The following is a 144179-nucleotide window of genomic DNA, read 5'->3' as shown; positions in this document are numbered from 1 at the left end:
CCAAGGCTCGAAGTCAGCTAGATTGTGGTGGGGAATTTCATGTGTCTCCCCCATGGTTTGAGAGATATGTGCCTGATCAGATTGAGGTCATTGGTTCTCAATGAGTATCGGAGTGGAGTTATTGAGATTTTCATTGAGAATGTATGCCACATTGGGTGATGTATAGTTGGGAGGCCAGCCATATGGTGGGAAGGCATGCTTGTTTTGAATTTGCGCATAATGGGGGGCCGCCCGTACTTCCCTAATCTTTACCATTTGCTCTTTCATGGCCTCCATGTCGACCTTCATCTGCTCTTGCACCTTCTCTACTTCACCCATTATTCTAGCTCTAGCACAGGTTCGATAAGGGCGCCGTAAAGCGTGTTTTTTTCTTTTTGATAATAACAATTAAGTTCATTTTTATTTTATTTTATTAATTTTTATTTTTTTTTCTTTTTCAAGGAAAGAATGCAATGAGCAATGCAACCAATGAAAAGCATGGATGTATGTGAATGATACACAGATGAAGTATTGCGAATTTTTACGCAGGACGTGGGGTTGAATCAATTTTAGATTTTTCAACATGGTTCATGACATCTTGGTCAAGGTGAAACTGGAAGTAATAGGGACATCAACAGTCCTAAATGTGTTTGGCAGTAAATGAAGCAGTGATGTAACTCGATTCTTTTTTTTTTTGCCCCAATTTTGCAAGACGGTTACTTCCATATTTCAACTTGACTTGATGAACCTTTTTGTAAAAGCATGAGCTTGGTTCAACCCTATAATCCAATGAATGGCAATTCTGATCGCCAATACTTCAACAACATCTCATAGGGATGAATGACTCGGGCATACTTTAAGCCGTGCACAGAAAATGTAATTATGAAATTGAGATGCCCGAAGAAACACCATTTCCTAGTTAACCATGCATTAGGTACCATGTTCAATTATTTTGTTTTGTTGTTGTGTTTTTTTTTTTTAGAAGTGGGTTTATGATCCCAACATGGTTGGCTCATGGTGCCTAACACATGCAACTAAGAATGTAGTGTGAAGTTTCACACTTCCCCTTTTTTGTTTTTGTTTTGTAGAGGAAAACGCAAGGATGAGCAAACATGAAAACAAATGGTATGCAATTTTGTAGATCAAAAAGTTTGTTGAACGCATATGCATGATGATGCCATGACTTATGCAAAATGTGAGGCTGGAATATGATAACGGACAAATGCAGGAACGATATGTTCATTATGATGTTATGAAGAGATGCTTATGCGATGCATGATATGAATGCATTTTACGGACATGAGAACCCGGAAAATTATCTCTTCTTACTTGCGCATTTGGGGGCGCAGTGCCCCATGTGTACAATTAAGAAGGTGATATGGACCTTCCGGCTTCCCGTGACAAAGGACGAGACCAACATACAATGCATGCTAAAGATAAAATGTGGGAGTGACTTGATTTGCACAAGCTTTTTGGAGTAGAAACATGGGACCAACTCATTTTATTTCAAAAAGAAAGTCGTATCTAGTCAAGGTCTGAGAGACCATACAAGTTTCCTAACGATTTCTAATTATGTGGGCCATTAAGTCTATCATATGCTGACAATAGCCGAGAAGCCCATGAATCTCTTCGGGGGTGAAGTAGGTGTCCGCCATCGCCTTGGGCTTGGCTAACAAGCGGGGAAGTTCTTGACTCCCGTTCAAGGTAAGAGCAAACCGATCCATCCACATGGTTGCCTCTTGGTGTAAAGAGTCGATCACCCTTCCTCTAGCCTCTTTTTCTGCGTATACTTGAGCATACTCGCCCGCGATCCTATGCTCGTGGGCCGTGGCTAGACCTAACTCTTCTTGGTACTTGGCGATGATAGCTAGCATGTTGGTCTCCGTCTCGCATAAACGCTGAGACAAGCTTCTTTTGGACCTTGAACAAGCAACTAATTCCTCTTTCAGAACCATGTTATGTGCTCGCAACTGGTCCTTCTCTTCCCTTCGCAGCTTGAGTTCACTATTGCTACCCCATAGAGCTCCACGAAATTTATTCCGGCCATACTCTTCCTTGCGAGCCCTCTTGGTATCTTGTTCAAGGGCTCTTGCGGTAATTGCATTCTCTTCCCGTAACCCGGCACACTCCTTCCGAATGTGTGTAGCGGCCAACTTGAACTTCTCCTTGGCAAGTTTCGCCTTTCCTAACTCGCTTTTCAGAGTTTGGACTTCTTCGTCCTCTTTCGGTGCTTCAAAACTCTCTTCGCTGACCACTTTTAACTTGGCGAGCCAATCTAAACCTCGTATATGAACTTTCAGCCATTCGTGGTACCCACCAATGATGCCATTACGAATGCCCCTAAGCTCTTGATCTTTCCTTAACGGGGTTTCCCATGCCTTATGGATTCTTTGTATAGCCTTGAAATTTTGTGCGCCGAAATCCCTTGCAAGGAAAGGAGACATGCTTTCTTCCGTCGGTGCTCCCCTCATGGGGTACCCTAGTTGTCTTATAGCGAGCGCGGGATTGTAGTTAATACAACCCCTCGTTCCTACCAGCGGAATGTTTGGGTATCCTCCACATGAGAAAAGGACTCCTTCTTTTCCTTCCTTTCATCGGGGGAACCAATTGATTGTTCTACCTCCTATCCCAGCCAAGAGCTGGTCCCAATCTATTCTCCTCTTTTCAGTACACGAGCGATGGCTCAGGAGCGGACATGGATGTCTTGTGTCTTGTTGGAACAAGTGCGAAACCAACCAAACACAGAGGGCGGGCAAGCAACAGATGATCCGTGCGCTACTCTTTTCGCACCTTCGGTCAAATGTGTCAAATAGATCTACCAAGACAGCTACCACCGGACTTTCCTTGCTATGGTGGTATGCAAGGAAAGCGTCGATTGCTGCTAGGTCCACCAAACCATCCACGTTTGGAAAGAGGACGACCCCAAAAATTAGCAAAGCTAACACATCCATAAATGGGACCCAATCTCCTTGATTGGCCATACCCCTCGCCTTGTCTTCTAGGTACCCCCGTGGTAGGCCCGCTATGCCGTTCTGAGTCTGTTTTATGCAGTCCAAACCTCTTGCTGAATCCTTGACCATAGTTGCAATTCTGCTCAAAGAGGGGAGACACCCGAAGGAAAGATATGGTTTTCTTCCCCCGAGAGGACATCCTAGAATTTCCTCAAATTCTTCAATGGTTGGTACTAATTGGAAGTCTCCGAATGTGAAGCACCTCAAAGGCTGGTCGTAGTATTGGGTGAGTGATGCAATGGCTTCCATGGACACCTCTGCTATGGTCAACTCTAAGATCTTTCCATAAGTCTTGCGGAAGGCTTGCATTTGGAGAGGTTCCATCAACCGCCCTAATTCCTTGATGCTGGTGGTATCTAGGCTTTTAACCTTGACTTGGTAGAACCTCTTGCCGGTTTGATTTGTTCCCATGCTTACTAAAGTGAGACAAAAGCTGGTGCAAATCAAAACTCCGATATCTCATGGGTGGGATGGATGAATGCATGAAGGAATGCATATGACACAGATGCAATCTAGGAATGCGGAGGCCCGAGGAATTGTCTCCTTCTTAGATATAACGTCTAGGGGTAGCAAAGTGCCCCAACATATGTTTTTAAGAAGGCGACACGGACCCTCCGTTGGTTTGTTTACAGAGGGGATCAAGACAGAACCCATATGCGATGCATATGCAAAAGACGCAATACGGGAATGTACGTAGTATGACAATATTCACTGAACATAAGCAAAAGGGTATATGATACTTATGCATGGAAGTGTGAAAAATGGCACGCAGCGTGTTTGATCTGTGCCCCTATTTAAGGGACCTATAAGGGAGAGAACTAACTAGGCATTTAGTGATAACCCCCAAGGTAGTCATATCTCTTTTGATAGTTTCTAGAGGTATCATTCTCTTCGAAGAACATATTGCAGCAGTAGGGACTACTAGCAACAATAAGTTTTCAAAGAGAAAAGCTCTAGATGAGGGTTCACTGTAATCATGCAAGTCGGAGACCTAGCATGATCACAGATTCACCTCCGCTCCTTATGTTCCCATGAACCCGGGTATAGGGCCCTTTTTCACTCATAATGTGTGCAAATAGTGTTGGTGTTTGTGTGCATCAAATGAATAAATATTTACCTCATGCATACATTTTAAAACGCACTAAAAGCAACAAAGAGTTTATATACACAAGAACATAATGAAGGGAAACCAACAAAGGGATAAGTCATGGTAAAACATTGCACAAGATTAAATGGCCTAACTCTCTAAAAACAGTCCCCAGTGGAGTCGCCAACTGTCGCAACCTACCCTTCGGCGGGAGGGCGACGCGAGACTCGCGGGATGCGTGTTCCACGAAAGGAATACGCGCGGAGTCGCCACCAACGTTTATTTTGAGGAAAACGTCGGAAAAACCGGAAAAGACGCGATCTACGAACTTTTAAGTAAAAGGTTCGGGAGTTGTATTTACGCACGGGGAAGGTATTAGCACCCCACACGCCCGTCCCAAGGGACGGCAGCCTTTAATCGAATGTGCAAACGTGACTTTGATTTTTATGTTCCCTTTTTATGTCTTTATATCCTTTATACCCTTTTTATATTTTTTCCTTTTTTGTGGTCGACAAGGGTGTTTCCCTTTGCTCCTACTTATTCCTCAATTTGGGATGAGAAAATCAGACCTACGTAGTTCTTTCGGAACAAAGTGTTTGGTTAAGTTGCTTTTGTCTTTTTTTGCAAAAATATGTTTTTATTGAACAAAAGGTCATTTAAGGTGTTGGACCATTAAACGGTCTTTTGATTTTGAAAGGAGAGAAACGTTAAGGCATTGGACCATTAACGATCTCTTGGGGTGGTCGACAAAAGCGGGGCTTTTGCTCCTACGTATCCTCAATTGCGATGAGGAAATCAGACCTACGTAGTTCTTTCTTATCAAGTGATTCTTTTTTACTTTAAGAGGTGATCATTTTAAGGCGTTGGACCTTAAAAATGACCCTTTTTACTTAGTAAGAAATTGAAATGACAAACTTCAAAAACCTATTTTTGTGGACGAGCTTGACTAGGCGAGTTGATTTTAGCCTTAGTTTCACCTTAGTTATTAGTCAATTCAATTAAGAATGAGAAATCCCAAAGAGAAAAAACGTCCGATTGATTTTCCGCTTTATTTTACTAAAAAGATGTTTTTTTTATTATTATATTATTTTTTACCTCTTTTTGATTTCCAACGTGGTTACGGCACGACCGAACGGTCGGAATTTATTTTAACCGAAGTTAACGGATAATACAATTCAAACGATCGGTGGAAATTTATTTTATTTTTAAGTTAAGCGAGAAATGACTTAAGTAAAATGGCTTAAGCACGTCAAAAGGGGGTATAATAAGTAAATGAAACGAGAATAAAAATACACGAAACACAATGTGGACCACCATGGGTACATAGAATGAATCGAAAAGCTTGGTTCGAGGTACTTACCCGTTGAAGATCGAAGAACGATGAAGAACGAATGAAGAACGTCGAAGAACGGTCGAAACCTTTGCGAAATTCTTCACGGAAAACGTTACGGAAACGTTTCGGAAGCGCCTCGGCTTAGATTTTCTTCACGGAAACAATTTTTTCAAGCAAATTCGAAAGAGAGAGAAGTGCCTAAGGGGCTGAACCCTTTTCTTCTTCACTTCCTCCCCTATTTATAGCAAAATAGGGGAGGTGCTTGCCGCCCAGCTCACCCAGGCGAGCTCAGCTCGCCCAGGCGAGCCAGGTTGCTTCCTCCAGAAGCAACAGCCTTCTGGAGGAATCTTCTGGAGGGCCCAAGTGGGCCTGGGTGCTATTTGCACCCCCATTTTTACTAAGTACACCCCCCTCTGCTTTTTTGGTGATTCTTTTTTCGTAAAGTTACGGAAACTTACGAATTTCGTAACGATACTTGTTTTCTTTCCGTAATGTTACGGAACCTTGCGGATTACATAATCATCCCCTTTTGACTTACGAAAGGTTACGGAACCTCACTTAATTATGCAACGATGCTTCCATTTGATTTCCGGTGTGTCACGGAAACTTACGGATTGTGCATCAATATTTTTTTTGGTTTTCCGGCATGTCCTGGAATTTCACAAATTGCCTAATGATGGGTGCCAAGCACCTCACAAGGACCAAAGAAAAGTCGCATGTCATCAAGCAAAGGTCCCCGGACGAAATTAGGGTATGACAGTTGCCCCTCTTTACTTGTCTTTTATTGGAGATAAAAGGAAAGTAAAGATAAGACACTAATTTCGTTCCTCTCGATTTGACGAGAGTCGCGGGTGACCATAAAATCTCCACATGCAAATGACTTGTTGTTCCCGGAATTTCACAAATTGCCTAATGATGGGTGCCAAGCACCTCACAAGGACCAAAGAAAGGTCGCATGTCATCAAGCAAAGGTCCCCGGACGAAATTAAGGTATGACACTAATTTCGTTCCTCTCAGTTGACGAGAGTCGCGGGTGACCATAAAATTTCCGCATGCAAATGACTTGTTGTTCCCGGAGGAACAAAAGGTGCAGAAGACTATGTCAGTCTCTGCATGCTATCAAGCGTTCTGTCTTACAGATAGCAAAAGAATGTTTATACGGATAACCACTCGGGTATTTCCGCCCATCAGCATGACTCAAAAGTCAGTATGACAGATCTTGTGAGTGCGGAAGATGATTTAAATCTCCGTGTGGCAATGGGGTGTAGAAAGAAAATGCTCACCTTTCCCTCTAAGATTTAATTGGATTGGGCTTCTCCCAATTCAATTAAATTTATTTCCAACCACACACATCAAATATTCACTTAATGCATATGAAATTACAAAACTACCACTAATACAAAAACTAATCTAGGTGCCCTAAAATACAAGGGCTGAAAAATCCTACATTTCTAGGGTACCTTACATATATTGTGGAGCCCTAAATACAAGGCCAAAAAATAATGAAACTTTAATCTAATATGTACAAAGATAAGCGGGCTCATACTTAGCCTATGGGCCCGAAATCTACCCTAAGGCTCATGAGAACCCTAGGGCCTTCTCTTGCATCTCTGGCCCAATCTTCTTGGAGTCTTCTATCCAATGTCCTTGCGGGATAGGATTGCATCATGACTCAGAGTCTATGGTTTGCAAACTAAATAAATCCATCTATAGTTTGAAACAGGCTTTTTGTCAATGGTATTACAAGTTCCAAAGTCATTGCCTCGTATAATTTTGAGGCAAATGCAGTTGATGATTGTGTATATCACAAGTTCAGTGGGAGTAAATACTTATTCTTGGTATTATATGTCGATAATACACTGCTTGCTAGCAGTGATATATGCTTCTTAAAGGAGACTAAAACATTTCTGACAAAAAAATTTGAAATGAAAAAATCTTAGGGAAGCCTTTTTTGTGTTAGATATTAAGATACTAAGAGATCGCTCTCAATGTATCCTAAGAATGTCACAAGAGAGTTATATCAATAAGGTCCTAGATAGATTCTGTAGAAGCAAAGCTTCAAGAATTATTTTGATGATGCCAAGGAATTTCAAAGATCATTAAAGATGAATTTCAAGGATGAAGAAAGCAAGATGTCAAGCAAAGCAAAGATCTCAAGATAAGAATTAAGATAGACTCTTAGAAAAGTTTTTGAAAAGCATAAATGATTGGCCAAGTGAGTTTCTATCTTAACAAAAACTTTTCCAAGCATTTTACTCTCTAGTAATCGATTACAAGAGGTTGTAATCGATTACTAGTGGCCACAAAGCTTTCTGAAAATGTTTTCAAAGTTTTCAATGCTGTAATCGATTACCAGAGAGGATTTTCGAGAAAATCTGCCAATAGTCACAACTTTTCATTGGATTTTTGAATGGCCATCAAAGGCATTTAAATAGGTGACTTGGGCACGAATTTTCTTCAGAGTTTTCATTGTTCACAAAAGGCATAATCCTCTCAAACAAAAATCAGCTATCTTCAAAAATTCCTTGGCCAAACACTTGTGTTATTCAATACGGAATTGAGGGCTTCATTGTAACATCTATCTCTTTCAAGAGAGATCATTTCTTCTTCTTCTTCTTACTTCTGAAAAAGGGCTAAGAGACTGTGAGTCTCTTGTTGTAAAGAATCTGAGCACAAAGGAAGGGTTGTCCTTGTGTGTTTCAGAAGGTGTAAAGGATTTGTGAGATAGTGGAACTCCCAAGCGGGTTTCTTGGGGACTGGACATAGGCAACGGACTTTGCCGAACCAGTATAAAAACTGTGTTTGCACTTTCTCTTCCCTTAAACTCTTTTATTTATTATTGCTTATTGTTTCTATTCAGTAAGTTTAATTTGAATTATTATTTAGGAATTCATTTTAAAAGGAATCTTGGGACTTGGGTTAAAATCAAAGTAGAATTTTTAATTAGGGAATAGTTTGTGATATCTTAATTCAACCCCCCCCCCTTCTTAAGATATCTAAGGCCACTTGTCCAACATGTGGTATCAGAGCTTCATTCTTGTACAAAGTTTAGAAGCTTCAAGAATTAATGGCCTCATCAAACTACTTGTTCCCCGAAGGCAATTCAATTAATAGGCCTCCCATTTTTAATGGAGTGGGTTACCACTATTGGAAAACCCACAGGAAAATCTTCATAGAAGCTATAGATTTAAACATTTGGGAAGCCATAGAAATAGGGCCTTATATTCCCACCATGGTTGCTGGAAATACAACAATAGAAAAGCCTAGGGAAGATTGGAGTGAGGAAGAAAGAAGACTAGTACAATATAACTTAAAAGCCAAAAACATAATTACATCTGCCCTAGGAATGGATGAATACTTTAGGGTATCAAACTGTAAAAGTGCAAAGGATATGTGGGATACCCTACAAGTAACACATGAAGGCACAACAGATGTTAAAAGATCTAAGATAAACACATTAACTCATGAATATGAACTATTTAGGATGAATGCAAATGAAAGTATACAAGACATGCAAAAGAGGTTCACACACATAGTTAATCATCTTGCATCTTTAGGAAAAATATTTCCAAATGAGGATCTAATAAATAAAGTTTTGAGATGTCTAAGTAGAGAATGGCAACCCAAGGTAACAGCCATCACAGAATCTCGAGATTTATCTAGTATGTCTCTTGCTACATTATTTGGAAAATTACAAGAACATGAAATGGAGTTGCAAAGACTAAATCAACATGAAGAAAATGATAAGAAGAAGAATGGAATTGCTCTTTAAGCCTTATCTTCAATCCAAGAAGAAAGGGATATGGAAGATTCAATTGACTTGGATGATGATGAAGAACTTAGTCTCTTTGTCAAAATATTCAACAAATTTCTTAGGATGAGAGAAACTCAAAGAAGACAAAACTTCAAACCTAAAAGAAGGATTAAAGAATCATCTCAAACTCGAAGATGCTATGAGTGCAATCAACTCGGACATCTGAGGGTTAATTGTCCAATCTTTAAGAAAAGAATGGAGAAATTGGAAAACAAAAACATTGGAGAAAAGAAGGCAAAGAAGGCCTACATCACATGGGATGATAATAACTTAGAATCGACTGATGATTATGAAAAAGAAGTGATTAATCTATGTCTAATGGGCAAAAACTATGAAAGTGACGAAGAGGTAACATCTTCTAACAAATCTATTTCTTTTGATGAGTTACAAGATGCATTTGCTGAATTACATAGCAAATCTATTAAACTTGCAAAACTTGTTTCATCATCTAAGAAAACTATTTCAGATTTAGAGAAAGAGATTTCAAAGATAAATAAAGAGTTAGATCATCTTAAGTCTGAAGTGTCAATCTCTAAATCAAGTGATAAAGTTCATGCTTCTACTATGACTATTGAAAAAGAAAATTCGTGTGAATGTTGTAGTAAATATGTAGAAGAAATTAAAAATCTGAAAAACTCACTTGCCAAATTCTCAAGTGGCAAAAATAACCTAGATATTATATTAGGAAAACAAAGATGTATTTTTGATAAAGCAGGGATTGGATATAAATCAGAAAAATGTCAAAAGTTTTATAAAAATTTCTTTTCTTCCACACAAAAATATAGTTCTCCTTTCATTACATGTTTTTACTATGGAAGAAAAGGGCATGGCATATCTACATGCTATTTTAGGAAAAATTGCAACAATATTAAAATGATTTGGGTCCCAAAAGGATCCATTGTTCACACTAACACTCAAGGACCCAATAAAGATTGGATACCTAAGTCACAATATTGATCTTGTAGGAACCCTTGAGGAAAAAGTGGTACATAGATAGCGGGTGCTCAAAACATATGATGGGAGATGCATCAAAGTTTACACATATCTCTCCCAAGAAAAGCGGGCATGTAACCTATGGTGACAACAACAAAGGTAGAATTCTTGGAGTTGGAAAAATAGGTACAAATTCTTCAACCTCCATTGAAAATGTTCTACTAGTTGAAGGTCTTAAGCACAACCTGCTTAGTGTTAGTCAATTGTGTGATAAAGGCTATCTGGTATCATTTGATTCTCAAAAATGTGTCATTGAACATGGACATGATACAAATATAAAGCATATAGGGTTTAGAGTCAATAATGTTTACATGATAGACTTAAGTCAAAAACTAGGTGATAATCAATGTTTTCTTAGCAAAGATAATGATTCATGGCTGTGGCATAAAAGAATTGCTCACATTAACATGGAACACTTAAACAAATTAATTTCAAAAGATTTAGTTGTTGGTTTGCCAAAACTAAAATTTGAAAAAGATAGACTATGTGATGCATGCCAAAAGGGAAAACAAACTAGAGTTTCATTCAAATCCAAAAACATTGTTTCAACTACTCAACCTTTACAATTACTACACATTGATTTGTTTGGCCCTTCTAGAATCATGAGTCTTGGAGAAAGTTACTATGCCCTTGTTATAGTTGATGACTATTCTAGATACACTTGGACATTATTTATCACTCATAAGAATGATGCATTTCAAGCATTTAGGAAACTTGCAAAAATGATTCAAAACAAGAAAAATCTCAAAATTATATCTATTAGGAGTGATCATGGGGTGAATTTGAAAATAAAGAATTTGAATTATTTTGTGATAATCATGGCATTGAACATAACTTTTCTGCACCTAGAACCCCTCAACAAAATGGAGTTGTTGAAAGGAAAAATAGATCTTTGGAAGAAATTGCTAGAACCTTATTAAATGGCACTCCTCTTCCAAAACATTTTTGGGCTGAAGCCGTTAATACTGCATGATATATCATGAATAAGGCTTTAATAAGACCCATTTTAAAGAAAACTCCATATGAACTGTTTAATGGTAGAAAACCTAACATTTCACACCTTCATGTTTTTGGTTGCAAATGCTATGTATTAAACAATGGAAAAGAAAACTTAGGAAAGTTTGATGCTAAGTCAAATGAAGGAATTTTCCTTGGTTATTCCTTGCATAGTAAAGCTTATAGAATATATAATAAGAGAACTATGACTATTGAAGAATCTATTCATGTTTCCTTTGATGAGTCTAATGTTATTCCTCCAAGAAAGGATATTTTAGATGATATTGCAGAATCTTTAGAACAAATGCATATTTATGGACAAGATTCTAAAGGAAAAGGGAAAGAAAGCAATGAAGATCCTCCAGAAGAAGCCAAATCAAATGATGAACTTCCAAGAGAATGGAAAGCTTCAAGAGATCATCCACTTGACAACATTATTGGTGATATCTCAAAAGGGGTAACAACTAGACATTCTCTTAAAGATTTATGCAATAATATGGCTTTTGTGTCTATGATTGAACCTAAAAATTTAAATGAAGCCATAATATATGATCATTGGATAGTTGCTATGCAAGAAAAACTAAATCAGTTTGAGAGAAACAATGTGTGGGAACTAATAGAGAAACCTGAAAACTACCCCCATCATAGGAACAAAATGGGTATTTAGGAATAAGTTAGATGAACATGGCATAATCATTAGGAATAAGGCTATATTAGTTGCAAAAGGATATAATCAAGAAGATGGAATAGATTACGAATAAACATATGCTCCAGTTGCAAGATTAGAAGCCATTAGAATGCTTTTAGCTTATGCATCCATAATGAATTTTAAGCTTTATCAAATGGATGTTAAAAGTGCTTTTCTAAATAGCTTAATTCAAGAAGAAGTATATGTTGAACAACCCCCAGGTTTTGAATTGTCAGATAAGCCAAATCATGTTTATAGATTGAAAAAGGCTTTATATGGTTTTAAACAAGCCCCTAGGGCATGGTATGAATGACTAAGCAAATTTCTTTTAGAGAAAGATTTTTCTAGAGGAAAAGTGGATACCACACTGTTCATAAAGAGAAAGCATGACAATATTTTGTTGGTTCAAATATATGTTGATGATATAATCTTTGGATCCACTAATGATTCATTGTGCAAGGAGTTCTCTCTTGATATGCAAAGCGAATTTGAGATATCGATGATGGGAGAACTAAATTACTTCCTGGGGTTACAAATCAAGCAAACTGAATAAGGTATATTCGCCAACCAAGCAAAATACTGCAAAGAATTGATCAAAAGATTTGGGATGGAAAGTGCAAAGCACATGGCTACACCTATGAGTACTGGTTGTTACTTAGATAAAGATGAATCCGGTCAGTCTATAGACATGAAACAATATCGAGATATGATTAGATCTCTTCTCTATTTATCTGCTAGTAGACCGGATATCATGTTTAGTGTATGCATGTGTGCTAGGTTCCAATCCAACCCCATACAATCACATTTGAGTGCAGTAAAAAGGATCATAAGATACCTATTATGAACAATCAATTTAGGATTATGGTATCCTAAGAACTCAACATGTAACCTAATAGGATACTCTGATTCTGAATTCGCTGGATCCAAAACTGATAGAAAGAGCACAAGTGGGACATGTCAATTTATTGGATCTGCTCTTGTATCATGGCATAGTAAGAAACAAAATAGTGTTGCCTTATCTACTGCTGAAGCGGAATATATTTCTGTTGGCAATTGCTATGCCCAAATTTTATGGATGAAGCAACAACTATCTGACTATGAAATCCTTCTTGATCATATACCCATTAGGTGTGACAATAAAAGTGCAATCAATCTATCCAAAAATCCAGTTCAACACTCTAGAACCAAGCATATAGAAATTAGGCACCATTTCTTAAGAGATCATATTCTGAAGGGAGATTGTGTTCTAGAATTTGTTGATACAAAGAATCAGCTTGCTGATATCTTTACAAAACCTCTCCCTAAGGAAACATTCTTTGCCATTAGGAGAGAATTAGGCCTCTTAGATGTTAGTGATTTGGATAAATAAGGATTGATTGGTTGATTGAAACATTTGTGTTTACTGATTGCTTAAGTTTGATGTTTTAAATTTCCTCGCACTTTGGCTTTTTGATGTTGCCAAAGGGGGAGAAAAAATAAAGAACTTAGAAATCAAGAGAGCTTAAAGAAAGGGGCAGTATAATCTCCAAAAGAAAAGGGGAGTATTTGTATATAGTTGTATATACTCTCTTGATTTCAGGACTTGTCATCATCAAAAAGGGGGAGACTATAGAAGCAAAGCTTCAAGAATTATTTTGATGATGCCAAGGAATTTCAAAGATCATTAAAGATGAATTTTAAGGATGAAGAAAGCAAGATTTCAAGCAAAGCAAAGATCTCGAGATAAGAATTAAGATAAACTCTTAGAAAAGTTTTTGAAAAGCACAAATGATTGGCCAAGTGAGTTTCTATCTTAACAAAAACTTTTCCAAGCATTTTACTCTCTAGTAATCGATTACCAGAGGTTGTAATCGATTACCAGTGGCCACAAAGCTTTCTAGAAATGTTTTCAAAGTTTTCAATGCTATAATCGATTACCAGAGAGGATTTTCAAGAAAATCTATCAACAGTCACAACTTTTCATTGGATTTTTGAATGGCCATCAAAGGCATTTAAATAGGTGACTTGGGCACGAATTTTCTTTAGAGTTTTCATTGTTCACAAAAGGCATAATCCTCTCAAACAAAAATCTCTTATCTTCAAAAATTCCTTGGCCAAACACTTGTGTTATTCAATAAGGAATTGAGGGCTTCATTGTAACATCTGTCTCTTTCAAGAGAGATCATTTCTTCTTCTTCTTCTTCTTCTTACTTCTGAAAAAGGGCTAAGAGACTGTGAGTCTCTTGTTGTAAAGCATCTGAGCACAAAGGAAGGGTTGTCCTTGTGTGTTTCAGAAGGTGTAAAGGATTTGTGAGATAGTGGAACTCCCAAGCGGGTTTCTTGGGGACTGAACATAGGCAACGGACTTTGCCGAACCAGTATAAAAATTGTGTTTGCACTTTTTCTTCCCTTAAACTCTTTTATTTATTGTTGCTTATTGTTTCTATTCAGTAAGTTTAATTTGAATTATTATTTAGGAATTCATTTTAAAAGGAATCTTGGGACTTAGGTTAAAATCAAAGTAGAATTTTTAATAGGGGAATAATTTGTGATATCTTAATTCAACCCCCCCCCCCCTTCTTAAGATATCTGAGGCCACTTGTCCAACAGATTCGTCATGAAAGACAGTAAATCAAGGGATACCCCGATAGTCAAAGGAGACAAATTTAGTCTCAAACAATGCCCTAATAATGACCTTGAAAGAATAGAGATGCTAAAGATTCCTTATGCGTCAGCAGTAGAAAGTCTAATGTACGCTTAAGTTTGCACTCGTCCCGATATAGTATTTGTAGTAGGAGTTCCAGGCAGATATTTGAGTAATCCTGGATTGCAGCATTGGAAAGCAGGCAAACGTGTGATGTGTTACCTGAAGAGAACAAAAGGATATATGCTCACTTATTAGAAGTTTGATAATTTGGAGATCATTGGGTACTCAGACTCTGATTTTGTTGGATGTCAAGACAACAAATGTTCCACATATGGATACATATTCATGTTGGCTAGAGGAGTTATCTCTTGGAAGTATGCTAAATAGACTCCCATAGCTTCTTCAACCATGGTCGCAGAGTTCATAACTTATTTTGAGGAATCCTACCATAGGATATGGCTGGGAAATTTTGTCATTGGCTTGGGTGTGGTCTATGGCATTGAAAGACCATTGAAAATTTATTGTGACAATAAATCGACAGTTCTTTATTCCAACAACAATAGGAGTACAACCAAATCAAAGTTTAATGACATCAAATTTTTTGTGGTTAAGGAAAGAGTTCAGAATAAACAGATTTTCATAAAACATTTAAGGACTAATGATATGCTAAATAACCCGCTTACGAAAGGTTTGGTACCTAAAGTTTTTCATGAGCACATTGCTCATATGGGTGTAGTTCCTTATAGTATCTTAGTTTAGTGGGAGTATCATTTATGTTCTATGTTTTATGTCTTTTAGATATTTGTATAGATTGAATTTTTTATAAAATAAAGTTGAGATTTATCATTTCATTCTGAGTTTGTTTGGTTTGCAATATTTATGTTGTGTTTGGATTGATCTTTATAAAGAATAAAGTTTGAACTAGTTTGAAATGAACATGAATAAGATCACATTACATGTTATTTTTATGTTGTTTATCCATATTTGATCTACGTCATCAAGTATATGTGACATTGGTGATCATTGTGAATACTATATAAGATGGACTAGATTGTTTAAGGGAAGTCTAAAAGTAAATAGCATATGGTTGCACGCCTAAAGAATTTTGTAGTATAAATGGTTAGAGTTAATATGAAGTCCAAGTGGAAGGTTGTTAGGAATTTTATAATTCATAATTAATTAATAAATGTGAGTTGCATATTATATTATAACATTTATATTAGTTATTTACATTTTTTATGGGTTCAATATAAGTGATCTAATTTGGTAAGTCTATTAGATTATTATTAGAAAATTAATATGGGCTTAATAAGTGGAAACCAGTTTGGCCCGTTAAGGAATAATGAAAACTCTAATAGGTTAAAAACCTAAAGTATGGTTGTGGTCCCTAATACACCAAATCAAGAAACAGTTTATCTTCTTCTCATCTAACGAGAAAACAAAAGTCCCGAAAAGGAAAACGGTGATTTGGTTGAGGAAAAAACCAAACCAATTGCTCCATATAATTGTTAATTTCATTGCATACTATGGATCCAGATATTCTTCATAATCCCTCTTGATAATATAACATAATGTGGTTATTGGTATTTTATAAAGATCTCCTAAAATTCCAACAAGTAATATTTCAAGGATCAAATTGATAGTTTACTCAATAAAAAAATGTAAAATAATAGAAAAAATTACCTTCCAGGTTTGACAACACCACTGATATTATTCAAGATGGTCAAGGAATGTCTTTGTGGTCGACCTATTCCCATGCCAGTTATCATACCCTGGATGCCACCATCATCAATAAGAATCAATTTGCATTATATGTTTATAACTAATAATCATGGATAAAAGACATGTATAGCAATGGGGGGAGATCTTAAGGGCTAAGCGCTCGTGCTTTTCTATTAATTATCATATAAAAAAATATATATGATTCAATTTTTGAGATAGAGTACGGACAATCTTATTGAACTAATGTTATTACACATAAAACATAAGTTCAGCCTATATATATATATATATATATATATATATATATATATATATATATATATATATATATTATGATATTTCACATTCTTATGTTTTAGAAAGAATATATATCATATCAAATTTATTTTAAGATATTTTTTAGTTATGCCTTATTAACACACTCTTATTATAAAAAATAAGAGTATGTATTAACAAGTTACACTAATATGTATTTTAAGATATTATTTAGTTATATCTTCCTAATGCAATCATCTTTAAAAATAAAAATGTGTATACTATCAAAATCATATATGTGTGTGTGTGTGTGCGCGTGCGTGCGTGTGTGTGTGTGTGAGAGAGAGAGAGAGAGAGAGTGGGTGAGTAATTGGTATGCACCTCAAAGGCATCTCGCGTGTAACTGATCAAAGTTGGCAGAGCTCTTGAACCCATCTTAACATCAGCTCCAATTGTCAAGTTTTTGTACCTCACTTTGATACTTGGTACATCCAATCCAACCGGTATGCACCTCAAAGGCATCTCGCGTGTAACTGATCAAAGTTGGCAAAGCTCTTGAACCCATCTTAACATCAGTCCCAATTGTCAAGTTTTTGTACCTCACTTCAATACTTGGTACATCCAATCCAACCCTTTTGCATTCAACCACACAAGTAATTTTAATGCAAAATCACATATAAACCCTTTCATGCATGTAATATTACAAAATAAAGCCTCAATTGTTTTTTTTTCAGTTGCTCATATTGATTTTTCAAAAGTATTTAAGCTTGTCAGGCACATGCATTTGATGATCAACATGGTTTACTTTGGAATCTTGTGTCTTTCAGCTAAAAATATATATAGATAAATCAAGTCTTCTTTCCCAAAAGTTTGAAACAATTCTAACCTTCTCTCCGTTCAATATATAATTCTTTATATTATTAAATGAATTTAATTGGTTTACACTATTATATAATCATAGATTATTATATATAATTGATAACATGATTGACTTTTATAATAGTTATTTTAAAATTTATATATACAATAATTTTTAATTGATTGATAATGAAAAAATATTTTCATTAATAATTTTAGTGTATAATAATGATGAAAATGTTTAAACATGAGATATTATACAAACTAGGTGCTTGTATTGCTACCTAACATGCAATGGTGGCATTGAGGACAATCTAGAAAGGAGACCGCCAAGGGCTCCATTTGTAGACAACACCAAATTTTGTATATATTTTCTTCATATAAATATTAAATGAATTTTTTATATAATTTTAGAATTATATACATAACTTATTATAAGTATAATAATTTTTAATAGATTTCTTTAGGGAAATATTTATCAGCAATTAGTTAATTAATTGTGATATTTCCACTTATCAACAAAATCTATTCACAATTTTGAGAAAATGAATTTACAATTTAGATACAATGTTAAACTTAAGGTTATGATTCAAACTTCAACAATTGAAGCAAAATAAAGCTTTATAATATTGAGTAATTAATTTTTGATATTGAGTAATTTGAAAATATTTAATTGTTTTCTTATTACATGTACAACTAATAAAGTATATTAACTATTATTGATACTATTGCCTACACTAAAAGAAGCTAATTTATCACATTTGAAATTGATAAAATCCTATTTGCAACTATATATGTCACAAGGTATATTAAATAAATTTGCTTTAATTTCTATTGAATGCGATTATGAACAAATTATTGAAGATTTTCCCAAAAAAATGCAAGAAGGATAAAATTCAAATGGTTATAGGAGTATAATTTTGAGTTCCAACAGGACACAAAAATCTCAAAACTGACCATGCTAACATGTGTTTGGTTTTCAATTGAAATCCTTCAAATATTTATTCAACGGAAAAATTACACATTTTTTCTTCTCATTTTTATGCTTTGAAAAGTAGAAATTTTCATTTGCCCTGATGCAAACAGGTTTCAAAACGCACACTATATATGCCTCATCTCTGAAGCATGTCGATACTTCTAAAATCATGTCGTCCATGTACTGGGTACACACCCGTACCTGGTACTTGTTATGTACTAGTGAATACGTACCAAAAATACTTTTCAAAAAAAAAAACTACCTACTTCACTTGTGTATATATGGGAATCTTTTTGGTATGTATCAAACACATACCTAAGTCTGTATGTTACAGGAGAAATTGAAGCACATAATATTTTATTCATTCTATTAAAAGAAATGTGTTCAATCTAAAGAGACATGTAGATTTATTTCTTATACCTACAAATCTTCACATCTCTTTTAAAAAGGATAAGACTTATAAAGAGATCCATATTCTTAAATTCAAGTTACTATTCTTTCTCTTGACAAACCAACAATAAGGCAATTTTTTTAAATAATGATGGACAATGAAATGATAACATTGAAACTATTAAAATGTGATATCATAATACTATTAAAATGTGATATCACATTGAACAAGTTAATCTCCTATTATATTGTAATTATGTTTATTTGTGCTTTTTTATCACTTACAGGATTTACTCATACAAATTAAATTATATTTTTATATACATACAATTTTTTTAAATATTTATTAATGTACCCGTACCCTAAATTTTTGAAAAATCTTGTATCCCATATCCATATTCGTACTTGGTACCGATATCGTACCTATATCCATGCAACATATATAGTGCCTAATTTCTCCACAATGAAAACAATTCTCTTTTAAGCTAAACTATTTAAATAGGATCTAATGATCCAAGTAGATATATATAGATAATTAAGATAGAAAAGTATTTACTTGTCGAAGTGTTCCTTGATGGCAGAGAGGAGCTTGTAATTGTCTTGTTCATTGGTAGCCAAGGCGTCCTTGACGACCCGTTCACGGTGGAAGCGATTTAGCTTCCTCACATCAATCTGCTCCAAAACCTTGACCTTATTCTTTTTCCCTGGTGATGAGCCACCTCTGTTGCTCATGTCCAACGACAGCTTCCTCACCAACGTCGTGTTGACATGCTTCTGCATCGACAACCTCAGCAATGCAACCATTTGAAGCTCTTCTTCATCTTGTTCCACCCATTCGGCATTGGAAGCCCTTGCAAACAACTCTCTTTCCGACACCATGTCAAAACTAAACCCCGTGATGGCCATGATCGTCCTTTCCTGGGAAACAAGTTCCTCCCTCTTTTCTTTTTTTCTTTCTCTTTCTCTAGTACTATGAGAAAACAGGATCGATTCAAGAATAAAGCAACTAAAACTCAAACTTTAGACCCGCCATTAAAAAAATATTTGCTATTAATTTTTTTAAAGCTAAAAAAACTTCGCATGTTGGCTAAAAGACCCCCACACATCATTCTTTTATTTAAAATACAAAAGATTTTTCTCAATTTTTGTTTTAGGTCTCACTCTCTATTGGGTTGGTTGTGTTAGAGATTCATAAAGAGGAAGGAAGGAGAACTTTGATGAAAATCAAAGAATCAATTGGGAGGAGAAGAAGGAAGAAAAAAAAGTGTTGATGAAATGAAAGAATGTTGAAGAGAAGAATTTGGGTTAATTAGCTATATTTATGCGTACCCACATGTATATAACATGATGCATGGCGAAAGGGGGTGATCAAGTTAACTGTGCTAGGGTTTCCAATCCCTAGACAAATTTAGCATACGGCACATCATGTTTTCTTATTTCCCATTGCATGATTGTAACTTGTTTATTGTGGTCTAGCTTTCTAAAAGGAATCACTATTTTTTATATATACTACATTATACATGCAGCAGTACCTTTTTTCCTTCGAAGAAATACCTATTTTGTATACCTTAATATTCGTATACCTAATTTTAACAAGACCTTATTATGGTTTGAGAGAAAATAAAAAGGGTATTTTATTATTCATTTGATGGAGAATAAAATTGAGATTTTTTTTATAAAAATAATAAAAATAAATAAATAGAGTAAATAATAGGTCATGAATACCCCTAGCTATAAATAGAAAAATGTTAGGTCAGTTTTCAGACTGACTCCTCAGCCGCCTCCTACGCCTCTCAATTTCATTTTCCCTTCTCAACCTTTCTTTTCCCGCAGACCACCAAACATGTCTCATAAAAATGACGATCTCAGAGATATTGACCGTTGGATCATTGTGACATTTAAGCACCAAGTCTGCAACCAAATTCCGAGCATTCTCACCGTTGGGAATTTCAAAATCATGTCTGAGCTCAGAGGAATACCCTTCGCATTGTAGCCTTTTATTTTCCCACAGAAATCCAAAACTATCTCGGTAAAACTATGATCCCGGATTCGTTAACCGTTGAATTGTAGTCAAATTTGGATATGTTTTTGGAAGTTCAATTGCGCACACTTTCACCGTTGGGATTTTTGAGATAATATTCGTGGAGGGAGAAAAAGGAATCGCATAAAGATAGTAAAAATGAAGGCTTCAATCCCTTCTCATTCTCTCTAACGTTTGGGAACCCTATCACAGTAATAAGAGGAATCTCAGAAACTTGTTATAGATTTCTCTATCATTGTCGGAAGACATGTGAGCCCGCTTAGAGGTAAGGGGTGAGTTATTCACAATTGGGGGTTAGTAAAAACATGTGTAGGGATCCTTAGAGGATTAAATTGGGATTTTATTTTGGGATGTTTATTAAATTGTAATTTTTCCTTTATGATTATAAATAAAATATTGATGTTCTGATGATAATTGCTTGATAAATTGTGCTCTTGATTTTGTATATTTTGACCTATGATTTTGATATAATTATGTAATATTATTTGAGGGGTTTTAGTCCCCAGGTTGTGATAATCTTTTGTATAAATTGTTATACAGAGGATATGAAATGATGATTCAAATTTTGAGTATGTGGTGAATTGAACATGTGATGAATGATGGAATACATGTATATTGAGATGTGTATTGTGTTGTGAGCTATGAATTGTGCAATCACACAACTGTAAGACCATTTAAGGGCGACGAGTATTGTGATGGGATCCATTGTGGGAACCTAACGAGTTTAATCACAAGTGCGACGAGTTAAAATGATTTTGAAAATAATTGAGTAGTTGTGTGTATTGCATAGTTCATAGGTAAAGTGTGTATGATTCATGAGGTGTGATAATATGTTATTTTGAGATTATAACATTGATTGAAATCGACTGTATGTGATAAATTGAGTATGCATGTGATTGAGATGTTGTGTGCATTGAGTTGTAAACTGTGGATTGTACAATGACACGACTATAAGACCGTTTAAGGGCGACGAGTTAATGCTAAGTCCCTTTAAGGGCGACGAGTTAATGCTAAGACCCTTAAAGGGCGACAAGTTAAAAATATTTGAGAACAATTGAGGAGTCGTGTGTTTTGTACAGTTCATAGATAGAGTCTGTGTGCTAAAATATTTTCTGGGTTGGACCTGAATCAGGAGGGAAAGACCCTGACAGACTCTTCAGAGTGTAGGCCTTGGGAGTCACCCGGTTTGAGTGCTCCTTTAAGCCTGTGTCGATCCCACATGGTTGGAGCATTCTCGCAAAACATTGTGACCTTGGCTGGTCTCCCTATGATATTACCTAGTGAGAGTGACTTGACTTGCTAGTGTGTGATTTGTCTTGTCATGTACTCCTAGGCGCCCGACGAGGTTTTTCACTGACATGGTACCACATTGCATATAAGATTAAGTCTTAGTGTATCTGCTGCATAACACTTGTGTATTGTTCTATATTGAATGATTTGATTATATGGTGTTTTGACTATTGAGTATGCGAATGTTGTGAAAACGAATGAGACGTGTGGTGAAGTAACGTGAGTTATGCTCAAGTAAATTGTATTTTGTTATATAATATTTATACCTATATGTTGTCTTATTTTTCTCTATTAGTTAGGAATGTAATAACTTACTCCCTCTGTTGTTTGTGTTTGGATCTTGTGATGATCTCGAACTTTGTGTTTGGGGGAGTAGATGACTAGGTGAATTACTTTAAAGAACCTTGTGCTAAAGGACGTCGGAACACAATGCTCTGATAGGATGTGACATTAGGGTATAAGTTGTTATATTAATTGTATGAGGTCTTGGACAACCTTGTTTTGAGCCGAAATAATTTATTAATTATTTGAACAAGTTTTATTATGGTGTTAGAAAAATGAATGTGAGCCTTTTATCCTTTTGAAAGGCTTGTATTTAAATGTATTTTAGAAACTTTTAATTAAATTTGATCTCTTATTTCTTTTATTTATATATATATATATATATATGTCAGGGTAGAGGGTGTCACAGAGATAGCATGTTCCGTACATTAAGGTTGGTGTGATTTCTTTTGTTTTCCTTGGGTCGCCCATTTCAAGCTAATCCCATAAAGTTGTCTACATGGAAACTAGTGGTGATAAGGTATGAAAAAAGAATGCATTGTTGTAATAGTAAACATATTTTTTGGTTGGCATCAAAATTGTGCTTTTATAGTCAGTCATGTCTTCACATCCAATCTAGTTTCTTTCCTTCTCCAAGGCATCAAAATGTACTATTCTCTTGAGTCTCTTTTAAACAATTTCTTTGGTGAAGGGGTAATGGAAAACACAAAAATATACATTGGGTAGGCTAGCAAAATGTATGTAGAAAAAAGGAGGAGGGATTAGGGACTAAGAATCTAGCTAAAAGCTTTTAATTTGACCTTCTATTAGGAAAATGGTTATGAAGAATGAAATTTGAAAAAACAACATTATAGTGTAAAAAATTGATGCACCAATATGCTTCTGTGTATGAGTCCAGAACCAATAGGCAGTAAAGGATCAAAGTGGTGGAGAGATATATTTTTTTTCTCAGAAAAATCAAATGTAGGTTTTAAGAAAAAAAATACTTTTCAAAATATAAGTTTAGGAAGGTAGGAGATGAAGGTGCCAATTTTTTCTAGCATGACTATTGGGGTAAGAGATGGATGTTAAAGGATAGGTTTAGCGGGTTATTTTTGGTGGCTAAGAACAAATTAAAAGAGCTTTAGTGAGAAAGATAGGAGGAAGAGAAGTGAAATGAAGACATATTTTTTCCAATAGGAAGAGGACATGTTGCATAGATTAATTAGAAAATTTTTTGAGTCAAATCAATGTAAAGACAAGGGTGAATGATAGTGAACCGTAGAAGGTGGACTATGTTGTTAACAATTCTAATATACTCATAGGACAATGACCCTTTAGCAATTATCAATGTCATCCTTAAATAAAAGTTCACCATATATGGTGGTACCCAAATAAGCCTTCCAATAATATATCCTGACTTGTGTGGCTTCCAACATTTGTTTTTTGAGAAAGACAAATCTGGATACAAATTGGGTATAGATTAAATTTTTGGCTTAGGGAAACTCTTTGTTTGCATCCATCCAAGAGGTGAACATTGAGTCTGTAACATTTGGCTTTGATAGTACATCATCAATGGATTCATGGTCATTAAAGTAAACCAATTGTTCACCTAGTAAGTGAAAAAATAATCTCTCAACTGTTGGTTTTCTAGCAAGAATAAGAAAGGAAAAAATCCTCTAGGTTGTCTCATATGGTGAGATATACATGTAATCAGGATACTCCTTAATCTTGCCAACTCCCTGATCATGAGGTAATGTTCCAGCTTCTGTGGGGCAATTACAAATGTTATCTAATCTTACCTTTGTTGATGTATTTGAATAAATACTTTATTGAAAGTGCTTCAATTACATCATTACACATTAATGTGTGTGGTACTTTAGTAATAACAACATATTATAAGACATAACACTGTGATTGTCAAGTGTAACACCAATTTTTAAAATAGTCTTACCACATAATCTTCTTCTGTAGATTGGATAACCATCTTGATCAATAATTATAGCATTCTAAAATTTCTTTAGATGATATTTAGAACACTTTCCTTCCTTCATGTAGGGTGATGATCTATTAGCTACAATGCTACACCATAAGGACCATGGATCATGTATCTTAAATAAATTGTATAATTTGGTTTGTTCCCTGTCACGTGGCATTTTAGTAGAAATGATCTTGTCAATGTTAGCAACAGTGGGATATTTTTTGGATGGATGCAAAAAGATTAGTATGTGTGCATGTGGCAAGCCACGTTTCTAGAATTCAATTGTATACATATCTGAAAGGTAAAATAAAAAAATTAGTAAGACAAGTCATTCAATTTTTGATTGAAAATATACTAAAAATACAAAAATGAAATATTGAATTTAAATGAAGCTTACATGCAAGTACTTTTCCCATAACATGTTTTTTTTTGTCAAATCAGTCAAAAGTTCCTCAAATTTGATTTTGAATACTCTAGAAATAATATCAGGATGGTCAGATGCTTGCAAATTCAAGGTACCAAGCAATCTTTAAACAATTTCAACCTCCCACAAACATCCTTTGTAAATTGCCAATGTTAATCAATTGGCAAACAAGAGTATTGAGGATCATGGTGCTTTAATTGAGAAAAAACATCCTTATAAATTTTAGTAGTATCAAACATCTTGAAAGTGGAATTCCACCTTGTTGGACAATCTAAACACAACATTTTTGTGTAAGAAATTTTTAATTGTTTAGAAGTTTCCTCGGATTGTTCCACCCGTCTTAAGTGTTGCGGTCCAATATGCTATACTCTCACAAATTTTTTCCACCCCTTCTTTCACAACACCTAACCCCTCTTTTACTATCAAATTAAGGATAAGCACTGTTAGTGCTTAGCTCTACTGAGTTTTAAAAGATTGGCTAAGATTTTGTTAAAACATAAGCACTTAGACAATGAAGGAAAGCTGGAGTTGCTGCACATGATGTCCAACGTTATGTCAAAGAATAAGATCGGGCTGCACAATGCACAAGGCAAGATGAAATGTCAAATGAAGAATTGAAGCTGCAGGATTCACGATGTCGGATACAATGTCCAGGACATCCTGCTCGAAAATACTGGAATTGCTAAAAGCATTGAAGCTGCAGGATCCACGATGTCGGATACAATGTCCAGGACATCCTGCCCGAGAATACTGGAGTTGTTGTACAATGCAAGATAAAAGTCAAGTGAAGAAGTGAAGCTGCAGGATCCACGATGTCGGATACGATGTCCTGACATCCGGCCCGATAATACTGGACATATAATTCTGTTATATCTTTAACAGATTATTGTGCAGTTAGCAAGAGATAAGAAGATCTATCTTTAGGAACGAATTAAAAGATAATTAAAGTTCGAATTTCAAAGTAGAAGAGTTCGTTCAGGGATTAAAGATTAAAGATTAAAGATAAAAACTAAAAGATCAAATTGCATCTTTTAGATCTTTAAGTGCAGATTTTCTGGAAGAATGATAGATCTCATCCAGCACAAGAAGTTGCAGCCCAGATACACTCACTGCTATATAAACACGAAGGCTGCACGAGTTCTGTACCAAGTCCGGGATTGAAGAGTTATTTTGTGAGTTTTGGGACTTGAGTGTTTTGTGAGCCACCTTGATGGTACCCTAACATCAAGTGTTGGACCTGAGTGTGTAGAGTTGATCTCTTGTGTGTAGAGTTGATCTCTAGTGTGTAGGGTTGATCCCTTTTGTTCAGAGAGCAATCTCTGGTGTGTCTTTGAATTAATTGTAAACACGGGAGTGTGATTGAGAGGGAGTGAGCGGGGTTTCTCATATCTAAGAGTGGCTCTTAGGTAGAGATCGCACGGGTAGTGGTTAGGTGAGAAGGTTGTAAACAGTGGCTGTTAGACCTTGAACTAACACTATTTTAGTGGATTTCCTCCCTGGCTTGGTAGCCCCCAGATGTAGGTGAGGTTGCACCGAACTGGGTTAACAATTCTCTTGTGTTATTTACTTGTTTAAACTGTACACACTGTCAAATATAATCTGCATGTTCTGAAGCGTGATGTCGTGACATCCTGTACGACATCTGTCCCCAGTATCAGAATTTCAATTGGTATCAGAGCAGGCACTCGAAATCACTGAGTGAGATCTAGGGAGATAAATTCTGATGAACATGGAGAAAGAAGGAGGACCAGTGAACAGACCACCTATTCTGGATGGAACCAACTATGAATACTGGAAAGCAAGGATGGTGGCCTTCCTCAAATCACTGGACAGCAGAACCTGGAAAGCTGTCATCAAAGGCTGGGAACATCCCAAGATGCTGGACACAGAAGGAAAGCCCACTGAAGAATTGAAGCCAGAAGAAGACTGGACTAAAGAAGAAGACGAATTGGCACTTGGAAACTCCAAAGCTTTGAATGCTCTATTCAATGGAGTTGACAAGAATATCTTCAGACTGATCAACACTTGCACAGTGGCCAAGGATGCATGGGAGATCCTGAAAACCACTCATGAAGGAACCTCCAAAGTAAAGATGTCCAGATTGCAACTATTGGCTACAAAATTCGAAAATCTGAAGATGAAGGAGGAAGAATGTATTCATGACTTCCACATGAACATTCTTGAAATTGCCAATGCTTGCACTGCCTTGGGAGAGAGGATGACAGATGAAAAGCTGGTGAGAAAGATCCTCAGATCCTTGCCTAAGAGATTTGACATGAAAGTCACTGCAATAGAGGAGGCCCAAGACATTTGCAACATGAGAGTGGATGAACTCATTGGTTCCCTTCAAACCTTTGAGCTAGGACTCTCGGATAGGGCTGAAAAGAAGAGCAAGAATCTGGCGTTCGTGTCCAATGATGAAGGAGAAGAAGATGAGTATGACCTGGATACTGATGAAGGTCTGACTAAGGCAGTTGTGCTCCTTGGAAAGCAGTTCAACAAAGTGCTGAACAGAATGGACAGGAGGCAGAGACCACATGTCCAGAACATCCCTTTCGACATCAGGAAAGGCAGTAAATACCAGAAAAGGTCAGATGAAAAGCCCAGTCACAGCAAAGGAATTCAATGCCATGGGTGTGAAGGCTATGGACACATCATAGCTGAATGTCCCACTCATCTCAAGAAGCAGAGGAAAGGACTTTCTGTATGTCGATCTGATACAGAGAGTGAACAAGAAAGTGATTCTGACAGAGATGTGAATGCACTCACTGGGAGATTTGAATCTGCTGAAGATTCAAGTGATACAGACAGTGAAATCACTTTTGATGAGCTTGCTACATCCTATAGAGAACTATGCATCAAAAGTGAGAAGATTCTTCAGCAAGAAGCACAACTGAAGAAGGTCATTGCAAATCTGGAGGCTGAAAAGGAGGCACATGAAGAGGAGATCTCTGAGCTTAAAGGAGAAGTTGGTTTTCTGAACTCTAAACTGGAAAACATGACAAAATCAATAAAGATGCTGAATAAAGGCTCAGATACGCTTGATGAGGTGCTGCAGCTTGGAAAGAATGTTGGAAACCAGAGAGGACTTGGATTTAATCCTAAGTCTGCTGGCAGAACAACCATGACAGAATTTGTTCCTGCCAAAAACAGCACTGGAGCCACGATGTCACAACATCGGTCTCGACATCATGGAACGCAGCAGAAAAGGAGCAAAAGAAAGAAGTGGAGGTGTCACTACTGTGGCAAGTATGGTCACATAAAGCCCTTTTGCTATCATTTACATGGCCATCCACATCATGGAACTCAAGGTAGCAGCAGCAGAAGGAAGATGATGTGGGTTCCAAAACACAAGACTGTTAGTCTTGTTGTTCATACTTCACTTAGAGCATCAGCTAAGGAAGATTGGTACCTAGATAGCGGCTGTTCCAGACACATGACAGGAGTCAAAGAATTCCTGGTGAACATTGAACCTTGCTCCACTAGCTATGTGACATTTGGAGATGGTTCTAAAGGAAAGATCACTGGAATGGGAAAGCTAGTCCATGATGGACTTCCTAGTCTGGACAAAGTACTGCTGGTGAAGGGACTGACTGCAAACTTGATCAGCATCAGTCAGCTGTGTGATGAAGGATTCAATGTAAACTTCACAAAGTCAGAATGCTTGGTGACAAATGAGAAGAATGAAGTTCTAATGAAGGGCAGCAGGTCAAAGGACAACTGTTACCTATGGACACCTCAAGAAACCAGTTACTCCTCCACATGTCTATTCTCCAAAGAAGATGAAGTCAAAATATGGCATCAAAGATTTGGACATCTGCACCTAAGAGGTATGAAGAAAATCATTGACAAAGGTGCTGTTAGAGGCATTCCCAATCTGAAAATAGAAGAAGGCAGAATCTGTGGTGAATGTCAGATTGGAAAGCAAGTCAAGATGTCCCACCAGAAGCTTCAACATCAGACTACTTCCAGGGTGCTGGAACTACTTCACATGGACTTGATGGGGCCTATGCAAGTTGAAAGCCTTGGAGGAAAGAGGTATGCCTATGTTGTTGTGGATGATTTCTCCAGATTTACCTGGGTCAACTTTATCAGAGAAAAATCAGACACCTTTGAAGTATTCAAGGAGTTGAGTCTAAGACTTCAAAGAGAAAAGGACTGTGTCATCAAGAGAATCAGGAGTGACCATGGCAGAGAATTTGAAAACAGCAGGTTCACTGAATTCTGCACATCTAAAGGCATCACTCATGAGTTCTCTGCAGCCATTACACCACAACAGAATGGCATAGTTGAAAGGAAAAACAGGACTTTGCAAGAGGCTGCTAGGGTCATGCTGCATGCCAAAGAACCTTCCTATAATCTCTGGGCTGAATCCATGAACACAGCATGCTATATCCACAACAGAGTCACACTTAGAAGAGGGACTTCAACCACACTGTATGAAATCTGGAAAGGGAGGAAGCCAACTGTCAAGCACTTTCACATCTTTGGAAGCCCATGTTACATTTTGGCAGATAGAGAGCAAAGGAGAAAGATGGATCCCAAGAGTGATGCAGGAATATTCCTGGGATACTCTACAAACAGCAGAGCATATAGAGTATTCAATTCCAGAACCAGAACTGTGATGGAATCCATCAATGTGGTTGTTGATGATCTATCTCCAGCAAGAAAGAAGGATGTCGAAGAAGATGTCAGAACATCGGGAGACAATGTAGCAGATGCATCTAAAAGTGGAGAAAATGCAGAAAACTCTGATTCTGCTACAGATGAATCAAACATCAACCAACCTGACAAGAGACCCCCCATTAGAATCCAGAAGATGCACCCCAAGGAGCTGATTATAGGAGATCCAAACAGAGGAGTCACTACAAGATCAAGGGAGATTGAGATTGTCTCCAACTCATGTTTTGTCTCCAAAATTGAGCCCAAGAATGTGAAAGAGGCACTGACTGATGAGTTCTGGATCAATGCTATGCAAGAAGAATTGGAGCAATTCAAAAGGAATGAAGTCTGGGAGCTAGTTCCGAGACCCGAGGGAACTAATGAGATTGGCACCAAGTGGATCTTCAAGAACAAAACCAATGAAGAAGGTGTTATAACCAGAAACAAGGCCAGACTTGTTGCTCAAGGCTACACTCAGATTGAAGGTGTAGACTTTGATGAAACTTTCGCTCCTGTTGCTAGACTTGAATCCATCAGATTGTTACTTGGTGTAGCTTGCATCCTCAAATTCAAGCTGTACCAGATGGATGTGAAGAGCGCGTTTCTGAATGGATACCTGAATGAAGAAGCCTATGTGGAGCAGCCAAAGGGATTTGTAGATCCAACTCATCCAGATCATGTATACAGGCTCAAGAAAGCTCTCTATGGATTGAAGCAAGCTCCAAGAGCTTGGTATGAAAGGCTAACAGAGTTCCTTACTCAGCAAGGGTATAGGAAGGGAGGAATTGACAAGACTCTCTTTGTCAAGCAAGATGCTGAAAACTTGATGATTGCACAGATATATGTTGATGACATTGTGTTTGGAGAGATGTCGAATGAGATGCTTCGACATTTTGTTCAACAGATGCAATCTGAATTTGAGATGAGTCTTGTTGGAGAGCTGACTTATTTTCTGGGACTTCAAGTGAAGCAGATGGAAGACTCCATATTCCTCTCACAAAGCAAGTATGCAAAGAACATTGTCAAGAAGTTTGGGATGGAGAATGCCAGCCATAAAAGAACACCTGCACCTACTCACTTGAAGCTGACAAAAGATGAAGCTGGCACCAGTGTTGATCAAAGTCTGTACAGAAGCATGATTGGGAGCTTACTATATTTAACAGCTAGCAGACCCGACATCACCTATGCAGTAGGTGTTTGTGCTAGATATCAAGCCAATCCTAAGATAAGTCACTTGAATCAAGTAAAGAGAATTCTGAAATATGTAAATGGCACCAGTGACTATGGGATTATGTACTGTCATTGTTCAGATTCAATGCTGGTTGGGTATTGTGATGCTGATTGGGCTGGAAGTGCAGATGACAGAAAAAGCACTTCTGGTGGATGCTTCTATCTGGGCAACAATCTTATTTCATGGTTCAGCAAGAAGCAGAACTGTGTGTCCCTATCTACTGCAGAAGCAGAGTATATTGCAGCAGGAAGCAGCTGTTCACAACTAGTTTGGATGAAGCAGATGCTCAAGGAGTACAATGTCGAACAAGATGTCATGACATTATACTGTGACAACTTAAGTGCTATTAATATTTCAAAAAATCCTGTGCAACACAGCAGAACCAAGCACATTGACATTAGACATCACTATATCAGAGAGCTTGTTGATGATAAAGTTATCACACTGGAGCATGTTGACACTGAGGAACAAATAGCAGATATTTTCACAAAGGCATTGGATGCAAATCAGTTTGAAAAACTGAGGGGCAAGCTGGGCATTTGTCTGCTAGAGGAATTATAGCAGCTACTGCTATCTGAACGTGCTCAAACGTCTCACTTAACATTAATAGCACGTTCACTACTGAACCAAAGCAAATTCGACCGTTGCTTCACACGTCCCTCTACATTCCTCATTCAAACTTATATTTTCGTGGTAATCTCGTTTTCAGCATTCCCTAACAGCTCTCTGAGATTTACGAAATCATTCCAAACGCTCTGCTTTTCCATGGCTACCTCACCAAAAGAAACTTCAGCTCCTGGTTCACCCTCTGCACCATCAAACCAGGAACGACCTGAATTCAATATCCAGCCCATACAGATGATTCCTGGTCAAGCCCCTGTTCCTGAGAAACTGGTTCCCAAAAGACAACAGGGAGTGAAGATTGCTGAAAACCCTAGCCCTGCAACAAGTCCTAGGGAAGTAGACCCGGAGATGGATAAGAAGATTCGCAGTATTGTGAGTAACATTCTGAAAAATGCTTCTGTGCCTGATGCTGATGAAGATGTTCCAACATCCTCCACCCCGAATGTTTCTGTGCCTGATGTTGATAAAGATGTTCCAACATCTTCCGCTCCAAATGCTGAAGCCTTCCCTTCACCCAGTGAAGAGGAATCAACAGAAGAAGAGGATCAAGCCTCAGAGGAGACCCCTGCACCAAGGGCACCAGAACCTGCTCCAGGTGACCTCATTGACCTCGAAGATGTAGAATCTGATGAGGAACCCATTGCCAACAAGTTGGCACCTGGCATTGCAGAAAGGCTACAAAGCAGAAAAGGAAAAACCCCCATCAAGAGGTCTGGACGAATCAAAACTATGGCCCAGAAGAAGAGCACTCCAATCACTCCTACCACATCCAGAAGGAGCAAGGTTGCAATCCCCTCCAAGAAGAGGAAAGAAATTTCCTCATCCGATTCTGATAATGATGTCGAACTAGATGTCTCGACATCAAAGAGGGCCAAGAAATCTGGGAGAAAGGTGCCTGGAAATGTTCCTGATGCACCATTGGACAACATCTCTTTCCACTCCATTGGCAATATTGAAAAGTGGAAATATGTGTATCAACGCAGACTTGCGGTTGAAAGAGAACTGGGAAGAGATGCCTTGGATTGCAAGGAGACCATGGACCTCATCAAGGCAGCAGGACTGATGAAAACTGTCACCAAGTTGGGAGATTGCTATGAAAGTCTAGTAAGGGAATTCATTGTCAACATTCCCTCTGACATAACAAACAGAAAGAGTGATGAGTATCAAAAGGTATTTGTCAGAGGAAAGTATGTTAGATTCTCCCCTGCTGTAATCAACAAATACCTGGGCAGACCAACAGATGGACTGGTGGATATTACTGTCTCTGAGCATCAAATTGCCAAGGAAATCACTGACAAACAAGTCCAGCATTGGCCAAAGAAAGGGAAGCTTTCTGCAGGGAAGCTAAGTGTGAAGTATGCAATCCTGCACAGGATTGGCGCTGCAAACTGGGTACCCACCAATCATACTTCCACTGTTGCCACAGGTTTGGGTAAATTTCTGTATGCTGTTGGAACCAAGTCCAAATTTAATTTTGGAAACTATATTTTTGATCAAACTGTTAAGCATTCAGAATCATTTGCTGTCAAATTACCCATTGCCTTCCCAACTGTATTGTGTGGCATTATGTTGAGTCAACATCCCAATATTTTAAACTACACTGACTCTGTGATGAAGAGAGAATCTCCTCTATCCCTGCATTACAAACTGTTTGAGGGGACACATGTCCCAGACATTGTCTCGACATCAGGGAAAGCTGCTGCTTCAGGTGCTGTATCCAAGGATGCCTTGATTGCTGAACTCAAGGACACATGCAAGGTGCTGGAGGCAACCATCAAAGCCACCACAGAGAAGAAAATGGAGCTGGAACGGCTGATCGAAAGACTCACAGAAAGTGGCATTGATGATGGAGAAGCAGCTGAGGAAGAAGAAGCAGCTGAGGAAGAAGAAGAAGCTGCTGAGGAAGAAGAAGATGCAGCAGAGGATACAGAATCAGATGATGATTCTGAAGCCACCCCATGACCATCAGACCTTTATTTTTGCTTTTACTAGCTATAGGGGCATGTCCCTTTGAACAATTGATTGCTATTGGTCTGTAATATTTGCATGCATTCTACTTTTGTCAAATTCTGTCTAAAAAGGGGGAGTAATAGTATTATGCTTGCTATTATGCATGATTTTGAGCAGTAGGATACTATGTATGCAATAGTCGTATTATGCATGATTGATACGATGTATGGCAGTAGGATACGATGTATGCATGATTCATGATTTTGAGGGGGAGTTGTATGTATATGACTTTGAGGGGGAGACTGCTGCTGCTGATGATGACTGGTGTAAGCTACTAGCTGATAGAAGATGCTGCAGTAAGAGCATGGAGACAGGGGGAGCAGAATGGTGATGTCACATGAGATGTCTCGACATCCTGGAAAAGACTAGTAGCTGATAGAAGATGCTGCAGTAAGCATGAAGACAGGGGGAGCAGAAGCAGAAAGCTAATGTCACGTGAGATGTCTTGACATCCTGGAAACGATTTGCAACTTACCAATTCCGCTGTGCTTGATTACTCTGATAATGAAAGTTGCTGATCCCACTTGCATAACTGCTCGTACCTGCTCAGGAAGTGTCTAAGTATGTTTTAGACAAAATTTGCCAAAGGGGGAGATTGTTAGTGCTTAGCTCTACTGAGTTTTAAAAGATTGGCTAAGATTTTGTTAAAACATAAGCACTTAGACAATGAAGGAAAGCTGGAGTTGCTGCACATGATGTCCAACGTTATGTCAAAGAATAAGATCGGGCTGCACAATGCACAAGGCAAGATGAAATGTCAAATGAAGAATTGAAGCTGCAGGATTCACGATGTCGGATACAATGTCCAGGACATCCTGCTCGAAAATACTGGAATTGCTAAAAGCATTGAAGCTGCAGGATCCACGATGTCGGATACAATGTCCAGGACATCCTGCCCGAGAATACTGGAGTTGTTGTACAATGCAAGATAAAAGTCAAGTGAAGAAGTGAAGCTGCAGGATCCACGATGTCGGATACGATGTCCTGACATCCGGCCCGATAATACTGGACATATAATTCTGTTATATCTTTAACAGATTATTGTGCAGTTAGCAAGAGATAAGAAGATCTATCTTTAGGAACGAATTAAAAGATAATTAAAGTTCGAATTTCAAAGTAGAAGAGTTCGTTCAGGGATTAAAGATTAAAGATTAAAGATAAAAACTAAAAGATCAAATTGCATCTTTTAGATCTTTAAGTGCAGATTTTCTGGAAGAATGATAGATCTCATCCAGCACAAGAAGTTGCAGCCCAGATACACTCACTGCTATATAAACACGAAGGCTGCACGAGTTCTATACCAAGTCCGGGATTGAAGAGTTATTTTGTGAGTTTTGGGACTTGAGTGTTTTGTGAGCCACCTTGATGGTACCCTAACATCAAGTGTTGGACCTGAGTGTGTAGAGTTGATCTCTTGTGTGTAGAGTTGATCTCTAGTGTGTAGGGTTGATCCCTTTTGTTCAGAGAGCAATCTCTGGTGTGTCTTTGAATTAATTGTAAACACGGGAGTGTGATTGAGAGGGAGTGAGCGGGGTTTCTCATATCTAAGAGTGGCTCTTAGGTAGAGATCGCACGGGTAGTGGTTAGGTGAGAAGGTTGTAAACAGTGGCTGTTAGACCTTGAACTAACACTATTTTAGTGGATTTCCTCCCTGGCTTGGTAGCCCCCAGATGTAGGTGAGGTTGCACCGAACTGGGTTAACAATTCTCTTGTGTTATTTACTTGTTTAAACTGTACACACTGTCAAATATAATCTGCATGTTCTGAAGCGTGATGTCCTGACATCCTGTACGACATCTGTCCCCAGTATCAGAATTTCAAGCACAACAACACATATGAAGCAAAGAACCTTCCTTGATTAAAGTGGGTAACTACAACTTATCCTGAATCTTATTATTCATGCTATCATTTGTGCTACAATTGTCTAGGGTAATGGTTGACAATTTGGTGTCAATATTTCAATCAAGCAAACAATCAATCAAAGATATACAAAGTCTCTCAATTGTGGGAGGTGTAGGAACATAAATGAACCAAATACATAATAAGGAAACCAATATTTAATGATATTATCATACAAAAAGATCAACATGTAACATAATATGGAATGCTAGAAACCTAAAATTGATTGTACCTCAAAATGAAACTTTGTAGAATCAAGAGCTATGAACGAAATGAGCTATGATAGCCATATAATCTTTTTCTATTATTTGTTGTCCACATATCTGATGTAATTGTCACTCTTCCTTCATTAGTATCTAACAACTTCATGACCATTTCTTTTCACCTTTATAAACATAGAATATCTCTTTCTTCAAGGTGCTTCACAAAGGAATTTAATACAATGATTGAAGTGTAGTCAAAAGTATCCTAAACCCAACATGATCCGCTATTGAAAGTGGATAGTGCATGATAATCGCACATGCAAGGTACCTTATTGCCTCTTCTTGATTAAAACTTTCACATGCCAATTCCTTTGTACCTTGTGAAAACTTTGGAACAAGAAGTGTTTTCCCTTTCATTCTTCTCATTTGTAACTTCTGTACCATACATTGGTTCATATGGTGGTGCAAGTGCTTTGTTTCATTCTTTGATTCTCCTTCAAGTAACTTCTTGCAATAATTACTGATGCAATCCTACCCCCAAGGGCATTGGATAGAAGACTCCAAGAAGATTGAGCCATAGATACAAGAGAAGGCCCTAGGGTTCTCATGAGCCTTAGGGTAGATTTCGGACCCATGGGCTAAGTATGAGCCCACTTATTTTTGTACATATTAGATTAAGGTTTCATTATTTTTGGGCCTTATATTTAGGGCTCCATAATGTAGGTAGGGTATCCTAGAAATGTAGGATTTTTCAGCCCTTGTATTTTAGAGCACCTATACTAGTTTTTGTATTAGGGGTAATTTTGTAATTTCACATGCATTAAGTGAATATTTGATGTGTGTTGGGAAATAAATTTAATTGATTTGGGAGAAGCCCAATCCAATTAAATTTTAGAGGTGGAGGTGATCATTTGCTTGCTACACCCCATTGTCACATCATATAGTCACACTTTGTGCATGTCCTTCATGTTTTACATGCCTCATGACACCTAAGCACACTTAGTGAAGAATCTTGGACTTGATCTTGGATTAGTGGGCTGAACCATAACTGAAATTCACTAATCATAATTAGTGAAATTTTGGCTCCGAAATTTAGCTCCACAAATTCAATTTCAAATTCAAGTGAAATTTGAATAGAAATTCAAATTGTCTTCCAATTTTGTGTGACACTTAGGCTATAAATAGAGGTCATGTGTGTGCGTTTTTTCAACTTTGATCATTTGAGAATTGAACTTCAAAGTTCAAACCTCATTTGAGGTACAAAATTTCGTGCTCATTCTCTCCCTCTCCCTCCACTCATCTTCTCCTACCTTCAAACTCTTATCTATGGCTTCCTATGGTGGTGAGCTTCTTCTTGACCCATCTTCTCCTTAAAGTGGCATCTCCAATCATCTTTCCTCCTTCTCCATTCTGCTGCCATGATCTTCAAGAATCAAAGGACTCCATTGATGAAGAAGATCCAAGGCCTACAAGCTCCACATGGAGCTACATCATGTGGTATCAAGAGCATCTTCGTATAGGTAATGTTCTTTTGCTTTCTCTATCTTTTTGTTTGGTCAATTCACTTTAATTCCTTGTTCTTAATCTTATTCTCCATTTATATCCTCCATTTTCTTGTGGTTTGGTGCTGTTTAGAGTAGATTCAAAAAAATAAACCGATTAAATCTTAGATCTACACTTGTTCTTGTATTTCTATGGTTCAAATTTTATAGATCTACTCTTGAATCATGGTTTTGTGTTGATTTTAGGTTCTATCATTTTTCAGTCATAATCTTCTTGTGCTGAACCTTTAGATCTAAATTTTCTTCCAAAATATAAATTTAAAAAAAACACAAAAATCTAAGTGTAAATCACTTATTCCATGTTGTCTTAGAATCATGTTTAGTCATAATAATTGTCACATTATGTTCTAAGTTTGTGTTGGATTTTGATTTTGTTAATTGAATTCTAGATACATTTGTTCATGTATTCTTGTCATTCTTAGCCTATCTTTTGAATTTTGAGTCTAATTCATGCATGTTATTTAGTTCATAACATGTTCTAAATCAATTCCTAGAAGTAGTCTTGTTGTTGAACTTTGTTTTGTTTTCTAAGTTTCCTATATGATGCCTATGAAGAAATTGAGTTATGGTGCTGAGTTATGGCTGAATTTGTGAATCAAAATAAGTCTTAAGCTCTCTTTAATTATGTTATTCAAGACATTTGAGCATAAGCAAACACAAATTGTAATCATCCAAGCCTTAAGCAACATAAACACTACTCTTGATTTCTAGGTTGAAATTGCTGATGTAGACAGCTTGAACATACCTACTTGTAAAAATTACTGGGAATTGGTCATTGCGAATTTTGAGTTGAAATTTTTACTAAATTTTTTAAACATCTGGAAAAAATTATAAATAAAAAAAAGAAACAAGTGATTTGGACAAAAGGAAAAAATAAGAAAAATCATACAAGTTGGCAGGAAAATCAGTGTCCAGAAAAGAAAAAAAAAAGTGAAAGGGAAGTGTGCTTGTGTTTTTGGCTCAAAATTTGTTTTATAATTGGTGTCTATTTTATACCAGTCTTAGTTCTGAAATTTCAATTGAAAATTAGTGTGAAAAAAAGTGCCAAAACTAGAGGTTTCTTGATTCCTTTTTTTTATTTTCTTTACTCTACTCTAGAGTCATTCTACGTTTCTCTTTGAGTCCTAGCTTGCTTTTATGTGCTTTTCATTGCTTTAATTGTTGAATAATCCTTGAAAATTTGTCTTGTTAAAACTCTATTGGTTTAGCTTTCATCTCATATTTTGGTCTTTGGTTATTGCTTGTCTCTTTGTTTCCTTGTTTGTGAGTTGTTGTATAGAGAATTGGAAAGAATGATTGGAGTCATCCCTTGAAGAATTTGAGTCAAGAAGTAAGGGGCCAACTACCTTAAGAGCCATTGGACTAAGAAGCACTCCAAATTGAGTGAAACACCAAAAGAGAGAATAGCCACCAAAATTGAGGACTTTTTTTTTGTAATTTTGTAATTGACTATTTGCTTTGCTTTCAAATTTTGTAACAAAAAGGCCTTTCATTGGAAGTAAGTTGGGAGCCTCCAATATGTCACCCTACTTCCATTTGTGTGTAATAATTTTAGGCAATTTTTTCTTAGGATAATGAGTGTTTTGTTGAGAACCTTAAATGTGGTCATCCAAACAGTCTTAGGATCCATCTACTTTGCATTTCTTGCACTTTAATTTCTTTCTTACTTTCATAGTTGTTCACTTCCGGCAAGTGCACCGGATCGCACAAGTAGTATAAAACGGTAAGAACCGAGTATCGAACTCTCGGGGAACTTGAGTTATTTGGTAAGCTATTTCAGCAAATAGGTGTCTGATGTGTAAAGATAAGTGTGAATATGAATAGGTGTGTAAACTATCTGTGCAAAAAGGAAAATCACGCGAGAGAAATGATGTGTAAAAACAAGTAGAAAACACATTGGCCTTCCTAATAAGTGTCTGATGCTAAAAAGATATTCTCTATCTAACAATGTTCATGTGTTCCTATGGTGTCTCCTGAGATACTAAATCCCGATTCCTCATGATAGTTTATCCTAATCCTGATCAAGCATCGTCCGCAGATTCCTCTTGTTGGACTAAACTCAACCAGGACCGCATTAAGACACACTTACACAACTAAATTATCGCACCCCGATTCCTCGTGATAGTACGACAACTTAGCCCTGTACTATCAAGGACTTTAGAATAAGACCAGTTTTCACTGTTGAATGACCCTAACAAAGCATGCATCTATGTGGTCAAGGTAAAGGCATATTGGAGTAAAAAGCAGATAGCACAGAGAACACACAAAACATCATTAAATAGATAGAAATATATTTACATCAGGTACCTACAGGAAAGATCCAACAGAGGATTTAGCTTTCCATAACCAGGAAGCCTCCTTTACAACAAAGAGAAGAACAAGATGAAAGATTGCAAAAATATAAGTGGTAAGGATGTCTCCTTCACCTCTAGGATCTCACAATCACTCACAAACTCATCTCAAGCTCTCAAACTGGCTCCTGCTTCAAGCTCTAGTCTCTACAGACCTTCACACAGAAAAATCTCTTAAAACTCTCTAGAACTTGGACCTTTCTCTCTCTAGAATCTCTAGACATGCAAAGCTCTGAATCCCAGTCCAAACTCCCTCTCTAAAATCTGATTTCAAGCTTAAATAGGTGGCCCTGTTCGTTCTTGTGCACTTAGCGCAATTATGGACCGCTTAGCGTACATTAGTGAATTTTGGCTTAGCGCGTGCCTTTCTCGCTTAGCGGATGGACTGAAGCGGTGCGCTTAGTGAGATGAAGTGGTTCGCTTAGCGAACCTGTACAACTCATCTTTTTCCAGAGTTTTCCTCGCGCTTAGCCCATGAATGTTGCGCTTAGCGGACACTCACTAAGCCAGCAAATTGGCTTAGCGAGAAGGTGAAAAACAACACTTTTCAAAGTTTGTCTAATTAACCTGAAATTGAGAGAAAATGATTATTAAACACACAAAATGGAAGTACTAAGTATTTATTACCTATACTTAACAGAAAATACTTATAACACTACAAAATAACCATAAATTAGAAGAGTTTGATAAAATTTACACAAGTTTTATACATAAAAGTTAATCGTATTCACCAACTAACAATAGCTTATCTTTTTTACTAGTGGCCCCTAGTTTATCTTGTTATTGCATAATACTTTCTTATTGCTTATCCACTTATCTTGAGTTCTTTTGAACCCTAGCTTTTACCTTTTGCAAACCCCCAACACGAAAAAACCACAACTTAGGAACCAACATGAGTCATCATTCATCTAATGTTAATGGTGAGGGTACTAGTCATAAGGACCCTCTATCTAAAAATATTAGATGAGTTGAGTTCCCTCAAGTTATGGAAAAAAAACACTAGAAAGAAAGGAAAAAGGAAAAGAGAGAATAGGAATAAGTCAAGGTGAGAGGGAACAAATAAGGGAAGAAGAAATAAAAAAAATACTAAAAGAGTTAGAAAACAACTAGCGGGACCAAGAACGGGACGCGTGACAATCAACATTTTTTCGTCAGAGTCAACGTCCAATTTTGGACTAGGAGACCAAGATTGCATGATGGGATAAAATAAAAGGATAAAATTCGTCAATAATTTTAGAAGGAAACCAAAATTGAAATTGAAAACAAGTAGCGGGACTAAAAATACAAGTTTGCTTATAATTTAGTATTTTTATTTTTATTTTTGTATATATATTTTTTCGTTTTAATTTTTATAATTCATTTTATTTTTCGGTTTTAAATTGTTTTGAATAGCACTTTGAACAATAAAAAAAATTTAAACGCTAAAAAATTATTATTTAAAATACTTTAACGAGAAAAAAAATAAAATAATTATATATGAGAAGGACTAAACAAATTTTTATTTTTCAGGAAAAAAATATTAAATTATTGGAAAAAATGTATTTAAGAAAACAAAAATAATAACAAAGGACACCGCGCGAACGAAGGGGAAAGAAGAACTGAAGAGGAATCAGAAACGAAGAAGAAGAAGAAGAAGAGTGAGGGCAAAAAAACCCTAGAAACAAAATGGCAGAAAAATTAGCCCCGGAAAAGCGTCACAGCTTCGTCCACAACGGTACCTTTCAATTTCCCTGTCTCAATTTCTCCAATTTTGCTCTGTTCTGTTCTGATTTTCATCAAGTGAATCCGAATCAAACAAACAAACCCGTGTGCGTGTGTGATTTTAGGTCAAAAGGTGTTCGAGTGGGATCAAACCCTTGACGAGGTCAATATTTACATAGCTCTTCCTCCTAACGTTCATTCCAAGCAATTCTACTGTAAGATTCAGTCCAAGCACCTCGAACTTGGCATCAAAGGCAACCCTCCGTATCTCAACGTAACCCTAATTTACCTCCACCTCATTTCCTTTCTCATCTTCTCTTTTTTTGTCATTTTGATTTAATTTTCCTCTTATTATTTGTGTGTGATTTCTCAGCATGATCTTACTAGCCCGGTGAAGACAGATTCTTCTTTTTGGACCTTAGGTAAAGGTTTTAGCTATCCCTAGTTGTTTTTTCTTTTTTCTTTTTTTTTGGCTCAAATTGATTCTTCTATACTTCTTTTGAACTAACCATATTTGCCCTAATGGTGTAAAAGTTTTTAGTGTTTTATGTTGTGATCCCATCAGAAACTGCTATGTATGATAAGTTTGTTGGTTTTCATATTATTTACCTTGAAAGTCAAAGCATAATGATTTCTGATTGGGTGGCAGTGTAAAAACTTTGACACATGTCAATTAAACTTGTATTTTTAGTGTTATTGTTTTGGCTTTGGAATCAATTGAGGAAGATTTTTGTTTTCAGAATCAAAGATGAAATAAATGTGATTTATTTGGTGTTGATTTGGTTAAGTTTGATGGTGATGGTGATTTTGGAATTTGGCCTGCAGAGGATGACATAATGCACATAACACTGCAGAAAAGAGATAAAGGTCAGACATGGGCTTCTCCCATATCAGGTCAGGGTCAGTTGGACCCTTATGCTACTGATCTTGAGCAGAAGCGACTCATGCTTCAGAGATTTCAAGAGGAGGTGAGTTTTGCTTTCATCAGAATCCTTTTCCGGCTGTTGGGATTTGGAATGCATTTGCAACCCCATGATATGTCTAACATGTGCTTATCAGCGTCCTTGGTCGTTATGTTCTATTAATATTGTCTTCATATGTTTCATCTGTTGGGTCTAGCCATCTAGCTACTAGGTTGTGTTCCTCCATTTCCAAAGTGTGTTCTTTGGTTGATATTGTTTTTTTTTCCTAAGCTGTGTATAATGTTGAGAAGAGGATCTGGTAATTAAGTCATTATACTATTATTCATTACTGCACACTAGTTATATGTGGGTAGCTAATGTGGATAAACACAATTGATGTTAAGATGAAAATTCTACTTATTAATTAAGACTACTGACTACCAACACTTGATGCTTTATTGCTAGTTGATGCACTCCCATTATAGTGTTTGTTTGTCCTCGCCATCAAATGACCACTTTGCTTGAATAGTTGGCTTGAGTTTAACTATTAATGAACTTGGCATGCTGCTCCCATTAGACTTCTTCAAGGATATTCTTTAGCTAGGCAGATATTTCTTATTTCATTATTGGATGCACTCATTCGATTTAGAAGTTTTTTGCTAAGGGGTAACAGGAACACTGACTGAATCCAGATTTTATATTCTGATCTAGATCCGGCCAACACTGACTATTCTCCTGTTGAATTGATTCTGTGTCGAATCTCCCCCCCCCCCCCCAAAAAAAAAAAAAACGGAAAAGTAATCTTTTGACTGGTGATTCAAATCACATGATGTATCATGTTATGAATCATAGATGACTCTTAATCTTGCAATATATGGATGATGATCTTGTTGCCTCAAATCACTATTACTCATGATTCTGTTGTGCCTCCTGCAGAACCCAGGTTTTGATTTTTCACAAGCTCAATTTTCTGGAAACTGTCCTGATCCAAGAACCTTCATGGGTGGAATCCGATCAGACTGATGATCTTGGATGCTGTAATTTGTATTTGTCTGCTCTAAGATGATGATCGGATGGTAATAATCTGTTGTGGTATTTGTCTCCCCATTGTTAGATGTCATTTAATTATGGTAGTCTTAATGCACTTCCTCTAATCTGTATTGACATCTTGTGGTATTTATTAATCTCTTCTCTGACCCTTGGCATTTAAACATGTATATAAAACATGGAGCATTTTTTAGCCAGACTTGGACAATAATAACTTAAGGTCTGCTGTACTATTTTAAAGTCTTCTATGGGTCACCAATTATCAAACCAGATTGAGGAAGGGTTGGTAGGGATATAAAATATGAACTTTCTGATTGGTGGTAAGTACACTGGTCGTTTCAAACAATAAAAAAGTAAAAAACGTACTGTTTCATGAGGAATTGTGGCTACTGGCAAGTACGATTGCCATCTAATGTATATCAAAACATAATTTCGAAAGAGATAGAAAAACTCCTTCCTCTACACTTCATTTCACGTAGAAACCTAAAAAATCTAAGAATATATAATTTCTATTTATTTTGAATACTAATATAGATTAAGCTTAATTTCTTAGGTTAGAACGAATTTACTCAATCTAGTATTTTTAATCCTTAGTAGTATCTAATTTGGTTAAAGCTGTAACCATGAAAAGTCGGATTGATGTTCAATTTTTAGATAGATTCAACTTTATGGTATACTATCGAAATTTTAACATATGTCAAAGTGTAAGCTAATAATTGACTCGGGAGAATGGTCCATTTGTCAAATCTAATAGTAGTAATTAACAACACTTGTCCATGTCATCTAATCTTAATAATTGACTCAGGAGAATCGTCCATTTGTCAAATCTCACGCACACATATGACTTGTAAAAATAATTAACCACAACCGACAAAGTGTGATTAACTAACATTTAATTTAAAATAACCTCATAAAAAACATCTAATTTGAAATCTACATACTACAATTGATTTGTCAAAATCAAAACTACTAGTATTATTGTTTTTTGGAATGTTAATTTATCTAAATCTTATTCACTTTTTTCAAGATCTTTCGTATTTTTTATTTGAGATGACCTTAATTAAGTGGAATCATAGAAAAAAATCCTCTAAATATTTAAATGTAAGACTTAAATTGGAAAAAATTGATCCAAATGGCAAATGCTAAATGGTTTTCGACTCTTGTACTGTACCTATAAAGTACTCATAAAGAAGTGAGGTTTTTTTTACCATTTGAGGATAAATAAACGGAAATTAATTCAAAAAGTATTTCCATTTCATAATTTTGATAAAAAAAAAAAATACACCCCAAATGATATAAAAAAAGAAGAAGTGAAGAGCAACTGACCTTTTCTTGAAAAAAAAATAGAAAAAAAAAGAGTTTAATGTTTATACACAAAGACATACGTAAAGTATTACAGTACACACATACTATGAAAGAAAACATTTTATATAAAAATAAGAGAATTAAATCTAAATCATAAAATCAACATAGACAATTAATATTTAATGTGATTTTTTAATACTAAATCTCAAAATCCTTTCATTCTCATACATAGGTTTTCTTTGATATATGATATGTCATATATATATATATATATATATATATATATATATATTATTTCTCTTTTTATAATTGGTAAGTTTTTGTTTCTTATTCTAATATTTTAAGTTTCATAAAAAATTCATTAATTATAAAAAGATTTTAATTTTATATATTATTAGTATAAAATGCTTTATATTAATCTAGTCAAAAATCATTATTATTATAACTATTGAAATAATTTTTATATTCCTTATAATTAATGAATGGTGGTGTAACAAATAACAATCATTTATAAACTATTGACTCTTATTAAAATAGTTTAGTTTTTATATATTATCATTATATAATAAATTTTGATTGTTATCCAATAAAAAAAATAAGGTATTTAGAAAGAAAAAAAAGGATGGTATGACTATTGCTTTAAAATATGTAGACTACAATCAATTTGACATTTTTTTTAACTAAACAACCTATGTTTTTCACTTGGGATAATCTTATACGAACAAGATTGGATTACTATTGCCTATAAAAAAAAAAGATAAATTTACTATTGCCTAACAAAATAAAAAGACAAGAGTACTATATGTGACAAACCTCCCATTCCAAATATTCAACTATGTTAGATACCAACCAATTGGATTCGTGACCTAGGGTAATTCTTACATAAAATTGAGAAACTAAAGTCTAAAACATAATTTTTTCCTTTTTCTTTATTTATCCATTTATTAAAGAGTTTGATATCACTAAGATTATAAAACTGTTTTACATCCTATCTAATCATAAATCATGTTTAAATTACTTTAAGATAATTATTTTAAAAGTCAGTAAATTTATTATATTATGAATTATAATTTGATGATTGTGTAAATTTTTTTTATCGTTATATAATACTTTTTTCTCTATATTAAAACTGCAATATACTAGTATCTATTAACAATCATTAATATATGGATAAAAAGCCATTTTCGTCTCTCAATTGACAAATTTGTCTTCAATTTAAATTTTAGTCCTCGAAAGTTTAATTTACGTCTGTTACCGTTAATGAAAAAGCTTACATGTCATATTCAGGAACGAATTTGTCAGCGTTCTACACATTTAAGGACGGATGAAAATGACTATTTACGTAAAATATAATTTAATTTTTATTTTTCCTCCTTTTTAATTGTTGCAAGCATAATATTACAATCAATACTTAAAAAAATAGGAAAACGATATTGCTTTGAAATTTCTATTGAATTATTAATTAATATTATGTTTATTATTATGTTTATTAATCAATATTATGCTTAGTGCAATATTATGATTGCAACAATTAAAAAAGATAGATGGATAAATTTATTGTACTTTTTTACTATCTTTCTTGTTTTCTTATTTATTACTTGTTTATATTATTTAGGAAAAATACCCTTTTTTAAGTAAGAAATGGTCAGAAATCCAATAAACCAATGAAATTTATAAAAAAAAAAATAGATGTCGAAAAAAAATTTGTAATGAGTACGAACTAAACAAAAACAAAAATTCCAACAATAAAGAGGGTTTTTCTTCTCTTTTTTCGAAAAAAGAGAAGAATTTATACAAAACTGACAGGGGAAAATATAAATATGGACTAAAATTTGAATTTTTGGAGACGAGTATTTATCCTTAATAAATTTTTCATAGTATTGGATTTCTTTTCTTCTCAAACGAAACTGAGATTCTCTAATTCCGTTCCTTCCGTAGGCCCCCAGATCCGTTTTGCCCTATTCCGGAGATGAAGAACCCCAGGAAGAAGAAGAGACCGAAGCCGCAGAAGAAGCTTGAGAAGAACAAAGGCGTTGTTGCTGCTGCTGCTGTTGTTGCCGAGAACGAAAACGAAAACGAAGAAGAAAAGAGAAAACGCAGCATTTTGGAGGCACTGGTTGAGGCCTTCTCCTTGTCTTCAGTCAGGGAAGCTTCCATGGCCTATAACATTGCCGGCGGTGATCCCGACAGGGCTTCGGAGATCCTAAGGAAGGGTTTTTCGGACAGATCCGAGGATTCGTTCTCGTGTTTTTCTTACGGCTCTTCTTCTTCTTCTTCCTCTTCGTCGGGGTTGGAATTGGGTTCGAAAGGTGGTTGGAGGCAGCAGCAGCAGCAGCAGAAGAAGATGGTTGCTTCAACCGGCACTGTTTCAACGGTTTTGGGGAAGGAATATGTGAGGAGGAACAATAATAATATAAGGAACAAAGGGTTAAGTTCTAATGGAGTTTTTGAAATGGAGGAGGCAGAGCAGTTCCTCTGCTCTATGCTTGGCGATGATTCTGATATTAACTTGGCTGTTGTTAGAGACGTTCTTTGTGAGTATCATTTGGCGGATTTTTGTTTTTCGTTTATTGTAGTTTTAATTTGGATAAAAATAAAATTCCATTCGAACAGGATTGACTCCAGTGGAGGATGTTCTAGACCAAAAACAGATAAAATTTCATTCGTACTTCTTTTGGTGTTGTTCTTTAATCAGAATTGGAGTTTTGCCTCGGTGTTGACATTCCATGAAATTTTAATTTGGACAAAACTTAGATAAAATTCCATTGGTGCATTTGGTGTTGTTTTTAATCAGAATTGGAGTTTCACCTCGGTGTTGATTTGCATTTCATGGAATCCTTTGTTATGCGGATTATTGAGGTAAAACTCCAATTCCGATTGGAGAATAACATCCTATAGAACTTGATCAGGAAGATGCAGAATTTGTGGCTGTAGAAACATGAATGACTAGATGTTGTACTTTTGAAAGAAAAAAAACAAAAAAAGTTATGATTTCAATTTTGTAATCATTGCCAGTTTTTTAAAACTTGTTTAGGATTCAACCGCTTGATGTGCTTCTAAAAGGAGAATTAGATAGTCTTTTGAGATTACATAGGATTAGAGATTTATTCTCTTCCTTAAAGTGATTTGATGTTACTTTTTAGACTTTTGGTCTTTGCTTGTGCCTTAAAGCAGGCATGAATTTGTCCTTGCATTCTTTGCTTAAAGCAAAGCCAGAATTTGTCCTTGCATACTTTGCTTAAACCAAGCAAACAAGCTTATTAAGGACATTGTGTATATGAGGTTGTTAGTTATGAAATTTTGTTTTGGAGATTAGCTTCTTTTGGTTTATTATTTATTGATTGACCTTGGGATTTGTCTTTGCATGCAGGTCAGTGTGGAAATGATATTGAAAGGGTATGATGACAATCTGAGATTGTACTTCAGTTATGTCCTTAACACTTGATGTTCGCGTATTGTTTTCAATATTGCACTTTTACTTTTAGTCAGTTAATTATTGTGTGTAATTAAAAAAGTTTATTGTTGTCTGTTTGTGCTCTTTTTGTTGGTTTTGTGGTGCCTATGCTAGTTTTGTTATATGATTAGCTAAGTATGATTTTCCAGGCCTCAGATATATTGCTTGATTTAGCTGCTTCCACAAATGAGAAACCGAATACTGCTAGACATCCTAACTACGGAGTGGACAACATAGATGATGAGAGGTTCTTTGCTGACCCCAATGACAGTGTAAGTGCCAGAATAGAATTTTGCTTACTTCAAATTTGTACTTGGTTTATCTTTTAACTTAGCTAACCTCACATAGTGGGATAAGGCTTTGTTGTTGTTTTATCTTTTAACTGGTCATGTGTTCTCTTCTGAAAAAGTCAGTAATATAATTTGCTTAAGCTACTGCAGTTGTACTGTACAGTGTATAGTTTTTATATTATTTATCTATTCACCTCTACTGTGTTGCAATACTCTAGATTTTCGAGGTATTTTTAACTTCATCATCTGTGTCCATACTGTACAGTACTAATTGCCAAATTTTGTCACAGTTGATAGACAGGAGATTAGAGTGCACATCTCTTTCATGGGAAGGTTATCTTTCTACTAATCCATGGTCTGTTGGATCTTTTGGAAGGTAAATTATATCAATGTATTTGGTATGCTGTCAGTCAAATAATTATGGCTTTTTCTTCCCATTTCTCTTTCATGATGCACCTCCTTCCCAAAAAGAGGAAACAATTTTGGTAAAGGATCTATGTATGATTAAAGCCAACATCTTTTAACCTGCTTCGCTATATCATGAGATTTAGCTACTAAAGTAACCCAGTAAATAAAATTATTGAAGGTGAAGGTGAAAATTTGAGTTGGCAATTGAATATTGCCAATAGATATGTCATGGTGCATAAGATTTAAATTGTACCTTTACATATGCATTTATATTCTTCTAGTTTCTAAGTGTCTGCATAGAACTACTAAAGGTACATTCATTTGATTGAAATCCTCTTCAAAGCAGGCTAAACATTATCATTCTCTACTCCTTGTATTAAATTGTAATAGATTCAATCTTGAACTTGAGCTATAATCTTAGCGCAAATCCCTGGTAGGGATACACATGCTGCATTTAAAGCTCAACACCACTATGGTACCTAAATAAATAAGAATATAATAAGAACTTGTAATTTTTTTTTTTTTTTGGCTTGCCTGTTACTTTAATATCCTCTAGTTCTAGTATTTGCTTTTGGTCACCATTTACACCTCACTGCATTCGAATCTCAATATCTTCTTAATCAAGGATCTTGATATCTGGAACCTAACTCCACTCCACTAGCTAAGTTGTTTCTTGGTTTTAGGAAATATGCGGAGGTTCTCAATAATTCTAAAGCTAATTCTGCTGTTAGCCCAGGATGTACAAAGTCTGAGATTCCTCAGAAGGTGTTGGAATCTTTGTTTAACATTCCCAAAAGCACTGAACATGACAAAAATACCATGAATTGGAGAAATGTAGTAAAGAAAATTCAGTCTTTGGGACCTGGGTTCTATGTTTCTCCGCATGTTGCAGAATCTCAGCAACGTACTTGTGGTACATAATGACAATTTCTTAAATACTTTTACTTGCATAGGCTTTCCTTGAACAGTATTTGTTGTTAGTGTCTTTGTGGTTCCATTTTATCATTAAAAAATAGTTGGCTAATTTTCAGTAATTGCAAATACCTTTATGAATCTGTTTCATGCTCATTTCTCCTTCTGTTTTACCTTTAATCATATTTGAAATGGGACTTTGTCATTGGTTTTACAAAGTACGTTGGCTTGCAATTCACTCAATTTAAGGATTAATGAAATTAATATGGTCAAGTTACTACCTGTCTTTATGGTGTGGCCAGGTGGCTTGGGGCTTGCCACCCTAGGCAACCTGAGTCAGAGTGAAGAGGATTCATCATGCATTTTTGGCAAGATTACCTCTGCTATATTGGTAGAGTTTACTAGAAAGGGTTGGATCTGACTGGAAAAGGCTGGATATTGTTGAGTATGGACAGAAAATGTGGGATGGGGTCTTCTCAAATATATTTTTTTGCTTGGTATCTGGTCTCGTTTGATTAGTAGGAGCATATAAGAGTATACTTGTTGTATTCCTGTTTAGCTAAAAGTCTAACTATAGTTAGTAGTTAGACAGTTAGTTGTTAGTATGTTAGTTAGGACAGCTGTATTTAGTCTTTTAGATTATCTTTATTTTTAATATAATATGCTTCAATTTGATTATTTCCTTGAGGCTAGCAAATTCAAACTATGACAGCTCATTTTCTTTTTTTGCTTTCCTCATTTGTAGCCAAGGGAGATGAATATCATGTGTTTAGGGAAGATTCAAGGAAGCAATGGGATTCAGTGAAATCTTATTATACGAAAGTAAGTTCACATTTGGCCTTTTCTTGGGATTATTTCCCTTTGTGATCTTTAAGCCACTTTGTTACGGAGTTCAAATGTCAGTTGAGAACAGACATGGGTGCCATTATTTTGCAGGCTGCAACAGCATATACCAAACGGGAACGAGCTTATGCTGCGTATCTTTCCGACCAGGTTCATTGAATAGAACCTTGAAATTTTGTGTGGAGAACACAAGACACTCATTTTGCACCAATAATTGTGATGGTTATTCATAATAATCTTTTGGTGTAATTTATCTTTTCAGTTTACTTCTGATATAGCTTGAACGTTATTTTTTTTACCCTAAATATTGGTAGTAACTAGTAAGGTTTGTCTGAATGTTTACTTTCTCCTTTCCTCTATATATTGCTTTCTTTCCCCCTTTTATGCTCCTGTAGTGTGGAATTGAGATCCAAATACAACCATGTCTTGTCTGTTCCTTTTCAAGGTTGTTTTATAGAAATATTTTAAGATTTTAATTTCTAAGTTAAATGGTTTTTGGTGGAACACTGATTACTTTTATTGTGTGGTGGTTTATATGTACACTAACTGTATTTTTTCAGATCCTTCAGTATGGTGGGTCACCTTGTTTTATAATGCTAACTATTTCTATGTCTGACTAGGGTAAAGAACAAACTAAATTAGCTCAGAAAGCAGACACTAAGGCCAGCCATGACATATTTGTAGCTAGGTTGGTGGATTTCCCCTTTTCACATTCTTGTGTACTATTGCTTGTATTAAGCTATTGTTAGTGGCATATGCAGAAACAAAGGTATAGAAAATGTGATAACTATTGACTTACATGGGCAGCACGTAAAACAAGCAATGAGAATGCTGAAACTTCACCTTCTGTTTGGATCATATGTTCCCTGTAAGCATTTTTGAGGATCTAGGTTCTCACATTTTCTTGTGACACTAAAACTGCATTGCATTTGCATTTACTTTATCTGATTGCCTTTTATGTCTGCTTCAGCTGTCCAGACTCTAAGGGTCATTACAGGATGTGGATCACATGGTGTTGGAAAGTCTAAGCTGAAACAATCAGTATGGTTTAATCTACCCTCTTCTAATCAATCTTTTATGCTCTAATGTATAGTGAAACATAGTGTTCAATGAATATTTTGGAACTTGGTTGTTAACAAGGAAATTGACTTATTTTTTCTTGTTCAAATCCTAGAAATTCTTGATCATTTTTTGAGGGGACCATAACTGTTTCTAAATGATGGTTCCTTGCCATTTGGTTAATACAGGTTATAAACCTTTTAGATAGAGAAGCAATTGAATGGAGGGAAGAGAACCGGGGAACTGTGTTGATTAAACTCAGCAGATGGAGAGAGTATAGCTTTCTGGACACCAGCAGTGACAGTGACAGTAATGATTAAGCATGTCTAAGTGCATCAGCTTGTTGTACCATATTTAGATCAATTGCCTGGCGAAAATAAATAAATTAGAGCTGTGACATTGACATGTACATTATTTTGTTAGCCAAGCTAGACCTTGGGACATTTTGGGATCATATCATGTAGAGCAGAACCTGTAGCTCAATTGAATCTGGTTGTATGAGTCAGAATTGCATTTCTTGATTAGGCTAATGACCCAGCTGTGTACATACATGAATATGTAAAGATGATGTTTGATTTTCAGGATTTTATGTTTAATTTCTCCATATTGTTATTTAAAATTGTGTTGTGGGTGATAATTACACACACTAGTATGCTTGATGCCATGGACATTGGTTGGCTCAAAGGTAATGGCTGTTAATCTCTGGTTAACTTATAAATTTGTTTCAGTTTACGAGCTCACTCCTGCAAATTAAGCTGAATTGGATGTGATGTTTCTTGGTGAACTAGGACAAACTCGGGTGGGATCCCTCAAACTCACGAGTTTATGTCTGAGTTGGCGATTTTCCACACCCATTTTAGAGTGTAACATGGCATGGATTTGTGCTGGTTTCTTGCGCGATCAGGGCTGGCTCACTTTTAGATCTAAGCTCTCTTCATGTTCTCTCTAGCACATCTTCCGTCACTTGAAGGGGTGAAACAAGACGTTTTCTAGTATGCACAAGTCGAAACAACTGTCATCTTGCACAAGTAATTTGGGCCGTTGAATGTGGGGTGAAAAAGTGAACGGCTGTGATTTTATATATATATATATATATATATATATATAAAACTGGTTTTTTCATATTTATGTCATCTATTTTTTAATTACACATGTGGAAAAAAAGGTACTATTATGAGGACGTAGCCTAACAAATGATTTTGGTGACCTAATTTCATCTTCACTCGTGAGAAAAAGGAATTTGGTCTTCATTCATCCCACAACCGTTATCGTCGTGAGTGGAGCCCAAGGGGTGTGTTGTCATCTTTGCAGCCTTCCATCGTGATCGTTGTCTTCGTTGGTTGTCTTTATTATTTGTGGTCGACCGTCGTAGGTGTGGAACAGTTGAATTTGCGAGTGTTATATTCCATGTCGAAGATTATACAATGGATGAATGTGGCCTTTGACGGCATATCGGTGAACACAAGTATTTCTCCTGTATTGTCAATTTGTAGTTTTTCCTTCGTTGTGTTTTTTTAATAATAGTTGGGAAATTGGTATGATTTCATTTGGTAGTATTTTGATTCACAATTTAACAGTTGGGATGATGTAATTTATGTGGTTCGTTGTGCGTGATGTGAGTTTATATGTGTATTCATCCGATATTTGATCATTTGTAATAGTTTATTCAATTTATGTTATTTTTAATTGATGAAGTTATCCTTTATCTGATTTTTTTGATGAAGATTTGTGGTTGAAATTGGTTTATGGCATAGCTTCAAATGTTGGTTAATTGTATCTTTCAATGTTTTTGATGCACATAAATGTTGCCATAGGGAAAAATTGTTAGTCATGAAGGTTTTGCAAGTATTCCAGAGAGTCAGATACAAAATAATTTTAATAGTTATCTCCATCCTAATGGGAATTGGGATTTATCTAATATTGAAGACTTTAATTGGTTAGATTGTTGGCACCTCTAATCCTTGTGACTCGCAAGCACAGATCAGCCGTAGTAGATTAGAGCATCATGAAATTGATTTTTTGTTTGTTTGGATTATTATGAGAAGTGGTCTGAAGCCTTATGTAGGAAACTTGCATGTGATTGAATGGTTTTAGTATATGTAATTGGTGTGAGGACACTGAATTGTAATTGGTTAGGAAGGGACTACCATAATGTTTCTACACCCGCTATGTAATGGATTGGGTTATATGTGTAATATAAACCAAAAAGAACAACAGACGAAGCATTGACAATGTTTGCATATTTACTTTGGAGTTAGTCTTTGCATGCTATGTAAGGAGAGAAATTGGAATGCTTCTGAAAAGAAGAGTTGTTTAATGAGTAATGTAATTCCATTAAAAACATTTTTTTTTATCATAGATTGAATTTTTTTTAAAGAAAAAGAAATCTTAAATAAATTGATTATTTTAATATGATTTGATTATGTGTTTTGTTTATGTTTTGAAAGTATTGGTTATGTTAAATAGATTGGAGTAAATGCAAGTGAATGTTATTGCTGCATATAATCAACCAGACACTGATAGTTGTTTATCAGTTTTGAAAGTTATGTAGAAATTTATAGGTGACTACCTGAATACCCAATTGGGATAATGAAAATAATTGATTAATGTTTAGAAAATAATAATTAAACAGATAAGGTGTTTAATTATTAGAGATAATTTGTGATATTTTTGTTATGTTTGATTTTAGATAGAATAATTGATAAAGAAGATATAAGACACATTTTGTAATATGATGATATTCCTACCCAAATCAAAATGGGTTAATTGTTATTCTTGGAGTTTGTGGTAGAGTTAGAACCATATTTTGGAGATGATCCAATGATTACGTAGCCTTATAGGCCAATATTGAATTTTGGTATTGATGTAAATTTTGGGTCAAACTTTTTGATACATAATAGACCCAATAACAAGGGAGCTCAAACGGTTGCACACATTTGTTGGCGATTGTCATTTCATGTTGAGATATTTGATTTTGAATATATATTATATGAGTAGTAGTATTATATTAAATTGGTTGTGAAATTTGTATATTTAATTTTTGTAATTATAAATTAAGTTAAACTAAATATTAATCTATTAATAAAAAACAAAAATACACTTAAACTTTAATACTAAATTTTTTTTCATCAATGATAGTAATAACGATTAAATTATATTATTTATGGAATTTGTTTATATTTTAAAATTTAATTATAAAGATATTTAAGTTTTATGAAATAATATATTTTTCCTAAAATATTTTATATTTATTGTTAAGATAATGATATTTTAAAAATATATTTTATTTCCTTTTTATAAACTCTCCTATTATGGAGATTCTTATATCCCCTCTATTTAGATAAAATAATTAAGTATAATTTATTTCCTTTTGTAAAAACTCTTTTTTGTTTAATATTTTGTTGTTATTATATTAAAGATTTATAAATAATTGCATTTGCAATCAAATGATTTTATTAGTTTTTTCTACATTAATTTCATTATAACTATTTAAGAATTGAAGACTATTTATTATTAATATTTCCAATTATACAAGGAATTGACAAGTAAGGATATTTTAAAATAAGCAACTTGTTTAACAATAAAATATAGTTGACATTCATTGAAATTTATTTTCTTAGCAATGATATATATGGCACAACACAATTTTATTTTTTTACTTTGTAACATTTTCTAAAGCAAACTCTTATTCAAGGATTGTTAATAACTATTATTGTAAAAGATAATACGCTGAGTAAACTAATTTAATTTAGTTCAACAATTTTTATAACATAAATAATAAGATTTTTTTTGTAAAAGTTTATGACCAATGACATTTATAGTATGAAACCATTGTTCTCCAACAACCTCTAATCTCGAGTTTGATAACCATGAACATATGTAACTTTATTGATCAAACCAACAATCTACATTTCTTCAGTAACATGCATAGATGTTGAATCCTTGGGAATTGGGACATTTGAAAAATACCCCCTAAGATTCCATTGAGTTGCACAAGGTCATTGTTGGCTTGTCCATCATAAAATGGTTGTCCGTAGGGGTGAAAATGGGTTAAGCTGGATTGGCTCGTACCAAAGGTTTGACCAGGTTTTTTTTTATATTGATATTGTTGGCTTGTGACGAAAACTTCTTCTTCCACGACTTCACTTTCTTCACGACAGGCTCACGACCTCCTCCTCATGAGTTATGCCGCTGCAAAATGTCCTCCCCCACTTGTTATGGAAGAGACATGCTGGAAGCTAATTTTTACTGATATGACACACCTATTTTGCAAGGCAGAAGCTATTTTTGACTGTTATTCTTACTACACATCTATGCTTGTTGGAATTAGGTTATTCCAATCATTTATCAAAGCTTAAAAAATAGTACTTATCCATTTAGGGTTACAATAAAAATTTCCCAAGAGCATCATGCTTCTATTGTGCATTTAGGAGTGAAAAAAATGACAACGGAAATAGGATGTTGTTGTATACGTGTACAATGGATGTGTTTTTCCTTTGTTATTTGTGACCCATAATCTATACACAATTTTAAAATTATTTCTGTCAAAGAGGCAATTTTGCGATAAAGCAAATCGATACATATCCTAGCTAGTGCTTTTAGCAGTTGTGGTACTATGAAAAGCAATTGCCGAAATGAGACGGTGTTATAAAATCGTGAAAGCTTTTTAGAAGGCTCGAAGGATCATCAAAAGTAGATGTGGATATGTGGGGACATTATTGGACAATATAGATTGAAAAGGTTATGACAACAAAGTCTATATATTATAGATATGGATATAATTGATTGCATGTTGCTTGAGGATAGTTGTATTTATTATATTATATTATATTATATATATAATATAGTACTATAATGTGTTCATTATATATTACAGTATTTATTAATGTCATCAAATTATTCGTGTGATCTGTTATAGGCTCTATGATACTCATGCAAATTGATATTCTCATTTTAATTTGTTCCAAATTGACATATGTGTAAGACAAATGGTTATTTTAAAAATTTGTTGCAATAAATCTAAGTCGTTCATATATGGAAGTTAATCTTTGTCGTTGAAGACTGCACAAATAATTTTGTATAATTAGAAGTGCATTGGGCATGTAAAAGTGAACCTCGCCTGGATTGAACCAACCATGAATGTTGTTTGGAAAATGGATAACCATTCCTAGGAAGGTCTACCTATCGATGACACCAACCTTTCATCGTTTATTTGTCCATGTAACACTAATCCTTTCTCTTCCAATTCATCGTCGTTGATCCCTGATCCTGCGAGTGTTGTTCACGTTTTGATGAGAAATCATGAATCTAAATGAGTCCCTCTCAACCCAAGAATTCATTAGGTGTGTTCAAATAGAAAGGGGCCGAGTCTTTGAGTCCACCCAATGGATATTTATTGTTGGTTACTTAGAATCAGAAGGTTAGGTAACGTAAAATATGAGTTTGGTTTCGCAATGGTAGCTTGAGGTAGTTATTACAACTTTTTTGTTACAAGATTGGTTGACGTTGATTGTGTTCCTAATGTAACCTCATTGATTTCTATTCTTTGGAAATTTGAAAGAGCACCTTTGATTGTAGCCATTGTGATGAAACTCAAGACCAATGGTTTTGGTGATGCAACAATCACCCTTAAGGTACATATATAATTTTTTGCATGCATTCTAATTTCGAAATATACATAATTTGAAATACTTATTATTTAATATAATGATTTTGGTCAAATTTTAGGATCAAACAGGTAGTATTAGTACCATTGTGCATCGTAGTGCCTTAGGAGATGATATTTATGGGAAATATATTGTTGTGGTTGTGTTAGTACCGCGTGAGGTGTGTATCATACTTATAATTTCATATAGATGTGTTATGTACATTTCGTGTGTTGTTTTATTTAATTAAATACTTTGTATATAGTTGCGATCTTCTGTCTATGTCTTCATAGCTCCAAATGTTATCTAAATATTACTTGGAAAAATGTTTTGAAGGTTATGGTTTGAGCCTTATTTATTTATAATGATATATACTTAATTAGTGTTGTTATATTTTTTACCTAATTCCTTAATACGTGGGTAACAAGTATTTCCAAAGGTCCAGTGACATTTAGTATGAATGGGTCATATGAGAAGTGTCAAATCAGACGTAATGTAATGACATAATCACTATTAATTATTTCCTTATTAACGTTTAACGTCATTTATTTAAGGTTCATTAGTAACGTTTGTGTCAAATGCATTAGTTATTTCCTTATGGTTATTGACCTAGTTGGACCCTTCTATTGTACCACATCAAAAGTACAGGAATATTTATGTTTCATTTCATTTGTCTTTGCCTAATCGTTCACTAGTTATGTTATTTGTGTCATATACACATTTAAAATGTTAGCACATTGAACCTATTTAATAGATTACATACTTGTAAATCACAAAGATGACTCATAAAAATGAAATAGTAACATTTTCTTAGCTTTTCTACTAGGTACTTGTATCAACATCCTATATGAAGTAGATATTACATAATACCATACAGTTACAATAATAAAAACATGTTTAAAAGTCCTAGATTTGTACCAATTCTTAAAGTTGTGGCTGGAAAACTTCAACCCGCGTGCGATCGATGCCATTAAACTTTATGAAATATATAATATTGTCTTTTTCAATTGGAAAAATGTTGCAAATTCATTTCAACCCTGACCAAGTTCATAGTTGACACTACCATCTCCTTTGGCCCATGTGGTAGCAGTTTAATCTTCCCTTTATCTTAGCAAGCTTGAACGCTTCTATGTTGATATATTTTTTTTCGTTTAATGAAAATGGTGTTTTCCAGGATCCAGTTAGCAAAACTCATGTAGTTGAGAAGCGACTTGTATGTTAATGTTAAAGTTTCTATTTTGGCCTTATTTGACCTCTTACTTTATTCATTAACACTTTCAACTATTTCAGTGCCACCCATGCAAATGGATCTCCTGCAGAAGTAGACAAACAAATCCTAGTCAGTGCACCTTGCAAGATGTGCTGGATGCGATTGATGTAATTCAAAATACATTGTATTTGCTCAATTAATGTAGCAACTCCATGCGCTAACTTGGTCATATTAACTTGATCGCATGAAAAACTAGCAACAGTACACTACATTGTAAACACTAATGTTATTTATAATAGGCACTTTGTTCGAAAATGGATGATATGGTTCTATCCAATAATGAGTTCATGAAAAGCATTGTTGACAATGTCAAAAGGGATGTATGTCACTCAACAAAGACAACACCCAAGCATGTGGTTGCCAACTCAACAAAGACAACATCCAACCATTTGGTGAAAAACTTAAAGGCCACACCATCACCGTTGGAACAGGATTTCAGTCAACAAAATTCTGGTATTAGGACATGTAACGATAATTAACCGTAAAAATAGTTGTTAATAATTTTGCCATAATGACAATGAGACTATAGAAGGCATCGAGACCATATTCATTTACTCTGAAAATGAAGATAACACTTCAAAGAGAGTGTTAGGTTTAAAAGGCAAGTATGTCCACCTAAAGACTTGCACAAATGTTGGTGGCAGTAGCAGTAAAAGAAAAAAAGTGGTTGAAGATGTAGTGTATGCTGCTGAATAATCAACCGAACAAAAGATTTTTATGAGCAACTATAGGCATACCTTAGACTCAAAGGTGACAATTTTTTTCCCCAAACTTGTCATACCCCTATGGATTTGACCAGTTTCGTCACCATATTCCATTTGCTATAAATCTATAGAGAGTTAATTGATTATTAGTTTGACCATTGCATTTTTACAAGGCAACTGCATTGACTCAAGATTTCTTAGCAACAAGAAAGTTATCTTTTACCCATGTCGCGAGTCAAAGGTCCTTAAAGAAACTAAAAATCAAGGTTCAAGGAAACACTAATGCTGGAGTGAAGAATAACATCGATAAACATCTGACTATAGTCACTCAACAAACACATAAGCTCAACAACAACTCTGACAAAAGGAAAAAAATATTTAATAGACCCAAGGGGAATATAATACCTAAGGTTGACATTAAACTTTTTAACGTGATACATATGATTTGGGTTAAATGATTTGTTACAACATATATGATAGTTATATTTTTCGTTATTGACAATTTAATTTATAGAAGTTAAGATTTTTTGAAATTTCATTCCCCATTATTGGTAGCATATGATTTGCATGTTCAGACAAACTGTGGATGTGAAACTAATAGCTGAAGAGGCACAAGCTTGCACCTACCTTCTCAATGATAGCTTGGATCTGAGGTAAAAAGGTAAATTAACATTTTGAACAATAACTTGGACATGACCCAATGACATGTATAGTTTAATTTCTTTTTTCTTTTTAAAACAGAGACAATGAGATAGTATTTAAAGTCAAGAATAATATAGGAAAAAGACTTTACAACCTTGTGCCTTACTAGGGAAGTGCAGCCTGAGGTTGTACTAATGCATTCTACATGAATTAAATGATATTTTTTCCCAAACATGCAACTAATTTTTTTTTGTTATTTTATTAGATTATTCTCTTTATGGCTTTAAGGATGACTAAAAATCAAAGAAGCTGCAACAAGTCAGTTTGGTGTCTATCTCTGTCATTTGCGGTTATTATTCAATCGAATGAATTATTTAATGTATTTATTATGACAACATCATAACTTTTTGTTTAACTAAACCATTTTTTGCAGGCTGATGCCATTGAAGGGTTTCCAGTACACGATATATGTTTGCATTACGACAAAGACTATCTCAATTCGTTTGACAACCTCAACCTTGTAAGATGGTCAAATATAAATTTCAACTAAAAAAAGTTAAGATTTAATAATAGTTAATTTGATTAATTTAACATAGTTATCTTTTCTTCAATATCAAAGATTTGCATACCAATTCTTGAAAACAAAGAGCACTGGTATTTAATGTTCATAACTACTGAGGAGCGGAAAGTCTATCATTTGGACTCTTATTTGACAAACAATGTAAACGAGGAAAGGGAAAGGCTAATCTAGTCCATGGTAATTCTGGTGTTATACCTTGTTTACACATGTTGTTTATTTTCATACAACTATAAATAAGTTGATACATAAACATAATTTTATGGTAACAGGCATTTACAATGTATCGTATTGTGAATCTTGTTTATGACCGCCAATAATTCATTTTGGGCCTAATAGATTTTGAAGTTTTGGATATTTGTGACCCTGGAGGAATACCTAATTGTGGTTACTAGTATGTTGTATCATTATAAAAAAAAAACATAATTTGTTTTTCAAATAAATTTTGTTGACTTTCTCAAATTTATAATGTAGTAAAAATTATGCGTTGTGGGTTTTGGAATGGATGCAAATGAAGCACTCATTTGTTAATACCCTTTATGGAGTTGTAGGTGTATTTAATAGACAATTGCAAACTTAAAAAGATTAATATTTTATTACATAATACCATATTTGCTACTCCATTTACAGTTGGATGAGAAAGTGTCTAAAATGAAATTTGTGTTAGGGTTTGTGCTTGTAGCTAAGAACAAGCAAAGGAACATTGTGTTGAGTGATGCACAAGACTATTGGAGTCAATACCCTCCTTAGATGAATGTCACTCAATAGTTTTAAAATGACCCACCAAATTGACACGCATATGTGCCACTAAACAATTACAATTTTTTTGGGTCAACATTGTCGAATTTTTAGTGCTACTGAATTGGGTCATCATGGGACTAGTGAGTCGATTTTGGAGATGGCAAAATATTATCCTTACTATGTGCTTTTTTGTTGGGCTCGGGCGTGTGTACGCTGGTAGGTGTCCATTTCTGGTTCGTCTTTACAATTAAATTATGTAACCAATATTAAATTAATTGATTTCAGCTCGTTTTGTATTTTCTTGGATGAATATGGGATCATGGACTACTACTGTCATTTAAGATTAATAATTAGCCACACGTGGAAATTTGATTATTAACTTGTTATAAATTTGCTACAAACGCGCCAATATTTTTGACAAAATATTGAACTTAAATGGTATATTTAAGCCCAATTCACTGCCAACTACAATAATTAAGCTCATGTTTGACCTAATATCCAAACGTGACCATTGAAAATGACCCAAATGACCATCATTATACAATACAAGAAAGTTGAGCCCATGTGATCCGTCGACGGTATATTTATAGAAATCATAATTTTCATCAAATAGGCAAACCAAACAATAAAATTTTGTCAAACATTAAATTTTCTTTCCTTGTTCTACATTAAATCATTTTTATATAGGTAAAGATGACACTTATTAGTCACTCAACTACATTATCATGGCACCAATAGTAAGCCCGAACATACTACATTATCACATATTGGCCTAGTATCCAAACGTGACCACTGGAAACAACCTAAATTACCATGATCATACAATACAAGAAAGTCAAGCCCATGTGATCCGTCGGTGATATATTTATAGAAATAATAATTTTCATAAAATAGACAAACCAAACAATAAAATTTTATCAAACATTAAATTTTCTTTCATTGTCCTGCATTAAATCATTTTTATATAGGTAAAGATGACACCTTTTAGTCACTCAACTACATTATCATGGCACCCAATAGTAAGCCCCAACATTCTACATTATCACATATTGGGCTAACATTTGTGCCTTTGTGTAAAATTGCCTCCACCACGACCATATAGTTCAACTGCTTGCCTTAATTCCAATAATGGCCATGATGTTTTATAGTCACTACATCACAAAAAGGGATACCATCCACAACATCACACAATTGTTTGATAAATCAATTTAAAAGTCTAAAAAAATGGTACATAATAAAAGTCAATTAGTAAAAACATTCTATGATTATAAAAGTTCAACTTAAGGCATCTCATTCGTAGACAAATCTACAACATGTCGGTTGGTTGATGGAATAAAAGTTTTCGGTTTATCTTTGAACTACCCAAAAACAGAGAAAAAAATAAACAAATAAATTTATTCAAAACTCTACCCAAACAACTATCAACCATTGGTATTCATAGTGCATGACAAATAAAATATCAACAAAGTAATTTGACTCAAAATTATTCTTATTAGTTGACTGTTGTATCCATCAGTTGGAGGAGGACACCCTGTTCTCTGTTTATGCAACCCTCCGCCCCTACCAACCCTTACATTTTGTAAAGTGGACGTACATTACCTTTTGTTGTGTTCCACCACTAGAACCACATACATGTACCATTTTCCGTCTTCCAGATTCATTGGTTGTTCCACCACAACCTTTGGTTCTAACAATAATTGGGTCTAGTATTTCTTCTTTATCTGGTTGTGTCTTTTCTGTAACATCCCTAATTTTTTACTTCTTACCGACTTGCACTCTATGGTACTTCACACGATGACACTTCACTCAATATCTTTATTGGTCAGAACCCTCCACCAGTCATAACCCTCTGTAAGTAGCCCTTTTCGAGACCTCGAAAATCAGCTATGGATGCTTTAAGGATGAATGACTGACCCCACAAACTAACACAAGACTTTTCAGTGTGTTTTGTCCTTATTCACACATTTTTTGATAAATTTATCAAAAGGTCACTCATCTCATAACTACTCTAAGCCAAGCACACTTAACTATGGTGTTCTTAAGTGATGGGTTATCAAAAAGTATACGCATCTTGTTGGTATAGGCAGAATCAATTAATTCCTTTAAGTCATCCTCAATTGTACAGTCTCATACCTATACAACCTCTAGATCCCTTTCATTCTGGTGTGATACGATCGAGGTGCTGCATGCCCACCAACTTCCACCTGGTTCATCCTTGAACCGTACTCTACTAGGAGAGAGGTCATCTCTGATACCATTTGTAACATTCCTGATTTTCAAATTCTCAGTGACTCGCACTCTATGATACTTCACATAGTGGAATTTCCCTCAATATCCTTATTGGTCAAAGTCCTCTACCAATCAGAATCCTCCGTAGCTAGCCCTTTCCAAGACCTCAAAAATCAACTATGCATGCTTTCAAGATCAGTGACTAATCCCACAAACCAACACAAGACTTGTTAGTGTGTTTTATCCCTACTCACGTGCTTTCCAGAAAATTTCCCAGAAGGTCACTTATCTCATAATTACTTCAAGCCAAGCACACTTAACTATGGAGTTCTTAAGTGATGGGCTACCGAAAAGTAGATACATCTTATTGATATAGGTTGATCAATTAATTCCTTTTAGTCATCCTCAACTGCATAATCCCATACTTGTATAGCCTTTAGATCCCTCTCATTCTGATGTACTTCGATCGGGGTGTTGCATCTTCAACCTTTTCTTCTTCAACTGATTTGTACTTTAACTTCAACCTTGAAATCTCACCAGTAAGTAACTCCATTAAATTGTCAAAATCCTCTTTCTCCCTATGGGCATACTCACAAGCCTCTCTAGAGATATGAACTAATGTTGCATATCTAGAAATTAGAGTGGAATCCCAATAGATTGATGAAACAACATACAACCCACAAATGGAGTCCTTTGTTGTCTTTGACCAACGGTTCAACAACAAACAACTTGGCAGTTCTGAAAAGTCTAAATACAAAAACAATGAAAAAATGTGATGACATGACAATCCAAATTTCATTATTGGATGGACAGTAAGACACACCATTTTTTTCCCAAGACAACAATACTTCATAATTGTATACATAAAAAAACTTGACATTTCCTGACAATGAACAACTTTAATGAATGTAGCTTTAGTTAACATGGGTCAAAAGATTAAAAATAACTTCTTGGTCAAATGCTTGGTTGCATACCTTTCAAGGAATTGAAAGCTTGAATGAAAGGCATAATTTGCATCGTTTGAATAGTAATTAGACTGAAGCTCCATAAATATAAAATATGTCAAACACCTATGATATTGTTCAACAAAATTTGTTAGATTAATCTTGGAATGCATAAATTTGGTTGTGGTTGAGGAAAGCTTCACATCGTGATGTAGTCCTAATTCCAGTAAAGAATTTCTCACGAATATAAGTTATGGACCACATGCTCCTTTTTTGGTACAACTCTTTGATCCAATTTTGTTCTCTAAACCAAATTCAGCAACCATTTCACCCCATAGATTTTCAAATTCTATAACATCATAGTCACCCAACATACATCTTTTAAGTTTGGGCAAAAAACCAAGAATATTGACATTAATCGTTGCATTACGCAATAGATGTCATGCACATAACCTGTGATGAGCATTGGGAAAAACTTTCCTTATTGCATTCTTCATGGCAATATCACCATCAGTAATTACACAAGAAGGAGTATTTCCTTTCATGGCATCCACAAATTGCTCTAACAACCAAACATATGTCTCTTCAGTTTCATTAGTAATAAGACCAGTAGCAAAGACTATGGTTTGATTGTGATGATTAACTCCAAAGAAAATCACAAATGAACACATATTTATTCTTCCTATATGTAGCATCAAAAGCCACCACATCACCAAAAACCTAAAAATTCATATCGGTATCAAGAACTTCATGAAAATAATTCACTGCTCACATAGCATTAGAAGCTTGTTGTCTTCGTTTAGTTTCTTGGTTGTAGATATCTTTTTAGACAATCCCACCTTGTGATATCCACCAGAATTGTTCGCATATGAAGCATACATCAATGGGGGGTATAATTCCAACCTTATTGAAAAATTTTATTTGCATAATATCACTTGTGCTCAATTTCTTGTGACCATGTAACATTGCACAATCCATTTCATCCAACATGTCATGGTTGTGGTCAAAGTCAACATATGTAACATACCAATGATCGTTACTAAAGTTAACGTGAACATGACACCTAGCATTGCAACCACCTTGTATCATTTTTTCCTCACGCTTCCTAGTTTTCAATGTCAAACCACTATCATTTCAATATCCAACACGAGAGCAAATAAAAGTTTGTTGTAATGTTTTCCCTATAATGTTTCTCATAACAATACTTTTACGGACAAAGAAACCATTATTTCTAGCATACCAAACGTAGAATTGGTAAGCACATTCATGATAAAAAAAAAGTCTAACCTTGCAAAATCTTCACAATAAAGATTTCCTACATCAAGATTGTAGACGTCACCTCTTCTTTTTATCACTATTTCAATTGTTGTGTCAAATTTAACACCATCTAGTGTATTGCCAAATTTCACGTCCATATATTCAACATCATCATCATCTACATCAACGTTACCACACTACTCTCATTGTCATAGTCCCACCCCTACAAAAAAAAAAACCACACAATCAAATTATTTACACATATAAACTATTTACACACATAGTTACCCAAATACAAACTTGTGACTCTATTCGTTCACTCAGAAACCTTAAGTAACAATATTCTTGGTCCAAGTAGATTCTTACACCAATATTAAAAAAATTATTCAAAATGTGTCTAAACACAAACAACATATATGCATAATTAAATGCATTTCAAATAAAACACATTTGACCAAACATTCAAAGCTTCTGCAAGTGCACTCATAACAATACTCATACCAATACCAAAATCAATCAAATAAAGTTGTAAAAAATGCAACAGGTCAATAAGAACATTCTAAACAAAAGAGACATTCAATCTTATTTCTACATTCAATCGGTTGACCCTTTTTCTTCAAAAAAACAAAAAACAAAAAAAAAACCCAACATATGTTCACCAAGATAGACAAGATAACATGTCAAATAACACAACAATAGAACAACGATACTTACTAGTGTCAATTTTGTCCTCAATCTCTGCCTTCGTCAACGATATAGTGAAAATCCAAACTCAAATGGTTCACACCTTGGATGAGAGAGACCCTTCAACGAGCGATGACAGCCCCAATCTAACGACGAATGGATATGGTAGCAAAACCCCTCAACGACGATACCGGTTGTGAGATGAAGGAAAATGAAAACGACTGTGGGATGAAGGTAGAGGAAATTAGGTCATCAAAACCATCTATATGGTCACGTCCTCAAAATATTGGTTTTTTTTCATATGTACAGTTAAAATATAAATACATAAATATTAAAAAAATAGTTATAATAAAAATCCATAGCCGTTCATTTTTTCGCCCCACATGCAACGGTCCAAATTACTTGTGCACTAGTACAAAGTTGTTTCGACTTGTGTATACTAGCAGCCATTGTGAAACAAAGGTTAAGCATTTTATGTTCTCAGCTCTTTCACATAAAACAATCAACAACCTTCCTCTAGCACGTTTCCTACCCTTCCTCTTTCTCTCCCTCAACCCCTTGTTTCATTTACAAAGCATGTTGAATCAACCTCCCTTTAATCTCCTTTGCAAAGCAAGTTGTGCTGACCTATTTAGCTCATCCATTCAACATGCATGTGAGTCCATTAAGCTCCATTGTTTTCATTTTTTTTTTGTTATCGGTGTTTTTAAAATTATGTTTATAGTTATACAATTTTATTATGAAACCCCATTCGGCCATTCATTGCAAGCTCGGTTGCGATGTGTGACTATCTTAGTTTCATTATGAAAACTTTATTATAGTGGTTTGCATTTCTTGAAAGAGATGTGTTTAGATCTTATTAAAACTCTTGTTAATCCAAGCACAAGGTATCGCTCAAAGAAGTGCAATGCGAACTCACTGGGTTGATTCAAGAAACTTGAACTCAATCATGTGGTTCAATGAAAATTACGTAGTAGTCATTAACAAGTTTTTAAATATTATTTTTTATATTAGGTAAACTCTTTCAAGTCTGAGTTGAGTGAAACTTTAAGCTTACATAGACTTTTGAACTGACTACCTTGCTCAAAGGATCAACCGGTAAGTGCCATCTAAGCCACTTAGAGTAATTCTAATGCAATTTCCTATGTTGGTTCTTACTTTTTAAAGTTAAGCAATTTGACAATACCATTGGAGCAAATGAGGTTTTATAGAGTTCTTATAGAAATTGTTTATATAAACAACTATAATCAAGATTAACCATTAAAAAAAATCTAAGTCAAAATGGACGTTTTTGTATGAGTCGAAAGACAAAATGAAATTCACTAAAAAAAAAAGTTACGAATTCAAGTTGTACTTTACCATTTCAGTAATATTTAATAACCTCTTTATACACCCTTTGTGTTGAAGCCTGGTCCAATTTTAATATATTAGTTCTTTTTTGCCTTTTAAAAAAAAGTAAAATTTAATGAACTGCAAAACTTATATTTTTTTTCAAATTGCAACGAACTGCAGAACACAGTGAAGACTGTAGCTACAAACAAGTTAATAAAAACTTATATTTGCTTATATAAAAAGCTTATATTAACTTGTTTGACTGTAGCTAAAAACACAGTGAAGACTAAGGGTTCTAATTGTGACACCCTCTACCCCTCACATATATACTAATAAAGGAATAAAAATTCAAATATTAATTAAAAGTATTTTTAAAACATTTTTAAATACAAGCCTTTCAAAGGGGTAAAAGGCTCACATTCATTTTCTTCTACATCATATTCAAACTTGTCCAAATAAATAATAAAGTCATCTCGGCTCAAACAAGGTCGTCTAAGCTTCATACAATTAATATAGAACCTATATCCTAATGTCATATCCTATCAGAGTGTTGTGTTCCCATGTCCTCTAGCATGATGTTCTTCATAGTCATCCACCTATTCATCTGCTCCCCTGAACACAATGTTCAAGATCATCACAGGATCCAAACACAAACAGCAAACCGGGAGTGAGTTATCACATTCCTAACTACTAGAGAGAAACAAGACAACATATAGTAGCCAAATACAATTTACTTAGCATATCTCACATTATTTCATCACTTTGTCATTCAAAATTCACTTTTCAATCATTAATCACAATACACAAGAATCACACACTCCGATCAAGACATAATAACACATCAATTTCATAATAAACAATTAGCAAGCGTATGCAACAATTATGCTAAGACTCAAGCTTATATGCAATGTGGTACCATGTCAGTGAAAAACCTCGTCGGGTGCCTAGGAGTACATGACAAGACAAACCACACACTAGTAAGTCAAGTCACTCTCACTAGGTAATATCATAGGGAGACCAGTCAGGGTCAGTGTTTTGCGAGAATGCTCCAACCATATGGGTTCAACATAGACTTAAAGGAGCACTCAAACCGTGTGACCCCCAAGGCCTACACTCCAAAGAGTCCGTCAGGGCCTCTCCCTCCTGATTCAGGTCTAACCCAGAAAACATTTTAGCACACAGACTCTATCTATGAACTGTACAAAACACACGACTCCTCAATTGTTCTCAAAATAGCTTTAACTCGTCGTCCTAAAAGGGACTTAACATTAATTTGTCGCCCTTAAAGGGACTTAACATTAACTCGTTGCCCAAAAAGAGACTTAACATTAACTCGTCGCCCTTAAAGAGACTTAGCATTAACTCGTCGCCCTTAAAGGGACTTAGCATTAACTCGTCGCCCTTAAAGGGACTTATAGTCGTGTGATTGTACAATTCATAGTTAATACTCAATGCACATAACATCTCAATCACATACATACACAATTTATCACATACACTCGATCTCGATCACAATGGTATAATCTCAAAATAGCATGTTATCACCTCTCATGAATCATATTCACTTTACCTATGAACTATGCAATATACAAAACTACTCAATTGTTTTCAAAATCATTTTAACTCGTCGGGTTCCTACAATGGATCTCATCACAATACTCGTCACCCTTAAAGGGTCTTACAATTGTGTGATTGCACAGTTCATAGTTCACAACTCAATACACACATCTCATCTCAATACACATGTATTTCATCATCCGTCACATGTTCAATTTATCACATAATCACAGTTTGAATCATCATTTCATAATCTCAACATAACAATTTATACAAAAGATTTTATCACAACATGGGGTGTAAAATCCCTAAAATAGTTTCTCACAATTATATCAAAATCAATTAATCAAATTCATGAGTTAAACACAAAGACATCAAGAGCACTCAAGTTTATCAATCAATTCTCATCAGGACATCAATTGGTACATAGAACACAATAATATTGTATTTATAATCATAAAGAGAAAATTATAATTCAATAAACATCCCAAAATAAATTCAAATTTAGTTATCTAAGGATCCCTACACATGTTCATTCTAACCCCCAATTGCGATAAACTCATCATTTACCTCTGAGCGGACTCACGTGTCTTTCGATAGTGATAGCGACATCTCTAGCGGTTTCCTGAGATTCCTCCAGTTATTCCTCCGATAGTTCCGATAGAATTCCCAAACATCAGAGAGACGAAGAAGAGATTGAAGCATCCACTTGTATTGTTTTCATGCGATTCCTTTTTCTTCCTCCACAAATATTATCTCGCAAATCTCAACGGTGAAAGTGTGCGCAATTGAATTTCGAACAACATATCCAAATTTCATTAAAATCCAACGGTTAAAGAAATCGGGATCGTAATTTTACTGAGACCGTTTTGGGTTTCAGCGAGAAAAGAGAAAGCTACGGTGCGAAGGGTATTTCTCTTAGCTCTGACATGCTTTTGCAATTCCCAACGGTGAGAGTGTTCAAAATTGGGTTGCAAACGTGGTACTCAAATTTCACGACGATCCAATGGTGAATGAGTCCGAGATCATCGTTTTTCTGAGAGGTTTTGTGGGTTGTGGGAAAAAGAAAGGGTTTTGAAGAGGAGAAGAGAGAAAACGAATATGAGGAAAAGAAGAGAAATCGTCAGTCTAAAACTGACCTGACATCGATATTTATACCTAGGGTACACACAACTTATTATTACTCTATTTATTTATTTTTTTAATATTTTATAAAAAGGAATTCTATTTTATTCCCTATCAAATGAATAAATTAATTATCTTTTTTTTTCTTCAAACCATTATTTCTCATTATTTATTTCTTTATAAAAAGATGATATTTTTTTTTAAATTCTATTTATTTATAAATAACAATTCTTTTTAAATTAGTTTATGAAAAATGGGATGTTACACTAATTGCAACATAACAACATAACAGCAGAACATACATTGATGGTGTGCCAATTTCTTTCCTAGCTCAAGATCCTCCACATTAAGGGCTGATGCTAATATTTGACAGCCATGTTGTTCACTTCGATTTCCCCCTACAAAGTTCATGTTCACAAATGCCATTTTTCATTTTATCATTAGGGGGAAACTTCATCTACTGAGTATCACAAACATACAACTAACCATTGATCTATTAGAACATGCTTATAAAAGTTAAGTAGTCTCGTAGATGGAATCGAAATGAAAACTGATAACACCTTCAACTATTCCTGGTTGAGAATCAAGGAAGTACAATTATAGAGGGAGTTCACCACTGTCAACAATCACAACCTTGCTCTTGGGAGTGCCACTTTGTGTTCCTTCAGCTTCAATATTGTAAACAACATCCAATCCAGAAAGAACTCTACCAAAAACAACATGCCTTCCGTCCAACCTATCAAATAGATGTATATATTAATAGTTAGTAGTTTCTTAATGCATGGCAACAACATTTATGACAAATAAAATGCCAAAGAAACTCATTCGTATATCTAAAGTCACACTGCACAATCTGCATAAATGGTTACAGGAAATACAGGCCTTCATAAATTGATGTATGTCATAAGATCATAGCAGAATCAAAGTATTATGCACTACAAATATGCTTTAATGAAAAGAGCAAAATAATTTAGTAAGCAGTAGAACATAAGATTTTGATATTTGTTTTCTTCTGCAATAAGCTATTGATCTAGGTTTAATTACCAGCTAGTTGTCACGGTTGTAATGAAAAATTGTGAGCCATTGGTGTCAGGACCAGCATTTGCCATTGATAGAAGTCCTGTCCATACATAACATAACAAAAAAGCTTTAATCCCATCATAGATTCATTTTAATTTATGTTTAGCAAACAACTATAAAAGTAAAAGGAGAAAATTGAAGAAAGAATTTTACCTGGTCCAGTATGCTTTAACTTGAAGTTCTCATCAGCAAACTTCTCTCCATAAATTGATTCTCCACCCATACCATTGCCATGTGTAAAATCACCTCCTTGGAGCATAAAGCTAGGAATAATTCTATGGAATGAGCTACCTTTGTAATGGAGAGGCTTGCCACTTTTACCAGTTCCCTTTTCCCCTAATAATTTGGACCAAACAAGAGTAAATGTAAAATTAAGTATCAAGTAAATATAATATATTTCAATTTGTAAGATGAACATAGGCACCTTATAAATTCAAGCAGTGAATAGTGATATCCTTATCTAATGTTATTAAGAAAGGGAGGAGGAAATGTTATTAAACTCAAACATCAGTGAAAAGAAACAAGTGAATAAAACATAATCCACCTTCTCTAAGAACTCAACTATATCCTAATACATCTGTAATCAATTTGTTCTCATAAGTACAGCAGTCTAATTACAGGCCAAATGTTACTCATCAGTTCTTACATTGAGTGAATCTATTTATTCACTTATTTCTGTAACACAGCTGAAGATGAAACCCAATACAAGGATTGAAAGAAGTTCTCTAATTATATGAAAATAACAATGCATAGAAGCAGAAGAAACAAGCTCACCAGTGCAAAGAGCTCGAAAGTTTTCTGCAGAAAGGGAAATCAAAACAATGCTTCAGTTAATGCTAACAATGACAATTAATAAGAATTAAAATAGAGACTACGAAAATCCAACCTGCAGTTTTTGGAACAGCCTTTCCAAAAAGACCCATCACAATACGACCTGGAAAGTCAATTATCACAGCAAAAATACCAAAGGTCAAATTTTGATACCCAAAATTCCAGGTAAAAGGAGTAATGAAACAAAGACTCATCTATCAACTATAGTAGAAGTGGACTATTGACCCTAGGTGAATTTTACTTGTAATTTTAGTAGCCATTCTGGGAGGGTTTTACCTAACCACCATCCCCAGCCTGAGGGTTAATCTTACAGCTTTACTTATGAAAACAGGATACTTGATCAAGCACAAAAAATAAACTACACCTCTAACAAAATGGCAATGTCGCTCCCCTACCAACTTCCCATCAGAGATAAGTTCAACCTAGATTCTACCTAAAATTTTTACAGATACAGGGAAATAGGGAATTCTGATAATTTAGGATTGCTATAAGGATTCATTAATTCATTAATAAGAAAGAATCTACTCACACACACACACTTCCACTCACATCACAACAATCCCAAATCACTTCCATGAACCAAATATCAAACTTTTGAAACGAATATTTTAGCTATTATGACTCAAACTATTCCTGCTACCATAGGTGGATTGTTGGTTAAATGAGTTTAATACTTGGTCATGGGAAACAATTTATGTGAAAGAAAACATCACTCCCTCTTTTTTTTTGTTGACCATGATATTGGTACAAAGTAGCCTCCACCGAAATATAAGGAAAAAAACATGTCACGCGTGTGAAGCACCGACATGGCCCCAAATAGCAATGTCCCCGTTTCCGATACGCTGACGGCACGGACATGCACTAGACACGTGTCGCCATTTGTTATTGGTTCCCCCGTTCATGTCTATTTGTTATTGGTTTGAGTTTGTTGTTCCCGCCATTTGTTCAGTTTATGACTTTTGTAGCATTTATGGTTGCTGACTCTGACTTGCTGTTTGATGCGTTTGTGATTGCTGACCTCTTACTTACTGTTTTGGTTCTAACTGGGTGCATTGTAACTTTGTAAGGTTTGCACCTTTGAAACTTTTTCTTTACTTTCCAATATTTATAATTTTTTCTTCATCTTTCGTAAACTCGTAAGAATTTTTAGTTTAATATTTTTTTTCTTTACTTTCTTACCTACTAATACATTTAATATTTTCTGAATTTTAATTTTATATCCTAATTTGATAGTAGTTTTTAAATATAACAGTTAACCATTCATAGTTTTTTTTATTATTTTTAAATTGGTCATTGTGTTCTTATTTTTTATTTTTTTATATTGATTAATCGTAGAGATGGATATTTCTAATCAAGTTAAAGAACAAGGTGAAGACACCAAACCTTTATGGAATTATGTTTCAAAGATTAAAGGTCTAAGTGGAGGTTGTGGAAATTTTGAAGTTAGATGCAATTTCTGTGAAATAGTTTTTAATGGGTCTTACACTAGAGTAAGGACCCACTTGCTAAAAATTACAAGAAAAGGAGTTAGAAGTTGTCAGAAGATAACTCCTTCAAACCCTACGGAACTTACAAAGATGGATAATGAGACTACATTAAGAATAGAGAGGTCAAAGAAAAAACATGTCTCTTTACCTCCGATGTCTAACCAAGAGACAACCAATGTTGATCCAAAAAAGATAAAGACTCTTGAAGGTTTTTTTAATATGCAAGCTAGATAGACCCTTGATTATGAAATTGCCAGAATGTTTTATTCTTCAGGATTAGCATTTCATTTAGCAAGGAATCCTCACTATAGGAAGGCATTCTCTTTTGCTGCCAACAATAATTGTATACCTGGGTATCAACCTCCAGGTTACAATAAGTTGAGAACAACCTTACTTGCAAATGAAAGAAGACATGTAGAGAACCTATTACAACCAATAAAAAATACATGGAAAGAAAAAGGTGTGAGTATTGTAAATGATGGGTGGAGTGATCCTCAGAGAAGACCTCTTATCAATTTCATGGCTGTGAGTCTATGACCAAGAGTGGACCGATGTTTTCAAAGGCCTTAGATTGTTCTTATGAGGTAAAAGATAGGGATTTCATAGTTGAACAAATGAGGGATGTAATTATAGAGGTTGGTCACTCGAATGGAGTATAAATTGTTACTTACTGATAATGCACCTGTATGTAAGGCAACAGGTTTGATCATAGAGGTTGAGTTTTCTTCCATCTATGGGACTCCTTGTGTTGTGCACACCTTAAATCTTGCATTGAAAAATATATGCGCAGCCAAGAACACAGAAAAAAATAATGAGATTTATGAATAATGTTGTTGGATCACACAGATGACTAACGTTGCCATGTATGTTAGAAATTTTATCATGGGTCATTCTATGAGACTATCAATGTTCAATTCATTCAACACATTGAAGTTGCTAGCTCTTGCTCCCACAAGATTTGCTTCCACCATAGTGATGCTAAAGAGGTTTAAACATTTGAAAAAAGGACTTCAATAGATGGTTATTAGTGAGCAATGGTCTTCTTATAAGGCAGATGATATTAACAAGGCAAAATTTGTGAAAGAGACAGCATTGGATGACATTTGGTGGGACAAGGTTGATTATATACTTTCTTTCACTACTCCTATCTATGATATTCTTAGAAAAACAGATACGGATGTAGTTTGTCTTCATTTGGTGTATGAAATGTGGAACTCAATGATTGAAAATGTGAAGGTCATATATCGACATGAAAGAAAGGGAGAAGGTGAAGAATCTACCTTTTATAAGGTAGTACATAAAATATTAATTGACCGTTGGACTAAGAGTAGCTCACATCTTCATTGTTTAGCTCATTCTTTGAATCCATGGTGATACATTATATTCTTTCATTTATGAAGTCTATTTTTTTCATACGTTTCTATATGTTATATTAATTTATAATCATTTTTTTATTATAGATATTATAGTCATGAATGGCTAAGTGAAGATTCAAATAGAATTCCTCCACACCAAGATGGAGAACTTACTCATGAAAGATTGAAATGCTTCAAAAGGTATTTTGATGATGATAATGAAAGAAGGCAAGTGAATGTAGAGTTTGCAAACTTTTTTGGTGGAAGAGAAGCTTTGATGATATTGACTTTTTAAGGGATAGAGGTCTAATGGAGGCAAAGTCTTGGTGACTAATTCATGGTGCTCATGCACCTACACTTCAAAAGATTGCTCTTAAGTTATTAGGGCAACCTTGTTCATCATCATGTTGTGAAAGAAACTAAAGTACTTACTCTTTCATTCATTCAATCAAAAGAAATAAGATGACACCTCATTAGGCAGAGGATCCAGTCTTTGTTCATAGTAATCTTCGTCTTCTTTCAAGAAATTTCCCACAATATCATCAAGGAGAAACTAAAATGTGGGACATTATAGGAGATGAGTTTGAATCACTTAATGATAATAGAATTCTTGAAGTTGCTAATTTATCCCTTGATGAACAAGAATTAGAAGTTGCATTTTTCAATGACGATGACCAAGAAGGAAGGGGAAGAATTTAGATAGATTAGGATTAACAGTTTTTTATTTATCATTTCAATTATGATGATTTATCTTGGTATTTTTTAAGTGAGACTCTTTATTAAATATATTAGCAAGTATTTTTTAGATTATTTTTTAAAGAGACAAAATTTTTGCCTTGTGACAAAATTTTTGCCTTGTGTGTGTGTGTGTACACTAAATTAACTTTTAGAAGATTACCCTAATCAGAAGTAAGTTTACTCAATCATCTCACTTTACTTTGAATCATATAAATGAAAGCAAAACATAGACCTAACACAAAGTGAATAAAAGGCGTAAGGAGGAATTAATTAAGCTCAATGACCTGCTTCTTTTCCATTAATCTCAACATCAAAGTAAACCTTGTGGGTCACTTCCTTCAAATCCTCCTTCGATTTCTTCGCCTGCGAACCCACACATTGACCACAAAATTAAATAAAAATAAAAAAGGGGGGAAAGATTAAATGTGAACCAAAACCCAATTGCAAATTAATAAGTTCAATAACATGAAATTTGTTTCAAATTAAGATGATATAATAATAGATTTTTCCTCTGATAAAAATGAATATCGATCTCAAGCACAATTTGTTGACCCATTATTCCCTTAATCCTAGAGAGATCGGAGTAAATCTAAAATTGGAATGGAGAAATTGAGACCTGGATGAGAGCTAAGGTTCCGAAGAGGAGCAGTGTAAAGAGCAACAACGACGTCGTTTTCGCCATTCTTTCTACGACCTCAGTTTCGCCGCTACACCTGTGACAGTGTGCGTGAAGTGATTGAGAGACAATACGATGTTGGGGATTGTCGTTTTACTTGAGAAAATCTCGGTTTGTCATTCGTCATCCCAGCCAATGGATGTGCGACACGTAAGCATTTCTTTTTTACTGATTTTGCTGGGCTCCTCCCATTTCGGGCCATCAATATTGTTTCCACTAACAAATTCTGACTATTGCTAGTTCATTCTCCTTTTTTACTTTTACACTTCTTCTTTTTTCTCCTCCAAACTATCCCCGTATTTTTACTTAAATTATTTTTTATATAAGCATCCACGCACACATTCCCTTCACGATAGATATGATAAACTCTAATCCTCTTAAAGGAAAGCATGAATCTCCGAATTGCCGCAACAAGACTCCACCCGCTAGCACTCCCAATTGTGTCTCCTAATATACTCTGAACCACTGCAATTGAATCAATTTGCAGTTCAACATCACACACAATCCTTTTATACGAAGCACTTAAATTGCTAACACAATTTTATAATATTTTTCTAAAAATAAAAGGTCTAACGAAGGGGGTGTGCTTTGTTATTTGGGAAGAAGAAGAATATTGTATTAGGATAATTTGGGGGAAAATATTAAAAAAAAGGAATGGGGTGCATAAATAAAAATAAGGGGTGTGAATCTACATATCACAAACGTAATTAAATTTAAAACAATACTTGTGCATTAAAAAATTTAAAAATAATGACTAGTTTAAAGCCGTATATATTTGGTCTGATTACTTCTTTTCATGTTGTCCAGATTCAATTTGGAAATTTGTTTTAATTTTGAGAACAAATAGTAAGTGCTGCAAAACGCAAGCTCAGCCTCACACCATAATGTTTGGACGCTTCACGCTTGTATTGAACGTAGAGATTTAAATAAAACCAACATCTTATAAAGTCCCAAATTTTATTGTGTCTAAGATATATCCCATGCCACTTACAGACCAATATTAAATCAACAATAAACCTTTTATGTCATGCATTCATCCTCTCATGATTCCCTTAGTTTTATGATCACCATCTAATAGTTTTGACTTTCTATTGGATTACATTTTAGAAATTTTATAGTTGGATTTGTGTCACAGCATAACTCTTCTGCACAAATTCGCATGTAATACAATGGTTAGGCACATTAGTTGTCCATATATATATAGCATTTCCCTAATCTAAATACAAGCATATCCTGTATATGGAAGTTTCAACATCTGTTTAACTTTAACTGATCTATCTTTCAGGGTGTTTCTGATGAAGAAAGGTTTGATGTGAATGAGTCTTATGAACCAAGATGGATCATATATTTCAATTTCACAACATCAGGTACTATAACTAGCTTTGAAAATCTTCTAATTAGTGAAAAGAACTTGGTCAAAAGTTTGGAAAGGACTCAATTTTGTAAATGTACATAATGTGATTAATACAGGTGGCTTTGCTATTCTTACTTGCCCTGAAAATCTTCAAAATGTTCCTAACTAATGGTGAAGTAAGGGAAGGATTCCAACAAGTTCAAGTGATTTTAGAACAAGCTCCACTACTGCCTAATAAAGATGATTTTCTTTCTAGTTGGGGTTTATCTTATGAATCACTCTCTAATGAAGAAGAGGATCTCACAATGTGGCTTGCAGGGATTTCTTCTATGGAAGGGAAAACTAGGAATGAACTCCAGCATTTGCTTTGATACTCAAAGGGATTGCTTTCTCCCATGTGGTCATTTAGCAGCATGCTTTGCATGTTGAACAAGGTTAAACACTTTTATATTTATTTCAACATTGTTTCCACCCACAATGTTAAAATTTCAAGTTGGCCAACAAGAAAGTATATATATATATATATATATATATATATATATTCAACAAATCTTTATAGCCAATAATTATTGATAAAAATAATAATAATAGAATTATCATTTTTTTATCAGTGGAAAAGCAACAAAAGAAAACAGCAAAATAATTTTGGTAGTAATTATGTTTAGGAAAATGGAACTATAACTTTAAAGTTTCAAAAAACATATTCCTTTATCATTGAGGAGAGCTTGAATTAATGTACATAAAATAGAAATATATTAGTAAATATGTTTTTGTTTTGTTTTATGATAGAAAGAGTTTCATGTATTAACATTAATTTTGAGTTGGTTTAAATATATTTCGGTCCCTAATATATACTAGACTTTTACATTTGATCCTTAATAAAAAATTTCTTTCAATCAGGTCCCTAATATTTGAAAACTTTTGTTGGAGATCCCTGCCATTAGTCGAAATCCGTTATCTATTTACGTGGTCGTTAACTGGACACGTAGGCATGCGATGTGTGGTGCCACATGTAATCTTTGTTTGACTAGGATTACACGTGTACTAACTCCCTTGAACCCCCCCCCCCCAAAACCCTAGGTAGAGAGCTCTTCCTCACTCTCATTCGCAATGGCCGCAACAACACGTTCTCTCGTCACTGCGCAGACCTTCGACAGTGACATGGCTACCAACACCTCTGCCACCGTCCCTATCCCTAATGTCATTACTCATGAAGTCCTCCATCCGCCCGGCCATCATCAACTTCGTACACTCCAACATCTACAAGAATAGTTGACAACCCTATGTCGTCAACCACCGCATCGACGACTAGACCTCTGTCGAGTTCTGGGGAACCGATCGTGCCGTCTCCCATATCCCTCGTGTTCCAAGGCGACAGAACCCATTGTGTTGCCTAGGGAGCCTTCGGAAACGTGTGTCGTGGTGGATGCATGTTTGCCCCAACCAAGATTTGGTGTCGTTGGCACATGAAAATCAACATGAACCAGAAGCGTTGCGTTGTTGTCTTCACCATCGCTGCCTCCTCCATTGCCTCCCTCATCCTCACTCGCGGCCACTGCATCGAGTCCACCCTGGAGCTCTCACTCGTCGTTAGCGACTCCGAGACCCAACCGTGAAACCGAGTGAAGTCCACCAAACAGAATCAATTTTGCTTTTCTTGCTTTCATATTCAGATTTATTGTTACTATTTGTTGTGGTTTGATGTTTTTGGGGGGATTTTGGGTTTTTTTTGTGGAGATGTGTTCAAATCGGTGTTTTTGTTTTCTCGATTTTTTGGTTTGATGTTTTGTTGTTAAGATTTTGTTGGTTCATATCTATTCTTTCATCCAACTTGTTTTCATTTAGTCCAACCATTGAGAAAAAAAATAAAACACCATTGATGGCACACTGGTGGGATATAAGAAAGATGAAGAGGGATAGAGACAAATAGGAGAAAGAAGAAAGGGGCAAAACAAAGAAAGAAGGAAAAAAAGTAGAAAAAGAAAAAATCTTGGCCATCATTTTAAAAGATAAAAAACCTTTTTTAAAAAAATCCTCAAAAATAATACGACGTCGATTTTACTTTTTTTTTAAAAATAAACTTTTTCTTATATATAATTCTACTCAAACAAAGATTACATGTAATATCACATGTAACATGATTATGTGTTCGGTTAACGACCACGTAAGGAAATTAAAGTAAGGAAAAATTTTACAATTTAATGTGTCATAGGTGTATTGTATCAAATAAGATTATAAGTTTCTTATCCTAGTCACCTTCCCTCCTTTTTTCTTTTTTTGGCGTAACACAGTTAAATCACCAATTGATGTATGTGTATCTAAGAGGGGAAAGAAATTAAATGTAGTCACCTTCTCTCCTTGTTCAGTGATTTTTTTTTTAAGCAATTGTTCAGTGATTTCGAGAAGCATGTGTTTGACTTTTCGGGTTTAATTATAATCAATATCAATTATTTTTCTTTTTTTAAAGAAAAATTACTTTTTATAAGGTTAAAATAATTTTCTTGCTCTAATTTATTATTTAAATTTAATTTGATCATTTAATTTTTTTGATTCAATTTAATTCTTTAATTTTTAAAACTAATTCAATTTGATCATTTCGTTTAAAGTAAACTAACAATGTACTTAAGAAGTGTGTATTTTATGATAGTTTAAAATTATTTAATGATAATTTTAAATCGTCACAAAATAAGATTTCTTAATATCTTTGACCCAATTTATACTGTAAGACCAAATTAAATTGTTTTTATAAAATAAATAACTAAATTAAACTTCAAAAAAATTAGAAGAACAAACTGAATTAAAAAATAAATTTGATGAATAAAACTAATTTAACCTTTTTATGACCTATAAACTTATATGTCCTTCTAAAAAATATTAATTTATATACTTATGAAACTCCAATCCATTATGAAATATTTTATTTTATTTTCTTTCTTTTATTGGAAACTAGTTGGTTACCGCGGGTTACACTAGGGACAAATACACAAGTCTATCAAAAGGGTAGAATTTTTTTATACATAATTATTTAATAAATATTAAAGTTTTAATAAATAATAATTTTTAAAAATAGTTTTTGTTTATTTAATAAATAAAATTAGAGATATAATCTGTTACTAATTTTTTTAACAAATATCAACTTAAAAACATACTTTTTTATTAATATTTTTTAATTTTTAATTTTCTTTTTTTTATGTTATATATACACAATAACACTAGGGTTGACAAAATAGATGAGATGGGCCAGCATAGCCCAACCCATCGGGCCTAATAGTGAAAATGTCTCCATCGAAGCTTGGTTCATATTCTTCCGAGTTGGAATTTCTTAGGCACAATCTAGTTATTAAGTTGTGGACTTATTAGGTTCCCCAGTCATTGCGCCTATTAATGCCAATTTAAAAATTAGTAAAAAAAGTTGAAAAATTAATTTTATTTTAAAAAAATATAAATAAATTTACAAAGACAAAAATTATTTATTATGTATTTATGCATTCTAACACTGTTGTTGATACAATTTCTCGGAAGTGGTTCAAATTCTCTCTAAGTCCTCGTACAAGTATTGACAAAGTCATTTAAATTATGTTTAATAAATATTCAAATTAGTAATATTACTTTAGGTTGACACTTCTTGTGGACACTTATTTTATGTTTAATGAATATGTTTTACCTTTTAAAATATAAAGTATAATATAAAATTATAAATTATATTAATAAATTATTATATTTTATTTAATACTTTTTAAATATTACTAATCAGGTCAGCTTGACCCAAGTTCATTTTGCCCGTTATGAATGGGTTGGGCCAAACAAAGACTCATTTTTATTTGGACTACTTTTTTTGAATTCAAATTGACCTTAATTGAGGATGGATCCATCCAATCATGTCCATTTTGTCGATTCTATGAGTTCTATTAGACTCGAATTGATCATCAACTTAGTGAGTTATCAATTGACTCACATGATTCGGTCTATATTAAAATAAATAAATAAAATATAGATTTGTACACTTAAGATTTAAAATTTAATAAAATTTAACATATTTAGAAGCATAATTATAAACTTATTTAAAATTTGAGCATGCAAGATATTTTTTTAGAAAGTATATATAAACTATCTTAAGTTGGAATTTAAAATATATTTTATTATTATAGTACAATGAGAAGCATGTAATCAAATGCACATACAAATGAGTGAAAGAAAAATAAAAAATAATAACAATTTTATCATCTCAAATTTTAAGATATAATTATGCTTGGTAAAAAATATTAGTATAAAAACAAGTCAAGAATAAGCTATAAATTTATCTTTCTAATATGAATAATGTTGTTCAGTTGTAAAAAAAATCTAAAAAATATATGACTAATTTAGTCAATCGGATAACTAAATCGTATGCAGAAGCGTTTCAACATGTGACTCAAACCGATTAAATACTCAATTCTCATGCCAACGGATGAACCCGGGTCAAACCAAATTTAATAACTATGATCCTAAATAACAAATCCTAAAGGAGAAAGTGGGGGGCCAAGTCCCTGCTTGCCTCATTAAATCCGTCCCTACTTATACCGATCTTTTTGCATGTTCTAAAACAATTTTTATATATAATTCTTTATTTAAGAATAACTAATAGAGATTATTATTATATTTTATTCAGGTGAAACAAAACTAAACAATAGAATAATAAAAAAGAAATATGCTGATATTCACAAACATTAAAATTAATTTCCATGTGATGTCGTGGACTTTTTTTGTTTTATATTTAAATATAAAATTAATATAATACAAATGAAAAAGCAAATAAATTAATTTTTAAAGTAAAATATTATAAATTATACTAAAATTACACATATTAAAATACAAATTTGATGCTCATATTTTACTTAATCCACAATTTCGCTGGGAAAAAAAATGTTAATAGCTAAGTTGAGGACGTGATACTATAAAAAAATGTTCAGCGCTAAATTGACCATTGATAATTATATAAACTTTTTAAAATACTTCTATTTAATTTTTAAAATACATTATATTTTTATATTTGACTTTTTTAGTTTTCTTAAAAATATAAATGAAATATATGAAATTACATATTTAGAAAGGATGAAAATAAAATAAAAAAATTTAAAAAAAATGTTTTCCTAAACTAAGCAAGCCATAATTTAATCATTAAAGTATACTTTTTTTTTTCTCTATAAATGTAATTTCATTCTTCATAACCTAACTTTACTTTTATTATAAACTAGCATGTAACCGTGCGATTGCATGTGTCATGTTAATTTTTATGCATGTTTTAATCGACTTATATATACTAATAAATTGATATATATTAAATTTATCAATGTAATGCACAACTATAAATTAATAAATATGAATCCATAATAAAAAAAACTCAAGCTTTTCATTTCTTTTCAAGAATGTCTCGCGAAAAATTTGTATTTATTCTATAATTATTATAATTACTTGTTCAAATACAAAAATAGAGTGCGTAATTTTTTGTATTTGTTCCATATTGTTCAATAGTATGTAATATACAGTTATATAAAAAATATTAATTTGTTAAAATACATTTTCTATAAAAAATACTTTTACTAAAAGAGTTAAATAGTCACTGTAATTTTATTTAAATATTTAATTGAAATATTATTTTGTAGTAAATATATTAACTAATTAATATATTTTTTAAGGAAAATATAAATTCTATTGAACTATAATTAATTTGTATAAGTAATCATATAGATTTTTCATTCATTTAATATTTAATATAAATAATAACATTTTTTATGAAATAATGAACATATTGTTAAATGAATGATTTCAAGAATATAAATTTTATAAATAAAACATATAAATTGGTATTGTAAAAGAAAGAAAGAAAAATATTAAAAGAAAGAAACATAAAAGAAATAAGCAAAAAAATGCAAAAGAGAAAAAAAGAAAATTGTAGGATTTTGACAGACAGGAAATTTTGACACTTGTGTAAGACGAGATGGATAAAGAGCATTTCATTTCCAAGTGTCTTCAAAGGTGGTAAACTATATTTTGAAGAAGCGTCCAAATGTCATAACTGCAAACAGTGCTGACTCGAGTTTCGGGCGGCAAGCCTTGTCCACCATGTGTTTGGTAAAATTTCCAAATCGAGCGTGCCTCCACTTTTTCTCTGTCATGCAATCATGCAGCACCAGACAAAGCAAAGCCAAAATATATCCCATCATCACACATAAACTCTCTCAACGTTTCAAAATTCAAACACTTCCCCACGTGGCTTCTCATGCAAATGCCACCACCATATCATTGCATATGGGAGGGACCCTTTACCACCACGAGAAAAAAACAACAACTAAAAAGACTAAAAGTGTGTCTCAAAATAGGACCCCGCCTTTTCCACAAGTAACTGCATGTGCCACTCAACACCACAACCACAATGCACCAAAACAACTCTTTTTCTTCTTCTTCTTCTTCACCATTCTCAATTCTTTTCTTCTTCTTCTAACATGGGACCCTCTTCCACGCACACTCCTCGTTCCCCTACGTACTTAATTCCCTGCGTTATAGCTCTTGCCCTCTTCTCCCTCACTGGACTCCTCCTCTACAAGGTCCTTTTTTTTCCCCACCCCATCATTTTTACTTCCCTACTAACTTCCCATTTTCCTTTCTTATTCGCTTTGTAACGTTTTTTCGCGCTTTCACTAACTTCTCCTTCTCTGGATAATTTCGTCGAACAGGTGGACGACGTCGCTTCGCGCACCGGAACGGTGGTGGGTCACAACCTAGAACCGACGCCGTGGCACGTCTTCCCTCACAAGCCCTTCGACGAGGAGGAGTCCCGCCAGCAGCGCGCGTACAAAATCCTACAATGCTCCTACCTGACGTGCCGCTACGCCGCTGAAGCCCTCGGCGGAGCACGGCGGAGAACCGGCGGCGGCAGGGAGGAGTGCCCCAAGTTTTTCCGGGCAATCCATCGGGACCTGGCGCCGTGGTCGGAGAGCCGGATATCGAAGGCGCACGTGGCGGCGGCGCAGCGGTACGCGGCGTTCAGAGTGGTGATTGTTGAAGGGAAGGTGTTTGTGGATTGGTACTATGCTTGTGTGCAGAGTAGGGCAATGTTTACACTGTGGGGGTTGTTGCAGCTTATGAGGAGGTACCCTGGGATGGTGCCAGATGTGGATATGATGTTTGATTGCATGGATAAACCTTCTGTTAATAAGACTGAACACCAAGCAATGCCTTTGCCTCTATTTCGGTATTGCACCACAAAAGAACACTTTGACATCCCTTTTCCGGATTGGTCTTTCTGGGGTTGGTAAGATTTTCAATTGGGTTGTGCCAAAATGTCATTTCTTTTTCTCTTGTTGCTTTGTGTGGGTCATTCAATTCAATGCCTTTGATTTTTGAATCCACCTGTTTGTTGTGTAATGGGTATTTAAAAGGATATTTTATTCACCTTTAAGTTGACAAGCCTGGTATGACATGGTTCATGGTTGACGCATAAGCTTATATCTCTAGTAGTGGTAGTCTTGTCTCCTAAGCATGTGATCAGATGTTCGATCTCTAGATTCATTTGTAAAGAATAAAATCTGTTGGAAATTGTTAATTTTTTAAATAGATCTCAGTATGTTGATATTAGTCTCTGACTTCTAGTCGCGAGTTCATGAAGAGAAAAAAAAAGTTCACCTTTAAGTTGAATGTACACTGCACTTTTTGGTTCCTTAAAAATTTAAAGACATGTGCATTGTTATTTGTGTGTTTTGAAGACAAACTCTGAAAAGGAATGTTTTTTTTCTTCCAGAAATTGGGACGGGACATACTAGGACTAATGCTATATGATGAGTATCATAGCATTCGCCCTTAATTTAAATGCATACTGTGATTTGAATTTATTAAGATTTATGAGTTATTATATCTTATTTGTGTATTTTAAAGATAGAAATTTTGTTTTTTCTTATGCTAGAAAGTTGTGAGAGGAGAGCTTGTGTTAAAAAAGACAATCTCTTTTCTTTTGCCAAATTTTTAGATCTCTTTTGAAATGCAAAAGATCACTTTGGAAGTAAATAAAAATAAAAAGGCTTGGTTCTTCTTGAGTGAGTGAAAAAGTGAAGATAATCTCTAAAACAAAATGGCGGTTCGCGAACTTACCGTAGGACTAATGTAAATTAACTATGTTAATGTGTTATAGTTTAGTGAGAAGTGCATATTAGACACTTGGTAATTCTGGTGTGTTTGTTTTGACTTGAATCGTGAATCTGTTGAACATTTGTTGCTCAGGTCAGAAATAAACATACGACCCTGGCAGGAAGAGTTCCCAGATATCAAGCGAGGTTCTCGATCTGTTACTTGGAAAAATAAGTTACCATGGGCATACTGGAAAGGAAACCCTGATGTTGCATCTCCTATTCGTACTGAATTAATAAATTGTAATGATTCTAGGAAGTGGGGAGCAGAGATTATGCGCCAGGTTAGATTAAATTGTTTTGCATAATTTGGACCTTAATTGTGTTTTGTAATTTCAATATGCTTTGCTTACCAAATTAATTATGTCAGATGTGTATGCTGATATGATATGCATTGCAGGATTGGGGGGAAGCAGCTAGAAATGGCTTTAAGCAGTCAAAACTTTCAGATCAGTGTAATCATCGGTGAGTATTAGATGTGTCACAACTCACAATGCACTCTAAATATAAATGGATTCTTTTGAACATTAATAATGCACATTATAGAACAATTTCCTGATGCCTCTTCATTTTAACAATGCTTAAACATATATAGAAGAGCAAATTAAAAAGTTACACAAAGTTGGGTGTCATTAAGTTATATTTGTGTTCCATTTTGAAAAGCCACATTTATTGTAGGATTTTATCTTATCACCCTTTCCATCATCCCCTCATATGTCTTCTTCCTGCAGGTATAAGATCTATGCTGAAGGGTATGCATGGTCTGTGAGTTTGAAATATATTCTCTCATGTGGTTCTGTTGCATTGATTATATCACCCCAGTATGAAGATTTTTTCAGCCGTGGCCTTATTCCAAACCATAATTTTTGGCTTGTTGATCCTCTAAATCTATGTCCATCTATAAAGTATGCTGTAGAATGGGGGAACCAACACCCAGTAGAGGTATTTCTTTACTCATTGTTTAATATTTCTGTCCTTATACCTTCTCTCCCACTCTTTTTTAAGTATTCCATATATTGGTGTTCATAAAGAACTAAAAGAAGCTAGAACTAAAAATCTAAAATTTTGTTAGTTAAGCAAACATTAGCACATGGAGGTTGAGGTGAAAAAAAAAAGGCCCACATGTTTAGGATTATATGTTGAAATACATTATGATTGTCCAATTTGTGTAGTTGAATTTTCAAATCCAAATGGTTGGAAATCGGATGAATGTTCAATTTAACTGCTCAAAATGAATTGCAATAGTGATTTTTTTTTCTGAAAATTTCAAGAAAGACCATGATTATTAGGAATGAGGATTGTCTCATGTCAGTAAAGAACATGACATATCATGTTATGAGGGACACACAAATAAATTAATGGACCCTACACAAATAATGAAAGGTCCTACTATAATTATTTGGCATCTTTTTCTCTCATAACGTGACATTGCCATGTTTCTTACCAACATGAAAAGGATTCAAATCCTGTCAATCTTATTTAGTTTTGTTACTGCAATTAGCCGTGAGTTCCGGATACCTTAATCATTGAACTTTTAAAATGTTTGTGTGAGAAAATGTTTTCTTTTTAATCGGCAAATGTTAATTTGTTAGTTTTGTAAGAAATGTCAATTGGGGAAATTCGAACCTGCCACCTCTTCCCCCTCCCTTCACCCTTCCTCAACCACTGAATCAACCTTATATCTACTTTGCATGAGAAAATGTACCCCAATGAATTTGATTATTTATATAGTTGCATTTATATTGCTACAGGCAGAGGCTATAGGGAAAAGAGGGCAGGATTTAATGGAAAGCTTGAACATGAATCGAATTTATGAATACATGTTCCACCTTATTTCTGATTACTCAAAACTTCAAGACTTCAAGCCTACTCCACCACCAACTGCCCTGGAAGTTTGTGTAGAATCTGTGCTTTGCTTTGCTGATGAGAAGCAGAGGATGTTCCTCAATAAATCATTTACATTCCCTTCACATAAACCTCCTTGCAATCTCAAACCTGCCTAGTTATATCACCTCTTAGTTTACACAACAAATATACTAAAGGATTTTACACATCCAAGAATATGGAAACTCCCAGTGAACATTACACGTTATTTAATAGTGTAAAAATATAGTGCCTTTTAGGTTATCATTTACAAGATTTAGCTTTAGTAATAGGCCATCATCATTTATCAGAAAACAACACCACAGGAATTTCATTTTCATTCTCTTCCCGGTCATTCTTTTGTTACTCTGTTTTTTTTTCTTATCTTTGTCTTTCCCTTTTTTTATTTTGCATAAATTTCTTAAATCACAACTAAATTAAGATAAAACAATCCGAGCCAATATACAATGTTGTAACTTGAGTAAAATTCTAGCATGGTTGATCATCATAATGGAGATTCGATAAGAATCCTTTTCATCATAATGTCTGCAGCCAACACACCCAAACCAATAAAAACTTGATGGTCTAATAGTCATAGACTATTACGCTTTCAACTACAGAGACAGTAAAACTATAAAGGTAAGACCATGTGGGGGAAATGCATAACTGACCAATTTGTTGATAATATTTCATATCACATGCAACGTGTAATAATAGTAGTCAAGGGCTTGCAATGGAGGAGTACATTATGATTCAAATACCTAAGAGTATGTTTGGATGAGGTAATTTAAAATTCTAAAGAATTTTAAATTTTGAAAATTTCAAATGCTTTAATTTAAATTCTTCCATTTTTAAAATTTTGTGTTTGGCTAAAAGATTAAATTTTTTCATTTTTAAAATTTTGTGTTTGGATAAAGAAATTGAATTTTTTCCAATTCCAATTCCAATCCAATCCCATCCATTAATAATGAGGATAATCACGTGAAGGCAATTCGAGATCTACGAAAGAGGACATCATCTCGGCACAGGATTGAGGGCGAGAGTAGTGGTCGATGGTGTCGTAGGAGAGTCCATTGAGGTTGTCGCAGAGGGAGCAGGACCAGGACCAGGACCAGGATCACTGCTCGAGCTTGCAGTAGGTGTTGAAGTAGGCCCAACAGTTCTCTCACTGGGGCAAGAGGTCATCGTCAGAGTTGTACGACAAAGCACGGGTGTTCTCGTTGGTGGCAGCGAACGGCGTGACAGTGACACCCCAGAGCAGGTTGGAGCCCTCGCGGGCGTCTATGTCCATTGGGAAACGCAACACTGTGGACCGTGTTGCCATGCTTCTTCTTCCTTCTTCCTCAGCCCAAGCATTATGCTCGCTCACTGTGCTATGAGATCAGTGCATGGAGATTGAGTTAGACTCGTTCCCCCACTTGACTCACTCGATTACAAGAGCGTGAATTTTGGTTCAAGAGAAAGAGAGAAGAGAGAAGACAAATCAAAGAAAAAGAGAAGTTCAAGAGTGAGATGTGCCTCTGTCCACAGAATTTCCAAATTCACTCTTTTGAAGATAGTTTGAAATTCTATTCTTTCAACTAATTAAAATTCCTTTTAAAATTCTAAAATTTTGAATTCCTTTTACTAAAATATCCAAACAATTATTTTTAATAAAAAAAGAATTTAATTCCCTGTAAAAAATACATTACCTAATTAAATTATCCTATCCAAACACACTTTAAGTGATTTTCAATAGTAATACGATCAAAATAGCGGCATTTCATACTCTAAAACAGCAGCACTACTATGTTAGGCTTGAAAGACTAAATTTATTATTTTTTGAAAAAAAAAACTTAATTTTATTCATTAAACATTCACACAGAAGTTACCTGCACTTTGATACTTTGGTCCAATACACAAGAAATAAGTTTTTTTTAATAAGAAACAAGTTGTAATATATTTTACACTATAACTTATTTTTTATATACATGACCAGAGGTAGTATTATTTAACACATCATAAGTTTTATTTTGATATTATTTTTTTCTTTAATTTTTTTTTATTTTTCCATGTTTTGTTCTTTTTTTGTTTTCTTAGAACCTTCCAATGCACATTCTCTTAACTTTTATCTAATCTGTGCAACTTAAGATTTATTATTTATCATTTTTTAGAAAAAAATTGGGTATTTCTTTATGAGTATTAATTCTTAGCATAAATATTTAATTTGTAGAGTTTAATTTTATAACAGGGTAAAGATTTTTATATTATTAACCAATAAAAAACAATCTTTTAGTATATAATTTTTAAAATAATTATTATAAACATCAACAAACATATCCTAATATAATAACTATTTTTTTTTATTAAATTCTTAATTTGTGTTGTTATAACATTATTGGGATGCAGTAAAAAAAAAAAACATTTTTGGGACTGACGGTAATGCGCCACTATTCAAGATTGATAAGTAAATTTTGAATTAGCTTTTATCGGGTTGAAATGCTTTAGGAGTCTGGTTTGTTGTTTAAAAAGCAATTTGCTTATCTATTCAGAAACTTGCTTTTCATTTGATTCCTTCCCATATGGATCATATCAAACTTGCACGCATGATGGTGCAAGAGCCATGTTGTAAAATGGGTTAAATTAAGGAGGGAGAACATAGTATGCAATGCAATTGCATGTATGTTGAAGTTTCTGCCAGAAATAAAATTCTTTCTTGATGATCTAGTAGTGAAGTTCGGTATATAATTTTCTTGGAAGCCACTCAAATGCAATTTTGAATCCTTCCACAAACAAAAAAATAAATAAATAACAAATTAATAACTAACATTATATCATTACATGTTTTTGAGATTGATGCGTATTCAAATTCAAAATCTATAGCTTATTGGAGGCATATATATGCCGTTATAAGCATGGTTTAAACAACCAAAATAATGGAAATTTGTATAAATATCGTATATTAAGTTGTAACAGCATCTTCTAGTTTCACAAGTAATGGATCAAAGAAAGAAAGGAGCCAAAAATCAGACTTTTCGGCCATTCAATAGATAATGGAACCATGGCGGGGAAGTTTACGACACCAAGTAAGGAGAATTAATGCTACAACACTTTTTGAGTCCACTAACTACGTTTGCTATTTATCTATCTCAATCAATCATTCTTAGATAAATGTGTGACTCTAAGTACCGGAATCAACCATCATTCAAGCTTTAACTTCTAAAGAAAATCTTGCAAAAAAAAAATTGTAGGATATTCTTAATTTCCATAAGCAAGATGAGTACATAAATCGAGACTTTATTATCTCCAAAGAGCTAAGTACGGAAGAGGCTAAAAAGAAGATTCAATCTTGGAGTACCAATGAACAATTGTTTGTTGGCAAAGTCTATGAATACATTAGAGGTGTCAAGCCTTAGTTGGTGTTCTGTTATATGGAACCCAACAATCAATCCCCCATTAAGATGTCTTTCATTGTGTGGTCGGCTGCTTACTCTTGACAAAGTTGCTTTTTTTGAACAAAGGTTCCCTCTGCTTTTATGTTCAAATGAGACTGAGTCAAATGCTCATTTGTTCTTTTCTTGCAGGAAATCTCTCCAAGTTTGGATTCACATTCGTAATTTGGCTCCTTTCCGCAGACGTTTCACTTCTTTACAGTGCATTAATAACTCTTTAATTAGTGGCAGATCCACATCAGGTGTTCAAGGAAAATTACGTTCTCTGGCTATGCTGATTTTTGAAGATTATTAATAGAGGTTATTACCAATATTAAGTTTCTTATGTATAGACAAGCGCACCTGTTGCATTTGTTTTAATATCTTGATATAGCCCTTCTTGTATTAGGGAGATTTTTTATTTTCTCTAGCTGCGGGTATGCCCCGTTTATTGTTATATCATTTTGGATTTAATATAATTTACATTTTTCCAAAAAAAAAAATACATAAATCGAGTGAATTAAAAAAATTCTTTCAAAAACAAGTAATTATTTTCTAATATTAATTTCAACGCTATAACTTACCTTGAGGAAGGAGCTTAAATTGTCACAATTTAATATCAACCAAAGAAATGCCTATATACAATACAGCTTGCTTAAATGAATTACTTATCTAAATTTTGTGAATCCTATAATTCACTTAGATTTAAAAAATTTACACAAAAATTTACTTCAATACTAAAGTGAGTGCTTAACTAAAAGCATATTAAATTTTGTAATTAAAAAATAATTATTTAATTGATATGAATGAATTAAACAATAATTATTTATATAAATAACTTATTTAAGTAATGCATTATCAAGATGCTTTAAGAAACAAATCCAATTACAATCATCTAGGACAGATCACCATCTCTTGCGTATAAGCATGAAGGCCGCTGGATCCGTTGAAAACGGGCTTAAATCAATGTGTCCCAACGCGGTTTTGATCTCAAAATTGGCAGCATTTGACTTACCTTAACACTAATTAATTCTGCATGCCCCATGCCTACTTGGCCAGGAATTAAATTAAGCAAAAAATGATGAGGCGAGCATTCGTTAAATTAAATTTATTCAAAATTGTTACCCAATCTGAATGGCTAGTACTTTTGGGCGGTTTAAGTAGAAACAAATAAGCTGGCCTCACTCAATAAGTCAAACTAGTGAAGTAACACCTACGGATATGTTTGGATTTCACGTGCGATGATTCAAAAGTATCTTTGAGTAAAATTAGTTTAGAATCATGATTGATTATTACTCAAAAATATGTTTAAGAGAAAAGAGCATGTTTAATTTCCAATCCAACTTGTGCACGAATTCCGATATCAAATCCAATGATTCACCACAAACTAAACAACAAAAAAAGAATAGAGATTCTTTTACAAATTTCCTTTTGTCACCAACATCTGGTTGCAACGAATACCTAAACATGCACTAAATTTTTGCCCGCAATCTTCATTTTGGTAAAGCAAGACTTGAAATATTTTTATATACTTTTTATAAACTTTAATTCAAACATACACTTCATCATTATTTCTAACTGAACACCCGGAACTATTAAGTCATCTTCACATTCTAGCAAAATCATGTAATCAATTGCTAACTATGCAACAAAGTTTTAAATTGTGCTGCTATTTCATTCCAATTTTTTATATAGCAGGAAATTACAAATAATTTCAATGGTCAATAGTCATAAAATCTAAAAAACCTTAGAGGTTGTAACAAAAATTGTTGAGAATCAAAATGGACCATCAATTCTTTTGCTCTTCTCATTATCTCAGATGAGAAATTCTTGTGTTTTCACCTAAAGTTCATACATGTACAATCCAAAGAATAATTTTAGGAAAAGGAAAAAAAATGAAAGAATTTCATGAGTGAATTTGAGGATAAGATTTTATTCAAGAGGGGCAGAGAATGAAGCAAAGGAGAGGCTAGTAGGGGTGCCCTCAATGAAAGCCAATGCTCTCTCCAAGTTAGCAACAATGTCAGTCATTTCAGGCCTCTCTTTTCCCTCCAAGTTCACACAATGCATAGCAGTGTAAGCCATGATTTGAATGGACTCAACCTCATTCACTTCTGGATGACCAACTCTATAATCCAACACACTCCAAAGCTCTCCTGATGCAATCTTTGGCCCTGTGTATTCCACCACCCCCATAGGGCCTGATCCATCTTCAGGTTTGAACACTGCTCTTTTCCCTGTGAGAAGCTCCAACATCACCACTCCTAAACCATACACATCACTCTTTGTGGTTAACACATTCAACACATAGTACTCAGGGTCTATGTATCCAACAGTTCCAACTGCTTTGGTGGTGGACATCAATTCTTGTTCAGTCTCATGCCAAATTTTTGACAATCCAAAGTCAGAAACTCTAGCATTCCAGTTTGAATCCAAGAGTATATTTGAGGACTTGATGTCCCTGTGGATAATGGGTGGAACTGCATAGTTGTGAATGTATTCAATTCCCCTAGCAGCATCCAATGCAATCTTGATCCTCATCCTCCAAGAATTCAAAATGCTGCTACTCTTGTCAACATTGTTCTTGTCATGCAAGTGGTCATAAAGTGAACCATTGCTCATGTACTCATAGACCAAGAGCCTCTCATCATTCTCCTCACAGAACCCAATTAGCCTCACCAAGTGCTTGTGGTGAAGCCGTGACAGCATGGTCAATTCTGAATCAAAAGCAATCTCTTTCTCCTGAAATTTCTTCTTCATGGTACTAGTACTATCTCCTCTCTTAATTGCAACTTCACGACCATCTCGTAGCATGCCTTTGTAAACACTTCCAAAGCTACCAGCACCTATTTTATTACACAATGAGAAGTTTTCAGTGGCTGTTGCAAGTTCAGACAATGAGAAACTCTCGGTTCTGTCCACACGCTTCGACGATGAACCACTCCTATGCCTCCCCAATCTTCTTGATCCCCGACTTTTGCTAGAAAATGTTCTGAATGTTGTTCCATTGGAACCAAAATTAGGCATGGGGATTATATCCACATATGCATCACTCTCTGAGCTAGTAGGCTTCACAGAATTATTATTACCTCCTCCTACTACTACTTCTTTTCTCCTCAACAAAATCCTCCTTGCACAAATCCAAATGAAATAGAGAATAGTGCATAACCCCACAAAAGCACCAACTGATCCAACAATAAAAAAAACCAAAAACTCCTTCAAGTTTTTGTTTTTCCCTCCACGTGAAGAAGGTTGTTCTTGATTTGGAACAGCTTGTGTTGTTGTTGATGATGATGGTGGAAGCAATGGAACAGCTAGTGGGATCTCAGTTTGACAAGAGTAACAAATACTCCCAGAGCCATGACAAAGAGCACCAGAATCAGGATATGTACCACAAGAACCACTACAAGCACCTTCAACACATGGACCTGGAAGAATCACACCCAATGGAACCTCACTAGGCACATGATGAAAAAACCTACCTTTACCCCAACACACCACTGTCAAATTCCTAGTTGTTAACCCACACACGTAATCCAAACCAGCAACAAGTGACTCAAAAGAAACACCTTTCACCACATTACTATCAAAACCACCACCCCAACACACAACAACACCGTTCCTAGTCCTAATTCCACACGTGAAATCTTCTCCCAAAGCAAGACCTGAAAAATGATCCAAAGAAGTTGTTAAAAAAACACCACCATTGTTGTTGTTGTTGTATCCTAGTTGACCAGAATCATTGTTCCCTTTACAAACCAAAGCCCCGTGAAGAGTCAAACCACACACATGAGACACCCCAGCAACCAAACTTGACATGGTGAAATTCTTAAACTCTCTGTGAATCTCATCACTAATACTACCTTTTCTATTTGCACCCTCGTTATCATCACCCCAACACACAACTCTTCCACTCTCTTTTACTATCCCACATGAAAAACCACAGCCACATGTGATGCTCCGAAACCTTAAACTCTCCGAAGGGGAACTGAACTGGGCCCCACCGCTTCCTCTCCAGCACCGTACCACACCGGATTGCACCTCTCTCGCGCAGACCTGGGAGTCGCCAACTGCCACGTCAGCCAACTGCACCACGTCGCTGTGGAAGACTCTCTTTGGGCGGAAGGAGGCAGTTGTGGCGGCGGTGTCCCAGCAGTGGAGGCTGCGGCCACCGGAGCGGAGGCCGCAGAAGAAGCTCCGGCCGCCGGAGATGGCGTCGAAGGAGGCGTTGGGGAGGGTGAGAGGAACGACGCGGCTGCCGTTGCGGGAGCACTGGATGCGGTGCTGGGGCTCCCCAGCGACGATGCCGCACACGGTGGCGGTGCCGTAGGTGACGGCGGTGGTGGCAGCGGAGCCCAGGCCGTGTACGGAGGTGACGGCGAGGATGGAGAAGAGGGAGAGGGAGAGAGTAAAGGGTGGTGTCATTGGGAAGGTGGAGGCTTCTTCTTCTTCTTCATTGAGAGGGGAAAAAAAATGTTACGAGTTTGAAGAAGAAAGTGCCACTTGCGAGAGAAAAGTCTCGTTAAGAAAATAAATGCAAAGTAAACATTCATAATAATAATATAATATTACCTCCTCATTCCCTAACTTTTGCCAAATTTGTTTGTATATCTCCCATTCATTATTTTACAATTTTGTTTAAAAAGTAATTAACATTACAAATTAAGATCTTTTCCTTCTCTCTGATTAATTGGTGTATTAGATTGGAAATTTGGAATTTTGAAATATTATTTTGACATATAAAAGTTTTAGATTTTAAAAGACTATATAAAAATGTTATTACTTTATACAAGACTTTTGTAATTAATGGATTACCAATCACATATTCATTATTTAGGTAGAAGTTAATTGGATAAAAAAATAAGTATATGTCTCAATAATTTAAAAGGTAATTTTGTAAATAATTAATTTTTTAACAAGTTTAATATAATTAATTAAATTAATAAATTTTAATAATTATTATGAGATATTATTATTACTATTATTATGTGATAAATATATTTTATTATTATGAACTCCAATTAAAAAATACAAAATAAAATTTATTATTAAAAGTGTAGCATTTAATGACATTAATATATTTTTTGATTAAATATTTTTTTAGTTCTTGTAAATAGATAATTTTACTTTTAGTTCCTGAAAAATAAATCATCTTATTTTAGTCTATTATTTTAATTTTTTTATCATAAAATTTTTATTCGAATTTAGTCTTTAGTAATTATTTGTAACATTTTATATTAAAATTTCCTGTTTTGTCTTATTATAAATAAGTTCTTATTTTTTTTATTAAAGTTAGTTTCAATTTTTTTATTACATCCTTTATCTCTCTTATATATTACTGTGACATTTAATGCATTATTCTTTCTTTCTTGTTTTGATGAAGATATAACTAAGAAAATAATTAATATTATCTTAATATTTTTAAATGGCATACTTACATTCAAACAAATTTTTCTTTGAATGAATCTGATATAGTAGTTATAATTATTTTCACATATTTCTTATAGCTATATTTCTCATTAAATTTAATTATGATTTATTTTAAATAATTATGTACTTTTTTCATAATTTTGAGTTTTTTCTTCAAGTTTTTAAATTTACTGAAATTAACAAAATACTCCACAATGCACGGGATATTCATTAAGTAGTTATGATTTTTCTACGTGTTAATCGCGATGATTGAATGCCCTGTAGTTGTGGACCGTGTGGTCCCTGAAAATGTAAAATTCATTGCTATCGTAATGGTAATTAATTGTAGAGTTACATGGTCCTTTTGAAGAGAAAACCCGAAGTATGAAATTGGATTTGTTTGTGTTTATTTCATGATAATTGCCAAGTTAAATAATTAAATTTGAAATTAAGTTCAAAGATGGCATGCTCCATGCCTTGGACAGAAGTTAATTCCCTTAAATGCGTTAAGCTAATATGGATAATTTTATGATGTGTGTAAAATAGAGGCTTGATTTTTATTGGTGTGGTACAATAAATACTTTTCTAACAAGGTGGATACGGATACTTCCGCTATTTATTATTTTTATCAATATTAGTTGATATTTTAAATATTAAAGTTTATTATTATCTTATTCTCCCATTAATTAAAATAAAAATTATTCCAGTAAAAAAAATAAAAATTAATTATGTCTTAGATATAATTAATATTAATAATGCAAACTTTTTGTTACAATTCTTTTAAATCACAAATATTCTTTATAGAAGAATTTTCACGAAAACATTGAATTAAGAACATCTACGTGGAGTTAATTCTTCTAGTTGGATTTTATTTCATACACATTTTGAATTCAGGACTTTAAAAAATTAAACATGTACTATTACAATTTTTTTTGAGGAAATTAAGCATCTATATCATTAAAATTTTCTTTTATCACATCTATATCATTAATGATATAGTTTTAATGATATACATCTATATCTTTTTTTAATCCATAGGCATTAATCAGGGTGTCAAGGGACTTATAGCACCCAACTCAGCCAACTGAGTTAAACTTCTTGATATATCATTATAACTAATTGTTTGTTGCTTCTTTTTTTTCTTTGCAAATTTTCAGTACATACAAATTATAGAAATACTGCCACGTGATTAAATTTAATTTTAGAATTTTTATAGTTAAAGTTAATAAAGGTATATCTAGCCATTTGGTATTGTATCTATCTAACATGGGAGGCTGCTTTTATTGATTATTATTGAACCAAAACTAAAGATTCGTCGGGCTCCATAGTTTATTCCTTCTCTATTTATTTTCATGGTATGGTTTGGGGAAAGAAAGGTAAAAGAAAAATTCACTAAAGTAACTTTATCGTGAGAGGTTGAATGACTTAGATTTGAATTCAGAATAATCCTTCATTTAGTAGTCACTGTACTAATTAGGGTGATCAACAGTTAGATTGGAAGGATTTTTAATAAAAATAAAAAATGAACTGATTGATTTTAATCGATCAGATTTAGGTTGAGAAAATTTTCTTTCACCAATCCTAATTTACTTAATTTAATTTCTATAATATTAAGTTGACTAATTTTTATCTAATCAATAATGTTGCTTTATGTTAAAAAAATTAAAGAATAATTAAAGTAACATTATTTTTTTAAGAGAAATAACATTATTAATTATATATATTAAAGTATTTTAAAAAAGTAATATTCATAAATAATAATTGAATTAGTTCACATTAAATATAAGTTAGTTTGATTACCCAAATCAATCTACAGTATATTTTTTAATTTGATTTTGATCAAATTAATCCGTTCATCGAGTCAAACTTAATCCATCATCACCCTCCTGAAACTAAACACACCATTTATTGCAGGTACATCTTGTTACGCCATAGTATACACTGTACACACACCGATGCCATCTTTCTTGAGCTATTAATGGAAAATTCTGTGCCATTTGAAATTTGACAATTATATATATTTCAAATGTTTGGAAGATAGAAGTATAGAACAATCATGCATATAACGTTGACATAAATCACATTTGAGTTAGTTGTTTCGCTGGCATGTGAACCTCTTATATTTAATTTGAAAGTAATTTGGTTTGGCAGGTTAAAGAATTAACTTTGCTTTACCTAGCCTCTGCTAGCTAGAAAACAGCACATAATTAAAAGTGAGTTGTCATCAAACTTGTTGGAATATTAATTAATTTCTTGCACCTTCTTCCATTCAATTACCAAATGATTCGTTTTGTAGCACTTTTGTTTAATAGTGTACAATAAAACAAACATATACAGATACAATAGAAAAAGAAAGGTTGATAATTAGGGCTTTGTCTCTACACACACTTGACTCGGGATCCGAGTTGTATCTGAGCTAGGAACTGTTTTGGTTTGTTTAATTTAGTTTGTTCGTGGCATTACTTATTACCAGTTAAATGATCAAGTTGACTTAATTTATACATGCTAGAATCTTTCTGATTGAAAATAATCAACAATAGTATCAAATTAAAGTTTACACCATATACCTATTTACATGTGATAAACTAACCTTTCTCTAGTAGGCTTTGTTTAGTTTGTTATATGTTCTCAAGTAAACTACCTTCTATAGCTTTCTGTTTTAAATTTACATGAATGCTCATTCGGTTTATACAATAGGGGCCACAACTGTGTTCAAAAGGCCCTAACAGATTTTAAAAGCAGATTAGCATTTAAATTAACTTTGGTCAAAGGATATCAATTATATGGTCTAAATACTATTAAGAGATTAATTTTGATATACTGTGTTTGTAATTTAAATTGTCAATTAATTAAAAAAATTACTCTAAATATATTTTAAAATTAATTAACTATTACAAAATTTGACTATATATTTTTTCATAATTCTAATTAAATTTGTTCTATTAATACATATTCTAATTAAATTTTATTAATAGTTCTATCCTTCTAAAAACTTTGGAGCTATAGAAATTGGAAAGCGAAAGCAGGGTTGCTAATATAGTTCAATTTTAAGGTGCAGAAGCCATATATATCACTTGAAAAGATCCTATGCAAATCCTAGCATTTTGAAAAGATCCATAGAGTTTTTCTTCCTTAATTCTTGCTCTACTAGAAAAGCTGAATTTTCTTTTGTTTTAATTTTTTTTACAGGTGTTTAATTTTTTTTCATTTCATGTTAGTCTTATAATAAATTTATACATTATATATTATCTAGTAATGGTCATAAATCTTCTTAAGAAACAAAAGAGAATATAAAATAAATTTTCGTTGATACATCCCTTTTACCAGCTAAGGAGATTGACGAACGTCCTTAATATAAAGAAAAGGCTTTGAAGGTGATGCAAGTATATGCAACAGTTGGAGCATGAATTTATTGGACAACAATTAGATGTAGAAACATAAATGATTCGCCTAAAATAATATGATGCATGATGGTGAAGCTGAAGAGGATGCAATGAAAGCCACCATATTGAGAAATATATCATATACCAATCCTTCGATGTCTAGTTTATTCATATCATTGAGCCCTATAAATGTAAAAACGACCCAATATGATAATTTATCAAGAGCATAGGGGTACGTCATTTCACCATTAAAGTTGCGGGTGATGTTAGGTGCACCCAGCAATAATACTGGTGCACCCAACATTTAATGTGAAAGGTCAAAAATACCCTTGACTTAATTTAAAAGATTTTGGTGCACCCAACACCATTTTATGCATTTCGTACACCAGCAACCTGAGCTTCCATTTGCGCCTCCGCTATTCTTCTCCCCTCTGTTTGTACCGTTGTGTCATTTTCGTTGGGCTTTGATCCTTCTTCTCCTCCGTCGGCATTGTGGACGTGCAGTGAAGGGACTTTTCCACCATCGAGGTAAGCTTCATTTCCCCTTTAATGGTTGTCGCTTCCATTGCTGGTTTTTAATTTATTACGGATGTAGTTGATCCGCATTTGATGTAGGAAATAGGTTTAGGCATACAGATGAAGTAGGAAGTAGGTTTGTGCATACTTGATCCGTATGAGTCTTACGGATGAAGTTGATCTGTAAGCCTCATACGGATCAAGTTGATCCGTAACAACTTGATCTGTATGAAGCTTACGGATCAACTTGATCCGTAAGCCTTATACGTATGACCTTTTGTGTAAAAAAAAAAACTGTTTGAGTTCTGTTTCAAGTATAAAAAAAAAGTTGCAGAAATTTTGAAAAAAAAAGAAGAAAAAAAAGGAAGAAAGTGGGTGTTTGATCTTTGAATACGAAATTGAGGCAGTTAGAGACGTTTTTTGGCAGAAAATTGTTTATGAAATTCCCTTATCTGGATTCTCCTCTGAATTCTGAGCATTTTGATATATAGTGAGCCTCAAATGAACAACCGTAGCAAAAGTTATGATATATAGTGAGCATTTGAAGTTTACTTGTCATATCTGTTATCTTATCTATTATCTTATCTGTTATCCTATCTGTTATCTTATTTGTTATCATATCTGTTATCCAAATCAAATCTAATATGTTATCCAAATCAAATCTAATATATTATCCAAATCAAATATGATCTTTTATCCAAATCAAATCCAATATGCTATCCAAATCAAGTCCAAGTTGTTATCCCAAATCAAATCTGTTACTCAGTCTGTGATAATTATATTGTCTTTCCTTTTTTATTTTATATTACCTTGTGTGTCTAATTTAGTCCATCCAGGAACTTAAGAATGAACACGAGTAGTAAAAGGCAAGATGGAATACATTACACAAAAGCCTATATTGAGAGCATCAAACACGAGTGAACTACCATCAAAGAGAGAAACACGTGAGTAGCGTGTGGTGAGGTCCTGAATTTTTTTAAAAAAATTACTGCAAAATTCTTTGTTCCTTAATCATGGCAAGAGCTAGTGATAATGGTGGTGTATATCATCAACTGGACGAATTTCAGCGCTTATTACTGGATGAGATGACTACACAAATGCAATGTTTGTTGAAACGTAACAGTGAAGAGCTCTACAGGCGAATAGAAGGACTAGAGCACCAAATGAATCCAAATGCTGGGAGACCTTATGGTGGCAATAAAAGGGTCAATGATGGATCGAACCGAATAGAGGGGCAAGACAGAATCGAGGGAGTAAAACTCAATGTATCCTCTTTTAAAGGCAGGAGTGACCCAGACACCTACCTTACCTGGGAGATGAAGATTCATCATGCATTCTCCTACAATGATTATCCGGAAGAGCAAAAGGTGAAGTTAGCAGCAGCTACATTCTCAGACTATGCCCTTGTTTGGTGGAAGAAAAATCAAAGAGAGATGAAGAGAGAAGAAGGGCGGGATATAGATACATGGACTGAGATGAGAAGGGTTATGCGAAAGAGGTATGTTCCAACTAGCTACAGTAGAACCATGCGACAGAAACTCCAAAGGTTATCCCAAGGAAGTTTGATTGTGGAGGACAAGGAGATGGAGATGGCACTAGTGAGGGCCAACATTGAAGAGGACACCAAAGCAGTGCATGATGGCTTCACCAACAAGATTTCTTTCCAGCACCATGACCAGAAAATTATTCATAAACCTTTATCCCTCAGAGAAGTGTGTGATGACCAAATTAGAAGGAGAGAAAAGAGAGAACAAGAGAGAGACAATAGTGAGGCATCATAGAGGAATAGAAAAAGGAAGAGTGATACACTTGAGAGATGGAGTGATACACAAGAGAGAGATAGTGATAATTCTAATCAGTTAGCTATTTATGTTTCCCCTAGTGTTCAACCCTTATTGCAGGAATTTAAAGATGTCTTTCCCAAGGAGATTCCTCATGGAATGCCACCTTCAAGAAGCATAGAATATCAAGTTGATCTCCTTCCAGAAGCTTCATTGGCCAACTTACAACAGCAAGCCCCAAAGACTCAACATAAGGATGCACAGACCAAAGTTGAGTATGTGAAAAGATTGTATGACCAAGTGAAGGTGCAAATTGCAAAGAAGAATGAAAGCTATGCCAAGCAAGCCAACAAGAAAAGGAAGGAAGTGGTACTTGAACCCGGTGATGATCCTGGACATTTGAGGGCAAATGTTTTCCAAGAAGGAGGGAATGATGAGAATCTTGAAACTGGCCAAATACAAGCTAAAGGCTCAAGTGGAGAAGGATGAAGGCCCAAGTGGAGAAGGACAAAGCCCCCGAGTGGAGAAGGATGAAGGCCTAGAGACAGAGACACTATCAAGACTATTAATTGTTGCTGAAGGCCCAAACTAATTTGAAGGCTCAAGTTAAATATGTTTTTTAGTTATAATTTTTATTTATTGTAATTTTTGCCCAAACTGTTTAGAAGGCCCATGTCTATTTTTATCTTTTGTTCAGATACACTATAATATTGGTTTTTGGTTTTCAATAAAGAAACTTTTGGCATTTTCCTAAAATTTGGTGAGAGCTTCTCTTTGGGTTTCTTGTTGAACCAATCTCAAACTTATCAAGGTAATCCTTGTGGCGTCTACCCTGACTTATCTTCCTTCACCGGAAGTGGCGTCATCCAAATCTTCGTAGCCTGTATCAAATGATCCGCTCCTACTTAGGTTCACATCACCTTTAGTGTTGACCTTTGCTGGAGGATGACACAGAGTTTTGATCAGGGTATGCAATTTCTCGAAGTTTACTCTTTAGACTAAACTTACCACAAACATCAAGTTCCTCAAATCTTTTAGATATGGTTCCTATCTCTTCCTTTATGGTCACTTCGGGCTCAGATAACCCTTGGTCTGAAAAACTGATTCTCCTCCAAAACATATGGATTGAATCTAGTAGGATGCTACCAAGAACATATTTAGATAGCTTACATGTACAAGGAAGACCGTGCATAGTTCTCATGATCAACCACAAGGAGAAGGATTCTTGTCAGGATAATGTACATGCTCAAACTCAGCACCAATCTGATTTAAAGCATACCTTGAAACCATTCCAAGAAGCCTCTTGTATAAGGTAACTTTAAAAACATATCCAACCACATGTGTACTTGTTTCAAAGGATACTTTAATTTCAATGTTCTGCAAGATGATCATGTTGTTCATGGCATCCCAAACACTACATAAGTCTCCAAGGCTATTCTGTAATACTCTTTTTAAAGTCCAATGAGCAGATTCAACCCTACATTTGAAATACACAAAAAAATAATAAACATATACAATAATTAAATTCCATCAATTCATCAACCTTAATAGAAATAGTTGAAAATTTTCATACTTATTTTGTTGTTGTATTTCCTAAGTGCATCACCTTATTCGTCCAGGCTGTAACAAATTTTTCCTTGTGGGGGATTATCCATGTTTCGTTAACATAGTCAACAAACATTAGCCAAGGTGAACAAGCAATTTCAAACTTCTTAAAGCATTCATCGAACTGCTGTTTCGAAGGACAATCAACTAGACTTCCCCAGGCATCCATGATATACTCCCAAACATTTTTTTGACCAATTACTGATTTACATTTTGCCTTGACATTCTTGTCGATGTGAAACCTGCACAACAAGTTTGTACACTCAGGGAATACAATTTTTACTGCATTCATCAATGCTAGGTCTCTGTCAGTCACAATAACTCCTGGGAGGGAATCATGTCTTAAAAATATACCTCGAAATCGTTCTAAAGCCCATACCACATTATTAACACGTTCACCCTTGAGATATGCAAAACCAACAGAGAATGTCATCCTCGCTAGTCTCACACCAACAAAGTCAAGTAGTGGAAGTCTATACCTGTTTGTTTTGTAGGTACTGTCTATCAAAAATACCAAATTACATGCATTGCATAACTTTACTGCATCAGGGTGACACCAAAAGATATCACGTACCACGTCTTCATCCTTTAATCTATGTCAATGAATATATTGATCCCGTTCAAGAAGCTTCATTAGATGTTGCATTTCAGTATCACTTCCTTTAATGGAAGAACGGTATGCACTTCTTGCATTGTATATTTGTTTGATTGTTGTACAACTATTGGCATTGTGCTCCTTCAACGTTAGCAGAATGTTTCTTGGTTTCACCATTGACTTGGTTATATCAACAATAATTGTCTTTTCATCCTTAGTCAATCGCTCAGCGTATGGATGTCCAACTAATGACTTGGCCAATTCATGATTATGAATCCCGTACATCAACTTCACCATCCAACCTTGCCCTCCAACCACTGGTTTCCCACTAAGCTTGAAGGGACACCCATATTTCCTACTCCTAGTATCTTTTCTAACAAAATCTTTCTTCCTAGATCTATACTGACCACTCCTTCCACAACCAATGAACACAAATAAAGTCATTCCTTTACTACTAGTGTTTGTGTCAGACCTCACAATGATCGCCACAAATCCATTTTCATGAACAACGGATCGAGCCCACTACAAAACATCATCTCGGGTACCAAACACCTACAACGCAACCCACACAATTTTAATCTTCTAAGGGACATTGATTTTATGAAATTAATAACAATAATGAACATTATTACCTGAGAAGTATTGAATGCATCCGAACAATCAACATGTTATTCATCCACACCATATTCTTGTTCATTTTGATCATCCATATCAACTTTTTCAGACATTATATTGTCATATATCCAATGATCTTCGTCCATCTTAACAACAAATAAAAAATTTCAACATGACAGACATACAACACCTAACCACACTATTTGAAAATGTTAGATTCTTGCATCTAATTAAATTCTTGAAGTTTGCTAATGAATCGAGGTTCTTTTGCGTTGGATTTGTTTCAAAATTCGTACCTCAATATTTTTTTTAATTATTCGATTCTAAAAAAAATAGATTTGACTAATCGAGAGTTTGACTGAGAAGTCAGTAAAGTTTGACAAAAAACTATTTCTGACAAAGATCAAATTTGGATAATACTCCAACAATTTCGACAAGGATTGTTTCATTTAAAAATTTGATTTAATTAACCATTAATTACCTTATGAAAGAGCCTATAAATTTGATTTAATAAGCCATTAATTAACTTAACGAGTGACTTACTTTAGACATTGTTTAAATTTTTTTACCATTAAAGATGATCTACAAATTATATTGAGTTACTTAAAATTAAGTTTCGGTAAAAAAAAATTTATTACCATTTAAAAATCATTTAAGGAAAATAATTCAAAAGTTGCTAATTAAAACTACATCATTGAAGTAAAATATATATGAATTATTTAACTACTCAAAATAAGTTGCTTAAATTGCATATCCATTGGAGATGCTCTAAGATTCTACTTCAAAAGAAAGGAAGAAACATGGAAAAAGCATTGGACAGCTATCACTAACAATATGGAAAATGTTTGAGTCAAACAGGCTAAATTGTTCTTGTCTACTCTCAGGTTCCATGTGTTTATTCTCTTCTTGTTCTATGTGTAATATACCTTGGAGTATCAAACAGATTTATGTTGCTCAAAATGTTGTTAGGTGTGTATCTATATCCAACATCGTTGGCTCTCAACCGTGTGTAGCATTAAATTTTCTTGATTGACCCTATGTTTGCTTTTTAATAAATGAATTTCATTACCTAAATAAAATAAAATAAAATAAAAAAACTCGACGTGATCACAACTAATTAGCTCGGCATTCTAAATTGACTTTTTTGCTTATTAGGACGGAGTAGGAGGCTTACTTCTCATTTGGATCTTCTAAAACAGGAAGAAGCTAATTAACGAAAGACAAAATAAACTTGCTTCTAATTTAATCACAACCATACAACCCGTTAGGAATTTACAGATTAGGAGTTTAGCATGTTTGGAAACTCATTTGGAAGTAGGAAATGTTTTGATCAATGCAAAAAAATATAAATACTAGCTTATTAATAAATATATAAAATTGTGTTTGAAAAGTGGAATCAAACACAAGATTCGTTCTAAGTTGTTGTGTTGTATCATTTGTGCTTGTTTCTAGATTGTAATGACTAATGAGATCAAGGTAAACAAGCCCAAGTTTCTGGGGGTAAATGTCAAGAGTGTATTTGTATAAGGTTATTCTCCTATTCTACTAAAAAACCAATTGTCTTCATTTGGACAAAAGGGTGAATGAACACCATAAATTGTTCTCCCTTAATTACTCATTTATCCTTTTTTAATATTATCATTAATTAAAAAATGAAAAACTATATTCAGAAAGTGGAAAACCATAAAGAACAAAAATTAAAAATAAAATATGATCATTATTCCTCAAAATATTTTGATTTATTAATTTTATTTTGTTTATAAAAATTTAATATATTTTAATCCCTACGTTTTAACGGGAAAAAAGAATTCTTATGGATGTAAGAGTACCCCATCTTTTTTTCTGCCCATCTTTTTTTTTTCTTTTGGGGAGTTGCTCTATTGGTTCCAACAGCATTGCTAATGATCCTTACTAAGTGATTGAATTTTTTTCTTTTGAAAATGACCTTCTCACAAAAACATGTTTTCATTATATAACCGCATACAAAATCCACAACAAAAACATATTTTCGTTGTAATTTACGAGGTGCGAACAAAACCTATAGTGGAAAATTTCGTTGTAGATTTTGTACAAAACTCTCATACTACAATGAAAATACATTTTCATTGTTGTATACAAAGTGTGTATCAAATACTTAATGGAATCATGATTCTGTGTACAAAATCTGAAACAAAAACATATTTTTGTTGAATATTTTATATGTAGAATTGTGATTCCATTGAGTACTTTTTTGCTAAAAAAGAATACAACTGAATGAGGAAGAAGGAGGGGTGGTGAGGTTTGAACTGATAGGTAAAAAAGTCTTTTTAATATGTTTTAAAGATTTGTAGGATCAATAGCAACTCTCTTTTCTTTTTGTTTTCTTTACTAAAGTTGGGTTATGAAGCCCAAATCGTTTAATTTAATTATTGGGCTTATTGAGTCACTCTTCAAAAGCCTCCCACATATTCAATGTAGCAATGTACATATTGATGCTATGCTATTTTTACTGTATAAATTTTATATACCCTCCATCTCCCTGGATCCCAAATTTCAGTTCTTCTCCCTTCTACCCCAAATTTCAATTCAATATGTTTATAACCAAAAAGGAGTAAAGATTCTTAAAAAAACAAAAGTTGTAATTGAGTAATTCTATGAGCCAATATGAAATATCTAATGCAGCTACAGAAATTTATATAAAGTGGTCAAGTTTCTATAAGAGGCTGTGATGGGGCTTGGATCCCCTTGTGGCCCAATTAATAAAAATGCTTTTACATGTATAATCATTTAAAAGAATGACTATTTAGATTTATTTAATATTATTAAATAATAATACCATAATAATAAGTTAAAAGAATATTTTTTTAATAATAAATTTCTTTTATTTTTTTATCACATCTCATTCTTATTAAAGGGTATTTATTTCATATTATAAATATATTTTTCTTTTCTCTTGCTTTGTACTACACATATATTAGTACAATAGTATCAAGGGAATCTAACTTAATTGGTTGAACAGAATGTGTGAGTGTTATAAAATTACTAGTATCGTGCTCAATTCTTATGGATAAAAAAAAATTAGTACAATAGAAACGTATACAGTTGTAAAACAGAAATTTACAAATCAAAATAAATTTAGTTTTTGACATAGGTCATTCTGAATTTATTATGATGCAAAAAATAACTAAGAATTTATGCGAATACCCATTGAAGACCTAGGAGATTTTTCAATCAAATAATTTTTCATGTATTACTTGTTCTGAAGAAAATTTAATAATTCGATCACCAGGGAATAAAGTAGTGGAGGAATTATCTTTCCTCTAGTTTTCCTATCATTTACGAAGTGTGATATTTTATTATTATTTTTTACTTCTTTGTTTTTATTTATCCATACAATCAAACAACTGAAAATATAATCACCAAGTGTGTAAATCAAACTAATATGACATTATTTCAACTTAATCATTAGAGTCTTGAGTTCAATTTTTTTTTCATGTAGCTGCATGCATTAAATATTTCAAATGAAAAGTTTGATCACCTATAATAATGTTATCTGACTCGAGTAAAATTGTATAATGTAAAAGATACTTATGGTTATATAAAAAAATAAAATAAAATAATATCAGAACATCTTAAAGATACTTCTAAAAGATATTACTTTATTCTTTTCTTTTGTTTCTTTATTTATTATACTCCAATTTTTTATACTTTTTTATGGTACCAGAACACACCTTAAAGTACTTAATAGTTAAAGTGGAGAAACAGGCAGGCACACATTTGATAGAAAATGGTAAATAATCAAATGAATAAATTATTGAACTTTGAAAACAATGTAATGCTTTTCGAAATGATCCATTAATGAGGAAATGTATTTGCATAGGCAAGGCAACCTAGCTAGTTGGCGTTAAGTCTATCCCTATAATACACACTTAATGCCAAATGAAAATGATAGGGAAGTTAAGTAAGAAATTTGACATTGATGCTTATCACTTACTAGCTTTGGAAAAGTTGGTACCAAAATTTAAAGAAATCCAAACAATATAAGATAAGAATGGAACCTAACTTGGCAAGAATGCTACAATACCAATGCAAGTGTGAAGTAGTTATCATGTACAGTCATGCTCATCAAGATTTTTATTCAGTTTTGGCCTTTTGGGAAACCTGATCTTGAGTATGCCCAAGTGGGTTGCTATGCTAAAGAACAACATTTGGGTTGTGCATGTTTGTTTATGGCAGGATGCTTACAAAAGACATTTGTTGCTCATTACTATTTGCAGTGGGGGATGACTATACAGAAAATATTTCAGTATAAAGTTATGTCCCATCTAGTCATCATGCATTAATATAACTTGATTAAGTAGATAACTAAGCATATAGATCAGTCAATCTATATATAGACCAATAAACACCTTGGTAACTCGAATAGTGAAGAGAGATTAAAAAGTGCGCTTTAACTAAGTAATGTGTATAGTCATAGCTTGGTCATTGACCATGTATATATAGATAGATATGTGTCAACAAACAAATGGCTAACTTATTTACTTACGTGTTATTATATCTTTTTTCTAGTTGTTCTTACCTTCACATTAATGTAGGAGACACATCAAACAAAAAACCCTATCTTATCACCAAAATTTTGCATAGTGCTGTAATGGCATACAGACTAAAGACTGACCATCTGTTTATCCTTTAGTGGTTGGACTTTAATTAGATGCATAACAGTCTGTTTTGGAAATGATTCAACTTTTTCTTTAAATGTAAACTTTCTATAAGGGAGGAAACAAATCACTGCACATGTTATATGCTAGAGACAAGATGCACAACCAATTAGAATAAGCCTTCGATCTCTTGAAAGTCTTCAATCAGCACCAACTTTCATAACATATAAGATGTCAATTTATTTGTATACAATGATGTATCAGCATTCGGTTAATGAGTCTGGATTCATGTTTAATCAAAGCTATACAAACCAACACAGTTACTATTTTCCTTGTGCCAAATGCTATTAACCAAGTTTGTTAATTATTCAAATTTATTTCTTTTGTTTTTCCGAAAGAACTGTATCCATTTAAATATGATATTACATGAATTTTACATTCAAACTGCTTCTAGATAATTTTACTGTTCTTTTATTCTAAGAAGACTGCTCATAATAAATGTTATAAAAAAATAAATTAAGACGGAGAAATAGAACTTATTATCGAAAATCAAACTAATACATACATAATTTATATCTCATAATTAATTTAATCATATGAATTGACTCAAAGGAACAAATAATATTGTATGAAAGTAGTGACTAAACTTTATTTTATTACAATTTATTTTTCTATAAGTATGCTTTAAGAATTTTATGTGGCAGGTTGACGGAATTTTGTGACGAAACTCTTACCCTTTCATCTATTCTGACATAAAGTGGTAGAATTAAATCAATTTGGGCCTTTGGGCCTCCTTGTTTAACAAAAAACAAATCAATTTATTACGCCAATGTATAGGACAAATATAATTTAATAAGAGGTTAAAAAACAGATAATATTCCGATATAGCTTTTTTTAAAGGATGTCTATTCCGATATAGCTTAATACAATACAATAAAAATTAAAAGAGAGACTAAAAACATTTACTCTTTTTTGCTGATTAAAAAAAAAATTAATCCCTTATTTTATAAAATTATTCATTTTAATCACTACGTGAAAGGAATTTTATTAAGCTATAACGTGGCTAATTGTCATGATTGTCACATGACATAATCAATTGACCTGTGTTGCCACATATATACTCTTGTTTACCCACAACCTGGATTTCCTCATGCTTAATTTGTCCAATGAAATTCTCATTAACACTTATCTTGCCCTCTTCCTTAGGCCTGTCTCTTCCATATAACATGATCACCCTTTAACTTGTTCCCTTCCCAACAAGAGTTTCCAATCATGCAACATCAATATCAATTGGGTTGTTTAATTTAGCCTCCTAACTTTTCGGAATGTCATAGGACGGAGTAGAAAGAGTGATGAGAGAGAGTGTAGAACGTGAGAAAGTGAGTGGGGTAGATAACAGGAGACGAAGTGCTAGCACTACTAGAAAAGTAGGATTCTACATCGATTATTTGAAGCATATTACATCGGTTTACGATCTTTGTCATAGGAAACGTCGTAAAAAGAGAAAGTATTTTCTACGACGGCCGTTTGAATGCTGAACATTTTACATCGATCGTCTTAGAACAGATGTAGAATGCATTGCATTCTAAGACGGTCTTTGACACGTGGCCGTCTTAGAATAGTTAGTTTTTTACATCGGTCGTCTCAGAACCAATGTAGAATGTTTTTTTTATTTTTATTTTTTTTCGTTCGAGTTACTTTTTTTTTTTTACAGAATTGAAAGCTAGGTTATTCAAATACCTACAATAAACACATGAGAATATGAAATTAATTAAATTTTATGCAATGAAAAATAACAATATATAAATTCAAGATGGTACATATTAACCAAACAATGTTTATCACTCCTTCACCTAAACCTTGCTCCTTCTCACTCTCAGTGCCCTTCCTATAAATGTCATATAGCACCATCTGAACTAGCCCCAGTGCAAACCCTCCCACATTTGGAATCTACAATTTAAATTAATTTATATATAGTGCTAGCTAGTAATATATGGAATTAATGGACTTGAATGGGCTACTTACATAAATGCATTTGTCTTGCATAGACAAACCATATACAAACCACGTTATGGCATTCAATGTGAGGAAAAATGACAAATAGAAGGGCATAAACTGTACACTATTTGTTCTAATCACTTTTGCCGGCAAATAATTATATATATATATATATATATATATATATATATATATATATATATATATGCATGAGAAGGGGTCGATTTGTAATTAATTAATTAATTAATTAACTATTAACTCACCATAATGCTTAGAGGTGATGCAAAGACACTAAAATTAATCAGAAAACGATGATTGACAAAAAAAAGCACTAAAATTTTCCTCTGGATGATTGACAATGATTTTTGTATAAAAACAATAAGGGACATCCACCCTAGATGATATAATAGTGTAACACAAACTATTAAGTAGTATCGCCAGTTTCTTCTTTTTCCCTCATTAAAAACCTATTAATTCAAACTATTATATTTGAATTTTTTTTATTCTTAAGATAACCAGATATTAGGCATATCTATTATTAATGCAATGCGTTTATAACACTATCATCCTTAAACCACATAAACACGAGATATTGTATCCAGTATGGTCATAAACCACTTCAAACATTCTCTGTAATTGAAGTTGCCTGCTAGCAGCTGTCTACACCTGTTGATATTCAAGCATTGATGTATCATTTGGTTGTAATTTTAGACAATGCAAGGTAGAGTATTGAATTTAAAACAAGCTCAAAATAAAGTCCAATCATTGGTTTAACTATAGGTCTGTTATCAGTTAGCCACACGGTGGGAATCTTAATACTTCACGACATAAACCATAAATAAAATTCTGAAAACAAGAATTAAGTATCATTCGGTCATAATTTCAGACAATGCAAGGCAGAGTATTGAATTTAAAACAAGCTCAGAGTATTGAATTTAAGACAAGAATTGTAATCGGCTCCATGCCAATTCTACCGCAACACCACATCAACAACTATCACACATCAAATAAAATAAAAAAAGAATCAAATATTCTTTGTAACTAGATTATACATCAAATTCCAGAGATTGAACGAAATCAGAGAGAGGGAGAGAGAGCCTAAGCAAATTATGGGGAAAAGAACGGAAAAGAGAGGAAAAAAGCACTGCTCACAAACAATAAGAAATCAAGTATTGATTAGGGATAATCAAGTATTGATTATCCATTTAGGCTTTAGTAGATGTAGTTGGATGTCTAGGAATTTGGATGAATGTCACAAAATCTAGGATGTAGAAGGGCACTACTACTGCTAATTTTCTTTAATATGATAGTATGCTTTAGGTGAATCTATTATCTATAATCTATTTATGAAAAACTGGCAAGAAAAAGACATGTCTATAACTTTAGTATAACTTCCCTATACAATATAAAGTGGGATGCTTAGACTTCTAGTGTATCTGTCCTACTTGTATTCATAGATGAAGTATTATTGTTCTGGCCATGATCCATTTTAATGTTGCACCAAGTGGATTGTATGGTGAATGGGTGATCAAGTATAATTGCTACTTAGATGTTGTTAACTAGGATAATTTCATAAGGTAAAACTGAATGGATCATAATAGCACATGAGACAAAATTAAAGTTCCACAAATTTATACAATGTCTTTGCAGAGGCATTCACTCCTTGTTGGAAGCTGGATGCTAATTTTTAAGAGAAATAAAAAGTCTTTCTGTTAGAGGTTTCTCATTGACGCTAAACTACAACCCCATAATCAATCATAGAGGAATAATTTAAACACGAAAGTTGAATCTGTAGCTCTTGAGTCCCATGACATGACTTAACTTTCCAAAATGAAACCCAAGAAAGCCATTTCATTATGCTCACCAATTGAATATGGACATATTAAATTTAAGATACCTATACTTAGCCAAACTCAATTTCTCCATTACAGGTTAAGAGCCTGTTAGGTTAAAGGCAATGTTATCTGTTTCCCTTTTTAATTTTGCCAATAATTACAAAAATTCCATCTTTTTTCACTTTGTCTCCTGTATTCAAAAAATTGAATAGGAGATGTGAAAACACTTCAGCATTTAGTCTTCTTCAAAAACCTCATGATCAACATATAGCAATTTCACAAATCACACAGATCTGATACACTTTCTATCAGTAAATATACTAATAGCACTTAAAAAACCTCATGATCAACATATAGCATTATACTATTTTCAATCAACATAAACATACAGAAAACTATAACTTGGGGTACAATCCCAAGAATATAGTCATCCCAAGCCTATTTGAATGACTTTATCCTAATGTTAAAAATTCTATATAACAACAACAACAACAACAACAACAACAACAACGCCTTATCCCACTAGGTGGGGTCGGCTACATGGATCAACTTCCGCCATAATGTTCTATCAAGTACCATACTTCTATCCAAATCATTAAGTTCGAGATCCTTCTTGATAACCTCTCTTATAGTCTTTTTGGGTCTTCCTCTGCCTCGAATTGTTTGCCTTCTCTCCATCTGGTCTACTCTCCTCACTACAGAGTCTACCGGTCTTCTCTCTACATGCCCAAACCACCTAAGTCTATTTTCCACCATCTTCTCTACAATAGGCGCTACTCCAACCCTCTCTCTAATAGCTCCGTTTCTAATTTTATCCTGTCGAGTCTTACCACACATCCACCGCAATATCCTCATCTCCGCTACACCTACTTTAGTCTCATGTTGGCTCTTGACCGCCCAACATTCTGTTCCGTACAAAATCGCCGGTCTTACCGCAGTCCGATAAAACTTTCCCTTTAGCTTGATCGGTATCTTTGCATCACATAACACCCCCGATGCTTTTCTCCATTTCATCCATCCTGCTTGAATGCGATGATTCACATCCCCTTCAATTTCTCCATCATCCTGTATTACAGACCCAAGATATTTAAACCGTGTGACTTGAGGGATAATATGGTCTCCTATTTTCACCTCTGAGTTAGATACCCTCCTACTTTTGTTGAACTTACATTCCATATACTCCGATTTGCTTCTGCTTAGGCGAAAGCCATGTGTTTCTAGAGCTCGTCTCCAAGTTTCCAACCTCTCATTCAACTCCTCCCTCGACTCTCCAAGGAGGACTATGTCATCTGCAAAAAGCATGCATCTCGGCGCTATCTCTTGGATTTGTTCCGTGAGGACATCCAGAATTAAGGTAAAAAGGTAGGGGCTAAGGGTTGACCCTTGATGCAAACCAATTGTGATGGGAAAATCGTCCGACTCTCCACCCTGTGTCCTAACACTAGTCGATACCCTATCATACATATCTTGGATAGCTCGAATATATGCAACCCTAACCCCTTTCTTCTCTAGAGCTTTCCACAAAATCTCTCTAGGCACTCTATCATACGCTTTCTCCAAGTCAATAAAAATCAAGTGCAAGTCTTGTTGGTCCATGCGATATTGCTCCATCACCCGCCGTAATAAATAAATCGCTTCCATGGTCGACCTTCCCGGCATGAAACCAAATTGATTCTCAGTAACTTGAGTCTCCTTTCTTAATCTCCGTTCGATCACTCTTTCCCATAATTTCATGGTATGACTCATGAGCTTGATTCCCCTATAATTTGCACAATTTTGTATATCCCCCTTGTTCTTATAGATTGGCACTAACGTGCTTCTCCTCCATTCCTCCGGCATGCGTTTTGACCTCATAATTTCATTAAAGAGTTTGGTGAGCCACTCAAGACCTCTATCTCCAAGAGTTTTCCACACTTCAATAGGTATGTTGTCTGGCCCCACCGCCTTACCATTACTCATTCTTTTCAACGCTTCATTTACTTCCTGTTTCTGAATCCGACGATAATACTTATAGTTCCGGTCCTCTTCTCTTGTGTCTAGACTGCTAGAGTCGTATCCATATCCAATAGAGCTGTTCTACATACTAAATGTAAGAATAATGCTTAACAAAGATAATTCAGAGTCTGCTCCCCAATAGAGCTGTTCTACATACTAAATGTTATCACATCCACAAATCCACACACAAGAAAGCACACTAAGAAATAATGTTTTTGGCCAAGCATGGAAATTCTAGGCCAGTCTTAACAATAAGGTAAGAACTGTAGAGTGAATGTAAAAAAATTATTACAATTATCACAACATATTTCGAGCTCAAATTAGAGGGATTTAAATTACCTTAGTGCTGTCTTTTCCAAACCAACAACACATGTAGTAGTCCTCCTTCCTCTCACTAGAGTGATAAGTGTACAGTACTATGTAACAATCTCCACTATAAAATTTACTGATATCCTCCTTAGGTAATGGAGTCTTAGCACTTCCATTGATTTGCCATACCTGTAAGTGCCAAATAACATTAATGTTAGTTGGCATAACTTAATTGAGCCAAGAAACTAATTAAAAAAAATGATAAAATCAGCACCAGTATTAGCAGATCCTGATGGCCAAGAATCAAAGTTGGACTTAAACGAATGTGTCTCATAACCTTGAATAATTCTGGTAATCCTTGTAGATTTTGGCCTTTTTGACTTGTGAGAAACTCTTGAACATATTAGTAACATGAATGACTTCACTTCAAACCAACATATGAAGAAATGGTGGAACTTGCAATAGCATTACCTCAGCTGCTTCACATTCTGCTTTTCGTTCTTTAACTTGTGTTACCCGGCCAACCCGGACAAATACCTCAGCCCCACAGTCCAATAGATAGCATTTGTAGTTCTCCAGTAGTGATTTTGAAAGTTCACCTTCCATAGGCTTGGCCTCACCATCAGTAATACTGCAGGCACAAGGTCATATCCTCCAGATCAAGAAACTTAAATGCATAGTGCACATATCATAAAACAAAAACAAAAAAAGAAAAATCTATATACTGCTAAAAGTATCAAGGAGGAAATAATCATGGTCCTAGTATATGAAAGCAAATAGCAGGGACATGACATCTTCAACTTCAGACATAATGAGAAGAATTCAAAACCCCCAAATTTTAATCATTATATCTTTTTATGTCTCATAAAAAAATACATTCACAATCAGCGTAAAATACATAATGCACTTCTTCAGCACCAGCATTTGCTGCCTAAAATGCAATAATAAGCCAAATTTTACATACTAAGGTGATAAAAAGAAAAAGGAGGATAAGATATGAAATTCACAAAAGAAAAAAAAATTCCTGTAGGTAATATTGACCCAACAAAAATTATCTATATCCCTTTTTAAAATGTAAGATAAGTATAATTGATCATATAGAGTTTTCTACTCATTTTATTGAATTGCAATCAAAAAGACTAAAACACAATTAAGCCCACAGTAGCAAGAGCATGAATACCAAAAACATTCAACTCAAAATACAAATAATAATCAATTCAAGGAAGTCCAAGCCAAGATCTCCTTGATTTCAAGTTGAAGGAGAAAAAATTATCCTGAGTGGCTGAGCCAGTAAAATAAATTAGGCTAAATTCAGAAAGAAATTAGGCTAAATTGAGGATAATTTTTATCTCTCAAATAAATTGTTTCACCTCATACAACTATACTACCTTGAGTAAAACATGAATAAGAGAGAATAGGAATTTAGGTTGTAACTAACAACTGTGCCAAAACATTTTTCACATCATCAACTCATCAACATGCTTGCTCCGACTATGTATTCCAAAAGTTGCTCTAGTTACTAAATTGTATGGCTAAAAGTTAGAAAAGTAATCCATAGACTCTGATGGCATGAAATTTCTAGCTAATGAGAGAAATAGTTAATCATTTTTCTACAATTGTTAAGGGAACAAAAAAACATCAATCTAACAAAGCTAAAAAAAATATCACATACTTAGAGGAAATGAGGAGGAACCTGGTAAAACTATACACATACTTAGAGGGAGAACAGGGGATGACGATGGAGGAACTTAATAGGGGGTCTGTTGTTTCTCCTTCTTACTACATGTTCTTTGTGCCAATTTAAGGAGAAGGGTACGAAGTTGAGAATAACAAGTATAGGTAAACAAAGGGGAAGGGAGCTTCAAGTATCAGACATACCTAATTTGGGGTTCACGGGCATGATGCTGGGAGACGGTTGACGTTCGATCGCACTCAAAGTGCACATAGCGGAGTCTGGGGATGAATGTCAAGGGAGTGCATGCAGAAGCTAGCTAGGGCTTCTCGGGTTAGCAATAGTACTGAGTACTACTCGAATATATATATGAACACGATATTAACCAAACAAAGATGGTTTTTCGGACAAAACTGTCTTTGTACCAGACTACAAAATTACCATTTCGCCATCCCGCACACCTCATCAAAGTCGGCTCTGCACAGATGCCGTTGTTATGTTTCACTTTATTACAAAAATGCCACTGTGAGCCTTTCTAAGACGGTTCTCTAGAACCGATTTAGAATCAACGACATAAATTATAGCCTTTTTAGTAGTGTAGGCTAGGTAGGAGAATCACATCCTTTTTTCTTTTCTAAGTCCCTCGATGAGTATTGTGGGAAGAATCTTTGGAAAATCTTCAGCAAGTATGGTAAGGTTTGGGGCGTATTCATTGCAAAAAGGAAAGATAAATGGAGGAACAAATATGGATTTGTTAGGTTCATAAATGTTAACAATGTAGCACATTTGGAGAAACAACTAGATCAAATCAAGATTGGCAATGTGAAGATGAATGTCAACATTCCTAAGTTCGAAAGGCCACAAGTAGCTTTTAGCAAAGATGAAGGAGGGACATCGTATAGAGCTAAGGAGCGTGAACCAACTACTCTGTATGAAATGGAAGGCGATACTGGGAAAGCCAACCATGAACATAAAGAGAGACAATTGATAACACAATCATTTGCTGAGGTTATGAAGGGTCAGATTAACACTAAGATGAAGACATGGAAACCGAGGTGTGGCAAGCAAGCTCTTGAGGAGGAAAAGAAGTGGTGGGAAATGGAGTTGAATATTCAAAGGAGTAATTTGGACAGACTCAATAACTGTTGGGTAGGACACCTAAGAGATCTCTCTTTATTTGATAGACTATAAGATGTATATGTCAATGAAAACGCTGGAAAGATAAAATTTAACTATTTGGGGGATGACATGGTGTTGATCTCAGGGTGCACGAAAGAGTGGTTTAGTGAAAACACCAAGCAGGAAGGCCTTCTTTCCATTTTTCATTCTATCCAAAAATGGGAAGCTAGCATCACCTTTGGAAACAGACTCACATGGGTTAGGTGTACTGGTGTACCATTGGACGTGTGGGGTGAGGAATGCTTCGCAGCGATTGCAGGACAGTTTGGAACATTGGTAAAGTTAGACCCTTTAACCATGGATATGGTAAATCTGAGCTATGCAAAGATGTTAGCGAAGTTGTCTTCACCACTACATGTAACGTTCAGTGAAAATATTAAGATAAATGGGACGGCACATCTTGTTAGAGTTGTGGAAGAAGTGCTTAGTCTTGCGACTACGTGCAAGTGTGGAAGCAGCGAAAACAGAGTAGAACAGACTGATGACAATGAGGATGATTTTAGTAGTATGTTTGGAAGGAACATAATATCCTCAGATTCTGAAAGCGAGACTGAAAGCATTGGTGGTGTCTCAGACGAAGCCAATGAGGAGATGTATGGTGACCATGGGACCAGAGGAGTGAGTCATCGAGGTGGACGAAGAGAAGATCGGTCAACAATGATGTCGAAAAATTCAAAATGTCCTGAAGGTGTTGCGACCCATGGGATAAATGTCTTACACACTAGTACCTTCAAAGACGATATGTTGTACAAAGAAGTTGAATGTCACGAAGGCATGTCTAACATGCTTGCATGTTCCAAGAAATAGTAGAATAAGGTGCAATCATACCACGTGACAAAAGAGACATGTGAAACTAAATTAATTAAGAAGGAACATGGAGTCCACAAAGATGTGGCCAGTGGCGCAGTGCGTAAAGTCCATGATGTAGGAATTAGAATGAGTGAATGCATACTTGTGGTCCCTATTAACACTTTTATATGCAATAAAGAGAAGCCTCAAGAAGTCACGTGTTAGGAAGCTGAAGAAAATCAAGTGACTGTTAGTTGTGGTTTGGGCCTAGGTGAAATATTGTCGTTTCATCTTAATATTGGGATACATACCAAGCCCGATCCTACACAAGGATAAGGAGACATGACACACAATATCCTTTCGAAGAATAAGGTACGTAGGTTTTCCTCCATTTCTACAACCACTAATAGATTCTGGCCTCTCAATGACAGTATATCTAGAGGGCCATTCAGAGGTTCATTGCTTCTAGAATTTACTTCAGGGTCTGGTGCTAAAGGAAATTTGATGATCAACAAAGAGAAATAGAGGAGAAAACTTTTGAGGGCAGATGATTTTGAAAATGAATTACCCGATGATTGTATTCAAAACTGCAATAGGTTGCTATGGATTAAAAATGGTAATGCAGAACCGAGTAGGATGTGGGGCCTAGGAAAGGAATTCGGTGTTTCTCATTAAGGCAGTGAAGCCATGGTGCTTGATAGAATTAAATAGATTGTTTTGCGGAGCAATAAGAGAGAAAAAAAAAGAGGTTGAACATGAAATTATGGAAGAAAGTTGTACGAGTGATTTATGAAGATGCTGACATATAACATTAGAGGGTTGGGGGGGCTAAGAGAAAGCACATTAACAACATTATTAAAAAAGAGGAGATTTATTTTGCCTGCATTCAAGAAACAAAGTAGGAATTGGTTGATAACTGGCTCTCTACCTCGATTTGGGGCAACAATTCTATGGAGTGGACTGTATCGCCATCCAACAATGTTTCTGGTGGACTTAATTCTTTGTGGGACAAGAATCATTTTCATTGCAATTCTCAATTTGTTGGTCCCATTTACATTGTTGTGGAAGGTTTGTGGGTGGAAAAAGGAACTCAGGTGGTGATCGTCAAAGTATATGCACTATGTGATCGGGCGAGGATGAGGAATTTGTGGGAAGAACTTAGCGGCAAGATGACAAACAATTAGATACAATGTTGGTGCCTTCTTGGAGATTTTAATTATGTTCACAGAGCTACTGAGAGAGTGGGATTAAATGGGCAAAATGAAGGTGGCAGAGAAAAGGAAGAGTTTAATGCATTCATTGAGGGCATGGGCTTAATTGACCTACCTTTGGTTGGAAGGAGTTGTACATAGTATAGGTCGAATGAGACTGCAAGAGGCAGGATTGCTAAAGTCTTGGTAAGAAGAGAATGGTTTAGACAGTGGCCAGAGAGTACTCAATTCGTGTAACAAAGGAATGTGCCTGACCATTGCCCAATCATCGTGAAGAACTACGAGATTGATTGAGGCCCTCGACCGTTCAGGGTCCTTGATTGTTGGTTTGAAGACAAAAGGTTAGTGAAGATAGTTGCAGACATTTGTAACGCACAGTAGCCCCATGGTTGGGGTGGTTTTGTACTCAAAGAGAAGCTCAAGGCTCTAAAAAAAGGATTAAAGGTATGGAATGAGGAAAAGTTCGATGATTTAAATTGAAGGAAGAATTCGTGTCAGAAAGAACTGAATGAGCTGGAAGAAATAGAGGAATAGAGTAACCTAGGGGAGGGAGATCAAAGAAGGAAGGGGGAGGTACAAGAAGAGCTATGGCGGGTGATCAGGTGTAATGACTTACTCACCAGAAAAAAGGAAAAAGTAAGATGGTTGGCAGAGGGCGATAAAAACTCTAAATATTTTCACTCCTCTCTCAAGTGGCCTAGAAGAAATGGAACGTTAAAGGAACTTTCTAATACAATCCTACCCCCCAAGGGCATTGGATAAAAGACTCTAAGAAGATTGGACCAGAGATCTAGGAAAATGCCCTAAGGTTCTCATGAGTCTTAGGGTAGATTTTGGGTCCATGGGCTAAGTATGAGCCAACTTATCTTTGTACATATTAGATTAGGGTTTCGTTATTTTTGGGCCTTGTATTTAGGGCTCCATAGTGTAGGAAGGATACCCTAGTAATGTAGGATTTTTCAACCCTTGTATTTTAGGGCACCTAGACTAGTTTTTGTATTAGGAGTAGTTTTGTAATTTTACATGCATTAAGTGCACTATTTGATGTGTGTGTTGGGAGAGAAATTTAATTGAATTGGAAGAAGTTCAATCCAATTAAATTTTGGACCAGCCTAAGGGGGAGGTGAGCATTTGCTTGCTACACCCCATTGTCACATCATATAATCATACTTTGTGTATGTCCTTCATGCTTTACATGTCTCAGGACACCTAAGCACACTTAGTGGAGAATCCTGGACTTGATCTTGGATTAGTGGGCTGAACCATAGCTGAAATTCACTAATCATAATTAATGAAATTTTGGCTCCAAAGTTGGCTCAACAAATTCAAATTCAAATTTAAGTGAAATTTGAATAGAAATTCAAATTTTTCTCCAATTTTGTGTGACACTTAGGCTATAAACAGAGGCCATGTGTGTGTATTTTTTCAACTTTGATCATTTGAGAAATTACACTTCAAAGTTCAGATCTCATTTGAGGCATAAATTTTATGTCCCTTCTCTCCCTCTCCCTTCACTCATCTTCTTCTACCTTCAAGCTCTTATCTATGGCTCCTATGGTGGTGAGCTTGTTCTTGACTCATCTTCTCCTTGAAATGGAATCTCTAAACACCTTTCGTCATTCTCCATTCCACTGTCATTGATCTTCAAGAAGCAAAGGATTCCATTGATGAAGAAGATCCAAGGCCTACAAGCTCCACATGGAGCTACATCACTTTCAATAGGTGGTATATGGGCGGCTGAGCTCAGACGAGTTAAACAAGAGATACAAAATTTTTTTGAGAACAGGTTCCATGAAACTGAATTTGGTAGACCTAAATTAGATGGAGTGCAATTCAAGCAGCTATCCTTGCTTGAGAATTCTAGATTATTAGCTCAGTTTTTGGAAGAAGAGGTCAAAGAGGCAATTTGGGATTGTGGGGATCTTAAATCTCCAGGGCCTGATGGATAAAACTTTCGATTCATTAAAGCATTCTGGCCACTAATGAGAAATAACATGATGAGATTTCTAAGGGAGTTTCATGCCAATGGTGTCTTTCCTAAAGGTGCGAATTCCTTTTTCATATCGCTCATTCCTAAGGTTCAGTACTCACAAGGACTGGAGCAATATAGGCATATCTTTTTGGTGGGATGTATATACAAGATTATGGCAAAGGTACTTTCAAACAGACTGAAACTTGTCCTTAGATCGATAATTGATGAGAGGCAATCAGCTTTCCTAAGGGGGTGACATTTCTTACATAATGTGCTTGTAGCTAATGAGGCGATTGACGCAGCCAAAAGGAAGAAGAAAAAGTGTTTGTTCTTTAAAGTTGATTATGAGAAAGCTTACGATTCGTTCAATTGGGACTTCCTACGCTACATGATGAAGAGATTGGGATTCAGTGAAAAATGGATAAAATGGATTTATGGTTGCTTGCAAAGTAGTAGAATCTCTGTTCTTAAAGTTAACTTCAACAAAAGCAGCTTTGGCACTATCGGGGTTGATGAGGTGACAACAGAGAGGTACACTAATCTTCTAAATTGCAGAGTTTTAAATACTCCATTTGTTTACTTAGGAATCCCAATTGGTGCGAATCCTAGGCTAGCTGACACTTGGTCTCCTGTATTATCTAAATTTTCCAAGAAATTTGGGGGGGGGGGGGGTGGAAACACAAAATTCTGTCTTTTGTGGGTAGAGTGAGCTTAATTAACTCAGTTTATCGTCTATGCCTATCTTTTATTTGTCTTTCTTTAAAGTCCCTAAAACTGTGGGGGATACTATCATTAAAATTCAAAAGGATTTCTTATGGGGTAGTGAGCATAATAAGAGGAAAATTTGTTGGGAAAGCTCGAATAATATTTGCAAACCAAAAAACAGAGGAGGATTGGGGATCAAAAAAATTTATAAACTTTAATGCTTCTTTGCTTGGAAAGTGGAGGTGGGAGCTTATGGAGGAAAAGAAAAGTCTCTGGAGTGAAGTTTTAGAATCTAAATTTGGGGGTTAGAGAGGTTTATTCAAAGAGGAGGTTAGTGCTTGTCATTATTTGCGGTGGAAAGACCTTTATAAGATTTTAAGATTTGTTGGGGAGGGGGGGGGGGGGGGGGGCTAGCTAGAGATAAGTGATTTGAATCCATGGTTGTGCGAAAAGTTGGTCATGGGGACAAAACTCGTTTTTGGAGAGATACTTGGGTGGGAAACGAACCTCTTGCTTTTAAATACCCACGGCTGTATGCAACTTCTTGTCAAAAGGAGAAAAAAATGTGTGAGATAGGAGTGTGATCTTGGAACTTAGAGTGGCATAGACTACATTTCTTATGGCAACAGGAACAACTAAATCAGTTACTATATGATGTGAACAATTACAATTTGAGACAATCCCAAGAGGACTCCTGGATCTTGCGCATTGAACCAAATGGTGGTTATTTTGTAAAATCTGCATATATTGGAATCACTGAATTTTTTTGGTGATAACCCAAAGATTGACATCATGAAGGCTGTATGGAAACTGAAGGTACCCTCGAAGATTAATTTTCTGTGGAGGATATTTAGGAATAGATTGCCTTCAAGTGATAACTTGTTGAGTAGGAAACTAGAGTGGATGAAGCAAATTATAATTGCAAATTTTGTTTATATACTTTTGAAACTATGGAACATTTGTTGGTCAGGTGCCCGGTTATCACAAAAGTTTGGAACACTTGTTATGGCTGGATTATTTTTTTCTGTGGTGCTCCCTCGATCAATCAGTGACCACTTTTGTCAACATAATCTTGTGGGAGCCAATCGGATTAAGCAAATTAGATGGAAGTTCCTATGGTGTGCGGTGGTATGGATGATCTGCAAAACTAGAAATGATATCATTTTCAACAACTATGAATTCCATTTACAAAACTTGTTGCAGGGGGTACTCTTTCATTCATGGAATTGGATCAAAGCTTATGATGATTCATTTTGTTACTACTTCTCACAGTGGTGCCTCAACACCGAAGGTTGCTGATAAGGACATGACCAAGAGCAAGGGCAAGGATCCACTTGAAGGACTTGGAGGACCAATGACAAGGGCTAGAGCAAGGAAAGCCAAGGAAGCTCTTCAACAAGTGTTGTCTATACTATTTGAATACAAGCCCAAGTTTCAAGGAGAAAAGTCCAAGGTTGTGAGTTGTATCATGGCCCAAATGGAGGATTACTAAATAGCACCACTTTGTCTCAATTCTAGAGTGTTTAGTTTGTCTAAGTAATGGCCCAATCCTTGTAAAGTTGGCTGACCAAAAATATGTTTTGGGTTAATCAACTAAAAGGGCTTTAGTTTGGTTTAGTTCAAGTTGTAATAAGGGTCCAATTGGCAACCTAGGCATCAGCCTTTTGGGAGACAAAATGGTGGTTGGCTTGATGGCTGTTGGGGGTGACTTTTGGTTGCCACAATTTTAGTTACACTCAGCCATTAAGTTATTTTAATTCCCTAGGTTATTGGCATTAAGTTCTTTTAATTCTAGGTTAGTGGATCATTACTAAAATCTGATGTAAAGATTCTATATAAGCTGAACCATTTTATCAATAAACACAAGTTGAGTTTTATTCAGAAAATTAGAGTTTATCTCTTTTATCTTAGTGAGAGTGATTCTCCTAAGTTCTTGAGTGATTCAAGAACACCCTGGCTATATCAAAGGTTTTTCACATCCTTTGTGTGTTGCCCTCACTGGAAAGAGTGATTCTTTCCTTCCACCATTTCATCTCCAACCTTGTTCCTTCAAACCACAATTCCCAGAAAATCCAATTCTGCCCAGAATTATCTTGTGACCATAAATCTCATTTTACTCGTTCAAATTAAGTGCTTCTTGAGCCTAGATTGAAATTCAAAACGAGACCTTTCACCTCGTTTTGGAATCACCTCATTTGGAGACTTGTAGCTTACGTTATAACCATTTCTATATTTCTGTTCAGCCACCACTTAACCTACGTTTTTACCATCCCATTCATCCATTTTATGCCAAGATCCACCTTATTAAGACCCAGGAAATTAGCCACTGCCCAACCCTTGAATCTTGCCAATTTCCCATCCTTTTTCTTAATCAATTTCTGAATTTTCCATCAAAGTTTAATCCTAGACGATCCTAAGTCAGCTCTTGTGCAATGAAGGTTCATATCATTTGGTATCAGAGCTCCGGTTCTAGGATCAACACTTCCTTTGCTGGAAACATTGGGTAACATCCTTCTTTATTCTCTTTGCCATTTATATTACCTTCTTATTCATATACTTTTTTAGGCTGAACCATTGCAAAAGTTAAGCTTTTTGATCTCTTTGTTATAAAAAAAAGCTGAAATTCGTATAAGCAAAATTAAAAAAAAAATTGGGCTGAATTGTTCATGCTTGAAGAACTTTAAAAAAAAATCTCTTTAAGGTAATATATTGGTTGCATGAAGGATTGTTACTTGAATTCCTAAATTCTGAATTTTATTTCCTTCATTTGTGCCTAAAAACATTGTTAGCCTTTTTCTTGGTTAACCTTTTCCTTGTCTCTCTAGCCTTACCTTACACATATTGGTGAATTGTTCTTTGTTGTGGCCATAATATCTTGAATTGCCTAAGAACTCAAGGGGAATTAGAGTGGTAAAAGGCAAGAGTGTTTCATTAGAGAAAAGCCATAATTGTGTGATACACTTGAGTGGGTGAGGTATTCAGACAACAACTATTATTGTCTTGTTACGTTTGATTTGTTTGTTTGAGACGGCAGGAACAAATCCTAATGATGGAGTGGGGCTTTCACAATTCCAAATGCAAGCTTTGATGCACCATTTGGAGAGGTTAATGAAACAACGAGATGATGCGCTCCATGAGAGTTTGGATCAAATGGAGAATAGAGATCATAATGAAGAAGAAAGGAGGAGAAGAGGGAATGATGGTGTTCCTAGAAAAAACCGAATTGATGGTAATAAACTCAACGTTCCTCCCTTTAAAGGAAAGAATGGTCTGGAGGCCTACTTGGAGTGGGAGATGAAAATAGAGCATGTTTTCTCATGCAACAACTATGAGGAGGACCAAAAGGTGAAGCTTTCCGCCACAGAGTCTTCCGACTATGCTCTTGTGTGGTGGAACAAGCTACAAAAGAAGAGAGCAAGAAATGAAGAGCCAATGGTTGATACATGGGCGGAGATGAAAAGGATCATGAGGAAGCGGTATGTGCCGGCTAGTTACTCAAGGGACTTGAAATTCAAGCTCCAAAAACTAACCCAAGGCAACAAGGGGGTTGAGGAGTATTTCAAGGAAATGGATGTGCTCATGATTCAAGCAAAGATTAAAGAATATGAGGAGGTAACTATGGTTCAATTTCTTAATGGTTTGACTAATGATATCCGTGATATTGTTGAGTTGCAGGAGTTTGTTGAAATGGATTATTTGCTTCACAAAGCAATCCAAGTAGAGCAACAATTAAAAGGAAAAGAGTGGCTAAGAGGAGTTCTACCAACTTTGGTTCTTCTAGTTGGAAAGACAAAAGCAAGAAAGATGGGGCTGCTACTTCTAGTAGTTCCACACCTACCCCATCAAAAACTCATTCAAAGTCCCAAGAGGAACCCTCTAAAAGGAGTAGAGATGTGAAGTGTTTCAAGTGTCAAGGCCTAGGACACTATGCTTATGAGTGCCCTAACAAAAGGTCCATGGTTCTTAGAGATGGAGAATATATAAGTGAATCTGATGTTGAAGAGGAAGAGGAGAGTGAGTACGTAGAGGAAGAGGAGACTCCGGAGGGAGATTTGTTGATGATTAGGCGGTTACTTGGTGGTCAATTGAAGCATGAGGAGGAGAGCCAAAGAGAAAACATCTTTCACACTAGATGTTTAATCAATGGCAAGGTGTGCATGGTGATCATTGATGGAGGTAGTTGCACCAATGTGGCTAGTGCTAGATTAGTGTCAAAGCTAAATTTAGCTACTAAACCACATCCTAGGCCATACAAACTTCAATGGCTTAGTAAGGATGGGGAGGTACAAGTAAGGCAGCAAGTTGAAGTGGACGCTTCCATTGGGAAATACAATGATAAGGTACTTTGTGATGTTGTTCCTATGGAGGCCAGTCACTTACTTTTGGGGAGACCATAGCAATTTGATAAAAGAGCCAATCATGACGGTTACACCAACAAGATCTCTTTCATGCACCAAGACAAAAAGATTGTGCTCAAACCATTGAGTCCACAAGAAGTGTGTGAGGATCAAAAGAAAATGAGAGAAAAACTTCTTCAAGAGAAAAGAGAAAAAGAAAAAGTGAGCAAAACACTTGAGAGTGAGAAAAAGAGGGAAACACTTGAGAGGAAAAAGAGTGAACAAAAGAAGAGTGAAACACTTGAAGTGAGGGAGAGCTATTTAGCCACAAAAAGTGAGGTCAAGAGGTTTTTTCGTGCTAAAAAGTCACTATACATCTTGTTTTGCAAAAATCAGATTTTGACCACTAACACTTTTGATGATTTTGAAGTGCCTTCTAGTGTTAAAACTCTTTTGCAGGATTTTCAAGACATGTTTCCATCAAATGTGCTAAGTGGACTACCACCTTTGAGGGGAATTGAGCATCAAATTGATCTCATTCCAGGAGCTTCTTTGCCTAATAGGCCAGCCTATAGAAGTAATCCACAAGAAACCAAAGAGATTCAAAGACAAGTGGATGAACTCATTAGCAAAGGTTGGGTAAGAGATAGTATGAGTCTTTGTGATGTCCCGGTGATTTTGGTCCCTAAAAAGGATGGGACATGGCACATGTGTTCCGATTGTAGAGCCCTTAATAACATCACCATTAAATATAGGCATCCTATACCTAGGCTTGATGATTTGCTTGATGAATTGCATGGTGCATGTTACTTCTCTAAAATCGATTTAAAAAGTGGATACAATCAAATTTGGATTTGAGAAGGGGATGAATGGAAAACTGCTTTTAAAACAAAATATGGTTTGTATGAATGGTTGGTTATGCCTTTTGGCCTAACTAACGCTCCTAGCACTTTCATGAGATTAATGAACCATATCTTGAGAGAGTTCATAGGAAAGTTCATTGTGGTGTACTTTGATGATATTCTTATTTATAGCACTTCACTTGATTTGCATATTGATCATTTAAAATCTGTCTTGTGTGTGCTTAGAGAAGAACAATTGTATGCCAATCTTGAAAAATGCATCTTTTGTCCTAACCATGTTGTGTTTCTTGGATTTGTTGTAAGTTCAAAAGGAGTGCAAGTTGATGAGGAAAAGGTTAGGGCTATTCAAGAATGTCCTACACCTAAGTTCGTGACCAAGGTGAGGAGTTTTCATGGCTTAGCAAGTTTTTATAGATGATTTGTGAAGGATTTTAGCACATTGGCAGCACCTCTCAATGAAGTGCTCAAGAAAAATGTTGGTTTCAAATGGGGAGAGAAACAAGAAGAAGCTTTCAATATTCTTAAGCAAAAGCTAACTAATGGCCCTATACTTGCGTTGCCAAACTTTCAAAAATCTTTTGAAATTGAGTGTAATGCTTCAAATGTTGGGATTGGGGCTGTGTTGTTGCAAGAAGGCCATCCAATTGCTTATTTTAGTGAAAAGTTAAGTGGTCCTACCCTTAACTATTCAACTTATGATAAGAAGTTGTATGCCTTAGTACGGGCTTTGAAAATATGGCAACACTAACTTTATTCCAATGAATTTGTCATTCATAGCGACCATGAGTCCCTCAAATATATCAAGGGGCAAGGCAAGCTTAACAAAAGGCATGCGAAATGGGTGAAATTCCTAGAGCAATTCCCTTATGTTATCAAACATAAAAAGGGAAAAGGTAATATTGTAGTCAATGCTCTTTCTCGGCGTCATGCACTACTTTCTATGCTTGAAACAAAATTGATTGGTCTTGAATGTTTGAAAAGCATGTATGAAAGTGATGAAAATTTTGGTGAAATGTTTAAAAATTGTGAAAATTTTTCAGAAAATGGTTTCTTTAGACATGAAGGCTTTCTTTTCAAAGAAAACAAATTGTGTGTGCCTAAATGTTCTACAAGAAACTTGCTTGTTTGTGAAGCACATGAAGGAGGTTTAATGGGGTATTTTGGGGTCCAAAATACTCTAGAAACATTACAAGAACATTTTTATTGGCCTCATATGAAAAAGGATGTGCATAAATTTTGTGAACATTGCATTGTATGTAAAAAGGAAAAGTCAAAGGTAAAGCCTCATGGATTGTATACTCCATTGCCAATTCTGAAGTATCCTTGGATTGATTTATCCATGGATTTTGTTTTGGGGCTGCCAAAAACAAGCAGTGGTAGAGATTCCATTTTTGTGGTCGTTGATAGGTTTTCTAAAATGGCTCATTTTATTCCATGTAAAAAAGTTGATGATGCTTCCCATGTGGCTGATTTGTTTTTCAAGGAGATTGTGAGACTCCATGGTTTGCCAAGGAGCATTGTTAGTGATAGGGACTCTAAGTTCCTAAGCCATTTTTGGAGGACTTTGTGGGGCAAGTTGGGCACTAAATTGTTATTTTCAACCACTTGTCACCCACAAACCGATGGGCAAATGGAAGTTGTTAATAGGACATTGGGAACTTTGCTTAGGATAGTTTTGAGGAAGAACTTAAAAACTTGGGAAGCTTGTTTACCCCATGTTGAGTTTTCTTTCAATAGAGCTGTTCATAGCACCACTAATTGTTCTCCTTTTGAAGTTGTTTATGGTTTTAACCCACTAACTCCTCTTGATCTTTTGCCTATGCCTAATGTTTCTGTTTTTAAGCATAAAGAAGTTCAAGCAAAGGCGAACTATGTGAAGAAGCTTCATGAGAGAGTCAAAGATCAAATTGAGAGGAAAAATAAAAGCTATGCTAAACAAGCCAACAAAGGGAGAAAGAAGGTTGTCTTCGAACCCGGAGATTGGGTTTGGGTGCACATGAGAAAAGAAAGGTTTCCGGAACAAAGGAAATCAAAGCTTCAACCAAGGGGAGATGGACCATTTCAAGTGCTTGAAAGAATCAATGACAATGCTTACAAAGTTGAGCTACCTGGTGAGTATAATGTTAGTTCCACCTTTAATGTATCTGACTTATCTCTTTTTGATGCAGATGGAGAATCCGATTTGAGGACAAATCCTTCTCAAGAGGGAGATAATGATGAGGACATGACTAAGAGTAAGGGCAAGGATCCACTTGAAGGACTTGGAGGACCAATGACAAAGGCTAGAGCAAGGAAAGCCAAGGAAGCTCTTCAACAAGTGTTGTCTACACTATTTGAATACAAGCCCAAGTTTCAAAGAGAAAAGTCCAAGGTTGTGAGTTGTATCATGACCCAAATGGAGGATTACTAAATGACACCACTTTGTCTCAATTCTAGAGTGTTTAGTTTGTCTAAGTAATGGCCCAATCCTTGTAAAGTTGGCTGACCAAAAATATGTTTTGGGTTAATCAACTAAAAGGGCTTTAGTTTGGTTTAGTTCAAGTTGTAATAAGGGCCTAATTGGCAACCTAGGCATCAGCCTTTTGGGAGACCAAATGGTGGTTGGCTTGATGACTGTTGGGGGTGACTTTTGGTTGCCACAATTTCAGTTACACTCAACCATTAAGTTATTTTAATTCCCTAGGTTATTGACATTAAGTTCTTTTCATTCTAGGTTAGTGGATCATTACTAAAATCTGATGTAAAGATTCTATATAAGTTGAACCATTTTATCAATAAACACAAGTTGAGTTTTATTCAGAAAATTAGAGTTTATCTCTTTTATCTTAGTGAGAGTGATTCTCCTAAGTTCTTGAGTGATTCAAGAACACCCTGGCTATATCAAAGGTTTTTCACATCCTTTGTGTGTTGCCCTCACTGGAAAGAGTGATTCTTTTCTTCCACCATTTCATCTTCAACCTTGTTCCTTCAAACCACAATTTCCAAAAAATCCAATTCTGTCCAGAATTATATCGTGACCATAACTCTCATTTTACTAGTTCAAATTAAGTGATTCTTGAGCCTAGATTGAAATTCAAAACGAGACTTTTAACCTCGTTTTGGAATCACCTCATTTGGAGCCTTGTAGCTTGAGTCATAACTATTTCTATATTTTTGTTCAGCCATCACTTAACCTACGTTTTTACCATCACATTCATCCATTTTATGCCAAGATCCACCTTATTAAGACCCAGGAAATTAGCCACTGCCCAACCCTTGAATCTTGCCAATTTCCCATCCTTTTTCTTAATCAATTTCCGAATTTTCCATCAAGGTTTAATCCTAGATGATCCTAAGTCAGCCCTTGTGCAATGAAGGTTCATATCAGTTGCATATTAGGTGTATAATTTGTAGCATGGAGAGAGGTGGGAAAGACCAATAACTATAAGGTCATTGTATAGTTTTTTTTTTGTGGGTACAGGGGATTCTAGTATACATACGGACTACATACATATTACATATGGTACATCGATAGTGGGTCTTTTATTGGGGTGAGTTATTTTTTGTTGATTATAGATTGCTTTTGTTGTTTCTGGGTATAGTTTCTTTGGTTATAACCAGTGTTATATTTGCAACAGAACTACTCGGGGAGTATCTTGGTTAGTATGTTGTGTACTTGAGTACTATGATGTAATTGCCAATTGGGTTGTGTAATATGTGCGTGTGAGAGAGGGTGGTGTTCAAATTGTCAACGAGTGCTAATCAATCTTTGCAGGAATGTGAATTTTTTTTTATTTTTTTTGGCCAAATCATCTTCAATTGCACTCAATTCAATTAAACTCATCTTGGTCACTTTGGAGGAAGGAGGATGAACGAGTAATACAACCCAAACACCTATAGCCTCGCTATACGCAACACTTGTTCCCTTGCTTCATAAACCATAATCATGTTGGATGGTCCACTCATAACCACTTACCTGTATTTTCACTTCCAAATGGGTGGTCCTTGTCTTCTTTTACTTTCTTTCAAAAAGGGATAACTTTTTAACGGAAAGAAATGCTAGGGAAAAATGGAAAAGGGGAGAAAAAGATATATTGAAGATGAAAGTTTTGGTTACTTGACGAAAAAGGAGAGGGTAATGGGTGAGATGTTTTTTCAGTTGGTAATCTTTTTTTGACCATTGGGGTTGGAGATTAGAGTTTCATTAATGATACGCGAATAACCATTACTTCACACACTTCAATATTTATTGTAATTTTTTATTATTACATTAGACTATCTTTTTTTTTCATCTTTTTAGGTGTGAAGTAACATTTGGATATTTATTCTTTATTTTTCTTAGAGTTTTGGTTGAGGATAGTGAGTGAGAAGAGGAGAAATTATTATAATGTCTATGACTATCATGATCTCGATTTATTTATATAATATTTATTTTGTAACTAAATTTTATTAACGCACTCTTAAATTAAAAATGTCAATTATATATCACATAATGATTGATTCTGATCATAATCACATACTAAGCACAAATAATATAACAATTTATCAATACTTCCTTTGTTCCATAATGGTTGATGTTTTAAAGTTTTTTCACACACAAAAAAAAAAAGAAAATAAGTATTCAAGAGAATTAATATTTATTAAGGAACATTTTTATTAAAATATTATTGTTCTCTATCTTAATTTCAATGAATATATTATTAAGTATTCCAAAATAATAGTATTTATTATAGGAAAAAATTAAAATAAATGTTTTAACGTCTCATTAAAAAGTGATAAATTAGATAATTTGAAAAAAAATCAAAAATTCAAATTGCAGTTATTTTAGGACAAAAGAAGTATAAGAAGCTAGCTACCAAGAGGGTCAGAGAAGGAAAATTGACGTTAGACTGAAATTAATACTGTGTTTGGTTAGCATGAAAATACAGAGAAAGGAAAAAGAGAAACGATATATTTCTGTTAGATTTAATTGAAAGAGAAAGGAATCGGTATTCAACAATAAACCCTACATAAAAGTGCTTCTCTCCAAATTGAGAAACAGGCAAAGCCGAGGATGTCAATGTGTGCCAAAAAAAAAAGACACAATAAAACACTCCTTTAAAAAATTCTTAATATTTTCTTTAAATTTAAAACCAACCAATGCATAATCATTTCTCTAAAAAACTTTGGCTTAAAGTTTCTTATCACACTAAGGAAATGCATGGGAGAAAAAAAATATTATGTCAGGCAACGACTTTATTTTCATGTATTGTATTTTTTGTAAGCATTTGGACTCTATCTTTTTTATTTAAGAATCACACTAATATTTTTTGAAGTTTCTATAAATTTATTCATTTAACTCTAGGTTCCATTCTTTTAGAACAAATAACTAGGATGTTTACACATTTATTATGTCTAATCAAAATCCCATTTTTAAAAGAGGTTTTTTTTTAAAATAAAATAAAAATTAAATGACTTATTTAATAATTTATCTTACTTTTTTATTCAGTTTGGTCATTTATCTTTTAAAATGTTTAATTTGATTTATTTTTTCAGTTTAGTCATTTATCTTTTTAAAAAGTTTATTTTGTTATTTATATTATTTTTTGGTTAAGTTTAATCCTTTTTTTGTTTAGTTTGTTCTTTCAATCTATTTAAGATTGATATTATTAATCATTTAAAAATAACTTTTTATTCATTTTTCTCCCATTTGCCTCCACTTCATTTTTTTTTTAAAAAAAATCATTCTTAAATTATCAACAAAATCAATCTTAAATAGATGGAGATCAAACTGAAAAAAAAAATAAGATAAATGATGATAAAAGAAACTATTTTAAATGAACTAAATTGAATTAAAATAATAAAATAAAGAGTCAAATTAAATTTTTTAAGAGATAAAGAATCAAATTAAAAAAAAAAGATTAAATATGTCATTTGACCTAAAATAAACTTTAGTAACTATCTATTAAAAATATGATTTCAATTAATTAAAGAATATATATATATATATATATATATATATATATTCTAAATATTTATTGACTTAGTCGATAATTAATTTTTATAAAAAAAAAATCTTATCATTCATTTTTAGCATAAATTTCTCTGTTAATTATATTTTTTCTAATACAGAATTCTAATCCAACATCTTAAAAAATTAAAACTCATTTTTACTTCTATAATATTATGACTCATAACCAAACAAGTGAATATAATCATCGATCCAACAAGTATATTAATTAACGTCAAGTTATTTTACTTTAATAAAATATTTTGAGTTCAAGTATATAATTAGGTTAAATATTATGAAGGGAGACCTTCACTACCTAAAATTAATGATTCTGCCAACTTAATTCGAATTTTCTACAATAAATTGGATATTGTGGTCTATGGAAAAGAAAAACACTTGTGGGTAGGTTTCTCGCATGTGTTAACCAAGTTTGATAATGGCCATGGTGAATCAAATCCGTCATAGTTTCTTTATTTTTATTTATTTTTACACAGCCATCTCATAATTTAAAAAAGGGTAATTTTCGTTTTCCTTTTTTGATGATTGATCTTTCTACATCTCAGCTTTTCTTCCAGGCTTTTATCATTAAATTCTGACTTTCTCAAAACTTCGAGGACCCCAACGAACGATCTTGAGTTTTTCAAGGCTATTATAATAAAAGTCTATGTATGAGAAAGGCATAGAAAGATGACAGGCAGCACTGTCTCACGTTGGTTGTTTTCTGGTCTGCCCTATAAATAGATACGAACGACCTTTCAGCGGGAGCAATAACTGGCCAAAAGTAGTTGCCAGTTACGGTTGGAAAACCAAACCAAGTCCCTTTTTTTAACCATAAAAATGTTACTCATACTTCTTTACATGATTTTTAACATATATTTAATAAAATTTGTCATTCATTAAAAATATCATGAAATAATATATTTTCCTTCTAAGAACATACCCTGCTGCAACTAACTTAAAGTTGTTTAACTGATCCTATAATGCCACGTGAGTTTTAAGAATAACAAGTTTTTTTTTTCAAAGATGCAATCTTTAAATTTAAAATGGATTTTACAATTATCTCATAAACAACTGCTATGTAAATTGTTCTAACGATGAATTTGCATAACAAGTGAATCTTCAATTTAAGAACCTCGTAAGATAACTTTTTTAATTCTCCTTCAAACTTTTCAATTGTTTCGTTTTACTAAAAAAAATACAATTTTTTTTTCTAACTAGGAGATATTTGGATGTTTTATTTGATACTCAATTAATCATTTTTTATTTGATCAACCCATTTCATGATAAAATAATATTTTTAATTATAATTTCATGTCTAAATTAAAATGAATCCATGATCGATTCAATAATAAGGGACACTTAAAATAAATTTTAAGATAAATATTTAACTTTATATGAGATAAATAAGTTTTTTTTTCAACACCCACATAATTTATTTTAACATATAAGACATTTTTATAAGAACTAACTAAAAAAATTACTATTTTATTGATAGATCTAAAACTTAACCTTTAATTGTTTTAGTCTTGAACGAACCCTAACCAAACTTCACATCTTAATTAAAATATCTAAGCGTGGAATCACGTGGACAAACAACAACATTTTTGCAAATTTCAGCAATATAATTGATGTATTTGATGACAAAAGAATATGTCATTAATATATTATATTTGAAAATATTCCAAATATAGAGAAAGGCTACTTTTTGCAGAAAGCGAGTGACCCTCTCTCGGATTCACCACTCCAGCATATCAAATGTGCGAAAACAAAAAAAATATCTCCACCCTTGATGCCTGCACCACTAATATTATAATTAATCTCTTTAATTTTTTGTGTGGCCCTCACAAATGATAACACTCACCACTCCACCACGCGCACTCACCTTTCAAAGCACCATTTTTTCATTTGCGGTTTTTGATTGGAAGGTGTCATGCACAGCTAGCACTACTGTAGTAGTGTTGTTGTGTTGCCCCATTTTGGTTTCACGTAAGAGTAAGAAGAGGAAGTTACTATATGCAAGCAAGTTGGTTCATAAATGTCCAAAGCACCTGTCACAAACTGAGGGCTTAATAGGATGGCCCACGCACCTTTGCTTGTAGTGGGCCCTCCCAGAGAGACAGGGCCTAATCTTGGGTGATGGTGATGCGAAGATTGCATTGCCCTTTGCCAATTCCAATTTAGATAGGTCCCCATCACATCAAAACATTGCTGCATTATAGGAGAGAGAAAACCTCCCACACTTCTTCCATCAATTAGTCAACATTTTCTTTATATATATATATGTGCTCCTATTTTATGGAATCAAATGACTATGATATTTATTACTAATATTTTTCATTTATTAATGAAAAGTTTTAACATAGAGTACATACACAAACAAGGAAAATTATATCAATTTTACGTTGATTTCAGTCAAATTAAATTTAAATTTTTTAAGTAAAATATCTAATTCAAGTTATGAAAATAAAAAAAAACATGTTTAAAATGAAAATTTTCATTAAAAGCAATAAATCAAGTTCTCAATAAATACTATTGATAAAATCGATAAATATTTTACACTTATAATATGATAATAGATAAAAAAAAAGAGACTTTTTATTTATAAAACGATAATATTTTATGGGTATGGTTTTAAGAGTTTATTAGGGTTGTAATTTATAATTAACATGCTTCACAACTTAAATTTTTTTTTTATAAAGGTACTTACAAGTTACTAGTAAAGTTTTCACATTAACAATGAAATTTAGTCCATATAGGATATGAAGCTTACCTTACCAAATCAATTAGATCAACTCATCCAAGTTAAACCAAACAATGAAATCTACCACATACAACTAGCTATTGCAAAAAAAAAAAAAAAACAGAAAAATGGAGAGCTTTCAACCAAAATATTTTATCAAAAAAGATGCATAAAAAAGAAGGAAAGTTTGAAGAACAAGATGATAAGCTAGCACAGTCGCATGTGTACTTGTTCTAAACTTTTATTTTTTATGTTGTTTTGGATAATTAATTTCCAACCAAGTGTTTGTTTGAAATAGTTTATATTCTAAAAAAAATAATTGTTTGTCATTCAAATTTGTTTTAAAAAAATTCTCTTTTTTTTTTTTCAAACTATATATGTTGAACCAAACGCACGTTAAAACGAATCTAAGGCCTAGCTGTAAACTTGTTGTTTCAGTAATCCAACCGAGTCTAACAACCAACGAGGCCAGTTTTCAGTATGATTACTGATTGGAAAAGACATTCTGAATTGATGGAGGGCATCAATGAAAAAAGATGGTATATATATGCAGGGTACTCTCCAATCTGATTATGGACAAACACCCATAAATTTGATTGATTTAAAGGGCTGAGTTAATCACAAATAGGAAAGTCACGAACCTATCTCCAAATCAAGATTTGCAGTTTATTAATTGGGCCACACTTTTTTTTGGTGTCAACTCAATGTTAAAAGTGTATTTGATACGATATTTTTTTTATTAAATGTACACAAATTATGTCGACAACCATATGCAAGAGCCTCAATCAGCTGAGTACTCGAGTTTGGACACAAAAACATCCAAATTATCTATTATAATATAATCCAGCTTAAGAAAAATACCACTGATTAGAAATACATCATGGATCTCTCTCTCTCATCTTGGCGTTTCAAACATTCATATACAGGGGAGGGATTAATAGCTAGTTAAAGAAATTTATAGATAAACATTGATATAAGGGAAAGGAATCAAATTACATTAATTATTAATTTAATACTAGTTTTGTTGATTGTTTTGTTCCGCGGTGAAAGATTAGAGGCATGCTCATACTCACTTGGTTAAAAACTGATTTCACTCCTGATATATAATTGTTGTTGGTCCTAAAAAAATTTATACACTATAAAAATGAAACAAATTTAACTATCAATAGTATAACTATATATTATTTTAATTGTTTGTATAATTTTTTATTAAAATTAAACAACTAAAAGTATATAATTTATTTATTTTTAGTTCCTAAACATTTTAAGATTTTTAATTTTAATTTCTAAAATTTTTTTACTGCTCATCATCTCTTAAATTTATTTTATCCTTATTTTCAGTGCCTTAACTTTTTTTTCCGTCCTTACAAAAATTCCAAAAAAAGTTTAAAGACAAACAATATATAAAATCCTTAAAAAATCTCATTTTTTATATTTTGTCAATTTTAATATTTATCATTGATGTATCAATATAAGATTTTATAAATATAATTATATAACAAGAACTTTCAATTTCATGGTAGATTTTGATATAAAATTAATCAATAGAAATAATTAAATAATATAACTAGAAAAATATTTAAAATAGAATCTATATTTTATTTATATTAACATAGATAACAACTTTAGTATCTATGCCATTGATCCAAGTCAAATTGAATTCAAATTTCTTAAGCAAAAGTCTTGAATTCAAGTTTTAGAAATTTAAAAAAAAAAATGATATTTTGAATGAAGATCATCCTATAGATAATCAATCAAGTTTTGTAGGAGAGATTAATCATCAACAAATAAAATAGAGATGCTTCAATTCAGGTTTTGCATATAATATGACTATGAAAGACAAAGTCAATTGAATTTTATAATAAGATTAAAGAAAAGAAATAATAAAAAGTGGTGATAGGTAAAACAAAAACATTCGTGCAAAATAAATAAATTAGTTTTAATATTTTCATTCCGGCCTATATTTTGTTTCTATTCCATGGTCTTTTCTCTAGAATTTGTAGTTAAATTTAAAAAATCCCAAAGAACTCATTTGAGCAAATAAAATTAGCATCTCTAAAGATTTTATCTTATTGTCAATGAGGTTAGATAAGAGTTTGTTGATTCTGACTGTTGTTTGATTATTAGGTAAATTTGACACATTTGAGTTGTGACATTTTAGTTATCTCAAGTTTAATAATAAAAAATAATTTAAAAAATATCAACTCGCAAAATGTTTTTCTTTTAATATATGAAAAAAAAATAGATTTTGTTATGAATAATATTTTGTGGACATCTATATCTTTATTTATTTTTATTTGTATTTATCTTTTATAATTTGCGATTATTTTTTATATCTATAAGTAGGATATTTTTCTTGGAATTAATACGTATAATTATCATTCTCTTGACTCTCTTCTTCTTTACTTTTTTCTTATTCTCCTGAGGGATCATATTATATTTAACATATTATCACCACGATTATCTTCTTTGCATTTAGCAAATTTGCTATTGATATTTTAACTAGGAAGAGAAAGTTACATATCCACTTATATTCTTTTGAGTTCACATTTTTAGATAAAAATTTTCTTCTCCCAAATCATTTTATACATAAACTATAATGATACATATAATTATATTATTTATGTAAATTGTGAAATTTATTTAGATGTAATGTGTCTTGAAGACACTATTGAATAAATAAATTTTTAAATTATTTTGGTAAAAGATGAAAGAAAGAAATTTAGAGATTTTGTTTTCTTATTTGAAGTGGGAAAACAACACAAAAAGTGAAAAGAAAATAACATTTTTATTTCTATAAGTGAGAAAGTAGTCTTGTATTGATTTTTATTTATCTCTTCAATCTAACTTATATGGTTTATAATTGAATTAGTGTTATATTGAGTTTCCATGTATATATGTGTTGCATTAGAAAGGCTTTTAACTTCATACACGAAAATATTTTTTTGTTGATTCGCATATATATTCAGTGTTTTTTCCACTATTAAAACAAATAATTTTGGTTTAAAAGGTTTCATGATATATATATATATATATATATATATATATATATATATATATATATATATATATATATATATATATATGAATTTTATATCATTTGATTTGTTTTGTTGAATTGACTTATTAGCATATTAGGAATGCATTAACACAGTGCTCTTGTATATAATGTGTTGCAATGTTCATAAGTGTATCTTGGCAATTTATAATTGGTTTTCTAGTTCATACATGATAAACGTTGTCTTTCTTTTCATTATTATCTATTATTATAATATAATCAAATCAATATCATGGGATATATATTTCATATTAATTTAAGGAAGTTATTGATATTGATCAGATGTTTTATTTTGCAAAATTGTATGCTCATTATAATTTTAAGCTATTTTAATTCTAAATTTAAACATTTGAAAGATTATGTATATATTTTAAGATATATTGTTCGGAATCGGATTATTGAAATCGATTTAAACTAAACTTTTTATTTTTTCCTATAATGCCATTCTTTTTTTAGCTAATTTATCATTCTAATTATTTTTATTCTTATAATAGTATTTGAACATGTCAAATCTTGCAAAAATCAAGTTTGTGGCTCATTATGAAAAAAAAATACTTATCTTGGGTATTAGATAGATGCGGAAATACATTTACCTGCAAAGGGTCTTGAAGACTCTATCAAAGATGGAAATAAAGCCTCTAATCAAGATAAGACTAAAGCTACAATTTTTCATCGTCACCACCTTCATGAAGGGTTAAAGTTGGATATCTTAATGTGAAAGACCCACTTGTCCTTAGGAACCAGTTGAAAGAAAGATATGACTACCAGAAAACTGTCATACTTCCAAAAGCTCATTAGGAATGGATGCATTTATACTTATAGAATTTTGAATCTATTAGTGTTGCAGGAGCACATTGGTTGCATGAAAAGTGAAGAATATTTTTTCTAACATGTCCTCATAAGTTATTTTTTCTCCACATAAGGTCAATTTAGAAGTAATTCTAAATATCGCATAATTATACTCACTAACAGATTTAAAATCCTATAAGCGTAAATACATCCATTCATAACGAGCTTTCGAAAGTATCACAGTTTTCTAGTGGTCATATCGTTCTTTCAACTGGTTGCAAAGGACAAGTGAGTCTTTCACAGTAAGATATCCAACTTTAATCCTTCATGGTGGTGGCGATGAAAAATTGTAGCTTTAGTCTTATCTTGTTAGATGTTTTATTTTCATCTTTGATAGAGTCGTCAAGTCCCTTTGCAATGTTAAATTGGCTAAAAGTGTAGTTTAAATCGATTTCAACAATCTAATAATACATCTAAAAAATAATCACAAGGTTTTAATCGATTCTTTTCAATGTTTGAATTCAAAAAAAGAAAAAAAAATGCATACAGTTTAACAACACATTATCTTTTAATAACAAAATAATATCAATTGGGTTCATATATAGCAATTTTTGGTAATTATAAATTTGTATAATAAATATTTATTTACATGGGTTTGATTTTGCTTTTTAAATAAAATATGTATGCACACATGTTGCAAAAGGTATAATTACCAAAAATTGTTATATAACAAAGTACATACATAAATAAATGTATTTGTATTGATGAATAATTATATTTTGCTAGTAAATTAGTGAAAATTGATATATGAGGTCGTGTATACATAGTAACAAACATTAGTGTTTCAATAACACTAATACATGGTTATTTAGGATCAAGTACTTTTTCATTCTTTTCTCAATATCTAAAGGGATCATACTTAATATTTAGAGACCTTACAATCTTTGAAGTTTACAATGAATGTGATTTTTTCATATAAAACCTTTTAAGCATCTTTTCTATAAAAGCTTCTTGATGCACAAAAATTTTATTCTTCAAGTATCCAATTTCCCAAACAAAACTTTGTGTTTCCTGGGTCCTTCATCTCAAAATCTTTGTTTAATCAATGCTTTTGGAAGTTCTTCATGAGTTCCAAAAGTATTTATGTCATCTTCATAAATAACAATTACGTCAAATTCATTTCCATGTTTGTAGTAAAAATACATGGACAAATGAGATGATTTTATGTCCTTCTTTTATTGAATATTAATGAGAAGATTATATCCTATAGGAGTTCCTCATAATCTAGATTGTTTTAATCCATACAGAGACTTGATCAATTTGATAGGATAATCTTCTTAATAATTTGCACTACTGGGCAAATTATATCCTTTAGTAAGTTTCATACAAATGTCATTACCAATAAACCTATATAAATATGTTGTAACAATATTCATTAGATGAAAATTAAGCCTTTCATGTGTAACTAGACCAATTAAGTCTCACATCCACTATGGGTGAATATGTGTATTCAAAATTAATGTTAGGTCTTTGTGAAAATTCTTGAGCAACAAGTCATGCTTTATATCTCCCACTTTCTTGTTTTTCACAAAAATCTATTTGCATCCAATTAGTCTTACATCTTCAAGTGTATAACCTATAAGCCAACAAACTTAATTGTTTTTACATCTTCAAGTGTATAATCAACGATTCAAGTATATGAATTATATATTCAAAAATCTAACTAGTTTTATGCCTTCAAGTAGCACTATATGTCTAAAAATCTAACTAGTTTTTCATTTTCAGGTATATGGACTACATGTCCAAAAACCTAATTGTGTTTTACATCTTCATGTGTATAGATTACAAGTTAAAAAATTATTCATTTTGGGAAACGAGTTTAATTTTGCCTCAATTGAGTCTTTTCTATTTTGTCCAATCATTTCTTTGTCTACAATTTTTTTTATAGACATACTTGAGAGAGCGTTTCAGCCCCTTATGACGGTGGCCTCGATGGAGAAAGGGCTTGGCTGTGGCAACGAAGGGAGGCCGATGAGAAGCAAAGCAGGGGAAAAAAGATTCGGAGGTTAGGGACGAGCAACCTAAAGGATAAGCCCGAGATTGAGGGGTTTCAAGTCAATTTTTAGAGAAATCAACCACGACAGTTTTAAGAGAATCGCCCTTAACTAACAAAATTCAACAATGATTTTTCCAAAACCCGTTGTTAACAAGTCTTCTTAATTACAAAAATGTCATCACACATTTTTTTAAGACGATTTTAATAAAACCGTCGATGATCCAACGACGTGAAAAAACTTTTTTTTTAGTAGTGGCAAAAATTAATCATTCACATGTAACTCATAAACATGCGGGAATCTTCATTATCTTATCGATCAAGAGCATATCCACATTTATTGAATTAAATACCATTGTCTTCTCTCCCTCAGCTTTTGTGCACGTCTTAAACAAGAAACATTATACAGTACTAAATAAGATGTTTTTTCTTTTCTTTTCTTTTTTTAAAAAAAAGATGTTTTTGTTATGAGCGAGAGGAAGAAGATGGAATGCCTTGGTTCGAGGTCAAGGTCCCTCCTTACTAAACTAAGCTTTTTGGAAATATTTCTTTGCATTTTATTTATGCAGGCCATGTCTTTATATACAATGGGTCACACTACTACAATACGTAACTAACTTTTGCAGTGCCGTTACAACTAACTAACAGCTTGTAACTAACTAACAATCGTGCTAACTAACTAATGGCCATGCATGCAGCTTTACGTGAGATGTCTTCCTTGTTCTCTGTGCTGCTGGTGCTATCATTATCCCACCCTGGGAAAATCACCTTGTCCTCAAGGTGATGGGAGTGAAAAAAATCATCTCACTTCTCCCAAGTGGACTCTTTCGGCACAAGACCCACCTATTGCATTAAGACAAAACGAGTTGGTGGATTAGTTGAGGAATCCAGGCGGGAGTCAAGAATGGTTAAAGGTTTCATTATCAGTTGATTATAGAATGCGTCTGGTGGGAGAGAAGAGGTTGGTAACTCCAAAGAACCATGGTGAGGGCGTAATATGGAGCAGTGGAACATAGTGAGGGTGTATTTTGGATGTGGTGGCTTCGGTGGTGGTGGTGGATGTGGTGGCGGGTGTGGCGGCGGACGTCGTCGCCGATGACAAACGGGGCAAACCCAAGTCTTGACAGCGAAAAGAATCCAAACTAAGCGCGGATGAATCTGATGCTTGACGGCATCGTTGTCGAGCAAGATGGTGTCATTGCCATAAGGGATTTTGTGGCAATGGTTGTGGCGGTAACGACAGTGGGCGGTGCGGAGTGATAGAGGCAACGGATGACTGAGCTAGAAGAGACAGTTGATCGAATGAAAGCGGGGAAC

At 34.2% G+C, this 144179-nt stretch overlaps 7 protein-coding genes across 9 annotated transcripts in view; 3 read left to right on the top strand and 4 right to left on the bottom strand.

The window, feature by feature from the left end:
- Window positions 1-40828: 40828 nt before the first annotated feature.
- On the top strand, window positions 40829-43150 carry LOC114374570 (nudC domain-containing protein 2-like). The gene is made up of 5 exons (XM_028332230.1): window positions 40829-40981; window positions 41094-41242; window positions 41342-41390; window positions 41794-41936; window positions 42807-43150. The coding sequence occupies exons 1-5, from the start codon at window positions 40933-40935 to the stop codon at window positions 42891-42893; spliced, it is 477 nt and encodes a 158-aa protein (XP_028188031.1). The 5' UTR covers window positions 40829-40932; the 3' UTR covers window positions 42894-43150.
- Window positions 43151-46078: 2928 nt separating this feature from the next.
- On the top strand, window positions 46079-51807 carry LOC114376155 (SMR domain-containing protein At5g58720-like). Of its 3 annotated transcripts, none has more exons than XM_028334120.1 (11): window positions 46082-46756; window positions 47593-47618; window positions 47826-47948; window positions 48257-48342; window positions 49058-49287; window positions 50032-50108; window positions 50223-50279; window positions 50750-50817; window positions 50879-50997; window positions 51100-51170; window positions 51377-51807. In XM_028334120.1, exons 1-11 carry the CDS (start codon window positions 46192-46194, stop codon window positions 51506-51508), a joined length of 1554 nt encoding a protein of 517 aa, XP_028189921.1. In that variant the 5' UTR covers window positions 46082-46191; the 3' UTR covers window positions 51509-51807. The 3 variants fall into 3 exon arrangements, 2 of the variants coding, with proteins under 2 accessions (XP_028189921.1, XP_028189922.1); XM_028334121.1 differs by having other exon boundaries at window positions 46083-46756; window positions 50891-50997; XR_003658918.1 differs by lacking the exon at window positions 51377-51807 and having other exon boundaries at window positions 46079-46756; window positions 50937-50997; window positions 51100-51160.
- Window positions 51808-70173: 18366 nt separating this feature from the next.
- Window positions 70174-76157, bottom strand: LOC114376289 (peptidyl-prolyl cis-trans isomerase CYP20-1). Its single transcript, XM_028334344.1, has 7 exons — window positions 76003-76157; window positions 75671-75749; window positions 71862-71909; window positions 71750-71773; window positions 71129-71311; window positions 70940-71015; window positions 70174-70631 (listed from the first exon to the last, which is right to left on the bottom strand). The coding sequence occupies exons 1-7, from the start codon at window positions 76066-76068 to the stop codon at window positions 70493-70495; spliced, it is 615 nt and encodes a 204-aa protein (XP_028190145.1). The 5' UTR covers window positions 76069-76157; the 3' UTR covers window positions 70174-70492.
- A 7280-nt stretch (window positions 76158-83437) lies between these two features.
- Window positions 83438-87822, top strand: LOC114374495 (O-glucosyltransferase rumi-like). Its single transcript, XM_028332147.1, has 6 exons — window positions 83438-84000; window positions 84130-84707; window positions 85670-85859; window positions 85976-86040; window positions 86307-86517; window positions 87327-87822. The coding sequence occupies exons 1-6, from the start codon at window positions 83803-83805 to the stop codon at window positions 87576-87578; spliced, it is 1494 nt and encodes a 497-aa protein (XP_028187948.1). The 5' UTR covers window positions 83438-83802; the 3' UTR covers window positions 87579-87822.
- Window positions 87823-92630: 4808 nt separating this feature from the next.
- Window positions 92631-95363, bottom strand: LOC114374772 (putative serine/threonine-protein kinase-like protein CCR3). Its single transcript, XM_028332443.1, has one exon. It carries the CDS (start codon window positions 95271-95273, stop codon window positions 92781-92783), a length of 2493 nt encoding a protein of 830 aa, XP_028188244.1. The 5' UTR covers window positions 95274-95363; the 3' UTR covers window positions 92631-92780.
- Window positions 95364-115462: 20099 nt separating this feature from the next.
- LOC114373103 (villin-2-like) lies at window positions 115463-117650 on the bottom strand. Its single transcript, XM_028330645.1, has 4 exons — window positions 117640-117650; window positions 115998-116157; window positions 115557-115715; window positions 115463-115480 (listed from the first exon to the last, which is right to left on the bottom strand). Exons 1-4 carry the CDS (start codon window positions 117648-117650, stop codon window positions 115463-115465), a joined length of 348 nt encoding a protein of 115 aa, XP_028186446.1.
- Window positions 117651-144143: 26493 nt separating this feature from the next.
- Window positions 144144-144179, bottom strand: part of LOC114373102 (classical arabinogalactan protein 9-like) — a 507-nt gene continuing 471 nt past the window's right edge. Inside the window, exon 1 of the mRNA XM_028330644.1 lies at window positions 144144-144179. This exon is cut by the window's right edge and continues 471 nt beyond it. Within this exon, the coding sequence (XP_028186445.1) occupies window positions 144144-144179 (36 nt within the window).

This window comes from Glycine soja, chromosome 11 (assembly GCF_004193775.1).
Source record: "Glycine soja cultivar W05 chromosome 11, ASM419377v2, whole genome shotgun sequence".
NCBI classification, from domain to species: Eukaryota; Viridiplantae; Streptophyta; class Magnoliopsida; order Fabales; family Fabaceae; genus Glycine; species Glycine soja.
Note: the sequence above shows the minus strand (reverse complement) of the source record. Positions and strands in the feature narration are given on the sequence as shown.

Excerpts from the sequence above, each read along its gene's own strand:
- LOC114374570 (XM_028332230.1), top strand. The coding sequence starts at position 40,933 with ATGGCAGAAAAATTAGCCCCGGAAAAGCGTCACAGCTTCGTCCACAAC. Across the intron at positions 40,982-41,093 it reads TCACAGCTTCGTCCACAACG|GTCAAAAGGTGTTCGAGTGG; the intron begins GTACCTTTCAAT and ends GTGTGATTTTAG. Across the intron at positions 41,937-42,806 it reads TTCAGAGATTTCAAGAGGAG|AACCCAGGTTTTGATTTTTC; the intron begins GTGAGTTTTGCT and ends TGCCTCCTGCAG.
- LOC114376155 (XM_028334120.1), top strand. The coding sequence starts at position 46,192 with ATGAAGAACCCCAGGAAGAAGAAGAGACCGAAGCCGCAGAAGAAGCTT. Across the intron at positions 47,949-48,256 it reads TTGCTGACCCCAATGACAGT|TTGATAGACAGGAGATTAGA; the intron begins GTAAGTGCCAGA and ends ATTTTGTCACAG. Across the intron at positions 51,171-51,376 it reads AGTCTAAGCTGAAACAATCA|GTTATAAACCTTTTAGATAG; the intron begins GTATGGTTTAAT and ends TGGTTAATACAG.
- LOC114376289 (XM_028334344.1), bottom strand. The coding sequence starts at position 76,068 with ATGGCGAAAACGACGTCGTTGTTGCTCTTTACACTGCTCCTCTTCGGA. Across the intron at positions 75,750-76,002 it reads GAACCTTAGCTCTCATCCAG|GCGAAGAAATCGAAGGAGGA; the intron begins GTCTCAATTTCT and ends GTGGGTTCGCAG. Across the intron at positions 71,016-71,128 it reads GTTAAAGCATACTGGACCAG|GACTTCTATCAATGGCAAAT; the intron begins GTAAAATTCTTT and ends ATGTATGGACAG.
- LOC114374772 (XM_028332443.1), bottom strand. The coding sequence starts at position 95,273 with ATGACACCACCCTTTACTCTCTCCCTCTCCCTCTTCTCCATCCTCGCC.
- LOC114374495 (XM_028332147.1), top strand. The coding sequence starts at position 83,803 with ATGTGCCACTCAACACCACAACCACAATGCACCAAAACAACTCTTTTT. Across the intron at positions 84,001-84,129 it reads CTGGACTCCTCCTCTACAAG|GTGGACGACGTCGCTTCGCG; the intron begins GTCCTTTTTTTT and ends TTCGTCGAACAG. Across the intron at positions 86,041-86,306 it reads TCAGATCAGTGTAATCATCG|GTATAAGATCTATGCTGAAG; the intron begins GTGAGTATTAGA and ends TTCTTCCTGCAG.
- LOC114373103 (XM_028330645.1), bottom strand. Across the intron at positions 115,716-115,997 it reads CAGAATGTGAAGCAGCTGAG|GTATGGCAAATCAATGGAAG; the intron begins GTAATGCTATTG and ends TGGCACTTACAG.